Source organism: Cnephaeus nilssonii (genome assembly GCF_951640355.1).
Source record: "Cnephaeus nilssonii genome assembly, chromosome: 1".
Lineage (NCBI taxonomy): Eukaryota > Metazoa > Chordata > Mammalia > Chiroptera > Vespertilionidae > Cnephaeus > Cnephaeus nilssonii.
Window position 1 is genome coordinate 110337500 of NC_137072.1, and position 144179 is coordinate 110481678.

A 144179-nucleotide genomic window follows, 5' to 3' on the forward strand; every position below is an offset into this window, starting at 1 on the left:
TAGAATTTTCCAGAAATTTTAAATCTAATACAAAATAAGCCTTATATCTGATCATGTGGAAAAGATCGTATTAGCCAATAAAGTACAGATTTATGTTCACACACTTTTATCATATAAACAAACCAACGTTAAGGTCTTTAGAACAGAATAGCTTTGATAAAACATCCCTTTTAACAAAATGCAGTTTTCAATAGGTCTGATTTAGAATGGTTTTAGTCATATATTCTTGTGCCAGAGAAATGCTTTTAGAAACAAGATTTTACTCATGACTGTTTTAGTTAAGTTGTAACAGGTACATGAAAATCAAAGACACATTATTCAATTTCTGCTACATCTTCCAGAAACAAACTGAGTTGATGGCCTTTAGAAATCCATGGAGTAAAGCCCAAACAAGATAAAACCTAATGAATATCAGTCCAAAAATGATTGCCAAGGACAGAAAATATTATTACTGAAACTCAGAGATTCAATAAACTCACATAAATTTACTGCAAAGGCTTGCTCTGGACCCAGCAATATACTTGATTTATTTAGAACACCAGTTGCAAAGCTGTTCAGGTTTTTAAAAAACTATCAACTCTTATTTTCCTCTTGGAAAAGAAAATGGTGAATAAATTAAATTCAGAACCTTTTGCGAATCAGACACATCACATTTATGGGTTAGAAAACAGAAGTCATGTTCTGCTGAAATAATTTTCAAATGAGAAATATAGACTAAACTGTATTCTCTTCAGTGGTCGAATCTATACTCAGAAAAGTGTGTGTACCACAGTAATTGTCTCAAATCCCATTTCCAATGCTGTGAATGCCACCTTAGGGCAGTGTGCTTGGACTTAGGCATCCAGGTACAATATGGGAAATTTGTTCAAAATGCAGAAATCCTGAGGCCTGGGGTGGGGACTGCAAAGGTGATCAGAACTCATCAGCTCTCATGCAAAAGGAATGGAGAATTAATGCATAGATAATAAAGAAGGCACATTAAACATTGACAGACCTTTGATGTGTTACTGCATTTGGATTCCTGGCATTATTTCAGACCCAATTGCAAAGGCATTCTCTAATGAAGGATACCACCCTTTTCTACCAATATTCATAGCATAGGCATTTCTAGCAACTTTTAACCCAGGGGTTCAAGAATCTGAAAACGGGTTGCAAGGCTATTATTACAAAAGTTTGGAAGAGGTCACCAGGGTGATCTGTCCAACATCCTATAGTGAGGAAATGAAGCACTGAGAGGACACGCATGTTACCTTAGGGCAGAAGGCCAATCGAAGAGTCAGAGTCCAAGCCTTCAGGGTTCTCTCAAGTCATCGAAGTACTTAATGTGTTGTGTTGTGTGTGTGTGTGTGTGTGTGTGTGTGTGTGTGTGTGTGTGTGTTTACTCAGGAAAAGCATATGGAATTAATTTCAAACATATTTTGGGGAAGTGCTATTCAAAAGATAAATTGCTTTGTAGAGACAGAAGAAGAGAAACTGTACTTTTTTCAGCTCCTACTATAGAATATATATTGGCCCATTTAGCAAGGAAACACACTGAGGGCTAGTTTATAAGCTTCATAAGATCATTTTCTGGAACTTGAGTACATGGTTAATACTCAATGAGCTCAATGTATTCTGTTTTGTCTCAGAATCACAATTACTAAATCTTCAATAAAATATAAAGTTATTCAATTTATTTTTCAAAGTTGTGTATACTACTGACCAAATTTTCATTCTTTTAAAAAAATACTTTGTGGTTTGCTATTTTCAAAATATAACAGCCACATGGTAGATACTACAAGAAGGTATAAAAATACACAATTAAGAATACATATTGTACTATTAGGAACTTTTCATTCAGTTTATATAATCATATTATGCATGCATGTTAAAATATAATTTTGAATATGTAAGTCCATTTATAAACTTATAAACAAAACTTTCTTAATGTATTGACTTTTTTTTGTTCTCTATTGTTTAAGACTCTCATTCTCATTCATCACTTTTTTCCATTGAAACTATTTCCCACCAATGGAGAATTCCTTTCCCTAGAAGCTAGTACAGTGACCTGCTGACAGAACACCACTCACTATTTGCTGAATTAATGTTTAAATTGAATTACTATAGCTCATTGTCATCCAAATCTTGTTTTTACCTTATAACTTAACTCAGAATGTTATTTGATTCTCTTTAATGGCGGGGATTGTCATGTTTTTTTAAATATTCCTACTGTTTCCTAATGGTGATATTATAAATGTAGGCCTCGTTCTTTTTAAGACTGATATAAGATAAAGAACATTATGGTATTTTAACTGTTTTTCATTTTCCTCAGAGAACTGCTGGCTTTCCTATGATGTGTACTTTTTTTTTTTTTACCTTAAGATTAATTGTAACTTAGTATTTGGAAGATTTATAATACATAGGGACATGTTCTTGGGTATCCACGAGGGATTAGTTCCAGACCTCCACGGATACCAAAATCCAAGGATGCTCAAGTCCCTTATATAAATGACAGAACACTTGCATATAACCCACACACATCCTTCTGCCTACTTTACGTCATGTAGAATACTTATAATACCTAATGCAATGTAAATGCTATGTAAATAGTTGTTCTACTGAGGCATTCAGGGATCAACTTTCTGGAATTCTTTTTCAAATATTTGCAGTCCGACGTTGGTTGAATCCCGGAATTCAGAACTCCTTACAGCCAACTGTATTGGAAAATACCCTTATTTAGATTATTAGTAACTTGCAATAGGTTGAATTAACTCCAAGAAAACAACTTTTCAGATCCAATTAACTGGAGAATAGTGTTAACTGGAAAAATTGTTTACATTGATGTTTGTTTTTAAAATGCCTTTCAGCATGGTGGCTCCTTTGAGGGTTTGTCTCACGGTGCAGTGTCACCAAGTGTCCCATAAAGTAGTGCAGCTCCAGTGAAAAGACCCAGTTGATGAGAAACGACAAATACCTCAGCTTTCCCATGTCCGCTTTGCTCCTTTTGCTCCCTAACACTTTCAGTCCCTGCACAGGGCTCCTTCCTGGCTCTGCCGTTTTAAAAAGGACAGGAGCAGCCCTAGCTGGTTTGGCTCAGTGGATAGAGCATCGGCCTGCAGACTGAAGGGGTTACCCTGGTCGTTCTGGTCAAGGGCACATGCCTTCTGGTTGCGGGCTGGATCCCCAGTATTGGGCGTGCAGGAGGCAGCTGATCAATGATTCTCTCATCATTGATGTTTCTCTCTCTCCCCCTCTGAAATCAATATAGATAAATTAAAAAAAAAAAAAGGATAGACACAGCCTTTGTACACAATGTCTTTCCTCAGACCTGACATACATAGCAAATGAGAGGAAATCACTCCTACAACTGGATGCCTAAAAAAAAAAATTAAAAATTCAGATCCCCCCCCCCCCGTCCCCCCTTTCTGGCTCTTTTTGAGTTAAAGGCAGAGGCCAAAAGCCAATAAGCATGGTGAGACAGTAAATGGGAACTGACATACACAAGCGATAAACCCCGACTTTCTTCCTGACAATCAATACCTAGGGCTGGGCTAGGTGTGACACTATAAAAGATCAGAGAATAGAATTCGAGCTGTAAGCAACCTTAGGGGCCATCCCATTTTCAGAACCTTTTGAGTTTCAGAATAACTGAGGACTTGCCCAAAACGTTTGTTTTCGATGGATTAAGGTTCAGTGTTGACCAAGTATAACGCAGAGAACTTAATGGAGGACGGTCACAGGAGGGTTTAAAAATGTAATCCTGTGAACCGTTCCTCCCTCACTTGGGAGGACTGCGGGTCAGTTCCCAGCTGCAGGGCTTCGTGCATCTTGGTCCCTCAGCGCAGCGGTCCGCGGTCAGGGCGCTGCCCCCAGCACGCGGCCCGGAGAGCAGCCACTCTGTTCTCCGCTGGCCACGAGCTCGCCATCCAGGTCCTCGCTCGTGTCAAAACCCTCACGGGCCTTTGATGATCCACAGGAACTCGGGTTTTGCTCTGTGCGGGCCCTTCCCGTGTGGTTCTCGGGTGTGGGTCTAGGGGAGTTCGGACAGCTTAATGTGCGGGCAGGAGGAATTGGTTTTCCTTTTCCTAATCCAAAGGGGAACAGGGACTCAGGTGCATTCTGGAGGTGGCATGCGGGGGAATTGACCCACCCCGGTCCCCCGCCGCGGAGCGCGCAGCAACCACGCGGGAAGCAGGCGGCAAAGGTCCCCGGCCCCTTTCCGACCACCCGCACGCCCGAGACACCTGCGGCAGGTGGGCTGACCCCGCGCCGGGTGCCAAATCACGTGCCACGGCCGCCAAGGGCGGTGCGCCCCGGGAAAGCAGGTGATGGAGCGCGGGCGCGGCGGCGGCCAAGTGCCCCGTCCTCACCCGGAGCACAGCCCAGGGTGCAGCCTAGAGCCGTATCCGAACCCGGGCGCGTGAAAAGCAATAAGGCACCCCGCTTCTTGGGCTGAGTCCCTGAAGCCCGTCGCTCCCCTCCGCACCGCCCCCCACCCCCCGCCCCGCACCTGTTGGACAGCCTCCCCAAGAGCCTCCTGGCCCCAGTGCTTTGGAAACGGTCCACGGGCACCCGGAGGCCGGGGGATGTGACGGGCGACCATAAGGATGCAGCAGAGGGGGAGTCCGAATAGCGGACACCTGGGGCCGGGCCCCGCGGGGCTCGGGGAGGCCGAGTCCGGCCCCCGCCACCAGGGTCGCGCGGCCGGTGCCAAGACGGGGCGGGCGGCGCCGTCGCACTCCGGGCACCGCGCCGGCAAAAGGGGCTCCGGGCGGCCGGACGGGCAGCTCGCAGACGGCGGGCAGCGCGCGCCGCGGCCGCCCCCCCGGGGCTGCCCCGCCGACCTCCCGCCCGCCGCTCCCGGGCCGCCCCCGCCGGGCCCCGGCCCCGAGCCCCGCAGGCGCCCGCCGTCCCCGGCCGCGCGGCCTGGCGCCATGGAGCCCGCGGCAGCGCGGGAAGGGCCCGCGCGCCACGCCGACGTCCGGAAGAAGATGGCGGCCGCCCTGGCGGCGGCGGCGGCCTCGCAAGCGCCGCTGACGCCACTGGAGCGCGCCGGCCGGCGGGCGGCGGAGGGCGGCGGCGGCGGCGGCGGCCCGGGCTCCGGCGAGGGGCGGGGCGAGGCGGCGAGGGGGCCGGCCGGGGGCGGAGGCGGAGGCCGGGCGGGCTCCTGGCGGGAGGCGGCGGGGCTGGTGTGCGCGCGGAACATGGCGGGCGTCGGCGACGCGGTGCCGGCGGCGGGCGGCCGTGGAGGCGCGGACGGCCCCGAGAGGGACGGCGGCGGGACGGCGGAGCAGCCGGGCGGCGGGCACGGGCCCCCGCCGGCGCCGCAGCGCACGGAGACGCTGGGCTTCTACGAGAGCGACCGGCGGCGGGAGCGGCGCCGCGGCCGCGCAGGTGAGCGGGCGGCGGGCGGCGGGCGGCGGGCGGGCGGGCGGGCGGCGCTAGGCCGCGGCGGGGGCGCCGGGCGGGGCCCCCGGGGCTGTGGGCGCGGGGCCGAGGCGCCCGGGGCGGCTGACAGCTCCCGGGCGGGTCCGCATCGAGCCCGGCAGGTGTGTCCGAGCGGGAGCTGCCGCCCGGCCGGCGGGTCGGGGCCACCTCCCTGACCTCCTCCAATTAGACCCGGCGTCCGAGCCCGGCAGGTCGGCGAGCATCTCCCGGGCCCCGGGGGCTCCCACTGCCGGGCTCCGGGCGGCTGTCAGCCCTCCCCGCCAAGGTGACTTCTCTTGTGGATTTCAGCGAACTTGAGCCTCAGAAACCTGTTAGCGCGCCCCGCACCGCGTCTTCCGCAGCCGCCGCCGGCCCCGTGGCCGTGACCGTGAAGTTCAGTACTTTCGCCCAGAACAGAAATAGTTAGCGCTCTTCAAAATGTAACCTGTGAACTTTTCCCAAACAGAAACTTATGCCACTTAAAAAAAAAAAAAATGGCTGCAGGAGCAAAGATGCACTTGCGAATCCTACTGTCAGTGACGGGTTTTAAGCATATTGTTGTTATTTCTTTCAGCTATCGGATTTTATTTTGGTTTTCAAAGCGTGTTTTAATTGTGTTTGCATGGATGTTGCTGTTGCATAGTAGGCTTAAAAAAGAAAAACACACACACACACACACACACACACACACACACAAGGTTTTGAGATGTATGTTTCATTGACTGTAGAGGGATCACAACCTAGTAATTCTTACATAAGTCTGAATTTTGAACAGCAACCAAACCAGAACTCCGTTAAGTCCTCTCCCCCCCCCTCACCCCCACCCAAATAGCTTCTGGTGCACAATAAGGGCTTTATTAGCCGTTATTTTCTGCAGTTCATACAAATAAATGTATAAGTCATAAGGTTTATGCATTGATTGTAGGGGGGGGTATTGAAAATGTAGGCTGATCAGGTGAGATCCTGATTGACTTGCTAATTTACAGGAGACATAGGTTAGATTTTGAGGAGGTCCATATCATTGAAAAATTAAGTACAGACTGTACCCTGTTCAGTCTTTTTCAATTAACCACTTAAAAGTTCTCAACTCTATTTGGTTTAGTCGTCAGTCAAACATTTGCTTGCAAGAGTACTTTCTGAATTGGCAGGGTCTGAGTAAGACAAAGTATTAAATCTCTCAGCTGTCTGTTTACTTACTTAGACTTGACTGTTAAAAAGTACTCTGGGCCCTGGTTAGAGTACCCTGGGTACTCAGTTGGTTAGAGCCTCACCCCTATATGCCAAGGTTGCAGGTTCGATCCCGGGTCAGGACACATAGAAGAATCAACCAATGAAGCATAAAATAAGTGAAACAACAAATTGATGTTTCTCTCTCTCTCTCTCAATAAATAATTTTTTTTTTAAAAAAAAGCACTCTGATGCAAATAGAAATAAATTAGCCAGGTGTCACTATAATTTCTTTAAAATATATCTGAGTTTCAGGAAAGCCAATATTATAAAAGCCTTTTTTTATTGTTGTTTCTTTGCATGCACAGAAAATGAAGCTGTCAGGAGCCTTTTGATGAGCCAGATGTTAGGCCCTTGTGGGAACCCCTAACACCCCTTCCCTGGCCCTTCCTGGATGGGTCTGGATGCCCGTGGACTTCCATAGACTTCATCACACCACACACCCATTCTTCATTCACATGGGTCACTGAGCAGGGTTTCCTTAACATGTTTGAAGCTGGGCTTTTAACCCGTAGTTGCCGAAAGTCGTTATCAGAGAACAGGCCCAGCTTAGTCGGCGGGGTGGTCTTCCTTGTTTCCCCAATTCCCTGACTTACGCGTGAGGAGAGATGACCGTGACAGCGCTTATCTGGGGATCGGGACTTAGGTGAGAACCCCGGGAATTTTTCAGACGGAGTCCCAGCCAGTGCTGGTCCATCTGGGCCTCCCCGTGGGCCCCTTCTTCTTCCTCCCATGTTTCTCTCTGCTTTGCTTGTCCCACAGCTCTTGCCACTGCAGGTGCCCACCTTCTGACTCTGGTGCCACATTGGTCGGAGACATCCCCCCTGGAGATTAGAATTCTTCCAGCATCCTTAATGCCCAGGCTGCAAGTGGCCTCTGCATTCACGCTGACCCTCCAGCATTGCTCCCTTCCACTGCTGGGTAACCTTTCCTTGTCTTCTGTCCAGAATTAGAAAGCTGCCGGAGGGGCTGGCTTGGGCCACTCACAGTCTTCCCAGCCGAGGGGCTTGCACGGGAGGTGTTGCGAGGTGTTGCTTATTTATTTTTTATGTTCTGGTGCTGTCTCTGATTCCCTAGTGCCCTCTCCCCAAATTAGAGCAGCCTTTGTCTTTCCTTGGGTGTCTTGGGGACCTGAGCATCAGTGAATTGCCAAGTCCCCTTTAGCCTTTCTCCCAAGGAATTAGGGCTCTTATAAATGAAGATGTTTGGCCTGTCCTAAGACCCTAGGACTCCATAAATGAACCACCCCCTCTCAGAGGGAAATAATGCAAAACATGGTGTTTGATACTCATTTTTTTAAATGCTTGTCCTTATTAATGTATATGTATAGAAGATAAATATGAATATTAGTGCCTGTACACGGCTGTATATACCTACACGTATATCTACATTAAGCCTGTGCTTTGTTTTTGTTTGTCTTCTCAAGCTCTCTTAATCACTTGGTTCACTGAACTTCCTTTTTAGCTTATGTGTTGCCTAGCATTGGACTGAAACTTAGACCTTAACTAATACTTATACCCCAACACAGTTAGAAGTTGATACCCCACTCCTCATTCCTGTTTCCATGCCCTCAGAATGATCATTGGGTATTCCACATGGCCCTATGTGGTCGCCGGTCTTGGACTCTGGGTATAGTGGTCATCAGGAACTGCGGATTCATCTCATCTGCCTTCTTTTTTTCCTCTCTTAAAAACAATGCAAACTACTATTGTCCTTTTTTGAAAAACATTTACTGAAATGCCTAATTGAATGACAAAAAGAGGAAGTAATATACAAGTGAAAATATGACTAGTAATCCTTTTCCTACTTGATAGGGACAAGACCTCCCTAGTACGAATGTTACAAACAAGGGGGCAGGTTCTATCACCAGCGTAGTTGTAACAAGTAGACTGTTAAGATAGTTAGTTATACAAATAACTGTTAGAAATAAAGAGTGTGAGGGGAAATTTTTGTATGGCCCTAGAACTTTACTGTTGTCCTTTTTGACCTAAGACCAGATAATAAGTACATCTTACCACGTTTTTGTGCTTGTTCCGCACTTGACTCATCTGTAAAAGTTCTAAATGGGTGCGTTTCTGCATAGCCATATTCGCACTTAGGAATCTAGGTCTAGCAAGTCAACCTTGGACTCAGAATTAGGCAATCTGTTCTTGGCTCAGTTCTGTTGTTGAATTGCCTTGTAGGCTCTAGGCTTGCCTAACGCACTTGGCCATGTTTCATAACTCCACGGCTAAACAGTATCTGAAGTGTCTCAGTTGGCTGCAGTGACCATGGAGACTTAACAGTAGAAGACGTGGTGTAAAATAAGTATAACACCCACTGGTGAGGACGAAACAATACGTGTATGATGCAGGTGTTGGAGTTTGTGTAGGGGTGGGTATGGCTTATAAAACAAGAGCCTGAGGTCGGGTGGTAGGCAGTATTGTTTCTGATTGTAACAGTACCGCGGGGCCATTCTTTCCCTTCTTTTTAGATGGCGACTCCACTTCTGCGTAAGCTGGTTACCATCTGTTTTGCTTCTCTTCTCTGCCTTTACCCAATATAGACCTCTAGGCAGGAAAAAAGACTAAAACCCAGAAAACTAGTTGATCTTTTTTAGCAACTCCCACGAAAGATTTCCAGTGGGACAGAGATTTTTACCATTCATATTTCCTATGTCTTATATTTTGTGTAATTAAAAACTTAAGCTCTTCTTATAAATAACATTTTTATTAAAATATAATTTCATTTAACCAGTCCTCATCCTCCATAGAATATCTTACATAGTATCTCTGTGGCCCCAAACTCACCCTAATGGATGATTAAAGGCTGTGATTCTGAAATGATGCTCTAGAATCAATGCTTGGTTTCTCATTTACAAAGGAAAATGAGTAACTGTAAAACTGGCTGGGAAATGACTTGGAGTAACCACAACCCTGATACAGAGAAGGTAAAATTAACTTCTCTTCTGACAAACTATGGCTCTGCTTTAAAACGCTCTCTTGCTTTCCCTAACTAGTACATGTGAACTAAACAAGCAGTGAGAAGTTTTTCATTTTGGTCTTTGACCAGGTCAGTATCTTGGCTTTTTTAAATGTTTAACTTAGGCCCTCGCAGCTCATTTGTGGCCCAGTTTAGGGAGTGCTTGCATAAAAGAGGTCTTTGGAAAGACTATATAGCATTGAATGTCAGAATAATGATATTACAAATTTATGAATATTCTACCTCTTTCTTCCCGCAATATAAAGTTAGAGGGTCTTAAAACTCAAATGGTACCTTTACAGCATTTGATTTCAGAAGGCAGAATTGCTGTTATGTTGATTCCTGGTTTGCCTTATACAGGAGTGTGCCTCTATATTGTGTAATAAACTTACATTTAATATTTTAGTGTAATCTTAATAAAGTTTATTTTTAAGTTTTACATTATTTAAGACTATGGAAAGTTGTATGTTTCCTAATATTTTCCTAATAGTTAACCAGTATTACTTTCCAATATTTTTAATGGTCAATGCTATTTTAAGAAAGATATATTTAGACATACTACTGAACATATAAATATATTTATGATTACTCATTACTTTTAATTAATACTTTCCTATCCTGGCTTATTTCTAAAACAAGCTATCTCAGTAGATAATTAAAAATAATACTTCTTTTAGAGAGGAGGAAGAAGCAGTTTTTTCTATACTTTTTCTCAATTTCAGATACCGGATCATAGAGCATTTCTGTGGCAGGAGATGAATATTGATTAAGAACACGCTGGACAAATTGAAATGGGTTTATGATTGGTATTATCTTCCTTACATTAAATATTCACAATTGACAAAACTTATTTCTTATAACGTAGAAGCACTTACTTATATTCTACAATTAAATAGTGAAATACTTCTATTTTGAAGAGACTTACTGAACGATATTTCTTCATGGTGAGAATTAGATAAATGAACTAAAGTTGGTTGACATCTAAAAAGTTACGTTAGTGTTCAGAATATAAACATTTATTATTTTACTTTGGAAAAGAATTTGCTCTTAAAATATAAAGGCAGATGTTGAGTACAACAGATGAGAGTGACTTTTTGCTCAGAAGAAGTGAAATGCCGTCACAGTATGGAAAAAGGTACACTAGCTAGGAGGGTTCTTGAAGAGTGGTACCCACAGGTAAAGGAACAATAGCCTTCCTACGTAATTAGTCAGGCAGCTAGACCCAGGAGCACAGGACAAGTGAGTTCAGGCAAGTCTGTAGAATGCTAACAAACAGTGTTTAAAAATGAAACACCAAAACAAACGGAAATACTGTGACAGCTACACTTTGAAACGGAAGATTAAGTAGCATCCTGTAAAATAGGGCCAGGGCCAGGGATAGGTGGGAGTGGGCCTGAAAAAGCGGCAAGCGGGCTAACACACTCCCCTTCCTCCGTATGAGACACGGGGCTCTTTCCGACGGTGGAAGCCAGCGTAGTACTAGGTTATCTTCTCTCCTAAGATTGTCAGATGATGGATGATAATTATGGTACTGAGGAGAGAGCTCGCTGGGCTTGCAAGTCAAAGACCTAGGCTCTGTTCCCAGCTCTCCCCTTAACTTTTCAGTGACTTTGGACCAGTTTCTGTGAGCCTCAGTTTCTTGGTTTACAAAATGTGAGCACCATTATCTGCCCTCTTCAGCTCTCAGCACTGAGGATTTTATGAAGTAGTATGTGCAAGATCTTCATAAACTGTCTCTTGCCATAGAGGGAGGGTCCTAATCCTTAAACAGGGCCAGTTCTCCAGGAGGGTGGGAAAAGGAAGTAAGATAAAGCTTTTGGAATAATTTGCCCTGTGAAACGTGGTTCTTTTGTTAGTATTGCTTTAAATGTATCCTGTAAAACAATTCCCAGCCCATTAGTATGGTGTGAATTGTACACAAACACTACCCTTGGGTTCAGAACCGCCTGGGTTCTGGACATTGGGAAGATTCAGATACATGGTCCCTGCTTTCAGAAAGCTCTGGGCTGTAAAGGAGCCAGCAAGTTAACAGTGTAGCTTAGAAGCAAACCCACGGCTACAGGAGCACAGAAAAGGGAGGACGTCCCAGTTTTCCAGAAAGCACCGTGGCCTGTTTACAAAAGCACTTAAGACAATGATAGTCAAAATAACCCAGGCCAAAAAGCCCACGCTTTAAGGATAGACGGATTTTGAATTCTGGCTCCACCACTTACTCCTGTGTGATGTTGGAGGCTTCCTTAACCTGTCTGTGCCTTGGTTTCTGCGTCTACAAAATGGACATCACAGTAGAGCCTGTCTCATAATTTTAAGAGCTATGCACTCAAAACATATTTTTATCATTTGATTTTTAAGGGTTTACCTTAAAATTCCCCATTGTGGAATGTAAATTGGTGTTTATAACTAAAATTCTTGCATTTCTAGAGGTGGAATCCTGACACAACAGTTTTCTTATTTATTTATAATACAGTTAAAACACTTCCATAGGTTTATGTTGTAAAACTGCTTTACAGAAAAGTAGTTACATAGGCCATACAGTTGTGAAATATACTTACTTGTCAGATTACCTTTTATGCATGGAAACAGGATTGCAGAAGTAGCATCAGTAAACATTAGGTAACCACCAGCTAGAATTGGTTAATGTACAGATCTTGTGAAATTAATAGTAAGTCGTTCAAAACATTGTGTCATGCTTTGTGATTCTCACATGCTTTCACGGAAACGCTCTCTCAGCCCTCAGCCCTCCTGTGTGGAAGGCAGGCAGGTGGCAGGTGTAAACCGCTCTCAGCCTCGGTTTCTGCTCTGTGAAGTGGAGCTCTGAGGCTTGAGGAGGGTCCCAGGCGAATGTGCGCCAGAGCTGGTGCCAGGACCCCTTCCTGTGGCTTTGGTCCGTGGTTTTCTTGTGGATCATAACAAAACACTTCTTATGTAAAGGCTCCGGCAGCTGCCGTCATCAGCGGAAACATCATGTGGAGGAGAATTTCTGAATAAACAAGGGTATAGTTATCTCAGTCTTTGAGTGTAATTTGCTTTTTTAGGTTGAAAATTGGGCGATAACCCATTTCTATATCTCCCTAATGTGGCTGACCTACTGGGGACTTCCCAGTGTCCCTCCCTGCACCTACTGTGGATAATGCAGTCTCCCGCACCCCAGGGCTCTCACTGGCTGTGACTGCGTCATGGCATCTGCCCTTTTAGGGGTGGGGGTACAGGTACCTGTCCGGTCACCTTGACAGTCACTTGGACACAGAGGAGAAGTTCCTCATCTTCAGTGGCTGCTGTGTCCAGAGAGGCGCCAGGAGCTTTCCACGCTTTCCCTGCTCATTCCCCCTACCCCCCACCCCCTCTCAGACAGCTCTGTCTTGGTCACTAGCTCTCTTCTTGAGGATCTGGTATCTCTGCCTTTGCCATTTCTGATTTCCAGTTTTGTTTCTGTTCTCGGCCACACATCTCTGTGGTTTGCCTTCCTCTTCTCTGATCTGCATGTTACTTTAGCAGAGCTTTTGTTGAGCACCTATTATGTGCTGTGCCCCGAGGATGCAGGAGTAAGGGAGAAAACCAGACAGGAAAGTGAGTGTAATAGGGCGCAGGGAAGCACAGGCAAGGGTGATGCCGTGGGCACCGCGCGGGGGAGGATTTGGGAGCGTCCTCACAGAGCAGGCGTGGCTGTGCCTGTTCACCTGTAGAAAACTGGGAGGGAATCTCAGGCCAACAAACAGTGGGAACCAACTGACATGTTTCCAAGAACTGAAAAGTGGTGTAACTGGAGATTTGTGACCTAGAGATGCAGGGCGCGCAGGTGCGAGGCACGGCTGAAAAGATAGCCAGGGGCCAAGTTGTAAGGGATCCGGTGTCCTCGCTGAGGTGGGACCTTACCTAGAGGTAATGAGGAGCCAGAGAGCCAGCCACCGAGGGCTGTCCCTGGAGTGTGAGCCTGCTGACTCGCTGCTAGGCCAAGTCAGGGCCGGAGGGGGCAGATGGGGAGATGGGCACGCGTTAGGAAGCTGTCGCGGTAACCTGGAGAGAGAGGATGAGGACCAGCGGAGCTCGAGTGTGGAAAGGAGGGAAAGTTCAGTGTTTCAGAGCAAGAATCAGCAGGACTTGGTGAGAGGAGAGGAGAGAGGCCGAGGCATCGTCAGCTTCTAGCGTAGAGCCTGCTGGTGCCATGAGCTGACGTCGGGCTGCAGGCAGGGGAGCAGTGGGGAAGGTCCTGGGCTCCGCTTTGCAGGGTAAAGGAGTCTGTGGGACTTCCAGGAGGAGTTGCCCAGGACCGATTGGAAACAGGGGTCCAGACTCAGGAGTCAGAGCTAAAGAAATGGTGACTTTAGGATTTAGAAGATGGTTAAAACCTCAGACTGTCCCAGGAGAGGATGTATAGGGGAAAAGAAAAGGAAAAGAGAGAAGGTAACTGAGGACACATCAGAGAAAACCAGCCTTAAAGGATGGCCAGCGTGTTACTGGGACTCATGTTGGGTGTAGTGAATGGAGCACCCAACCAGCAAACACTTAAGGGTGGTGATGAGGAGGAGGAACCTCCAAAGAGCCTTAGGACAGGAGAATCTGCCACAGGGAGGAGTGGGGACCCCGGGGCAGAGGCTGCTTGGATTCCCGTGCTGTGACTCAGAGCTCACTGGCACCCGGGATAGCGTGTGCAGGTGCCGTCTCTTCTCTTCTCTGTGTCCCTTTGCTTCTCGGTTTTTACATGAAACACCCAGTACTTATTGATACGAACCAATCAGGACAGTCTTTCTTTCTATTTGGAAATCTGACTGAATGGATGTGGGTATAATTTTTGCTCTTTCACCAGTTTTGGCTGTTCTTGTTCATAGCTCAGAAGCCTTTCTTATTCTCCCCTTCAGACAGCAGATCTTGTTCTGGTTTTAGCCAGCCTACAACAGATTAGAAAGTTCCTCACCAAAAGTTTTACTCCACATGGACCTGGACATACAAGGCCTTTTAATGGGACGTCTGGTTGTACATGGCTTCAGCTGTGCGCATACTGAGAGCCTGATGCTCAGGGCCCCTGAGGATCCTGCGCTGGGCTGGAGCTACCTTTCATGGTATCACCAACTCTTCAAACAGATTATGAATCCAGTATTTAAAGAAATGTGTGTGTATAATACTTGCCGGGGGTGGGTGGGGGGGGAGAGGGGGGCTAGTAACATCTAAACATGCAAGCCACCTGACTTGATGCCTAAAGAACCAGCGATGAGTTCCCGTGCTGGAGGAAGTAAGCTGTCTTAGGCCCATCGACGTAGTAGGTCTGCCACTGAGTCTTCCTAGGGGCTTTGCAAGGGGCTTTTTGACTATGCATGCATGCAGACTTTAGCACTCACATAGGTGCAACTCCTTAAGTAGAAAAACAGACGGGAAATCACCTTCTCTAGTTGTAATTTTCGGGAGGGGACACCACTACTACATTTGGTGAGAGGACCAGAAGGCCAGCTCAGAGCAGAGAGGGCAGTTTGAAACCTTTGGTATCCTGAGTTCTGGCAGGGAGTTGGGCCTCCCCAGGAGTAGGCGTGGGGAAGTGTCCGAGGAGTCAGGGGTGCTGAGAGGTCCTGGAGGCGACGGGCCGGGAGGAGTGTGACGGGATGGAAATAGCTGAGATCAGGCATTACCAGCTTGGCTTCTTGTCTCTGGTCGGTCAGTTGTAGCCAAGTGGGAAATCCCAGCCTGGCCTGGCCTGACTCTCCTCATCGGAGGCGAGAAGACTCGGGCAGCGTTAGCTGTGGAGGGACAGAGGAAACAGGTGGCAAATTAAAGAGCCAAGGAAAGGGAGGTCGTTCAGATCTGGTTGAAGTTCTGCTTGGTATGACTTACTGTTGTAGGGGTTCGGAACGAGCCAGCCCAAGATGTGCCTCAGTGGTATGCGGATTATTCTGAGCTAAAGGCAGCCAAGATCCTGTGGGCTCAATAGAAACTTCTGCCACCCCCACCCCCACTCAACTATCTAGAAGAATTTAAATTAGGGGCCTGGCCCATGCTAAGAGTTACCATCAGAAGTAACTTTTTACCTATCTACATGGCAGGGCAAACTCAATTACTGAACTCGGGCAGCTACCTTCTGAAGCCCCAAGGTGCCTAACCTGAACCCTAGCTCAGAATGTCATGTATACCCTATTTTCCCTTTTCGTCTCTGAACCTCTCATGTATGCGGGGTTCCCACACATGCGTATGTAATTGAATTTGGTCACTTTCTCTTACTAATCTGCCTCCTGTTTATTAGATCATTAGACCAGCTGATAGAACCTGGGGGTAGAGGAAGCTTCTTCCTCCCGGCACCATGGGTAGCATCCTGTGTAAGCCTTCACCTAGCAATTGATGGACACTTTTGCAGGATCTCTGAAGCTGAAGTTACACCAGTATCCATATAGTTCACCCAGGATAGTTCTTGGACTGAAGCAGTGCCTGTTAGATGACTTGACTCCCGTTAAAAAAACAAACATATATATACACACACATACATATACACACACACATATATCCATCCATATATATACATATACATATATGTACATATGTGTATATATATACACACACATATCCATCCATATATACACATATATCCATCCATATATATACATATATGTACATATGTGTATATACACACACATACATATACACACACATACTACACTTGATCTTAGCCAAAAGGCCGAGAAGCGATGATATACACACACATATACATATCCATCCATACATATATATGGATGGATATATATGTGTGTGTATATATATATACACATGTACATATATGTATATCTCCATGTCATATATATATATACATATATATATATATATATATGTACACACACACTGACTGTGTACTCTTACCTGCCTTCATAGTTCTATGTAACCTATAAGACACAAGACTGGGCTCTTGCAAAACACTTTTCAGACTATTCTGGCTCATAGTAATTGTCTCTTCTGTATTTCTGTGGGATTTTCAGTTTATACCACACAGAGCAGCAGTTTTCTCAATAGACTTTGCTAATGATTTATGTATAGTTCAGTTTTGGGCACAGAATTATAGAGGACTTCGTTTTATTCTCTCATCATTGTTTTATATATGTATTACCTATGGCCCCAGCTAGCATGTAAGTTCCTTGATAATTACTGTTCTTTTGTTTTGTGTCATTTTCTTTTCCTATAGAGCTTTCATTGTTGAGGTTCCTCAGTGCTGAACTAACAAGAGGGTACTTCCTTGAACATAATGAGGCCAAGTACACAGAAAGAAGAGAAAGAGTGTACACTTGTATGCGAATACCAAGAGAATTGGAAAAGGTACCTTTTTTTTTCTATTACCAGACATCATTTTGCAAGTTATGTCAATGTGCTAATCATACAAAAAAGAAAAGAAATAGTGAACAGTTTGAGTTGAGTTTTTAAATATTTGGAAATAATTAAATATATTGGGGGAGTAGGATAAAGGAAGAGGCTTTAAAGAGTATATTTTTAGTGTGAGATCCAATGATTCTTAACTTTGTTTCTTAGTAAACTTATCCTATTTGCATGTGTGTCGCATCCAAATAACCTTTTCCAAGGAATTAACCTCCACTTATTCCTTTAGTTCTCTTCAGTTTTGTTTTATTAGAAGCAGTTCTTTTTTCCATTCAGCATAATAAATTAATGTCAGCCTTTTTTAAGGTTTAGTTTCTCAGACAGCCTTCATATTTAAAAACATAAATTATAGTCTCTTCAACAAAAAGATGGTTCATTTTGCCTTCATCACAGAGGATGTCACATCGTAGGTTGGCGTAGTTATGGCAGCTCCGCGTCTACACACACCATGTTCCCTCGATTGTGTCTCAGTCTGTCTAGCCCAGTCAGATGTGGCAGGAAGCCACTCTCCTCTGCGTTGTTAGGGTTGGTGACTCTGAGCACTTCCATATTTCTTGCTAGAAAGAAAGAAGAAATAATTCAGCTTTAGCTATATTAAAACATGTTTTCATAGTTTCATAGTAACGCTAGAGGCCCAGTGCACGAAATTAGTGCACAGGTAGGGTCCCTAGTGGCTGCCAGCTGCCGACTGGAGCCTCCCTTCCCCAGCTGCAAGCCAGGGACTTCCTTCGTTCCGCACTGCCCCCTGGTGGTCAGCGCACATCATGGCGAGTGATCGAACTCCAGGTTGATCGAACTCTGGAGGGGACACTTTGCATGTTAGGCTTTTATATATATATATATATATATATATATATATATATATATATATATATATATAGATACAACTTAGAATATTTCAGTCACTTCCTTAGAACCATATTTTCTGTTTCAGTGGCTGTCAGAAGAGTTGTTGGTTTGCTTTATCACATATTATAATGGCAAGAGGCGTGGTAGACAGAAGTGAGATCAGCTGGTTTGGCTGATGCTCATTTTATTTTTATGACCGTCCATCAGTTGGGTAGACTGATGAGTCAGGCGTAGAGTGACAACTTGAGAAATGTTGCTTCACATAGGTTCTTGGTGGCATGTCACATGATGAAGTTTTAGGAAGTTCCCTGTTGGGGAGATGTGGAGAGCTGGGGAGCCAGCAAAGATTCTGGGAGAGAACACACGTGGCAGTGCATCTCTGTGTAGCCCTAGGTCAGGATCAATGGATGTGCTTGGTTTATTTGTTCTAGGGAGTTCTAGGGTCCCCAGGGGAGCCGAGGGCCTGGAGGATGAGAAGGGAGGTGGAGGGGTATGCGGGCGCTCTCTGCAGCAGCCTCTTCTTGCAGCAGCGCCTTTGTTCTGTATATTGGAGTTTATGTAAGATTTTCTTAGGAGTGGAGAGTAATGTTTCTTCTGCTTGCAAAAAAAAAAAAAATTAAACTAATTCTTGTATCTTTCTTAGAACATTTTAAAAAACTTGCTTTTCCAATGGACAGAGGCAGCAGGGGGGTGAGGGCATGTACGGAAGTGGGGTGGGGGAGCACTGGGGGATATGGACATATATGTAATACCTTAATCAACTTGCTTTTCAAAGCTCACTTTTTTCCTCTAGTAATAAGCCGTGAGGTGGAAATGTGAGGACATACTGCAGAGGCCGCTGGAGGGAGGGTCTGCTGGGGCCATGTTCTTGTCAGGACAACGTTGGCCCGTTGTCCAGCCACGGACAGTTTACCCACCTGCTTTCTGCGGGGAAGTGCTTTCTTCCACCTGGTGGGGCAGATCTGGACTCCCGTTCTTCTCTGGGGAGAACACAGAGGGATTTGCCTGTAGCCACAGCCAGGCCAGGGACACACCCAGGAGACTGCTTCAAAGCGGGGAGGTGTCTGTCTGTCTGACCCTGACGTACCCCTCCTGTGACACAAATAATGAGCAGTGACAGCATCCCTTTATAATTCTGTCATCAGAGGCAGTTCAATACACATCATTCTCTCTTCTTTATTGGTAACATTGAAATAACAAGCAAGTTTTTGAGTAGATTTCTCATAGAAAATTACAAGCATTTCATGTTTGTTATTGTGAGTATTAAGTTGTCTTCTGGGGAAAATGCCTACAGGTGTTGATAAGACTAAAGTATAAATCGGTGTTTTTCAAACTGTAATCCATGACAGGACCACTAATGGGTAACCCATATGTATGGTAAATTGCAATCAATTAGGATTTTTTTTTTTAAGAAAAGAATAGCAGTATTAGAGCACCTATGCTAAGGGTGTTTTTTGTGAAACTTTGGTTTATTGGTATGTATGTAAAATGTAGAATGTCAGGAAAGGTGAATTAATACTGTTCATGCACAGTTGTCATAATTTTCTAACCCTGCTTCCCATGAAGGAGGGTGTTGGTGTTAGGCCTATTTGGGAAATTTTGATTTAGTCTCTTAGAACAACACTCTAGAAGCTTTATTGCTTAAAATGCATGAAAGGAAGTCATACATTTCAGTTCAGGGCATTCTTCTTCACTTCTAAGACTAAGGGAAACCTAGAGGGAAGGTAGATTTCAGTTTAATTCCAGGCTTACATATCTCTCCTATCAGCATGAATGATACCCCTGTGGCCCTTATTTCCTATGAGTAGTGTTTCACCTCGGGCTTTCTTTATAAGAGTAGGGAGAATATCTAGACATTCATGTTAATCTAAATTATGTTTATTGGTTTCCTTTGTGGTTGCATTGTCTCTTCTAATACATAACACCCTAACTCATTTTTGTTCTTGTTTTCGGTAAATCTTATGACATTTTCTGCTAGCCTTTGGAGGGAGAGACACTTGATTACAGAGCGCTTTGCTTCCACAAGAGTTGCACGCAGTGACTATAAAACATGCAACAAACGTTTGTACTTTCAAGAGAAGAGAAAGATCAATTCAATATCTCTTACTGAACCTGTTTACTAATGTAAAAACATCCCAGATTTTTGTCCAAGGGCTAATTTTGTCATCTGTGTGAATCTGAAATTGCAGCAAATGGTAAAAAAAAAAAAAAAAAAAAAAAAAAAAAAAAAAAAAATCCACAGCATTTTCTAAAATTGCCTCATATATATAAATGCTAATGTAGAGAAATAATAGATCACCTATTCATTTATTTATTTTCCCTGTCTTTGTTTTGAATACTTACTATGTCCCAGGTACTTTTACAGTGAGGAAGGACTTGTGAAGGTAATGGCAAAGTGATAAAAAAAAAAAAAGAGGTAGATTTTGTCGGTGCATTGTAGGGCCTATGAATGTGTGTGTGGGGGGAGGAGAAGGGGAAGTGTTGGGGGGGGGGATGGCGGGTATGCTAGGAAGTCCCAGATGTGGGAAACAGTGAGGTACACACAGGAAAGGACAGGTACACTGGAAGGACAGGCTGGTTAAGCTAAAGAGTTTAGTCTGGCTTTGGGAGGACGGTTAAAATAGATTGCTTAGGCGTACTTTGAGCTGTGAATATAACAGAATACTAACAGTTAGCTGTGTATGTAACAGGATACCTAACAGTGGCTTAAACCAATAAGATTCTTTTTAGCAAGTCTCAAGGAAGGAGGTCTCAACTGTTCCAGTAGATGAATGAAGCCAGCATGGACCACATCTTTTTGATCCCTCTATTTTGCCATCATTGGCAAATTGGCTTTTGGTCCTCTTGCTCGTTGCAGCTGCAGACATTACATCTGCATGATAATCAGAAAGAAGAGATGGACAGCCCCTCTTTGACTGTTCCTTTTATAAAGAATTAAAAGCGTTCCCAGAAGTGCTCAGCATACTTCCTTCTGCTTGTATCTTACTGGCCAGGCTGAGTTATACCCTCGTCCCCAGCTGCATGGGAGACAAGGACAGTAAGTGCTATGCTTTGCCAACAAAAGGAGAACAGATTGAGGGTGGTAATCAGATTAGCCACCCCTCAGAGCTATGCTTCTGAAAAATTAGTATAGCAGTGTTCAACATGAATTAGAAGTAAAAGAAGATCTCAAAATCTCACCATGTGCATATCCTTCTTCAAATGAAAATCCATTGATTGATTTACCTTTAAGAAATTTATTCCTTATGTTAATTATATGTCAGGTGTTTAGGTTGTGATTAGTACGAAGCCTTTTCTCAAAATTATTTATTTTCTGTGGTTACATGTGTTTATGTAACCTTTCCTATCATAAAAGTTAAAACTAAAATGAAAATACATTTTTGAATTTTTTTTACATTGTAATTCTGTGTTTTTTGGCAATCCCTTATTGCTACTATGCTTTGTATAGTATAGTTATTTAATACATTTTTAAAAATTGAATTCAGCTGATTAGTCTTAGCTGTCTTAAGAATCTAGTGAATTTTTATTATTAACTTTAAGTTTGTCAGGTTGAAGATACAGGTATTGCTGTAGGTATAGAATATTGTTGTGTTTAGGCATTGGCTAATATTATTATTGAAAGAGAGAAAGGTTACTGTCACACAGGGGAGTATTTGCGGTCGAGATTCAATACCCTTAGCTTCTCATCTCAGGTCTGCAGGGCACAGCCAAGTGACCCAGTCGAGCCTGGAACCTCCTTGGCTTTGACTTCATCTAAAATTAGAAGGTTGGACTAAATCATCTCGGAAGGGCTGATGATTGCATATGAGAAACAGGGGACATGGGGTGTTACATAAAAGTGGAGGAACTTCGTTCTGCTTGTTTGAGGGTCAGAGAAGAATAGCATTTATGAAAAAATAATTTTAAAAGTTCCTTTCAAAGTAATGAATTTAATGACAATGTCATATGAAGCCTTGTTGTGTTTCTCACTGTGAGGTATGTGTTAAGAAAGTGCAGTCACAGCCAGTCTCACCCTGGTTCAGTGAACAGCCCTTGGATTTCATTGTGAAACTAATAAAGGGCTTACTCAGACCCCAATGGTGGCAGAGACTCTTGGGCATCCTGCTCGGTTTCTAATTTCATGAAAACACGTTTGAGGGCACCTCCCTATAAGTTCTTCTCACGGTGCGGCCCTCTTTTGTTACACACCCTGACTTGGATGTCCTGCCACACAGCTGCTGAGAAGCAGGAAAGGGTGGGGACCCGCACCGCTCACCCTCCCAACCGCCTGGTCTGGTAGTCCTCCCTTTCCCTGGAGGCTTGGCGCCCCCTGCTGGTAGAGGTGGTGACAGCAGCTTCCATACTCCTTCTGCAGCCCTCTACCTTTCTCAACCACAGGGCCCAGGGCCAGTGGCAGCAGCACAGAAGCCCCCTCCAAAAGCGGGCTGAGAGGTGATGGGGGAGTGGCTCGGGGCATCCAGGGCCTCCTTGGCCTAGCGTAGGCCCTGCTATCTACTAGGCACATAGGACTTATCAGATGGTTCTAGGGCCGTGGTCGGCAAACGGCGGCTCGCGAGCCACATGCGGCTCTTTGGCCCCTTGAGTGTGGCTCTTCCACAAAATACCACGGCCTGGGTGAGTCTATTTTGAAGAAGTGGCGTTAGAAGAAGTTTAAGTTTAAAAAATTTGGCTCTCAAAAGAAATTTCAATTGTTGTACTGTTGATATTTGGCTCTGTAGACTATTGAGTTTGCCGACCACTGGTCTAGGGCAAGTCAGCCGTGACTTCTACCCCATTCACTGATGTTTAAAGGACAGTTTGTGAACTTGGCACTGTGGGGCTATGTTTATATTTTTGAATCAGTAACTAACTTCTGTCAGTTCAGCTTTGAAAACAGTCTTAGATCTCTTTTCCTCTCTCTCCATTTGCTGTATCAGGCCATTGTGAGCTGTCACTCTGACTGTTTTATTGCCCTTACCTGTTGTCCCTGCTCACACTCAGTCTGCCGTAATGCTCCTTGCTGACTGTTCCCTGAAAAGGAGACTGGTGCCTGTGATGGCAGCTACAGTAAAGACCTCCCATCCTTAGTGACACTCAGATGGGCTATGGGGTCCTGAGAGCACAGCCAGCCTCCTGCCCGCTCCAACCCCTCAGCAGAGCTCACAGCCCTGCCTGTCCCGGCCACATACTAAGTAATGGTCCTCGCCTCCAGGGTTGTTGGGAGGATTAAATAAATTAATGTGGGTCAAGTGCTTACAAAATAATCGTATTCAAACACGGATTGGAACTAAGAGAAGCAAGAAAATCTCAGGACCCCTCCATATGCATAGTGAAGGGGACCAGAATCTTGCCACCCCAAAGCTGCCCCTTTTGGGATATTGGTTTTAAGCTGGTTATTCAGAAACAGAAGACTCAGAAAGAACCTGTGGCCTTTCCCTTTCCTGCCTAAGAGATTCAGATGAAAAGGGCTGTTCCAGGAAGGAAATCTTAACAGCCTCACCTTAGCAGCAGGTAGGAAGGCTCCAGGCGCATCCCCCACCACGCATTGTTTCTGCATTGCCTGGCACGTGTGTTCTGCTCTTCCTCAGCTACCTATAAAATGCCTGTTTCCTTTGAAACCTCAGGCTCCTGCCCCCCTTTCTCCTTTGTCCGTAGTGGCCTCTAAACCTGAACTGCCCCGTCCGTTTCAGGTCTCATATCCTGTGAACCCTCCCAGCGTGTGCATTCGTGATAAACGTACATTTTTCTCCTCTTAATCTGCCTCTGTCGATTTGAATCAGCCAGAAGAACTTAGAAGGTGGGAGGGAAAATATTTTTTTGGTCCCATAATAGTCTTTCCACATATTAACATCTTAAATTGATTCTTTGTGTTAAATATATGTCAGATATAAGTTGTAATTATTGTCAAGCCTTTTATCAACATTACCTTGTTTTCCATGGTTACATATGCTTTTGTGACCTTGCCTATCATAAAAGTACCTGGCTCGAGGTAATCCCTTTGTTCATCATCGCCTAGAGTGTAAATTTCCTGGGGACATGGATTTTTTAATTCAGGTGAATAAAACTGTTTTATTATAGGGACAGTCTTGAATCTGCCATCATTGCTTTCAAAATCAGTCACTTGTAAACTTTCTTATTGATAACTCATTCTCCTTCACATTCTTCTAATCGTGGATCCCCGCATGTGGGCTTGTTGAGAACTTCTGGAACGTAGAACAAAGAGTTGCGCTCCTTAGTAATTAACTGAAGGTGATTTCTGTCCCTCTTGTATAATGATTACCTTCTGGCCACACAGCCACCCACTCACATTGCACCTGTGCACACTCTTCTCTTTGTTGGGAATTCTGTTCCTCCTTACTGACCTGGCAAAATCCAGTGCCCATCTTGTCTTCTCTGTGGGAGATCTTTGCTGACTCCATTCCCCCTTCCCTGCGTGCACAATGCCCATGCCACCCTCCACGCACACCACACCCCGCACAGACCTACTCTCTTGGCCAGTGCGGCTAGGGCACATCATTCATCAGGCACTACCACTGGTCTGTGTCCAGCTCACTAGCTTGTGCATTCCCTGGGGAAGGTGTCCTTCCTCATGGCCTTTCATCCTCCCATTGTAGACCTGAGCGAGATACATCTCTGCTCTCACAGAGCAGAGTAGACCCAGAGCTTTACAGAAAGCGAGACCAGGGGGAGGATGGGAAATGCCCCTTCCCGCTTTACTACCTCTTGCCACCAGACACTCCAGACCAGCCGTCCTGGCTGGCAGTTGGGGTCATAGTGGCAAGATGGTATTCAGAATCGCCAGGAGGTGGTTTGTCAGATTCCAAGAGGCCTATTTCAGAATCGTTGTGCCATCTTAATTTTAGATATAACACTTTATTTATTTTGAAATTTCGAAGGGCATTGAAGACATTTTTGTCCAAAAGGTAAACATAGATGTTGTAAAAGGTAAGCCTTGCTCCATTCTCCACAGAGAGAGGCTAGCCTTTTTACTTATTTCTTTGGAGCCTAGTACTGTTCAAATGATGAAAAGCAATAGTAGGACGTTCAAAGTGAATGTGGTAAGAGCTGGTTATGGAAATGTTCACTAGAACTGGGTTTTCCGTTGACTTCCAGGGTTATGGAATTATTGGCATTTTGTGCTTTTCTTAACATTGATGTTTTTTTAAATATATAAGGTGTCAAATCCAGTGGCAAGGTTGAGGCTGGAAGGAAGAGTGACAGGTGTCATTACTAGGAAAGTGCTTCAGTTTTCAAAGCCAAGCCTTCTGCAGACCCACTGAAGTCTGGCCCTGCCTCTTCTGTTCATGAACTTGGGGAGGTTCTCGAGTCTGCAGAGTGGAGGTGAGGCCATGCACACAGCCCACACACGGTGCCTACTACTATGTTGCCCATATCCGTAGAAGGCGTCTGAAGTCCTTCCAGACAGTGTCTCCCATGGCACAGAAAGGCAGTGAACATTTCTGCCCTTCATTTTCACTATTTTTATCCCCAAAACTCTCAAGAACTGCCTTATTGCCCTAGCCGTTTGGCTCAGTTAATAGAGCACCAGCCTGCGGACCAAAGGGTCTCGGGTTTGATTCTGGTCAAAGGCCTGTACCTTGGTTGCAGGCTCCTCCCTGGCCCGGGCCCTGGTTGGGGCTCATGCAGGAGGCAACCAATCCATGTATTTCTCTCAAATCAATGTTTCTCTCTGTCTTTCCCTCTCTCAAAAAAATGAATGGAAAAGTATCCTTGGGTGAGGATTAACCAAAAAAACACAAGCAAGCAAACAAAAAAGAAGTGCCTTATTAATTAAGCAGACGGTTATTTTGAAATAATTATTTTTCATGTAAATTCTTATAAAACTTTACTCTGAGAACGAATTTTAAATTGAATAGCTGCGGTTTGTAAATCCCTGTTTTTCATGCAGTTGTGTGCAAAGGCCTTTGCTGTGTTGCCAGTGCAGGTGCTTCTGCAAAGCTCCGTGGGGCCGCTTTGAACTGTCTTCCCTGCTGTGCGGCTGCCAGGGAGGGAACTGAATTCAGCACGCCTGCGTGTCCTGGAACCTCTTTTCAGACAGGAGTTCTCACCCTTTGGTGGGTCCTGAGTTTAATGAGACCATTGTTTTTTAAAAAGGACGTAGAAAATACTCGCCTGTATTTCATGGAGTAAAAGTATTATTTCAGCGAAAGTTTTCTTTTGGGTGTTTGAGTGTATATAGGTGTGTGTGTAGTGACTTGCAGTGTAAAATGTACTAATGACTGAGTTGTGGTCAGCAATTAAATCCTCTTTGGGTGTTCAGCTTCTCAATAAGACTGTTTGCTCTTCTTAAAACAGTGAACATATGTCGGTCTCTGCCACATTAGAGCTGCACACTAAGTGTTTGCTACAGAGAAAAAAGGAGGAACAAACCAAAGCATGAGTCTTCCGTCCCCAGGAAAGTGGAAAAAGCCAAAAACTCCAGCGTGTGATTTCTTGTTGAGGCATTTGCCGTATGCTTTAGTTCCTTGCCATATTTTGGTTTTCTGCTTTCTGTTACTTGTATAACCGTCAGTGTAAACAGAGGACATACTCATTTTATGGCCTCCCCATAGAATTGAGATAACTGTCAAGTGAGAGATCACATTTACTAGGTGAGGTGGGGGTGGAGGCAGCACCAGCGGAGGAGGAAGTGGGGAGGTGGGACCAGAGAGGGACAAGGCCTGGCTGTCAACCAATAGAACAGGTTTTCGTTGTGATATAAGGAAGCATATTCCACAGTCATTGTGCTGCTTTGACTTTAGCCACAGCTTGCATTTACTTTGAAACTTCAAGTGGCACTTAAAGGAGGACAGGAGCTTTTTGTGTTTATCAAAAGGGAAACAGTGGCATATGACACCGTTTTATTACTTTCTTGTCACACCTCGTGTATTTCAGGGGAAATTTTCTTTAGATATTACTTAAGACTGCTTGAATACTTTATGGTTATTTGAAATAAAATGGAATAGTGATTGCCTATTTTATCAAGATGCCACACAAATGAACCAAAGGTATGAAAGTACATTACTATTCCCAATAGTAATATATACTCAGATCTTTTAATTCTTAACACCTTTCAAAGCTAGCAGTAAATAGAAATGTGTGGCAGTGTCATGCCTTTTGTAAGTTTGATTCATTAAATGCCTGTCTTTATGACAGTAGGCAACTGGAAAAAGATGAGTTAGCACAAAGACAATGACAGTAACGCCTATGCCTGGTAAAATAGTGGATGAGAGCGAGCGTGGGCAGGCGTTCTGCCTCCAGCGCTGTGGCTTCCTCTGTGTTAGGTAGGAGCGACAATAACCACTCAGAGCCGTTGTGAGGAGTGAGCACTTGCTCCTTGCCTGGAGGGCCACAAGCACAGGAGACATTCTTTGCACAGCCCCTTCCAAGCCCTGGGTTCATGTGATTTAGAGATGCTGGTTCAACATCTCGCTGGGTGCCGGGCTCGGGCCACACCAGCACAGGCTTTCTGACCTTCAAGGAAGGATGAATGTTTCCAGGGTTGCATCTTGTTTACTTTTTTAGGAATTGATCTTATTTTCATTTGTAAAGAATTAAGGTGCTGTACCTATGAGAAAGGGTAACATTCGAACAACAGGTACAGTACTTGGGTCACTTTTCCGCTTTTCTAAACCGTGAAAGGAGTTTCTATTGGTTGTATACAGTGTATTCCAACATCCAAGGATGGTTTCTTTCCACCCAGCTGCAGTTTCTTTAGGTCTCAGCCACTGTTTCCCTTCCATTTTAATGTGGGATCTGTGGTATTGACAGCTCCCAGTTATGAGGTCGGCACACAGTGTGAGAAGATGATTGCTGGCCCGCGGAGTTTATTGGGCTGGTTTAATATGTGAAGGGAAGGCCCCTTAGACTTTAGTTACTGTTGTTTACCATAAACAATACTAATGCAAATTCCTCTAAGCCACAGAAAGGTGATTATACTTTTACTAGAGACCCAGTGCATGAAATCCGTGCACGGGGGGTGGGGGTGGGGGGGTGGGGATCCCCTCAGCCCAGCCTGCACCCTCTCAAATCCAGGACCCCTCGGGGGATATCCCTCTCACAATCTGGGAGCGCTGGCTCCTAACTGCTCACCTGCCTGCCTGCCTGATTGCCCCTAACTGCCCCCCCTGCCAGCCTGATCACCCCTAACCACCTCTGCCTGGTGGCCTAATCGCCCCTAACTGCCCCCCCTGCCGGCCTGGTCATCCCCAACTGCCCCCCTCACCAGCCTGGTCTCCCCCAGCTGCCCCCCCCCCCGCCGGCCTGGTTGCCCCCAATTGCCCCCCCACCAGCCTGGTCACCTGCCGGCCTGGTCGCCCCATGCAGCCTGAGGTTCAGTCGTTTGGTTGTCCCTCACTAACCCCCCTGCCGACCTGGTCACCCCACACAGCCTGCTGTTTAGTCATTTGGTCATCCCTCACTAACTCCCCTGCTGGCCTTGTTGCCCCCCACAGCCTGCTGTTCAGTCGTTTGGTCGTCCCTCACTAACCCCCTTGCCAGCCTCGTTGCCCCACACAGCCTGCTGTTCGGTTGTCTATCCGGTTGTTTTCGGTCATGATGGCCCTTAGCTTTTTATATATTAGGATTCTGCAAGAAAAGGTTGTCTTCATCATTACTTTCTCTGTGCTCTTGCTCATGCTTCCTCGCGAGCCTGGCAAGCTTCCTTCCTCATATCTCCATCTCCCCACCTCCCACACCTCCTCTCCATGTGGCAGTAGTTCCTCATCTTCTCAGATGTTAAAAGGGTCTCCTCTCATATGGGGCTTTTTCTGAGTCTCCCCAAGTTGATCTGGCCGTCTTCTCCCCAGGGCTCCGCTGTTCCCTGCATCTGTAGTTCTGCCACGGCGCTGTCACCACATCCCTGTCCGTTACCCATATGCTGGCGTCTCTGCTGAAACTTGAGTAAGCTTACTGAGGGCAGGAGCCCCCTCCCGTGGTCCTGCCTGGCTTTGTGCAGCTGGGCTGAGCATGGGCGTGGTCCTGTGAACAGCTTAGTGGATGTTGGGTGAACGAGTAATGCGTCCATCCCCAGTGTCAGGTCATCAGAAAGACACCTGCTGACTCCTTCCCAATGTGCTGCTTTCTTATACATGCACACTGAAATGGAGAGGCTTCTCAGTGACCGGGGACAGGGGGTCACGATAGTGAGCACTGCTACACGGACAGTGCTCCGTCTTCTGCAGCTCTCCTTTGTAAGAGTGAAAAACAAGGCAGCACGCAGAACCCTGGCTGTGCTGCCCACACTGGGTGACCAGCTCTGACGACTGTCGTGGTCAGGAGACTGAAAGGGTGGTCTGAGCACCGACATGCACTTTCCTGGTTGTTCATGAGTCTAAATTGTTTAAAAAAAAAATATATATATATATATATATATATATATATATATATACACATACATACATACACATACATACACACACACATCTCCACACACACATATATGTATATGTACGTATACAGTACATATACCATATACACACAGGTATGTGTATATATGTATATAGATGGGAAATATATTTTTGAGACATCTTGCAAAATATTGATAAAATTGTCCTTTCCAGCGGTGTGATATAGTTTGCAAGGGCTGCTGTACCAAAGTACCACCAACTGGCTGGCTCCAGAGTGCAGTCCTGAAGGTCAAGGCGTCACAGGTTCATTTCTTCTGAAGCTTCTCTCCTTGGCCTGTGGACAGCTGTCTTCTCCTTGTGTCTTTGTGTCACCCACCCTGTGTCGATCTCTGTGTCCACGTTTCCTCTTCTAATAAGGACACCTGTCATACTGGGTTAGGGTCTACTCATGAATTCATTTTAACTTAACTACGTCTTTAAAGACCCCCATCTTTAAATGCAGTCTTTGTGAGGTACTGGGGGCAAGGACTTTGACATATGAATTTGCGGAGAGGGGATGCAGTTCTACTGGTAACAGTGTGATTGTTAACTATTTCCTACATTTGTGTAGGCAGGTCATTGACTTAAGGATACATGGAGCATCATGTGTGAAGGAATGTACAGCATATCATGCTTGTGTGTCAGACATACGGAAGTCCCTACTCTTACAGTTGCAGAGTTTGGGAGCCTCGGTGTGGCAACTTCTCCACACCATCAAAAGACTACACCCTCCTTCTATGAAATATACCATAGTCATACATTTAATGGGTGAAAGTGTATCATGTTACAAAAAATAGGAAAGATTGAAGTATGAAAGAAAGGGGGAGATATAAAAACATTAGCAGTTACTCCTCCAATCCTATCTAATAAAGAGGGAAGATGCTAATTGACCCTTATGCCATTGCAAAGATGCCGGCGCCCACAGCCAATAAGGAGAGAATATGCTAATTGACTGCCATGCCCTCAAAGATGGCAGCACCCACAGCCAATAAGGAGGGAATATTCTAATTGACTGCCATGCCCTCAAAGATGGCAGCACCCACAGCCAATAAGGAGGGGATATGCTAATTGACTGTCACACCCTCAAAGATGGCAGTGCCCACAACAACAAGATGGCAGTGCCCAGTCGCCTCAGCCCCGCTGGGATGGCAGGTGCACGGCCACTCCACGCACCTGCCTCTGGAGTCCCCCAGTCCCCTCGGCCCCCCAGCCGCCCAGGGCTGTCTGAGGCTCAGGTAACAGGGCTGGCCGAGGCTTGTGCTGCCGGCAGTGGCAGCAGCAGAGGTGTGATGGGGGCGTCGCCTTCCCCTGATTGCCGTGTCACCTCTTGCCCCTGAGGGCTCCCGGACTGTAAGAGGGGGCAGGCCAGGCTGAAGGACCCCCCTCCAGTGCATGAATTTTTATGCACCAGGCCTCTAGTAAAGAATAATGCCTTCTGAATATAGCAAGTTCAAATATACACAAAATTGTGTTAAAATTAGTAACAATTTACATATTTTAACTCAATGGATATTCCAATCCTTCCCATCCATGAAGCACTCTGATAAACAGGAAATAGCAAATTTATGAAGAGTAAAGTTACAGTTAAAAAGTTTTATCTAAAAGTTGTCTACGATATCTTTAAAGTTTGAGGAAGTACTCAGAAAGCTGCATCAGATCTTTCATAGTCACAGTCAAGGGCAACTTGTCTTTTGAGTAATTGACTTCTGTGGGTGGTAAACCAAAGGCTCTGGAAGAAGAAGTACAAATTTACACGTTGAGAGATGTTTTTCATTAAAATGTGGCTCATATACACAAGTAGAACTATCAGTTATTATTCTCATAGCCAAGTTACGAGAAATGAACTTCCCACAAAGTTCAGAAGTTCCTTGTTTACATTTTGATCTACAATTATTTAAAGAATGTTTGTTTATGTTTTTGTTTTCTTCTCTCCTTTTAAAATCCAGCTCATGTTTTTTGGGATCTTCCTGTGCCTGGATGCGTTTCTGTATGTGTTCACCCTGCTTCCGTTAAGAGTGTTCCTGGCACTGTTCAGGCTCTTCACTCTGCCTTGCTATGGCTTAAGGTAAGTGGAACATCACTATTTCCAGTGTTAAATTATTTTTACTATTTGTAGTTGTTAAACTAAATAATCACATGGGTAAGTTTTGCAGAATAGGGATAATTCGTACGCTTTCATTCACACTTTGGTCTTTAATGCATAAAGTAATGCTGTTTATCTTTTTAATGAATATTATATAATACGTTTGTGTAATATTTGTACTTTGTATACACACATTTATTTTCTGAATGATTCTGAACCAGAACCTTGCTTTGGCAGTAAACGAATGTTAAGAACGTGGGTTGGAAAAATAGAAAAGGCCTTGGACCTGAGAGTCAGTGACCTCACTGCCACTGTGCAACCTTACCCTGTACCTCAATTTTCTCGAAGGCCCTTGGCTATCTGGGCAAGATCTGTAAAGTGAGGACTGGGTTCTAGGTGGGGAGCTGGGGGCCAGGTGGTATCAGAATCTTCTAAGGAGCTGTTCCCGTAGGGGCTCCTCCTCCATCCCTTTTGAGAGTAACTGTCTTGTGGCCTAGGGATCCTTAGCGACCGATTACAGGTGAGACTCCCTCTGATTTGTGAGAGGGGATAGCTCTTGAAGACCACTGTCTGAGTGGGAAGCATCAGACAGCCCTACCCAGCATTGATTAGCTGCTGAGTTGTGGGCAACTACTTGACTTCTCTAAGCCCGTTTCCCCATCAGTAAAAAGGGGATATTGAGAGCCCAGCATCTTTCACCACAGAGATTGGGAGGCGTACAGAGAATACCCAGAATAGTGCCTGGTTCACAGGAGACTGGAACAGATAATAGTTTCCTTCCCTTTCTTCTCTATCAAAACTAGGAACAGTAAGATGAAATGTGAAGCTTACGTGAATCCTGATGCTTTATTGGGCCTGTGGTTAGAAGATGCCTGGGTTTCTCAGTTTTATTTCTTTGTATAGTTATGGCAACATGTGTCTACTCTGTGTATTCACTCTCTGTAACAGTATGATATAGTTCTTAGCATAGCTGTCCATGGTACATTTCTCACAAGCATCTCTTTTCTAAATACATTTCATTCCGAGAAAGTTTTAAAATGCTGAAATCGACAGTAATATGTAAAATTTCATTTAACTGTAAAGTAGGTGTCTATTCCATGATATATAAAATACATAATTAATAAAATTATTAGCAATAACTTAACCATAGAAACAGTTGCAAAATATTGGTCAATATACAGAATTATGTGTTGATGTTTTTGGAAGACTAAAGTCACAGAAGATGGTCTTTTAAAGTAGTAAAAAAATATATACTTAATATTTAGTAAGCACTGAATAACACATATAAGAAATCCTTCCAGTATATGTGGAAGAATTTATTGATTATGATGATCATATTGTAAAAAGAATATAATTTTTTTGCAAAATTGCACAGAATAAAACAGTTGTAAGAATTAAGATCACATCATTGTTATATGTGATACTTTTCATTCTGTAATCTTACTCCTGCCCTTTCAGAATGAGATAATTGTTCCATATTTTGTTAATTACATGTCAATCAGATGGGAGAATCTTTTTAGGAATTTACCATCAACTTTAAGGCATTCAGGTGCATCCTTTATACGTTTGGAAGAATTTTTAAGAGGCCCTATTGGCAAACCTCTTTTTAAGACATTTGTAGCATGGTACTTTAATATTAACAAAGCCTAACTTCCTATACCATTTTCTTTTATCACTGTTGGGAGCTCAGTAAATCATGGTTATTTCAGTTACCTTTTCAGAAGACCACAAAACAATCTAATAAGACATTACTAAATATAAATCTTCAGTTGTGATGACATAAAAGGATGGGCCCATGGACATGCAGATAAAGCCAGGTGAAGCTACCTGACATAAAACAGCTAATGCCATGTAGGGATTTTCACGTCTACATGTTGAGCTAGATTACTTTTTGGTTATTCTTTGATCAACAATGTGAGTCAAATTTGTGTTTTAGCCATTTTTAAGTGACTGGCTTTTCAAGACATACGTTGTATGTGGCGTTGACGTGATGAGGTAAAACAGTGAAAGGATCTGTCACCTAAAAACTCTCTTCTTCTGGAGTGGGTTCTTCCTTGGGTCTGTTAGCACACAGTGGAGTTCACCGAGTGGGGATTTTCCTGAGGATTTCCTTTTTAGGGCTCTTGTTTGAAGACTCATTTTGTTGTACTGGCATCTAAACTGTGTCATTGCTGTGTGTCCCTGTCACTTGGGGAAGCAGGACACCAAGGTCGCATGTGAGAAGTCTTTCATTGTTTGTCCTGAAAACTAAAAGAGGTTTAGGAGGGAGCTGGGAAATCTCCAGTCCTCTACTTCCATTTGCTTTGTTGTGAGTGGCCAATAGTCCTTGGAGCCAACCTTTTCTATCTATTTTAAGATAGCTTTAGTTTTTAAAATAAAGATGATTGGTTTGTATATTACTTTATACTTCTCAACCTAAATGAATTTCAGTAACATTTAAAAATAAAATTCAAGTGTTCTAATTTCAAGGTTTTATAGCTAAAATGACACTAGAGGGCAAACTGTTACATCCTATATTTAAGACTCCAATAAGTTTCCCTGTGCCAAATAGTTCTTGCTATTTCTACAATTTGGATCAACTGAAAAATTACATTTTATGCCGTCACTAATAAATATATGCTATATGTGAAATGAAGTTAAAATTATACAATGGAACTTCAGCTATTTTAAATAATCTGTGCTATTATTTATGTTAAGTTTAATAATTTTCAAATATTTTAGGAATATAAAAATACATTTTACTTTTAAAAAGTGTTGTTACTAAGAAATAGCCAAATTCTGCATTCTTACAGCTTTTCTCCTAACATTCTCTATTCTCATTACAGCTTATTTCATTTGCCTTGCCTATAGCTGTATCAGGTTCCCCTTTTCAGCCAGCAAAACATGCTCTTTCCTTCAGTCTGACTTTGTTTTTTCAAAGGGATAAGAAGAAATTAAAGAGACCAGCAAAGAAGTTGACTATATTCTTTTATTTTCTTTTTCTCACTCTTCTATTTCAGTCTTCTTTCTGTAAAAAAAAAAAGAGAGAGAAAGAAAAGAAAAAGTTACTCTCTTCCTAGTCTCTTAGTTCTTTGAAATTATTCCCCAAAAGGGGGGAAAAAGGATATTTGTCAAAGGAATCCAGATGCTGACACGAATACAGTAACTCTTTGTAGTCTCGTACTGTTTGTTTCCATCTCACACATGTAGTAGGATAAACGTTATTGCCGCCTTTTCCTATCTAAGATTAGCATCCTCACCTCCTGCCCTTGCAGAGTTCTATCTGAGACAGTATTTATGAGAGGCTTTTGAAAGCTGGCAGCCTCCCAAGTTTTCTGCTGTAGAATTCATTCTTTGAACTTATTTCTAATCTTCTGCGACCTTGCTATGGTTTGGGGTTTTTGCTCGTGTGTCAGCTAAGTGAGTAGACAAGGACTCTATCTTTGTCTGTGACCAAGGGCCAGGGTCTCTGAGGGCGCGGGCGCCAAGGGTTAGGGCGGTTCAGCAGCCCCTATGGAAACCCAGCCTTCATCACGGTGCTCCATGGGTGGGCACTTCGCCAGCTTCTGACTGTTCAGATATTGCTCACTTTATGGCATTGGCAGAGTAATTAGCTTGGCTTGGTAATGGTGTGTGTTGTCTGCAAAGGATGCACTGCTTTCATAAAAGTTTGTGTCTCTCCTCAGTAATCTCAAGAATACTCCATTGAAAACTGACCCTAATGAATGAACAATCTCAAAAAATCTTTGCCCCCCAATATTTTATTATTATAGGCTAAAATAAATAAACACCCATATTCTTTCAAAGCAGAATTAATTATGTATTTCTTCCTTCTCTCCCAGATAGGGTAGTGTCATTTTAGAAAAACATTCCAGATACTACTTGAATTAGGATAATTTGTTAAATGATGAGGACATGGAAAACAGAATTAAGTTTTGATTCATTATATAAGGAATCCGTGTTTCTTGGATAAAGTATTAAAATATTTGTGTTAAAGTATTGTTATGCTAAGACAGGTATCAAACCTAATTTTTACTAATTTACTCACAAGATATAGAATAACCAGTTGTATCAGTGTTTTAAATTTGCCTGGCATTTTTGTGACCCTTCTTTCCTCCTAAATCTTGTGACTTCATAACTGTAGAGCAGTTTTAAGTAATAAATGCTAGGCTATTTTTTCTTTTACGCTAGAGCAAATGAAATATGTAAGCAAGTTTTCTGGTTGTTTCACCCTGGTTTTTAGGCATAACTCTTATTTGAGGCTTCTTGGGCTTTTGTTTTGTTTTAAGAGGCCATAGAGTCTTTTTTTTTTTTTCTCTTGAGCTTTTGCCTCTTAGAAAAGCTCTTATCTCCCAGAAGAAGTATGAATTTAAAATGCTTGAGGGTTTCTTAACATTGAGTTTCCTTTATATGCCTACTTCCTTCAAGATAGTTCTACCTGAAATTGACTTTGTGTACACACACACACACACACACACACGCACACACACACGGTTTTTCTCTATTTAGACATAGACCTTAATTTTGCCCCAGGGCTTCATACCACCCCTGGAGCACATGTAGGGAGAGCTCATGGACCCTTCTCTGGGGAAACAAGTTTGTTATATCCGCTGCCAGGGCTGATCTGCGTGGCTGACCTGTAGAGAGCAGTGCATTTGTTTTATTAGAGTCTCCGTAGTGCCAGGTGTTGTTGTCCCTTGTTCCCTCACTTGGCGCTCTCAGTAGCGTAGCAACATTACAACCTTCTCTCTCTCTTTCTCTCTCGTGAATCAGACCCAAGGGAGGAGCACTTTCACTTCCTTTATAGAGTGGAATGTGGTGTCACAGGGACTCCTTGTGGTGAGTAAACCCTGATTTTTCCTTCTATTTTCTTGGCCAAATTGACATCAGTGCAAACAAATATTAATTATAATGAAAACACACAAAAAAACCCCAGCATAGGCAGACATACCCATTTGGGAATGGACATATACTGAAGAAAATGTGAAAATGTGGTTCCCCGGCCGTACTTTCTGGTAAAGCTTTGTCCACATTTCACAGGATTTCACCATGATCTCACCTAACACAGGCAAGTCACCGGGTAAAATGATCTTTGATGACACATTCGGGCCAGACTTCACAGCAGCAAACACAACCTGCCCAAGCCCAAGCCCACAGCAGTCAGCTGAGCCTGCTTCCTTCCATGTAAGCGGTTCCTTTTGTGTCTCTCCAAACACCCAGCATGGCTTTACAAAGCCGGGGACCTTTTTCTAGTCCAGTTTGAAACTATTTTAAAGCCCAAGGGGAACTTTAATCAGTGTAACCATTTAGTAGTTATTCTATCGTGTGTCATGAAAACTTAAGATTTAAAATTTTCAGTTTTCTAATCAAGGAAAATATCTTAATTTCAGTGCTCTATTCCAATTTAACTTTAAAATTATAAAGGGACTTAGCTTTCATAAATGAGAACCATATTTAATATTTGCATTTTGCATTTTAATAGTCCTTATAATTCTTTTTTCTTTCTGTTATACCACATATAGCTTAAAATGTTTAAACAGATAGAGAAAGAGAGAAAGAAAGAAAGACCCAGCCTACGTATTTTATAATGAAATATCCCATGGTGATACCTTGGCATGTTTCAACACCGATTTGAAAATGAACGAGGCAGGGTTACCCATTTCTCTTGCTCATTTGTGTTGCCTCCTGTCCTGATCTTTCTGTCTGAGACCAGTTTTTACTGGCGAGCAGATTGTCCTCTGCTAAGCAGGGAGGAACAAGCCTGCCCGTGGTCATCCTGTCTGCGGTGTCACTGAGCTCCCATAACCCTGTGCGCCCTGGGAGACAGCAGGAGCGCTCCCGTTGGTAATGCTGCAAGTCTAATGGAAGTACGTGAATGAGTAAAAGATAACGTTTAGACATGTAGGAAATTTGGTTTCTGGAAGAGCAGTTTGACTTGAAAATTTAAAACAAATTTAAGTTCTGTTGAATGTCTTGTTTAATATTCCCGGTGTTCACAGCCAGCCTGTAAATTAGATGAGTGGGTTTTTCACTCTGCTCAACAGCTTATTCACTTGTTTCTGCCTTCATGTGGGAGTGTCAGCATTTGCAAAGTGAACTGCCAGTGACTACAGTTTAACAGGCATTATAAGGAAGAACTTTGCCCTGAAACTGTTTTTAAAGCCAATTTAGAGTTGATTGCAAGGCTGTGGATAAGCTTCTTACAGAGTTGGAAATGCTTATCAGAGTGTTATCTAAAAATATCCTGGCAGAGAAGAAAACAAATACTGGGGCGGTTCCAGTCTTTACGAACCAGGTGAACTGTTCTGGAGTTAGGTGTTTTCCTACACGTCTTTTAAGATGCCACCATGCAAACAGGTTTTTTTGCAGCTTTTCTTTTTCATTAACAGGTACATTTACATGAAAACAAGACCCTTTTTCTTAAGAGTTCTGCTTTTACTTTTTATTTGAATACTACTCCTTATTTTGAAAATCCGATTCATCTCTGTAGCAACCAGTTATGATAGAAGACTTTCACCAGAGCAGCAGGAGCTCAGAAAAGAATGGGTCCAGTAGTCTGTATCCTGTTTGTTCTCTTTTTGGAAGTCAAGAGCAAAAATGATAGATGTATTTGTTTGTTAGTACAATAGTTTTCTAAATGTGATGACAGCACAGTGATAAATTACACAGCATTAAATTATGCCGAAAGATAAAGCTACTGAGTTGTTGATTCCTGTAAGTTTAAATTTTCTCTTAAAGAAAACTCTTAAAAAGGTAGATGGTAGTGAGGAGCATGCCTCTGGAGCCGGGCTGCGGAGGTTCAGATCCCTCTCCTCTGCCCCTCCCCCTCCAGCTGTCCGGCTGCAGGCACACTCCTGACTACTCTGCCTCGGCTTAAAGTCTTAAAACCGGGGTGATGATGTGCCCTCCTCGTGGTTACTGTGAACACTAAGTGCAGAGAGCCTGGCCTGGTGCCTGCCATGTAGTGACTGGATTGCAGCCTGGGTGTTTCCACACTTTGCTGTTGTTTTAACAACCAGGTTTACTCCAGGGCAAGGTAAAGCTCCTGAAAACTGTTTATGCTACATTTTTAAGTTTTAACTTATTATCATTTTTATTTGGTCACTCTAATTTCTAACAATGACTTATGTTAAATATAATAGTTCTTCATAGATACACTAACACATCAGTCTTGGCTGCAAATGTTTATAAAGAAATACAATTAGGTATATACAGTAAATAGCCCTTTATCTCTTCAATAAAATCGCTTTGACTGGGGTCACTTAACTTAGTAGTTGCCACTCTAGTGCCGAAAGCTCTAAGTATACTTTTGTACTTTAGTTATTAAAATCATTTTCGTAATTAATGCAGAGTCATTAATACTGCCCGAATTTTTGCTCCTATCGTTTTCTTTAATTCATAAAACATGAATACAGAGGCCCACAACTGTGAGGGATTTGTGATCGTCACCCTATGCCCAGCTGTGCCACACTTCTGAGGAGGAGGTGGGGGTGCGCTCCTCGCTGAGGCCTCATTTCTCCCCTGGTTGTGCCCAAGGAGACCCTCACACAGGCCAGGAGCCCAAGGGTGTTCAGTGTCTCCTCTCATTGTCTGAATTAGAAGTATGTTTAGTGCCTGGCTGGTGTGGCTCAGTGGTTGAGCATGCACCCATGCACCAAGAGGTCAGCAGTTCAATCCCCAGTCAGGGCACATGCCCAGGTTGTGGGCTCAATCCCCAGTAGGAAGCAGCTGATCCATATTGATTCTCTCCCATTGATGTTTCTATCTCTCTCGCTCTCCCTTCTTTCTCTTAAAAAAAACAAAACAAAAAAAAAACATTTAAAAAAAGAAAAAGAAAAGAGTATGTTTAGCTCCAACTCTGGACAAATGTAACCCCTCTTCCATTTTTAATTTTATGGGGTGAAGGCAAAGAACTAATTGCCTTTATAGCCGAATAGCCCAGGCGGGGGTCTGTGTTCTGAGCTAGATGTTGGAGGTAGGAGATGCAGCTCAGTCTGGGTTCCGTGGGGAGGAAAGGGCCAGAGCCTGCCTGGAAGAGAGAGGAGCAGCGCGGAGGAAAGGGACAGGGAATTGACGACAGACGGCTCAACTTCATCCTGATGCAGTTTACCCAACACTTCAGCTGCTAGGAATCCTTTCGCTCTGTTGTCCTGCCCATCTCAGGACTTGTCTGCCTTGGACCAGTTCTGACCCGTGTCCCGTTAGGCCCATTGGTTCAGCCCTGTGTTCCCCACCTCCCTGCAGCCCTTCCTGGACATAGTCTTCACAGAACTTGCCTCTTTTCAGGATGTTTGCAGTGTCCAGATTCTCTCTGTGACAGAGGCAGTTCATTCCTTGAAAACAAGGAAGGCTCTGTGCCCTGCTCCTGAGCCGGCGTGGCGTGCGCCCTCGTTATCTCGTATAACAGTGTCCCAGGTAACCCAGGAAGACTCGCAGATGCCTTGTTCAACTCTGCATGGATCTTCGGAGGGAAGGAGCCCCCAACCTGAATGTGGACGAGGGTTAGAGAAGCGCTGCAGAGAATAGGAAGGCAAGGAATGCCGAGTCTTCAGCTCACAACACTGAGGGCCAGCCTTGGGGTTAGAGCGTCATCACGTTGGGCGGGAATGAGGCAGTTCTGCAGCCCTAAGGAAGATATCAGGGCTTTACAGTGATGGCGCTGGACATGAAAGCTGCCCTCGCAGGAGGCTGAGCCTGCCTGTCTGAGGAATCAGCCGGCACGGGGCGTGGAGAAAGCTGCTGACCCAGCTGATCCCAGGAGCTCATATTCAATGAAAGACATTTTAAACCTATTTTCTAGCTTTTTTTTTTTTTCCTGTGTGGAAGTAAGATGCTTCCACACACAATTTAGGTTTAGCCCTTCATCCTCTGACCTCAGAAGTGAGAATGATTTCTCTTCATATTAATTAGGGAAAAACTGTTTTCAACTCATGTCACAGAGGGCTAACTTCTGTAATATAAGAGCTAGTCTGCAAACCAGCAAGAGAAAGGTATGAGGAAAGAATTCACCGAAAATACAAGTAGCTTCAATACCTTAAGATGTCAGTGTCCCAGCGAGAGAAATTAGCATTGAAACAGCTCTGAATACCGGTTTTCACCAGTGGGAATGGCAGCGATCCAGCAGCTGAGGAGACACCGAGTTGGTGCACGTGGGCCACTGGCTTTCTTGTCTGCTTCTAGTCGAGGTTGAACTGGTGCAGCCCCTGCAGAGGGCAGTCTGTCCGACTGTCAAGTGAACATAACCTTGAAATTCCAATTTTAGGAATTTAACCTAGAGATATTCCTTCACCTATGAAGCATGACATGTGCATTCTGTCACGGTTTGCAGTTGCTAAAGACTAGAAAGCCATCAGTGATTTACTAAATAATGTATGGAACATCCACACAGTGGAACATTTCACTGTTGTAGAAATAGGAGTTCCTTATGAACTGATTTGGAAAATCTGTTAGGCTGTGAAATGAAAAGTGCCAGGAACCAGTGTGCATGGAATGCGGACGTGTGTGAAAGGGGCTGGTCAGCAGTGACAGGGCTTCGTCGTGAGGTGAAAGGCTTGTGTCATAATCTTGGAAGTCCATCACTTTAAAGCAGTCTATCCACAGACGCCTGCCCGCTGTGCTCGCCTGTTAAGGTTGCCCACTTCTCAGAGTAATTCTGGTTGGATTCTTTGTATTCGGTACTTGGCAGAAAATTCCGCACTCTCGAGTAGTCAGTTATCTACATAGCACTCCTTGGTCGTCTGAAGTATTTAGGAGATGAATCTAATTTCTCATTACCTGTGTCTGCCAGTGAAGATTCTGCATTTTGAGAACCTAGGAAGTAAAACTCGGGCTTTTATTACTTCTTCTGTTGCAGGGACAGGCGTTTGCTGCAGCCAGCCCAGGTGTGTGACATTTTGAAGGGTGTCATTCTGGTCATCTGCTTCTTTATGATGCACTATGTCGACTACTCCATGATGTACCACCTGATCAGGGGGCAGTCGGTCATCAAGCTCTACATCATCTACAACATGCTCGAGGTGAGGAAGGGCCTCGTTTCCCCGCCGGCCAGCCAGCCCCCTGCCCAGGCATCCCAGACAGACCACTTTCCTGCGGGCTCCAGGGAGGGTGCTTCTGGCCCTCAGGGCTTGGCCAGTCACCTGGGGGCCTTGTTAAAATGCAGAGTCTGACTTGTAGATCAGGGTCAAGGCTGGGGAATCTGTCTTTCTGACGAGATGGTACTGTGCTGCTGGTCCTGGGACTCGGTGGCAGGTCAAGCACGACCTGTGTGCAGGAAGGAAGAGCTACCTGCTGCCTGGGCATGTTTGGGTCAGTGCCCCTTGAGAAGGTGAATTGTCATACCACAGGGAAATTTGTGCAAATTCATTGGAAACCCATGTCTTCTTTATGCTAGAACTTTAAAAATTATGAAGAAAATGTTAGGATTATATATATGTTTGCTATAATAGATTTACATGTGTGATTGCTTTGAATTTTTCACATCAAGCAAGTGAACATATGTTTCCAAAATCTCTTAAGTACTTAACATTTTTATACAATCTATCTCATGTTAAACTTAGAGCAGTCAGCATGTGAAATCTTCATTTATAAAAAAATAAAGTTATACAAAGCAAAAAAAAAGCTTTATTTATAGGCAGAATCTTAATAAGTTTTTTAAATAGTAAGCTACCCTATGTTATATAATACATTTTTGAGATTCAAATTGCATATTTCTGTGCTGATTTTTAGGAACCTAAGTGAGGTCTGCTATCTTAAATGAGGCAGGAAAGGGTTTTTCCTAATGGGTGGGCAGATGGGGCTGTGGGGCAGCTGGTCTTTCTCTCTCAGGCTGCATTGCTGTGGTGCCTGAGAGCTTCCCAGTTCGTCACAGACGCTGCGGCACTCGGGCCATCCTGGCTAAATAAATTCATTGACTGAGAGGGTTTCAAGCCACCCCCAGCTTCCTGACTCCAGGCTCCATGCCCTACACTTGCTTTGCCTGGTGGATAGGATGCAGATGGTGGGTGTGGGTCAAGTTTGTGATGCAGAGCACCATCCTGCTCCCCCTCCTCCTCTCAGAAAGAAACCCTATTGGAGTGGCTCTTCATGCCATAGCCCCACTGGTCTCCGTTACTGCCTTCCCTCCAGGGACTGCAGGGGACCAGGACTTCTACCTACCCCCAACTTGATGTGTGCCTCCTGATTCACAAAGCCCTCTACAAGGTGGTATTGCTGTTACTATAAAATGGGGCAAGAAAAAGGACCCATGAATTGCTGATCAGAATGGTTTTACTATTGTTCACTCCGTGGACTGCAGTTGATGGTGTGGTTTTCACCTAGTGGATAAGAAGAGTCAGGCTCCCGTGCAGAGAGAAACTGCTGCGATCCCACTTATCCTGCCCATGCTGCTGGTGGCTGAATGTCTCCAGTCCTCAGTTTCTCATCTGTAAATTGGAGATACCAGGGGAATTGTGAGGGCTAAGAGAGTACAAAGGAAGGGCTTAGCACAGTGCCAGTCATGTGGTGAGAGCTCCCTAAATGGTAGCTATCATTCCTTCATTTGGCAGATATTTAATTGACATTTCCTATATGCCAAGCACTACCTTAGATCCTGAAGATCCAGCGGTAAACAAAGCCCAGTCTTATGGAGCTTATATTCTACAGGTGGGAGATATACAGTAAACCAGGAGGTATTAGGAAATGCTACATGCCACAGTGAAAAAGACCAGGGCGATGCATTACTGACTGTGGGAGCCACAGGAGACAGGTGTCTGGGAAAGGCCTCTCTCAGAATGTGACATTTCAGTTGAATCCTGAATGATATATCTTCTTTTTTTTATGTATTTCATTTTATTTATCATACTATATTTATGGAGACTAGTGCCTGAAAATGTCTTTAAGAAGTACATCTGCATATTATCTTATCTAATAATAGACAAATATGCAAATTGACCATACCTCTGACATGCCCACAAGCCACGCCCACCATCCAATCAGAGCAAGTATGCAAATTAACCCAAACCAAGATGGCTACAGCCACAGAGAGCAAGGTTTCCTAGGTAACAGAGGAAGCCAAGCTTTCCGCCAGCCGTTGCAGGCCTAAGCCTCCACTCAAGCTACAAAGTTTCAATTATAGAAGGTAAACAAATTCAAACAAATGGCGGCAGAATGGAGCTTGAGAGAGCAGGCCAGGGTTGCCGCCGGCAACAGGCGAAGCAAAGCTTTCCGCACACCCTGGCCGGGCCCACCCACTCAAGGCAACAAAGTTTCAATTATAACCCCAACACGAATGGCTGCGGGCCTCGGAGGGAGCCCCAGGCTTGGCTCTGCTCCAGGCTACAAAGTTTCAATTGTCGAAGGAAAATAAATTCCAGATACCATGGCCTCCACTTGCGTTGCCAGGGGGCGTGGCCCGCCTGCAAACCACCACAGGCCCCTCGCTCAGGCCACCCCAGGCCCCAAGGGAACCCCACCCTGATCAGGGACACCCTTCAGGGCAAACCAGCTGGCCCCCACCCCTGTACCAGGCCTCTATCCTATCTAATAAAAGAGTACTATGCAGATTGATCATCACTGCAACACACAATATAGCTGCCCCCATGTGGTCAAAGATCCTGCCCCCATGTGGACACAAGATGGCCACAACAAGATGGCCAGCAGGAGAGGGCAGTTGGGAGGCACCCGGCCTGCAAGGGAGGGCAGTTGAGAAGGACCAGGCCTGCAAGGGAGGGCAGTTGGAGGTGATCAACCCTGCAGGAGAGGGCAGTTAGGGGTAACCAGGCCAGCAGAGGAGGGAAGTTGGGGGCAAACAGGCTGGCAGCAAAGTGGTTAGGGGGTGATCAGGCTGGCAGGCAGAAGCAGTTAGGGGCAATCAGGAAGGCAGGCAGAAGCAGTTAGGGGCAATCAGGAAGGCAGGCAGGCAGGCAAGCAGTTGGGAGCCAGCAGTCCTGGATTGTGAGAGGGATGTCCGACTGCCCGTTTAGGCCCGATCCCAGGGTACGGGCCTAAATGGGCAGTCGGACATCCCTTGAGGGGTCCCAGATTGGAGAGGGTACAGGCTGGGCTGAGGGACAACCCCCCTCCATGCACGAATTTCGTGCACCGGGCCTCTAGTTCTATATAATAAAGCCCAGCGACTGTAACGGCAAAATGACCAGAACGACCGCTCGACCAGTCACTATGAGGTGCATTGACCACCTCTAGGTCCCTCCCCGCCCTCCCCCCAGGCCTGTAGGCTCCTATCGCAGAATGGTGAACGGGGAACCACGGGAAACCGAGGTGGGAGGCGGCTGGGTGGGACTGAGGACTTGGTGAGTGGGCGGAAGATGGCCCTAATCACAGGCTAGGCCTAGGGCCCCTACCTACACATGATTTCGTGTGCTGGGCCTCTAGTATTCGATATAATAAACCTCAAACAAATTACAGCTCCTGTTGTTGGCAAATATTAGGTATGAATAGAATGGATCAAATGATATGTTTGTCCTAAAGGATTTAAGTTTGAATCCTGAATTTGAATTTAGAGTTAAAGCCAGGGGAACTATGGTTTTGCTGTGTCCTCTCCCTTTGATTTTTGCCAGCATGTAGTAAGACTTCGTTCTGTTACAAACATAGCTGATTAGACAGAATCTCATTCATATAACATGAGGATCGGAGCACTGCTGTGTCAGGGAATAAAGATGTGGCCGTGGATACTAATAAGTGCACAGGTTCTGCTCTTCTGGAGCTGGCCTTCCAGTGGGGCTTTAAGTGTTTATTTTTGTATAAACACAGAGCTCTAGTATTTGAGTTGCTTCTGAATTTTAGTAACATGTTTGAATGGAATAATAAGAAACATCTTTTCAACCATTTTTCTCTTTAGGTAGCAGATCGTCTGTTTTCATCGTTTGGTCAAGATATATTAGATGCTCTCTATTGGACAGCAACAGAGCCCAAAGAAAGAAAAAGAGCTCACATTGGGGTGATTCCTCACTTTTTCATGGCTGTTCTCTACGTCTGTATCCTTTTGACGTATCAGACATTCCAGCATTCGATGCGTATTCTGCATTGTTTTATTTGGTTAGCTGTTTCTCTGATTTAAAGGTATGTGTGTGTGTCCTGAGCATTGTGTGAAATACCTGCTTTCTTTGAAGAAATTTTTTATAAGAGTCATTGTACGTTAACTTAAAGAGCCTCAGGTGTGCACGCTGCTGTGAACTGCTAACAGTTCTTTTCTCCATGCAGCTGGTTCTGTGGATGGATTTTTGACTGAAAGGTATTATACATACTTTACATTTATATACATCTGTGTAGCTTTCTATACTTATACGGAGTTTTTTAAAGTTATCTTTCTTTAAGCCTGTGGATTCTTTGTTATAACCTGGGCTTAAAATGTATACAATTCTTCTAGGAGTAAAATTTGAAATTGATTGCGAGGAATTTTGGAGGTTTTATTCTTCCTTCTCACCCCCCTTTTAAAGCTTTTTTTTTTTTATGAGTAAAGGCTTCATTACATATAAACAGTGTGTGTGCCCATTCATATATATTTATGCACACATGAATGCCTGCATGTTCCATGTGGGGTCAGATTCATTCACAGGAATGTGCCACATGGTTTTCCATACTCTCTCTGAAATCAATACTTGAAAAAATCGGATTAATACTTGGAAAGTTAAGGGACTTAAGTGGGAAGATTTCTATAGAGTAAAAACTTGTTCCAAGTATAATGGAATAAAAGTTACTGTTCTAATTTAAATAAAACCATTCCATGTGTAATATGAATATAATGCTGCAACTTGTGATATCTTCAAAAAAAGACAATGAAGAAGAATCTTAATTATTAGACAGTTCTTATTGTCTTATGTTCCTCATCCCCAGAAGAGCCAGAGAGGAAGATCACTTCCAGATTTTTGCTTTGTGTTTTTTCTGTTTTAGAATGTAAATTATCTTAATTCAGAATGTATATTGCTAATTGTCTTCTTTCAGTATTTACCATAATTTCTATTTATTTAAGAAACTTTTTAAAGGGCCTATTTCCCAAGCATTGAGCCAAATGCCAGAGAACCAAAAAGAACAGGACTCACAGTCCACTTGAATGGTGCACCGCGTTCATTTCTGCATTTGCTTGTTTCGTATGGTGGCGTACATTGTAATTCAGTTAAACTTGGATCACCTAATAAAAAATTACAAAGAATAAAATACTTATGTAAGACTTGACATTATTCACTTTGAAATTGTATAGTATTATCTATTACTATAATAAGAACACAGACTTAAGTTTTTTTCCTTGACATCACTTACTGCTAGTTTTGCATGCAATTCTTATAATGGTTCAAGCAACGACTCTCAACGTAGCGTTTAATTCACACAACAAGTCTTTGCTCACTATCATGATGTCTAATAATGTGAGTATGAGTTTTTACTTTACATTTCTGAAGTTAAATGGGTACTTTAATAGCAGTTTCTAGATGGGATAAATTATTTGTTCTAAACATTATTCTTCAGGAAGTTTATATATACTATGTCCATTTTTAAAACAGTTAATAATGATAAGGATACTGTTTTCTTTTACTATTTCAGTTTGTTGAAATTAAAGGAAGTGTTTTCAAGAAGTTTGAGAAGAACAATCTTTTTCAAATGTCAAATAGCGGTATGTACAGTTAGACTCTACTTGCAGCTTATGCATATTATTTTGCAGTTTATTCTAAAACTCTAATGTCATATTTCTGTGGGTTATTGTTTCTTTGACTTAAGCTGTGCTTTCTCTTACTCTCTCAACATCTTTACCAAGTTTGCTTATTATTTTGCTTATTGCAATCTCAGGATCTTTAAGATAATAAGAAATTACAAACATTTATATAGCACCTTATCAATACTTTCAAAAACTTCTCATGAATCCAGAAATTTCTTTGCAGCAGATGATATTATTCCATGTTATACAGGTGAAAACTAGAACACAGGGAAAGTAATTTGACTTGGCCAAGGCCACGAAGCTACCAAGAGCAGAATTATGACAGCCCAGGCCCCTCATAAATAAGGGCTAAGAGCTGTGCTACCCTGGAGAAGGTATTGTCCCTGACTGGACAGAGTTTAGGCATTTAGGGAATACACATGTGGGAAATGCCAGCTCACTTAGAGACCAAGGTTTAGTTGTAGAATGAAAGTCTAGATCACTTGCTGTAGAGTAACAGGGAAGGGAGGAAATAAGAAAAGAGAAGCCAAGACAATTGGAGGAAGGACCCCCAAGGTGAAATTAAAATGCAGAGGGCTATAGGGGGTCCCACATTTGAGTGGCAAGGTGAGGCCCAGAATTATTAAGATACTAGAATATTAGGGAAACGACAGTTGGATATATACAGGCCTTGAGGTGGGTTACTAAGTAAGTGATTGCGCTGGCCACAGCCCCACCATTATGTGGACACCCACACCCACACGGGTGTGCCAACTTACGGCAGACATGGATTTTTTTCATTTCTTGATTACATAGTATCTTAGACTGTAATAAGAAAATAGCTTACAAAGTGAAATGTGTAAACTAGCTCTTAGCAGGATTTTAGTTATTTGCTTTTATTAAATTCATTCAGACCAAGATGAGAGTGCTTAGTAACATGATAAATATGAAACCTTGTTGTTCTCCCTCCTCCATAAGTTCTACGTATATCTTAAGAAATGCTTTCATAATACTAACACTCTATTAGCTAAAGGATTTGTCAGGTCAGCACTTGTATACTCACTATTTACCAAATTGGAAGTATTCTGCTATATAAGGGTTTCACATTACCCAGTCCTGTACTTCACTCTCTGCTTCTATTTTTTAATTCTTCTATAAAATGAAAACAGTTGTAAGTCCCCATAGTCATTGGGGGAATCTGAATCAATCTGAGCAGACTGATGGTTTGAATATTTTTTGAAATTTGTAGAAAACTGGAATTTGCTTGCTAGAATTGTGTTGGTGAAAGAAGTAAATGGCTTACCAATGTAGCAACATCTACACTAATAAAAGAGAAATATGCAAATTGACCATACCTTCATGGCACCCACCAGCCAATCAGGAGTGAGTATGCAAGTTAACCCAACAAAGTTGGTGGGTTAATTTGCATACGAAGGCACCGAGCAGCTAGGGGTGGGGCGGGACGCAGGCTTTCCGCACCGGCCTCTGGGCAGCGTGGGAAGGCGGAAAGGCGGCTCTGGGCTGGAGCAAAGGCAGAAAGGTGGCTCTGGGCCAGAGCAAAGGCTCTGCCGGCAGCCAGGGGAAGGAAGGCCCATTCTTGCGCGAATCTTCGTGCATCAGGCCTCTAGTTCTGTATATAAAATAGTATGTTTATTGTATAGGCACTTGCACATAACATAATTTCATGTTCTCACTAAAAGAAATAATTTTATACATACACTTTTATTATTATATGGTTTATATGCAATATAGCTATATTTATATGTGAAAATTTTTTTCAGATATTAAAGAGCGATTCACAAATTATGTGCTCTTGCTAATAGTGTGTCTAAGGAACATGGAACAGTTTTCTTGGAATCCAGGTAAGTAACTTTTCACAAATACAGTGGCTTCTAATATTACTCTTTTATATGGAATAAAATGTATATGCAGAAAACTTTGCAGCATTTTAGCTGATCACTCTGGGTATGAGCAGTCCCTGTCTCAGTAGAGGATTGGTGGGTGGGAGATGTAGCGTGTGCAATAGTCCTTGCCCATAAACGGCACAGTGTCCCCAGGGCTGTGTTATCGGTGGGTGGTGGACCCTGCCGCTTCCAGGTGAGCCGTGGTTATCTAAATGCAGTCAGATTTTTACATTTTAAGGGTTTACCAGAAGAGCTTCTGCTCTTTCCTAACCTTTGTCTTTTATTTACTGCCTATTAGCATCTTGAATAATGATAAATTAAAGAAATACAATGGAAAGCAATAAGTGTTACTTTTATACAGCCTCTGAATTGAGGCTGACAAGTTATCAGGATTCCATGAATTTTCACCATCCATGCAGTTAGCAGACGTTCACTGCCTGCCTGCTACGTGGCACATGTGAAAAGTGGTAGCATATGTTAGGGCTCACAGGTTTACAGAAGAAGTAGACAGGTAGTTACAGCACCGTCTGGCAATGTGGCAGTGAGCTTCGTGGGCAATGATCCACGTGCTCAGGTGTCTCAAGTTTTCTGATGTCAGACATTTTTGTACAACTTTGTTCTTAAGAAGTGAGATCATGCTTTACATTTTATTTATTACTTGAGTGCCATGCATGTTATAGGCATTTAATAACTTCTTGTTAATTTATTTTGATTCATTGCTAGTTTTCAGGTACCTGTGAAAAATCAGAAACAGATATAAAATGAGATCTATGTCCAGAAGTTATTTTCTTGTGGAAACCATAAAATCAGGTCCCCTGATCCCCCCAACCTGAGCCTGATGTCAGACTCCCTAAGACTGCCCTGCACTGCCCGTCAGCAAGTGTAGCCCCAGCGCCAGTGTCTCCACCCCTCACTGCAGCTGCCCGGGTCCTCAGTTGCTTGTTATTGTCTCTAACTTTCTTCTTGCCCAGTCCCATTCTTATACCCTTCTTCAAGGTCTTTGGGTTTACCTGTTTGCAGTTTTTTTTAATCAAGTACTTGGTTCTAAATTGACATTTTTATACATGTAAAGGTGAGCAACTTGGACAAATTATATCTGTATGACAGTTAAATAAATGATTGAGCCATATCTTTAAGTCACAATGATCAGAGAGGGGGAAATTGTTCAGTTGACTTCAGCACATGTCCCTATTAGCTGTTTACTGTCCCCCTGAGGCAGCTGTGGAATCAGAGGGTTTATAATGAGCCTGCTTACTTAGTCACCCGCCAGTGGTCCCTGCTGGCTCCAGGCAGGGAGGCCGAGGCTCTGCTCACACCGGGTCCTCCCTGAAGTGCTTGGCACAGAGAAAGTGCAGTATAAACATCTGTAAATGAGTTATCCCTTCACTTGATAAAATACGGCTCCTTTGATAATTTATTGAATGCTAGTTCTGTTTCTATTATCATTTATTGAAAACATTACAATTTTGCCCTGTGAATTTTGGATTTCTGTGATAACCTGTGATATTGGATTCTATTTATATTAAGTAGTTTAATTGTCTGTTTTTTCCTATACTTTATAGATCATCTCTGGGTGTTATTTCCAGATGTCTGTATGGTGATTGCATCAGAAATTGCTGTGGATATTGTAAAACATGCCTTTATCACTAAGTTCAACGACATTACTGCAGATGTATGTATTTTCGTAAGCAATTTAGTGTTTGATGTTCGCTTCTACTTAATATTATACAGTTGTAAAAGAACAAGTTTAGGTTTATTGCATTTCTGAAGATAATAGAAGAGTACTGCTACCATAAAGTTAGAATTACATTTTTAAGTTTCTAAAAATTATTACACAGCTGAAAGTATAGTATTTCAGTATTAAATAATTCTGGTTCCACACTTTTGGGTGGAGGTGTGGATTGACTAGTAGTTGAGATCAAAATCATAAACTGTTATTCTGTCATCACCTGTTTACTTAAACTTTTAAAAATCACATTGTTTTTATTAAAACATTAGGCTTTCAAAACTCAATTTTATATCTTACTCAGCATCTATTTTCTAAGAAGACATTATTATTAGATATAGATAATAATAACTTTCAAACTGTTTATTTAAAATTTCCAAATTATTATATACTAGAGGCCCGGTGCACGAAATTCATGCACGGCGGGGAAGGGGAGTAGCGGGGGCGGGGTGTTGTCCCTCAGCCCAGCCTGCAGTCTCTCCAATCTGGGACCCCTCAAGGGACCTTCATTTTTTCCTTCAAGAGTGTGGTAGAAAAACTCTAGATTACCTTCTTGGATTCTTATAACCCAAATTACCAAGAACACTGCAATTGGTGGCCTACAGGGAGCTTAGCCAATGAGTTGTCAGAAAAGGTATTTACTCTCAAAATGGTTTGGCTCAGTGGATAGACCGTGGGCCTGCAGACTGAAGGGTCCCAGGTTTGATTCCTGTTAAGGGCATGTACCTTGGTTGGAGGCATATCCCCAGTGGGGAGTGTGCAGGAGGCAGCTAATGGATGTTTCTCTCTCATTGATATTTCTGACTGTCTATCCCTCTCCCCTCTTCTCTGTAAAAAAAAAAAAAAAAAAAAAAAAAAATCAATAAAATTTTTTTTAAAAAGGTGTATCCTCTGCAGCTCATGCAGCCCCTGGGTTGTGTCCACTGGGCTAGGGGTGTGCCCCTGCCACCTGGTGGTGGCTGCCGGGGTCTCCGCACACCCCAGAGGCCAGCAGCCATCCCCCTGTGGAGGGCGCTAGGCTTGGGGCATGGACACAATCTGCCACTTGGTGCTGGAGCTTGGAAAGCCTCTGGGGCGGGGCGGGAACATCCCAGTCTCCAAACGCCCCAAGGCCAGCAGCCAGTCCCACCATGGGCCCCAGGCTCGAGGCTTGCAGGGACCCTGGGCAGCATGCAGCGGTGGCCGCCAGGGTCTCGGCAAACCCAGGAGGCCAGCAGCAGCCCCTGGTCCTGGGCGCCTGGCTGGGGGCATGGCCCCAAACCGCCGCTTTGTGCAGGAGCCTTTGCAAGCGGCTTGGGGAGGCCAGCAGCCAGCCTGACCATGGGCCTCAGGCTTGGGGCTTGCAGGGACCCCGGGCAGCACACAGCAGTGGCCGCCAGGGTCTCGGCACACCCCGGGGGCCAGCGGCAGCCCCCGATCCTGGGCGCCTGGCTGGGGGCGTGGCCCCAAACCGCCGCTTTGTGCAGGAGCCTTTGCAAGCCGCTGGGGGCGGGGCGGAACATCCCCGCGTCGCTATAGCGACGCGGGGATGTTCCGCCCGCCAGGTTGCTTGGCGCCTACACCCATAGGCTCTGAGTGGCCAGGGGGCGTTCTGGGACCCCTGCCACTCAGGACCTAAGCACGGGCCTACAGGCTAGGAGCGGCCTGGGTCCGGAGGATGTTTCCTGGACCCAGGCCGCTCAGCGCCCGCATATGCAAATTAACCGCCATCTTGTTCGCTCTGATTGGCTGTGGGCTTAGCGGAGGTGCGGTCAATTTGCATGTTTCTCTATTATAAGGTAGGATGTTACACTACTTAAAATAGCCACTATTCCCAAAACTCTAAACTCTCATGACTATAATCATTGAGTATTTATCTCTCCTTTTTTAAAAAATTTAATTCTCACCCAGGGATATTTTTTCTTCATTGATTTTAGAGTGAGAGGAAGGGACAGAGAGAGAGAGAGAGAGAGAGAGACAAATATCATTATGAGAGAGAAACATTGATCAGTTGCCTCCTGCATATGCCCCGACCGGGCATTGAACCTGCAACCTTTTGTTGTATAGGATGACGCTCCAACCAACTGAGCCACCCAGCCCAGGGCTAGTATTTATCTCTCTTTCAAGAGAAACCTTTAAAAGGTTTGTGAGCATAACAGTTGGGAGACTTGAAGCTGTTTACTCTTGTTGTAGGAAAACAAATAAGAGAAACACTACCCAGATGTCTGCTTGGCTATTAAGACCTTTTTACTGGTTAATTATTAAACATATTAATTTGCAAAGTATAAGTCTTCCCACTTTAGATATTTGCACTATATTACTTAATATTGCAATCTTATTTGTTTTTAGGTCTACAGTGAATATAGAGCCAGCCTTGCTTTTGACCTTGTTAGTAGTCGACAGAAAAATGTGAGTATTATATCAAAGACAGAATCTGAAATTAACTGACGGTGGTTTAATTTAGCTCGAAATACTGGTTAAGAGAAAGCTACATCAACTTAAACTTCTTACTTATTTCTGTTCTTGACAGTAAGTTTTTACAAATTAATAAAAATAATACTAATACTTAACATAAATAGGGTATGATTTTTGCAGCTTTGTAGCAGTTATACAACTTTGTATTTAAAACTTATGAACGTTTAAATTTCCACATCATTTTGCTAACTTACATAGTAGGTGCCAGGTGCCTTCTTCCTCGTAACCTCACCTGTTGAGAAAATGTGCTGGTGATGAGTGACTAGTACTTTATACATGTGCTTTAAGTCCCATGAACCCTTCTCCCCTCTCTGTCTAGGCGTACACTGATTACAGCGACTCCGTGGCACGGAGGATGGGGTTCATTCCTCTCCCGCTAGCTGTTTTAGTAAGTCTGTACTTTCGTATTTTTTAAAATGATGCAATGACTATCATTACAGAATATTAATCAGCGGATTTTCAATCACTTTGTTTCAAAAGGATGATATAAAAATGAAAGGTAAATGACTTGGAGGAAATTTGTTATCCTTTGGCATTTGAGTCATCCAATAGATAAGTGATATCAAGAACTGTTTTTATATAATGGCTTTTCTAACAATGGGAATACTCTTGCTTATTCATTTGGCAAAGTTTTTTATGGAAATACTTGGTGGTAGGCGTGGGTGTGGCAAGTATAACATATGTTGGTTGAAGTGTAAGTTGGTCTAGCACCTCTAAAGGGGCAATTTGACAATTTAATGGAGTAATTCCAGTTCTAGGAATTTATTCTAAGGAAATAGCTGTAAAAGGCACATAATGATTTATAGGCAAAGTTACACATTATAGTGGCATTTATAGCAAAAACTTGGAAACAAATGAAGTACATTAAATTATGAAATGTTCAAATGGAGTATATTTTGTATTCATTTTCCGAAGTTTTTACAATGAAATTTTCTAGTCTTATCTTCAGGAATTATATATATTTTAAATAATAGCACTGAAATTTACTGAACCCACTAAAAGTGTCATCAAGTTTATATCTGAATGAATTGCTCAGGACAGCCTTGTAAATAGTTACTGGTCACATCAGGCTCTAATAATGTTCGTTAAGAAGGTTGGCTGGGTGCACTCGTACTTCATTATATTCCTTATGGGCTACCTGTTCTCACATCAAAACAAAGGTAGCCAACTTTTTGCCAGAGGTCACCTGGAGTTCTCGCTTAATGCAGAGTCACGGAGTCACGTAACAGGTGGAGGGAGAAGCTGTAGGTCTTACCAGCTGTATGTTAGACCAGCTTGTCTGGTTGATGATCAATATTGTTCATGTTATTTAAATTTCAGTACAACTCTCCAGATAACCACATCCTAAATGTTTTCAATTATCTAGGTAGTTTATTGTATAGTAATATAGCTTTTTTTTGCTTGGGAAAATGAACTCCTAGAATTTTAGAAAAATGGAGGATTTTAAAGAGTAAAATAATTATTTGTTAAACATTTAAGAGATTGATAGAATAGAATACTGAATTTCTCTACATTTGTCTTCTACAATTAGAAACATGATACATACAGTGTGAGGATAAACCTAGTTAGCCAGACTAATTATTATCTGACTGATTATTATTATTATTAAAGATTGGTTAGATGATTATATTTGAATATGACCCTGCTTTGCTAAATAATAACTATCTAGTAACTTATTTGCCAAAAAACTCTATTCATGATTGGTGTGGGTTTTTTAATTTGGTATTTAAAGATTTTTTTTCTTTAAGTGAGTTTTTATGGTTGTTATACCAAAAGATTTAAGCTTATTGAATAGTTAACAGACCCTACTGGAAAGCCTGCATTTTCGCAGCGGGTTGTGCAGTGGTCCAGTGGGCGGGGTTTGCAGGCTTCTCTCGCAGACCTCCAGCAAACGTTTCAGAGCTCTGAGGGATCCTACCGAGGCCTCGGGAATCAGTTCTTTAAGGCCTAAGAGAGGCAATGCTTACTTATAAACTTATTAACTTAGGTCCTCAAGTGAATTCATACCCCAAAAAAGTAAAAGAAATCATATATGAAGGGCTCATGGAAATGAGGCTTTGAATGAATGTATCTTAAAGTTGCCTGCTAATCTACACTAATAAAAGAGAAAGATGCAAATTGATCTTACCTTTGTGACGCCCACCAGCCAATCAGGAGTGATTATGCAAATCAACTCAACAAAGATGGCAGGTTAATTTGCATACGGAGGAGCTAAGAGGCCAGAGGCAGGGCGGGGCACCTGTGTCATCACCATTGTGACGATACAGGCATTCCACACTGCCCCAGCTGCTCTGGGCCTCTGGGCAGCGTGGGAAGGCAGAAATGCAGCTCCGGACTGGAGCAAAGGCAGAAAGGTGGCTCCGGTCCGAGTGAAGGCGGTGCTGGCAGCCAGGGGAAGGAAGGCCCATTCTTGCACGAATCTTCGTGCATCGGGCCTCTACTATACTAAATAAAAATGAAGTCCTTTAAGCCTTGAATGTGATCATTGGCAAACCTTTTTTATAAAATAATAAAATCCTAGAGCCACATTAGCTTCTATCACAGCTGTTTGGACAGCAGGTCATTCCTCATTAGAGGAATGTATAAAAATGTATTTTATATTTATTTAAGGCACCCTAATAAACTATTTTAGATGATAATAACTTAACATTACTAGATAAGGTCTGTTGTTCTCCCTGACTTCCCATTTCCATGTAGCAGTCCCCCAGATCCTAATACAGTCTCCTCGCTATCTGAACATAGAGCGTTTCTATGAAACCTCTCATGCCTAAATAGCGTAAACCAAAGAAGCAGTTGACATTAATTTATGTGTGTTTATTTTGTTCACCATGATGATCAAAATGCTTAATTATGTCCACTTCTACACTTAATGTAAACTCCCTTCTGAGCCCTTCTGCTACTAAGGACACATCTTGCTAACGGATACACAAAATGAAGATAAAGCCCAGATGCTCCCAGACACAGGGCTCAGCTGTGGTGGCCCGATGCTGAGATGCTGATGTGGTTCCCTGGAAGGGAGCTTGGCGGCCACTCTTGCTGCTCAGGGTGTGAGCTGCGTCTATGTCAGCTCCCTGCAAATCAAATGCTTTTTATAGTAAAAGCAAAAATTACCTTTGGATTTCTTTCAGTTAGTGAAAACAAGTACCAACGTGGTCTTTTGTAAAAGCAAAGTGGTGTAAAGTGGCCTTTTGAAAAGCGAGGAATGCCTGTATACGGGCACATTTTCTGCCAGAGCTGTAATAGCTGAGTGTTTTGCCGTGACAGACCCCACCTCATTTGCTCAGCAGGCTTCCCAGGATCAAGATTTTACTGCTGTATTTCTGTGAGATAAAAAAGAAAATGGGTGTTTAACCACAGCTATCCAAAAGAGACAGAAAATTTTCAATCTTTACATAGTTGATTTTGCAATAGTATTTAGTTCTTTTAAGGTTCCCTTTTCTCTGTGATCCCTGAGAGTCTTTGAGGATTCTTAAAAAGAGTCAGAGGACAAAGGACAAAAAAAGCAAGAAAAATGGAAATGCCCTCTCAATGGATCTAGCTGTAGCAGGGACACAAACAGCATGATGAATCCATTTGTATTTTTCAGAATAATTTTTCATGTTAAAAATCACCTGATTTGCTTCTCTATTAGGGCCAGGAAAACATGTCATTTATGAATTAGGCACAGTGTCAACGGTTGGCATTAGCTACGGGCATCCTAGATTTGCCTGAACCACCCAAATCTACCAGAAAAGGTTTCAGAAGCTGCCACAGTTTGTTAGAAATCGACAGATCTAGAACTGCCTGTTTGGATTTAGACAGGCCACAGGTGTGTGCCTAAAGTGTTAACATCAGCATAGATTACTTTATTTAAATATGAACTAATAACTCTATGGTTGTGTGTTTTCTCTGTGTGTTTTTGTTGTTTTGGTCTGTTTCTCTGGCTAGCTCATCAGAGTTGTAACAAGCTCAATTAAAGTTCAAGGAATCCTGTCCTATGCCTGTGTCATTCTCTTCTATTTTGGGTAAGATGAACTATTCTTGAATATGTTTTTGGTTATACAGTAAAGCATAAATGCAAGATATAATCAAGTCATACTACACTATTCTAACTGTCTTGGGCCCCCATAACAGCTTGTACCTCCAATATGTTTGTGACTCAGTTAAGCTCTGGTTCAATTAAATCGCTATTTGCTAGTAGTATTAATAGCACTTTAGATTTTATTTTAATCTTTAGTGAAATCATTTACTTAAAGCTCTTTTTACTTACAAGTTAAGTTTTTCCCATATTTTAAAATGAAATCTGCCATTGCATTCAGACATTTCTCTATGTACAAAAACCTCTTTGAATTTCTATTGTATTTGCCACGTTAATAATGGTTTAGCACAGTGGTCAGCAAACTGCGGCTCACGAGCCACATACGGCTCTTTGGCCCCTTGAGTGTGGCTCTTCCACAAAGTACCACATGCGGACACGCACGTACAGTGCAATTGAAACTTCGTGGTCCATGCGCAGAAGTTGGTTTTCGGCTCTCAGAAGAAATTTCAATCGTTGTACTGTTGATATTTGACTGTTGACTAATGAGTTTGCCGACCACTGGTTTAGCATACTCGAGGCCTATGTCATAGGAACCTACAGAAGATGCAGAAATGTAGTTGCTCTGCCTGTGACTGGCTGAATTTTTATTTGCAAATTTGTTGGTCTTGCATGGCTTACACTCTGGTTGGGGAAGAGAAATGGTAAGAAAATAACAATATAAAGAGAAGTTTTTGTCTCTGTTAGTTTTCTCAAGAAGTGAATTTATGATAAAGCAGCCCAGCCCAGCTTTAGGTTTACTTATCCAGAAAGAAAGGGACCCTGCACTGGCTTCAGTGGAGCACGAGGAGTTATGCTGTGAGTGTCCGTCTGGGAGACAGTCAGAACTGAGTATCTCGAGGAGAAAAGGGGGAGAGACCAAGCAGGACAGTAGTAACCTCAGCCCTAGATCCGTCCCCTGGGCTGAGGTCTGCTTCCCAGAGACAGCTGTGTTATTCCTGGTTTCCCACGTGTGTCTCCTGCCTTTCCCTGCCCGGTGCCTGGCACATGGCAGGTGCCCGGAAGCTCCTGCTGCAGGAGCACAGCATCTGTCACTTGTCATTGTCTCAGGAGCATCATGAGTCAGGAACATGCTTCCAGACTGTTCTCACTGAGCTTTGGGCAGCTCGCAGCCCTGCCCTCATGGGTCCTCTGCTCAGCGCTCCTCAGTGAGCAGCACTCGCAGCTGCTCCCAGTGCTGGTCTAGGGACCAGCCAAAAAGAACACAAGGACCTGCCTTTGTGTCCTAAGTTCCAGAGGGGAAGTAGGCAACCACCAGAAAGACAGATTGCTGTGCAGTGACCATTGGCAAGCGCCAGGAAGAAAAGCATGGCAGTGTCTGGACGGAGAGCCGCAGAGGTGGCTGCCCTGGAGAGAGAGCGGGGGCCTCTCTGTGCAGGCGGGTGGAGTAAGGGGAAGGCCAGGCAGGCTCAGAGAGGGGACACAGTGCAGGCCTGAAGCCAGGAGCACACGGAGAGGACGCGGCAGCCCTGGCAGGGCCCGAGCCTCAGCTCTACGGGAGGGAGAGCCCCTGGAAGGTCCTGTGCAGAAGAAAGCGCCACTTCCCTTGGCTTCTTGCCAGGACCACCCTGGCTGCCGGGCAGAGAGGGGACTGGAGGGTGACGAGAGGAGAAGCAAAAGCCGGCTGGGTCAGGAGGTAACTGTTACTGTCCTTTCTGGGCCGGTGGCTGTAGCTGGAATTGAGTGGGGGATTTGTCAGCTAGGGGCATATTTTGCAAGTGGAGCTGGACAGGACTGGTGGAGGGATTGATGGGATGTGCGGCGGGAGGGGGATGAAAAGAATCAAATGTGAGTACAGAGTTTGGAGCCCAAGCAATTAGGGCTATGGAATTGCCACTTACTGTGACGGGGAAGCCTGTGACATATATATGTGGGTTTGTTTTGTTTTGTGTTTGGAGGGTTAGGGCTGGAATCAAGAGTTCTGGTTCGGATCTCATAAGTTAGACGTCCCCTAGGCAGCTGGCCAAGGAGCTGTGAGGCCCGAGGTGGGAGCATTCTCTCCTGGTGTAGAGTCCACATGGGCCTGCCAGGCCCCGCCTCACACTTGCCCCCCGGCCTGTGACCTCCTGTCGTGGCCAGGTTTCATCTAAGACGTCAGAAATAGCAGCCACTTCCTCACTCCCTTCACAGGGCAATGATGTCCTGGGTGCTGGGCCATTTAAGGCCCCGTATGTGAGGAGATTCCAATAGGAAGAGGGGTTTTTTGTGTTTGTTTTGTTTTTTCAGATTTTTTGCCAGATTTGTATCAAGTACCTGAAAATGTTATATACCTTTGGTGTAGAAATCTGACTTCTGTAGTTATAGCTGTCTAGGAATTTATTTTGAGGAAATACAGATTTAACATAAGTTTTCTTAATCAGGAACTTTTTAATAGAAGAAAAATACTTAAAATAATCTAAATATCCAGAAACTAGGGGCTTTGAGGGGGCTTTGTTCTATGATAACCCTTACAGCACAATAATCAGGTCCGTTAAAGTAGTGTCCCTGTGGAACATTAACTGATAGGGAAAATATGTAAAACAACGATGATGATAATGAAATAACAGGATTGGTTGAAGTTTCTGTGTGCCTGGCGCTGCTCTGAGCACCTCATCAAAGTCATCTCCTCTGTGGACTGACAGGTTGAGAGACTCAGGTCCACGCAGCTCTAGGCAGTGGAGTCAGGTGTGAACTCAAACTCTTGGGCCCCAGGTCTGTGCTCTGACTCCAAACTCCAGCCCCTCCTGCTTCGTAGCCCCATTCCAAACAGCGAAAAAGTACAAATCGATGTGTACGCACAGCAGCATGGTGAAAGGGATGCGGCAGGTTTCCCAGGGATCAACGCTAGAGTGTGGAGCTATGTTATTTTATATATATGTATATTTTTTGTTGTTGTTGTTGTTCATCTGTAGCTACTAAATGTATTTGTTTTGTAGTAAGAGAAAAAAATTAAATCATTTGGAAGGTGAAGTTTCTAAGTGATATAGGAAGAAAATAAATGTTAGTCAGAAGGTATAACTTTTAAATGATATGACTTCTTCTTACATGAGAAGTAGGCATTTATCCTAGGTTCCCCCGTGATAGGGAAACCTGGGCGTGGCGCTAGGCCCTCGGTGTGGGATGTCTCAGACTCGGGCCTCCAACTCCCGGGTCCTCTGTTCACCTGGTGGTGGGTGGCATGTCCCGTGATTGAGATGAGTTCCAGCAGTGGTCGTTTGTCTTTTCTGCGTTTAGGTTGATATCCCTGAAAGTACTGAATAGCATTGTCCTGCTGGGAAAATCATGCCAATATGTGAAGGAAGCCAAAATGGAAGAGAAGCTGTTTGACCCTCCCCCCGCCAGCACTCCCGGCAAACCGTCCAGTAAACCACAGAGCAAGTGCAAACCCTCTCAAGGTAGGTGGGGCCTTCTCATTGCTTCTCTGCATCATCTTCAGGAGTTATTGTCTTCTCTCTCCCTGTAACAAATCACTGCCCTCCAACGTTCAGCAGTGCTTTCAGGGTTTGACTTCGTTTTATTAGTTGTTATTGCTAATGTTTCTGTTTAGATCTCATCACAGATGCACCCCATGCAGTGCTCTGAGTTATTATGTTCAGTAGATCATCAGTGAGCACCTGTTACACAGGTTAGCAAACAGAAATGGTGTGGCCTCTGCGTTCCGTTATACATTACTAGTGACCCGGTGCATGGATTCATGCACATTGAAAGGAAATTAATAAGGTGGCCAGTGGGGCAGGACTGTGCGAGATGGGCCAGACACGCCCTGCGGCCAACCTACCACGGTCCTTTCCCGGTGTCTGCACAGTGAGTGGGGTCCCTCCAGCAGGTGTGGTCCCTTGGCCTGGCCTGCGGGATCGGGCCAAAACCAACTCTCTGACATCCCCCGAGGGGTCCCAGCGTGCGAGAGGGCACTCTGCAAAGTTGCTGTCATACAGGGTGTGAAACGCAAATGCAAGTGTGCAGTAAACCAGATTCGGGCCGACAGTGCCCCAGCAACAACATAACCCACGGCCAAAGGTAGAATCACTTGGCTCCGTGAGGAATCAGGCTCCCTCCTCTCTGGTTTCAGGGTGAGTCACCTGAGAACCGCTGCTGCCAAGTCACTGCAGCTTGGCAGCTCCTGCGTTGAGCATCTGCCCTCTGGTGGTCAGTGCATGTCATAGCGACCGGTTGGACAGTGGGAGGGACACTTAGCATATTAGCCTTTTATATATATAGATGGCTGCTTCTGCAATGTGCTGTTTGGTTATCATTACACTTTTGTACAGTACTACGATATTGGTAAGCTCATCTATAGTGTACGTTTGAAGGAAATCCTTTTCTAACTAAAGGCCCTGTTTTTCCACAGAGGAAACCCTGTCCGCCTCTGTCACCAGCCAGCCTAGCCATCAGAAGGAAAATGTCATACCATTGCTTGTGACAAGCAATTCCGACCAGTTCCTGACAACTCCAGACGGTGAAGAGAAGGACATAACGCAGGAAAACTCTGAACTAAAGCACAGGTCCGCAAAGAAAGATCTGTTGGACATAGACAGGTTCACAATTTGCGGAAACCGAATTGACTGAATTCTGCGGCTCCCTGTGCCCAGCGCCGAGGCCTGGGGCAGCCACGGTGCCGCCGGGGCGGACAGATGCAAAACGTGGCACTTATATATTTATTTAAAACTTAAATTATTAACAGAAAGCAAATCTGAGTAGCTTTCTTCCAGTAATGTGGCCTGGTTGAAGGTCAGGTCACGGAACAGCAGTGACCTCCAGCCTGGATGGCGTGGGGAGCCCCTCTTCCCAGAGAAGCAGCGGTCACTCCGGCCTGATGGGAACAACCTCGAATCACTTCAGCTCGGTCTGTCTGTGCTTCCGGAACATCGGCTCTGGCCTCCGGCCTCTGCAGTGTAAGGGATCTACCTGGAAGGCGGAAGCTTTCCCCGCGACGTTACCTGCCCTGCCCCATACTAGTTCCACAGACAGTTTCAAACTGCTTCATCTGCCAAAGCATTTAAAAAAGTAATTACACTTAAGTCGAGATAAACATTCTCACCACAGAATAATCCTGAAAGATGTATCTGAATTAATCAGAATAAAAGGCTACCTTAAATAAGACATGATGAAGAGTAGCCAGTTTGTCTATTTAAAAAATATTAACTAATGAAGGTTATGCATCACTGAGACGATGTTTTATAATTTTTCAGTTTACTCTTTAAAGCAAAATGTGAGCCGTGTATTGTTTAATTGCAGTGGGTGAAATAGAAATTACATTACAAAGATGTACTTTTTATACTGAAAAAAAGCAGAGCAGGGGTAACTTTAATGTACAGATAACTGGTTTCACTTTAAAACTAATTGCTTCATCAGTTGTTACAGATAAAAGGATTTGGTGTTGAATTGGCTAAAGAACTGTACAAAATTCAAAGGTGTCAACCCGTAACTGAGATTTTTAAGTAACAGTTTTAAAGGAAATAAGTGGATTGAGCAGCCGTCCTGCTCAGGCTTATAAAGTGCATTAGCCTTTCTGTCTGTAGTGCCTGTGCCTGTGCCTGGGGCCGGTCTGTGTCCTGTGGGAGCGCCTGTGGGGGCGGCACTGCCCGGTGTGCCTGCGCTGGGGGTGGAAGCCAGTGGGGTGTGGGTGGCTGACTGGGTGTGGGGACGAGTTTGTGTGTAGATGTTAGGAACAGCAACCAAAAGGTGCTTTTGGGTTGAGGTCAAGAGTCCATTTCTGCTTGCTTATTAGTTTGTGGCCTGCCTCATAGGACAAGCTGTTTCCCACCACATTTTAGCTTGAGAAACCTTCCTGCATCTTTATAAGAATTCTGCAACCTCTCATTTCAGTGTCCAAATGTCACTGTTCTTTCCTTTGACCTTTTCATTCTGAAGTTCGGCTCCTGTGCTGCTATTTCAGGCACAGGATGTGCAGAGGTAAATTTTAGGGGGTTTGTCTGGTTCCTGGGTGAAACGTAAAGCTAGCTTGAATGCTTTGGCTTTTCATTTGACATACAAGTGAATTTTAATGTTTTGCATTAAGTGAAGAAATTTGAAGGTTAATGTTCACATGGGATAAAAGGAAACTGTACAGAAATGCTTTTGTGAGACTGCAAAGTACTTCATGTTAAAAATGAAAAGACTTTTAAGTTGCTTTCTGTGTGTTTCAATGAAGCACCATTTTAAAATTACGTTTTATTCTCCTCTTCTCCACCAAAAAGAACAGTGTCCACAATGAATAGGAATAGTTTTGGGGAAAACTTTGCCAAACAGAGCCCTAATCAGAGCAAGAATATGACAGGGGTGTATCTTTCACTTTAGCTCGAATTTTTCTGTTACTGTGCTGTCAATTCCGCAAGATTTTAATTTCCTCTGCAGGATATATTGGGAGTTCGGAATGATGTTCATTTCTTCTGTCAAAATGGCATTCAGTACTAATTTTATAAGTGCATCTTGTGTGAAACTCAATAAATTCAATTTTGTAATCTTTTTTAAAAAGGTCACTGAATTTATTTTCATGATGTTTACTGTTATATTTCCCATTCTGTAAGAATTTATTTCTAATTTACAAGTGGCAGGACTCTCTCATTTGAATTATTCTTTTGGTCACAATGGTGGCAAAATGTTTGAATCTTGTCTTTAGGAAACAAAAGGCTGAGTCTCGATCATAGACCATTTATTACCTGTCAGTACATGAAGGGACCTGCATTTTACAAGTGTTTTGAATGTTACACAATATGCTTTTCACATCTGGGAGTTAAGCTCAACACAGGACTTTGGGTCTGCCGACATGTCTCAGTGGTTGAGCATCAACCTATGAACCAGGAAGTCATGGTTCAATTCCCAAGGCACATCCCCGGGTTACCACCTCGATTCCTACCCAGTAGGGGGCGTGCAGGAGGCAGCCGATCAATGATTATTTCTCATCATTGATGTTTCTATCTCTCCCTCACCCTTCCTCTCTGAAATCAATAAAAATATTTTTTTTAAAAAAAGACTACTTTGGTTTTTAAAATAATCTCAGCCACAACATAGGTCAGACTCTTATCAGTTTTCCTTTGGAGTTGAAATGTAACATAGGGTCATTTAGGAGCTTGTCCAGATCTTGGTACTTGGTACTTTGGTATCTTGTCTAGTATGTGGATGTTATACTCTTTACACATGGAAGAACCTTGTTATCATTAGATCCTCAAAAACGTTCCTTCTGCTCTCAGTGACTCAGCAGAGCACACACATCACAAAATAATTTAAAATCACTGCATTGTGAAATGTCTCAGCTTTATTTTTTCTTTCAGTGGAGATTTCTTAATCGCCTATGTGTCAGGACTATTGGATGCTGTGATCAGCAGTGGACAAAGCCCCTGATCAGCAGTGGACAAAGCCCCTGCCCTCCTGGGGGAGGTCCATAGCAAACGTGTCAGTGAACTAGTGTGCTGGAGACAGCTAAGCCCAGGTGATCTCCGCTTGGTTTCATTCTGAAGTAAATCCAGCTGTTTAACATTTTTATGTAAGTTAAGTCTTATTTTTTTCCTATTGAATTTGCTTAAAATAAGATAATTGAATAGCAGTTTCAACTGCCTCTATAAAGTACAAAGAAATAAAATGCTCCTTTACTGAAGACCCTAGTTATCCATACAGACAGTGCTAGCTGGGCATTGAGCTGTCCAATTGGGGACTGCTTTCCCGAGTCCGTCCTGCTATTCCACGTGGCCAAGGGACTAATCCTTAGCGAGGGATGGAAGTTGAAGGGGTATATACCATTCCAGGTCCCTTCCACCTTCTCTCTGCTTCCCATCAGCTGGAACCCAGAGGTGTGCCCTCGGCCAGCCACGCAGACAAATGCTTGGCGCTCTCAGCACCCAGGGAAGGAACCTGGGTCCAGGGAGGCCACTGCAGAGCCTTTCACACAGCTCTGCCTGCAGCGAGAGAGCAATGCATGCCTTCGTTTCCAAGCCACAAATTGTAGGGGGCTATGACAGCCCACACCCATACGCCAGGGACTCTGAAAGGGCCCAGTGAGAGAACTTCACAGAAGGAGTGAGGTTTAGACCTGACTCTCTAAAACACGTGCTTCTGAAATACTCTTGGGTTCACGTTTACTATTGTTTTTAGGGAAAAAGATAAAAGATTACTATGTGGTCAGCCTCCCGGCACCCTGGTCCGTCTTAAGCTGAACATTGAGCATGCTCATCAGTGGCACAGTCCTCTTTGATCAGATAACTCTACGGAACAGCCATGCCTTGCCCCTTCTTCCTCGGGAAAGTGGGGTGCACAGTCACAGAGCAGATGAGTATAGCCCGCCAGCACAGAGACATGGAGGCAAAAGGACTTCGGATGTACAAAGAGCAGCACCGGACTTCCTCCTCTCCTGGTACGTGTCTGAGTGCCTGGCAAGTGCCAACCCTCATGCTGAGAACACTTGAAGGGATAGCTTTGTTCCTGGGAAACTGGAGGAGGAGGCAGGGGCCAGATCTTGGAGAGCTTTTAATGCCTTACCAAGAATCCTGGGCTCGATCCCATAGGCAATGGGGAGCGTAAGTGGGATCTGAAGTTGGATTGCAGTAACTACCAAGTGAGAGGCTAAATGGAAAAAAGGACTGTGTGAATTATAAAGTGTCTACACACTTTACGCCTGAAGCCTCAGAGCCTAGTTCAGTGGTCCTCACAGTGTGGTCCCTGAACCAGCAGCAGCCCAACATCTGGAACACGTTACGCATGCAGACCTGCTGAGTCAGAAACTGGGAGGGGGCCCGACCACCTGTGTTTACGGCCCTCCAGGGGACTCGCACGCATGTTCAAGTTTGAGAACCGCTGGCCCCGATCTGGACCTGAGAATTTGGAGGGCCAAAAACAGCTCCATCTGCTTCTCCCAGGAAAGACTGGAGAGACGAAAATAGAATTTGGGACCAAATTCTGCTTCTGACTGATGTCGTTTGCTCAAGGCCAGGCAACTGGACAGAACCGGGGGCTTCCAGATGTCCTCAAACCCCAGCGCTCCGCCCACTGTACCCTCGAGGCTCCACCCCTCCCACAGCTGTGGAACCTTCCAGCCTAGCCATGCAGAGCCCCCAGAGCACTGGGTCCAGGTACCACATGATGCTCCAAAGCTCTGATCACCAAGCCAAGTTGAGGACCGAGGAAAGGACACAGTCCACTAGGTGGCGCAGGTGAGCACCAGCACCCTTTGTGGGAATTCCTGTGGCTCTCAGAGCGTGACCTCTGCTCTAGGATCCTGAGACGGAGCAGACAAGGCAGGCAGGGTTCTTCTCTTTAGAAACATATTACAGTGGAGAAACCAGAGATTACACGTTGTGAGCAGTTGAGGTTTGAGGAGGTTGATGGATGCTGTGGAGAGAACAAGGTAATATAATAGGGACGTGATGCTTTCCTGAAACTGGCCGGTCAGGGAGGCCTCTGAGAGGTGATACATTCCTGGCCAGTGTGGCTCAGTGGTTGAGTGTTGACCTATGAACCAGGAGGTCACGGTTCGATTCCCGGCGAGGGCACATGCCCGGGTTGCAGGCTCCATCCGCAGTGTAGTGCGCGCAGGAGGCAGCTGATCAATGATTCTCTCTCATCATTGATGTTTCTATCTCCCTCTCTGAAATCAATCAAAATATATTTTAAAAAGAAAGAAAGAAACAAAAAAAGAGGTGATAGATAACGTGAGCTGCGAAGGAGCTTCATTCAGGCAGAAACCAGCAGTTCAAGCTGCTGGGAGAGAGTGAGCAGGGTGTTTTCCAGCAGCTGCTGGGTGAGTATCTGATCGTAATCAATGCTCCTCCTGATATAAACCAGTCCCCTTCTCAGCCTCCCACTGTGCTGGATCCTGGAACAGGCCAGTGTCCTGACCTGGTCAAACCAGTCAAGTAATTTTGTGCACCTGGTAGCATCCACGTACTAATACCCAGAACTGCCCCCGACCCGCCCCCGACCCTTTACCTTATTCCTCGGCTCTGGTCAAGAGGTGCAGACACCCATTTCATCCTGCAGCTGCCCAAGGTGTGCCTTGTATGTAAGTTTCCCTAATAAACTCGGTCAATTACCAGAACGGAGCGCCCCGCCTCTTTCTCCCGTCTTTCCCTGCCCTCTGCTTTTGGAGGTAGAGTTTCAGGCCAGGGGTCTGTTCTTGGGTCTGTGTGTACTAACAGATTTCAACATATACACGGGGGGGGGGGGGGGACGGGGGGGGGGCCCTCGGGGAAGGGCACACACATTCTGCCCATAGCAGAGAGTTATCCTCCCTCGGGCAGGCGTTTCCCAGGCCCAGCTTCCAGCAGCCTTTCCTCCCAGAGTGCATTTCTCCACCCACAGGCTGACCCCCCCGCAGGGCTGTTCGCCTGGCTTGGCGCTGTTTCTCCAGCTGTGCTCATGTTGAGACTGTGTCCCTGCGATCTTTCTCTCCTGGAGGACACATTTTCCCGGTGTCTTTTCACGCACAGTCATTGCAAATGCTCCACCAGGTCCTGCTGACACTCGTCCTCTGGATATGTCCCCCAAAGGCTTTGAACTTGAGTCATTGTCCAGGGGCCAAGGCATGGAGAGCATCGGACATACTGGGTGCTGCCCGGGGGACACAGCACTCAGCACCCTCTCTCTCCCCTCCATCGCCGGGGCCCCAACAGGCTGAGGACACAGCAGTCGGGCACAAAATGATCCCCATTCTGTCTAGACTGGACACAAGACCCCCTAAAAGGAGGGCTGGGCTCAGTCTCCTTTATGTTCAGAGGTGAAGCACGGCTGTTCTCACCGGTGGCTTTCGCCGTCCACTGAAGGAGCGCTCAACCGCGTCTTCGGTGGTGCCCCATCCTGACATCACAGTGAAATCGGCTCCTGTCCCTTTGAGGTGTCAGCTTCCTTGTCATGAAGGTGAAGGTCAGTGAGGATGGACACAGAAGGGGGGCCATTCCCATGATTGCCTTTGCGACTGTGCCCGTAAGGGGGAGATTATCTAACAGGTTGTTGTGGACACTGCAGAGATGTGTACTCCCTGAACGAAGGAATCTTACTTATTATCTTCCATTCATAAACTCAACAAACGAAGCAGGAAGATGAACAAAACAAAAAAGAATCACTTTACTGCACTGTGGTGCCTGTGAGCATGGCCCCTGAGACTCGCCGCGGTATTTTCTGGAATGATGCTGTACTAGGCGTGTGTCTTTATGTGCTACCTTGAGTCCTTGGGAGATGGTGGCCAATAAAGAATTAATAAACAGAAACAAAACTCCATTCTCTGGCAAAGTTGGGCTCTCCTGGACTGCCAGCTGAGAGAAACAAATGATCACGATGTGACGATGCTAACCCTGGTATTTTGGGGGACCTGATACTTTCTGGACTGTGTTCCCATCCATTGCTTAATGGAGGAAATCGGCTTAATGACTCTCATTTTTCAAAGTAGGAAAACAAGGCCTGGGAGGTTGGACAACCGGCCCTATACACCCGGCTAGTGATGGAGACAAACCCAGGCCTCTTACCTGCCACCCTGAGTTAGTCCCACAGGGTCCCCTGAGGAGAACACCCTCCTACCACTGCAAATTAGACTCCTACGATCACCTAATTAAACCTGCATTAATGAGCTGTCGTTTTAGCACAGATGACTGCTCTTGATGTCGTCTTCTCTCCTCTTTGCAAAAGTCCTTTTACTTCCATCTATTTAATTGGGTCACACAACAGCCCCCTGGTTAAGGGCTGACCCAGTTTGAAAAGCTGAGGCTGTGGCTGCTCAGCGCAGAAGACAGACCCTAACTGTGGACGAGAACCTTCTCTGCATCCATGAACTCAGCCTCCACTCAAAAGGCAGCCTCCTAGCCCCTTGGGGTCACCCTAGACCGGGCCATTTCCCCTCTGCTGTTTTGATCAAAGGACAATAAGCTTTTATTTTTTTTAGTAGACTGGCCATTGACAGCTCACCAAGATCCTGCAACCACAGCTCATGGGGCTGTTTGAGGGGTCTGCGGGGTTGTAAGGAGTAGGACTCGTTTGTGTTTTGGGGGGTTTCTGCCACGTCTGGACTCCGCTAAAGGACTGTAGGTGCTTCGGTTCCTTCGTCCTGCACTCACATTTCTGTCATGTCTACTTTTATAGGTAAGACTTCGAGGCTTCGGGGGAAGCAGCAAGTTCAAAGGATCATGTTCCCAGGATTGGACGAGCAGCAGGGAGCTGGAATTCTTTCAAAATGTAATTTCCCGCAAAACTGCCATTATTTGAGCTAAAGGCAACCAACTGGGCCTGTGGTTTCCAGAGAAATTTTGCACACCTGACCCTTGACTACTTAGAAGGTCTTAAATGAGTGGCCCATAATAAGAGAAGATCAGAGATAACCTTCTGACCTGTCAATAGGGCAGGGCAAACTACTAATAACTGAGCACCTGCTCTTGTCCTGAGAATGCCCTTCCTCCTCTCTGGAGCCCCAGGGCATCTAACCACAAACCTGGCTCAGAATGTGATACATACCTTGTTTCCCTTTTTTTTTCTTTATTGATTAAGGTATTACATATGTGTCCTTATCCCCACATTTCCCCCCCACCCCCCACTCATGCCCTCACCCCCCTGTTGTCTGTGTCCATTGGTTATGCTTATATGCATGCATACAAGTCCTTTGGTTGATCTCTCCCCCTTACCCCGATCCTCCCCTACCTTCCCTCTGAGGTTTGACAGTCTGATTGATGCTTCTCTGTCTCTGGATCTGTTTTTGTTCATCAGTTTATGTTGTTCATTATAGTCCACAAATGAGTGAGATCATGTGATATTTATCTTTCTCCGACTGGTTTATTTCGCTTAGCATAATGCTCTCCATGTCCATCCATGCTGTTGCAAATGGTAAGAGTTCTTTCTTTTTTACAGAAGCATAGTATTCCATTGTGTAGATACACCAGTGTTTTTTAATCCACTCATCTGCTGATGGGCACTTAGGCTGTTTCCAAATCTTAGCTATGGTGAATTGTGCTGCTATGAACATAGGGGTGTGTATATCCTTTCTGATTGGTGTTTCCAGTTTCTTGGGATATATTCCTAGAAGTGGGATCACTGGGTCAAATGTGAGCTCCACTTTTAGTTTTTTGAGTAAACTCCATACTGTTCTCCACAGTGGCTGCACCAGTCTGTTTCCCTTTTCTGTCTTGGACGCACTCATGTGGCTTTCCATTTCCTCACCTTCCAGAACATTGCAGAAGCCGTTTCTCACCCATCTGGTCAATTCTGCAGTAATAAGAGTATTAACCACGTCTCCTATTTTCCTTTTTTTTTAAAAAAAATATATTTTATTGATTTTTTTACAGAGAGGAAGAGAGAGGGATAGAGAGTTAGAAACATCGATGAAAGAGAAACATCGATCAGCTGCCTCCTGCACACCCCCCACTGGGGATGTGCCCGCAACCAAGGCACATGCCCTTGACCGGAATCGAACCTGGGACCCTTGAGTCCGCAGGCCGACGCTCTATCCACTGAGCCAAACCGGTTTCGGCATATTTTCCTTTTTAAAAAATATATTTTTATTGATTTCAGAGAGGAAGGGAGAGACAGTGAGAGATAGAAACATCAATGATGAGAGAGAATCATTGACCAGCTGCCTCATACACATCCCACACTGGGGATCCAGCCTGCAACCCAGGCATGTGCCCTGACCAGAAATGGAACCTTGATCTCCTGGTTCACAGATTGATGCTCAACCACTGAGCCAGGCAGGCCGGGCTTATTTTGTACTTTTGATGCTTTGACACCTTGGGCCTTGTTGACTCTGGAGGGATTGCCCTTCCCAGACATTGGCAAATTCTAGCAAATGTCTGACCTGTGACTCCAGAGCCTGTACCCCAACCACTTCTCTAGGCTCTCATATGCAAGGCCAGGCACCAGACAGCTAGGGTCAGCCCCTGCAATTACTCTCACTTGCCACCTCCAGGCTTGTGAAAACCATTTATATTCCAATGGTTTCCCTTTGTCCACATTTCTCCCTTGTTCCCCCTGCCTCCTGATGACCTTGGCCCTGTGTGGACCTGCATAGTGTCCCGCACCTACTGTTTCCAGGGATCTATGAGGATAATATACTTCTTCATGACAATCACTTCCATGATGGTTTTTCTTACATACCTGGTTAAACAAATCCCAGCTATTCTTCAAACACTTCTGGAAACCCAGTCTAGAGCCCCTGTCCTCAACATCCTTCAGATAATTGGTTAAGCACCTAATTTCCTGCACTATCTTGCTTCTGGTCTAGAAACCACTAGAGAGTTTTTGTTGCCGGCTGTTACCCTTGAGGGTAAGCCACTTTCCCCATACCGGCCAGGACGAAGGCCCACAGCATCGGCCTCAGGCACCCAAGCCCTGCAACAGGAAGCTGGCTCTACCGACACTGGCAGCTGGACCACAGCCCACAGGCCCAGAAGTCTTCCTCTCTCTGAAAGCATTTCCCCAAACACAGAGCGTTGCCCTGGTCAGTGGGTGACCTATTTTGGCCAGCCTCCAAGCAAAGCTGTTGCCTAAAAGAGTGCTTTGAAATTCCTTGAAGCCTGGATCACTTCCCTGCAGTGACTTGGGCTCCAGATTAGGTTTCAGTCCCTGGAGAAGAGGAATGCAAGACTTCTGAGAAGCTGAGCTGAGTGTTCTGGGAAAGCCCAAGTGGATGATGGGATCTTGTTCTGGTCATTTTCAGATTGCAAAAAACATTCCAGTCCAATCTCAACTCGAACTTTCTTTTGCCTTCTTTTTCATCTCATATCTCATTCAAAGCAATGGCCCTTCCTCCAGCTCAGGTGGGATAGCATGGTGTGTCCTTAAGCTCATCTCTTTCCTCCTCTCTCCCCCTTAGGCCTTGCTGTGCCTGGCTCCACCAGAGTCTAGGGAGAAGTATGGGCAGGGGGAGAGATGTAACAACAGGGAAGTCCAGTTGAGCTCCTGTTGGAATGAGTACTGGCCCCTGAGACCTGCTATGTGGTGGATGCCCAGAGGTTGGCCCTTATGTTAACTTCCTAGGGTGGCCCTAACAAGGTACCACAAGCTAGGTGACTTATGCCAACAGAAATTTATCCTCTCACAATTCTAGAAGCAATAAGTCCAGAATCAAGGTTTTGGCAGAGCTGTGTTCCCTCTGAAGTCTCTAGGGGTGAATCCCTCCTTGCTTCTTCCAGCTTCTGGTGGCTCCAAGCATCCCTTGGCTTGTGGCAGCATCCCTCCAGTCCCTGCATCTGTCTTCACATGGCCTTTTCCTCTGTTTCTGTCATGGGAGGGCTCTCAACAAACAGCCACACCAACCAGGGCAAATTTCCCTATTCTTATAAAAACACCACTCACAGTACACGGGACTGCAGTATGACCTCAACTTAACTAATTTCATTGAGCACATCCCCATTTCCAAATATGGTCACATTTATAGGGGCTGGGGGTTTGAAGGCACAATTCACCCATAAGAGCCCTCTTTCTCTTCTCTCTTTCATGGGGTGCTTTTGTGATTCTTCAGAGATATCCTCCTCCCCTCACCCCCACTGTTGCCATCCCCCTGGGACCCCCTGGTATGAGAGACACATGCTCTGTGTGACCTCTCACAGCTCCTTCTCATCTCTTCATCTCCTGCCCAAGAGTTGACCCTGGAGGTCCCTTGCCTGGCGAGCAGCCCTCCTGGGCAGGGGTTTTCCAGGATGGCTCTAGTCTGGTTCCTTCCTTGGCTTTCCTTGGCGCACCAGAAAAGTCACACACTCTTGGCCTGGGCCACCGCTGGGGATGCAGGCTGCTCCCCTTGAGGCCTTCCCTCCTCATTGTCACCCAGACAGCCCCAGAAAAGGGGGTGCCACTGCTCTGTGGCCTCCTTATTCAGGAGGTACCACAGCCCTGTCAACACCTTGGACTTTTTGCCTCCAGCAATGTACAAGAATAAATTTCTGTTATTTTAAGCCACCAAGTTTGTGGCAATTTGTTAGGTAGCCCTGGGAAACTCATACAGCAGACATTCAGTAAGCATTTGCCGAATGAGTGAATGAATGAATGCCTCATCCACTGCAGCAATCTGTGCTCCTTTCTGTGGGATCCTAGAGAGCCTGTTGCATCTTGAGGTCACCCCCAATGGAGGCGGAAGTGTCAGGACCACTGAGTTTAGGTCCCAGCTTTGCTGCTATATGTCAGTTCCCGCTCCTGGCCTCAGTCTCCCCAGTTGGAAGAGAAGGTCTCCAAGGTCCCTGAGACCTCTGTGACCCAACAAGAGCACTGAAGTGACCAAGAAGACTCTCCCAGCCGCTCTCCAGGCAGCCCTGCACCCCCCGCCCCCCGATCTGAGGCCTCAGCTGGCAGAGGCCCTGGGACTTCCTCCGGAGGAGGGCACAGGCTGTGTGCCCAGCAGTGGCAGCTGCTGTGTGTCTGCATCTGCCCGCCCTCGGAGCCTTGTGTGGTTACCTTAGCAATCCCCTCTCTCCCAGGGCTCCCTGCAGCAGATGGGACCAGCTGGCTCAGGGCTGGGTGAATTGTCCCCTGGCTGGGAAACCAACCTTGTGTGTCTCCAAGGACATCATTTCTAGGTTAGGGTTGGAGACAAGTGGCTTAGGGGAGTCACCTCAGTGCCGAAGGCTTGCTTCCCATTGAGTGGCTGCAGGGAAGACCCGAGGTGGTGCCATATCTCCTAGGAAGTCTGGCTATTTCCCAAATGCAGAGCGGGGAGGCTATTTTTGGAAAGTTGTAAAGATATATAGAAATTTATCCACAAACTTCGTATTCTCCTGAGAATACTGTCGGATGGCCAAGTCTCGGCTAATTTCAGCAGGCGTGCATGTGTTTTAACAGAATTCCGAGCCACAGATATTTGAATTGTAGTTCAGCTGACCTCAGTCCTCTGGCCTTTCCAGTGACTGATTCTTCTTGGCCTGAGTATTGCCCTTGGCAGCTGGAGGGGAGCCAAGAGGTCAGTGGGGAAGATCCTAGGACATGTGAGCGCTGGGATGACCTGGGTGAATCTGGGACATTCTTAGATCTCTGTGCCTCAGCTGAGTCATTTGGGGATCTGAGCTCACAGCATCCCCTGTGCCTGCCTCGGGAGGCATCTGGGCAGCAGGGCTTTTGGTAAAGTCTTCCTACGAAAGGGCCTGGGGCACCAGAGAAATGGATGGAAAAGCTGGAGGAGGAGGAGGCTTGGTGTGAGGTAAAGGATTAACCTTGCCTAAAGAAAGATGTGGGCTTTGCCTCCAGTCCTGGGAGGTAACCTTAAGTCCTTGGAATGTTCTGCCTGATGAGGGGTGTTTTCACCTGGGGTGGTCTTGGGCTATGCCAGATGGTCTACCCTAACAATGTGATCTATGGTGGGGGCCTTGAGCCAAGCAGCCTCAACTTACCCTCCAGAGGGGCTGGATACTGAAGTCAGACATGTGGGTAGTCAGCTGTGTCTACATGGCAGACCCCATCAAACTCTGGACACCAAGGCTTAGAGGATGACTTCGGTTGGCAATACCGCGTGTATTGTCTCACATGGTCTGGGAGAAGTGAGCACTGCCCATGAGTCCACTGGGAGGGGACAGCAGAAAGCTGGTACCTGGAACTCCCCTGGGCCCTTCCCTCTGCCCTCTTCTTGTTGCTGATTACAGTCTGTGAGCTTTTGCAGGAATAAACCACAACTGGGAGTATGACAGCTTTGCTGGGTTCTGCAAGTCCTTCTAACGAATTATGGAACCTGAGGTGGTCTTGGGGCCCCGCTGAACTGACATTTGGCAAATGGGCAACATGAAGGAGGGCTCAGTGGCAGAGAATGAAAGAGCAGTTCCCAAGAAAGTGGGATGGGCTCCTACTCCTGGTTCCCACTGGACACTCACTGCTGCTCCTCCTGCCCCAGGCCCTTGTTTCTGCCACCAACACAGAGAAGTGTCCCTAAGGCCCCTGCATCTTTGCATCACTCCCTCCTTCCATTGACCAGCTATCTGAACTGTAAGAGACAGTCTTTTTTCCACAGTGATGACCCCAGCTGACAATGGGATGTTCTATTCCTCAGGAGTTAGTGTTAGTGAACAAATAGCACCTCTATCACAGTCATACAATCAAAAGTCTGTGTGAACTTTCAGGAAGGCTCAATGCAAGACAGGGAGTGTACCCATTTGCTTCTTCCATTGTCCCTCCCTCTGGCCTCCAATTCAGGTGTCATGCATTGGAGCTCCAACAGCCTTCTTGGATTGGGCATATCAGGATGGGAAAAGCAGAGACAGAGCCTAGGCCTCGATGGCCATGGAGCCATCATTGAACCTGAGAAGTCCACCTCCAGACTCCATTCCATGGGAAAGACATAACATCTGTCTTGGTTAAGCTACTGTCAGTGTATATCTAGTCCTATGTCAGAAAGCTAATCCTAAGGCCTAAATGATACAGATGTGAAGTGAGTCCCAGACATTGCAGGCAAGCTCTAATTGTGACTTTCCTGTCTTTCCATGAACCAAGAGATGGATGAATTTACACAGCCACCAAAACTGCTCAGGGACCCTGCAAGAGAGTTCAAAAGAGAAGGTGGGATATTGGCAATACAAGTCAGAATCAAGACATAGGGTCCAGAGTGAAGTACCGGGGATCTAAAATAGTTTGAAAGCTGGTATTTGAGATTCATTCTGACCCAGTTAATACACATTTTGGGACGGGGAAGGCCTGGAACTACTTGTAAGCCATCAGGATTATTGTCAATATAATCACAACTATAGCCTGGTGAGGCTTGGAGACATTGGGATAACAAGGTAGGGGTGTGTGTGTGTGTGTGTGTGTGTGTGTGTGTGTACACTTGTGCTTAAAGTACCAGTGTGTGTGTGTGTCTGTTCAAGTGTGTGTGCATTCTGGAAGTGTATTCAATATGCAGATTCTAAATTGGCAGATGGTAAAATCAGTCCTTGATCAAAGCCAAGGCAATGCCGAATATTACAATCATAGAATGAAGTTTTAGGAGAGTGTGATAAAGTGGTTCTTTCTGCCAGGAGGCTTCCTGGTCCCCAGGGAGGCCACCTGTCTCCTAACTAGATGCTATCTCTCTCTCTTTAAATATATATATATATTTCAGAGCAGAAGGGAGAGAGAGATTAAAACATCAATGATGAGAGAATCATTAATTGGCTGCTTCCTGCATGTCCCCTACTGGGAATTGAGCCTGCAACCCAGGCATATGCCCTTTACCTGAATCAAACCTGGGACCCTTCAGTCCACAGGCCAATGCTCTATCCACTGAGCAAAACTAGCCGGGGTTAGATGCTATCTCCTCACTAAACTAGAAAAGACTGAACTATTGGTGACATTCTCCAGCCAGACACACATCAGGGCCAACAAATATTTGTTGAGGAAATGAATGTTTTTCCTGCTGTGAGGGCCCCTATGGCTAGTGGAGGAGGTAATGATTAACATTTACAAACTGTAGGATCAAATAAAAGCTACAACCACAGGGACCACATGTTCAGGATCAAGCCCTCCAAAAATTATGATAAAGTTTTCTTTTTCTAATGTTTAAATATATTTAAATGAAAATCTTACAAAAGTATTTAAACACATCCAGTTGCCTTTTACAGCTGCCATGCCTTCCATACTAACTAGAGTCACATGGTCTCATGCCTGGCTATTGTGGTCACTTCCTGACTGTTCTCACTATTTCCATCCTGAGCTCCCTTGTACGTGGCTCAGGAATTTCATATGTGGACACTGGATGAGAGAAATACTCTCCTGGAGGTTCCCAAACCAGTGTGATGGGATGGGAGCCTTGAGAGCTGGTAGTCAATTCTCTGCTACTTGAAGATAGTCAAGGAGAATAAAATGAACACAGCCCTGGGACATGATTTGAGTTGCTGGATTCAGCTTGTGCCTGGGTTGGCCCCTATTCTTTCTGGACACTTAAGTCAATAACCTCCCTTTGTGCTTAAACTCCTTTGGAGCCAGGTTTCTGTCACTTGCAAACAAAAGGGTTCTGACAGGTGTAATTTTCTCAGTTTCCTCTTTTGCAAAATAAGCTACCTCCTTGATCTGTTGTGAGGATCAAATGAACTAATATTGCACCAGAGCTTTGTAAGTATAAACTAGTCATTCAATGTCATGTACCCTCCAAAAGCACTTAATGAACCAGGAAATAGAGCACATGGCCTGCCCACTGTGGCTAAGTTAGTTGAGCATCATCCCATACACCAAGAGGTTGCCAGTTAGATTCCCAGTCAGGGCACATGTTCGGGTTGTGGGCTCAATCGCCAGTAGAGGGTGTGCAGGAGGTAGCCGAAGATGTGTCTCTCTCTCTCTCATTGATCTCTCTCTCTCTCTCTCTCTCTCTCTCTCTCTCTCTCTCTCATTGATGTCTCTCTCTCTCTCTCCTCTCTCTCTCTCTCCTCTCTTTCTCCCTCTCTCCTCCCTCTCCCTCCATCTCTCTCTAAAATAAAAACAAACATACACTTACTTTTTTAAAAGAAAATACAGCATGCAGCCTAAGTTAATTTCAGCCATGGCTGCTCAAACGTGTGGTCCATGGACCAATGTCAGCATTATCTGGAAGTTTGTTAGGAATGCAGATTCATGGGCTTCACTCCAGCCCTTCTGAGTTTAAATCTCTGTGTTATAACAAGCTCCCTGAGTGATACTTATGCACACTGAAGTCTGGAAATCAATGACTTAAATAATAAAGGATTTCTTATCTCTTGTAACAAACATTACAAAGGTAGCCAGAAGCAGGTTGTTTAATTTTATCAAGGGCCTGGGTGCTTCCTACACTGCCTCTTGGTTTATTGGCTTTGTCCTCAGGTTTATCTCATGGTTGCAAGATGGCGGCCTCAGCCTATAGCTGAACCTATAGCATATCTGCGTGGAATCACGACCAGGAACAAGAGGGGCAATTTCTCCTCGCATATTCTTTTCATCAGGGAGGAAATCCTTTCCCCTAAGTCCCCAAAGGACCTCTCCTTTCGCCTCAGAAGCTAGGGTTGCATCCCATGCCCATGTCTACACAATCATGGTCATGGGAATAAAGTGACCATAAGTAGCTTAGACTAAGCCACCTTCATCACCTGTGGCTGCAAAGGTGCCAGCTCTCTGAGCATGTGGGAGAGTATCTACCCAGACCTGGTCAGAGCTTTGCCAGCAAGGGAGGCAGGGAGGGACAGCTACAGAATACAACCAGAAGGGTCTGCCACATGTATAATAGGAGTGCAGTCTGCGTGTGGAGCAGTCGTGTTGCTTCATCACTCTGATCCCTCAATCAAAGTGAACTCCAAGTACTGGGAACCTTCTTCATGTCTTAGGAACTTCATCCATGAGTCATGAATGATAGAGGTTTCTTGAGGTGTATCAGATGAGTTTTGGTTAGCTCGGAAGGGCCAAGGAAAGAGGTTGGGTGGCCAGAGGCCGCCTGAAGCACCACATGCCCCACAGGTCTATTTAGTGTGGACATTCCAAGCCTTTCCCATTGTCAAGGCCATACCCCAACACCAACACTGTTCCCTTATCAGTGCAGCACATCATGATAGTGCGACAGGTGCTTAGTTATCTCATCACCTAATGGGTGCCTGACATTCTCAAGGGACAAGTTCCAAGGCACCTGTAATTTCCAGATTTAGGAGTAAGGCTCATTCAGAAACCAGAAGGCCACCTGCGTCCAGGCCAAGCCCCCAGCTGGAGGACATTTGGGGACTTTATTGAGGGGAGGGCATTCTGCTTCCAGACTTAGCTTCCATTTGACAAGCTACGCAGCCTCCTCTATAGGCCAACCTGGCAGCAGCCCCCACCTGTGGCCTGGTCCGTGGGCATCCTCATGTGCCAGGGGCTTCCAGGGCCAAGGCACCGTGTGGGCCTCTGGTCCCAGGTTTCCCAGCGATGAGAGAGCAGCTCCTGCCGGGAAGCAGCTCATCTCTGGGAGATCTCCAGAAAGACTGAGAATACCAAGAACAATGCACCCCAGAGGGATCTGAGAAGCAGTGTGAACCTTGGTCCCCGGGGTCCTCCAGGTTGAGTTATTCATGATGCTGTGTGGGTCAGGTTGTGGTTTTAATTAGCATCCTGGGACAAGGCTGCAGCCTCATAGCCCTCCTGTGGCATCTCAGGGAAGGCTCTATAGGCCCAGTGAATTGTTTTGGTAACAGGATCAAAGACTGACCATGTTGAGCAGGCGGTGCCGCTGGACAGGGAGAAGCCGGCCGAAGAGGCCTCCCTTGCTACCTCAGGCCTGAGGCATTTCCCCTTGTTTTGGAGTTGAGATGGCAGATGGAAGGGTAGACCAGATGTCTGGCACCAGGCTGGCAGCAGACAGGGCATCCTGGCAAGGCATTGCCCGAGGGCCCCGTACGGTCTCTGAGCAGGACCTGAGCGGCTCCGGCAGCAGAAACTCAGGGACCCACAAGCCTGCTTCCACCGCGGGTTCCTCCTGCTCTGGTTTTGGAAGCACTTCATGAGCTGCTGCAGTTCCAGTGAGGAGATGACCAAGCAGCGAGCCAGGAGGAAGCAAACAGCAGCCCTGGGCAACCGGGGAGGCAGAATCAGCAGCTTGGAGGTGAGGGGCCCTGGCCACCCGATTCTAAATCCCAGATTAGGGCGGAATTGGGAAACACACCAGGCCTGCCAAGACAACCAGCCCTGCCCCTGCCTGTGTGACCTTGGACACACCTCACCTCTCAGTGCCTCGGTTTCTTTCTCTGTAAAATACAGCAGTGCCAATGACCTGGCACGTACAGGCACTCAAGATCCACGGAGACAGATGCAGACTGGTGGTTGCAGGGGGGACGGGGCTTTGTTTTGGGGTCACGAGGATGTTCTGGAGGTAGACAGAGGTGGTAGTTGTGCAACGCTATAGATATACTAAATGCTAGTGAATTGCTCATTTTAGGATGGTTAGTTTTAGGGTTAAATCTATGTTATGTAAAGTTACTTTAATTTAAAAAAGAGAGAGAGAGAGAGAGATGAGGGTCGAACCCCTAGCTTATTCCTATTCAGTGGCTCCATCTGCTGGAATGAGCCCTCTCCTCTCCTCCTCAAGCGGGAGCTTCACTTGGGAGCTCCTCCTCTTGGGGTTCACCTGACCCCTCAGAGAGGCCAGACCCCACTGTGGGCCCCAGGACTCCTGGGGAGCAGGAGGTATTTATCAGACCCATGGAGCCTGGAGGGCCTTTCCTGAATGACAAGCCTGTCCCCCCACTGCGCTCTGCTCCACAGTGCCATCCAGATTCATACTCGGGCAGCCCCCAACCAGGGCCCAGCAGAGTGAGGGGTGCCGCCCATACGTGAATGCTGTGCCTTTTCTGGACTTAATCACTGTGATGTGATGTGGTCCCTCGAGGTGAATTATTCTACCCTTTAAGCGCCCTCCATCCTTTGATTCTAACCCCTGGGTCTCCCTGAGCATAAACTGGAGAGCTGATCTCATGGGGTTAACAAGAGGGAAATGAGGTGGCAGGACCTGGAAGCTCCCAGCAACCTCATGGCCTGGCGTTGTGTCCCTGCTCCGCTGTCCCTGGGGAGAAGCCTGTTCCCCAAAACGTGCCAGGTGTGCTGGTCACGCCGGCCCTCCGTCGTGCCATAGGGATCTCAGTTCAGGGACCCGTCCTCATTCCTGATTTCAACAACTTTTGGGAAACCAAGTTGCTGAGAAAGAGGCATCAGAGGCCAGCTCCAGTCTAGAAGGGAAGGGCTGGCCAGGTTTTCCTTCTTCCCCTCTTCCTTCCTACAAACAGGGTTCCTTACCATTCTTCTAACTCTACAGAGAGACACAGAGGGTCGTGTGTGAATCTCAGCTCTGCCACTGACCAGCGGGATGACTCTGGTCCTTTGCTTCCTGGAGCTTGGGTTTTCTTGGCTGTAAAAGGAAGAAATAAGAGAGTCCCCCCCCCACCCCCGACCTCAGCCCCCAAGACAGAGAGAGACTGGATGGGTGAGCAGATGAAGCCTCCAGGCCCCTTGGAGGAGTCAGTCAACCCAGAGCCAAGTTGTTTGTAATGACACCAGAAGGGGAAAGGGGGCAGCCATGGAGACCCAAGCATTTTCACTTAGACAAATTTGCTGCAGCCAACTCATTAATTTTCCCAGGGTTAAGCTCCCTGGGCTTAAAGAGCCAGAACCTCCCAACAAGTCTTTTGCTGACTTGGTGTTTTTTGTTGTTGTTCACCCTCACCTGAGGATGCTCTTTCCATTGATTTTTAGAGTGAGTGGAAGGGAGGGGGAAAGACAGAGAAAGAGAAACATCGATGTGAGAGAGACACATTGATTGGTTGCCTCCCGCAGGCACCCCAGACCCTGGGTGAGGGATGGAACCTGCAACCTGTACCCTTGACTGGAATCGAACCAGTGACCCTTCAGTCCTTGGGCTGATGCGATAACCACTGAGCACCCAGCCAGGGCTTTTTGCTGCCTTTGCGATGTAAATAAGATAATGTGCTCCTGAGCCTTTCTTCCTCCTGGCGGCAGGAACAGGTGAGAGAAGGACAAGGAGGAATTCTGCCCATGTGTGGACCCGGGGGGTTAATTGGCATGGTTACTACCTAACTGCAGAAGGGCAGCGGGTGGTCATAATTACACATGGACCTTCTCTGCTTACAGCTCCAGGATGCAGCCTGTTCCTGGTGCGGGGAAATCCCAGAGTCCCTGACCCCCCACTGCCCTGGCAGAGGCAGTTTGGTGCAGCAGGAAAAGGCCTGGCAGCCAAAATCTCTGCCTCTTAGTGGGAACGAGGGCCCCGAGCCTCAGTTTCCTCACGTGGGGCGTGGATTAGTTTGTGAGAGCGGCTCTAACAAAGTACCACACACCAGGCGGCTTCGATGACAGAAATTTATTGTCTCAGTTCTGGAGGCTCAAAGTCCAAAACTGAGGTATCGTTAGGGTTGGTTCCTTCCCAGGACTGTGAGGGAAGGACCCACCCAAGGCCTCTCTCCTTGAATCATGGATGGCCGCCTTCTCCCTGTGCCTTTTACATTGTCTTCCTCTGTGTGTCTGTCCTGTGTCCAATTGTCCCCTTTCTACAAGACACCGGTCATTCTGGATTAGGGCCCACCTTAATGACCTCACCTTATCTAATTACCTCTGTAAAGACCTATCTCCACATAAGGTACATTACTGGGGGTTTAGGACTTCAATGTGAATTTGCGGGGAGGAGACACAATTCAACCCATACATAACAAGGTGGCTGTGATGCGACAGGAGATCGGGGTGAGGAAATGTTCACAAACATGTTCCCTTTATTCTCCTGGAGGCAGGGGAGCCTTCCTCTTGGGGGCGGGGGGACATTTCTATTGTCCTCATCTTCATTGAGCAGTAAAAGCAACTCTTTTCTTTTAAAAATATGTTTTTATTGATTTCAGAGAGGAAGGGATAGGGATAGAAACATTGATGAGAGAGAAACATTCATTGACTACCTCCTGCATGCCCCCTACTAGGATCGAGCCCATAACCCAGGCATGTGTCTTGACTGGGAATCGAACTAGCGACCTCCTGGTGGAGGAGATGATGCTCAACCAACTGAGCCACACCAGCTGGGCTAAAAGCCACACTTGTAGGACTCCTGTTGAGTGGGGCCCCCAGCAAACTCATTAGTCAACAGAGCCAAATATCCACAGTACAATGATTGAAATTTCTTTTGAGAGCCAAATTTTTTAAACTTAAACTTCTTCTAACGCCACTTCTTCAAAATAGACTCGCCCAGGCCGTGGTATTTTGTGGAAGAGCCACACTCAAGGGGCCAAAGAGCCGCATGTGGCTCGCGAGCCGCAGTTTGCCGACCACGGTTCTAGAGGATTGCACCGTACACTTGTGATGGACATGGGCCAAAAGCTAGCATAAAATGTCACAGTGGCTTAGAAACCTGGTCCAGTGAGTTCTTCTAGACCTGTTTTTTTCTTCCCCAAGCTTCAGGCCTCTTCACTTGACAAGCTGCCTTGTGTGGTACCCAAACGCCCAGGCCCAGAGTCAGGCCAATCCACCTTCTAATGTCCCACCCCATCCCTCCTCTATAGCACTTTGCCAAAGCCCAATAACCTTAGGAATCAAGAAAATGAATCACATACTTTGTGTCTGGGATGTAGTATCATCTTGAATCATCTCTGTCAGGTTTAGATACATTCTCTATCTGTCCTCTGCCATATAGCATGTCCTCTCCCGGTCTCTGTCTTCCTGGCTCTGCTTCTTTTGTGTCTCTTTTGAATTTAGCTGACTGCTCTGAGCCATTTGCTTTAATATCTATTTTGTAAACAGGGTAAGAGTTCCTTAGCCAAAGGCATGATGTGTAAAGGAGCCCTGTCCCATCTTGAGACTAGGTCTCCAGGACATCTCCAGTGAGCCCACCGTGCCTCTTGAGCTAAAGACCAGCTTCTGCCCTGGCAGGGGTCAGTAGGCAGGCAGCATCCGGCCAGGAAGCAGCCTTGCCAGGCCCCCAGCCTTGGTGTTGCCTGGTGAGCAGGGATGAGCTTCAGGGCCAGGGACAGACCTAGTCCAGGTACAGCAGGTGAGACTGTGAGGAACCCTCCACAGCAGGATCTGTAACCTCTGAAGGACATTGAGAGGACAGTGCTCTGACATGACTAAGTGGGGACTCCAATGACCAGGATGCTGGGCAGAGTCTCCCACAAGAGTGGACATTCCCAATGTCAATCAGGCAGGAAGAGGAGGATGCTGGGACAGGAAGTAGTTTGGAAGGCGGGCCCTAAACTGGTAAGGAGTTTCCACCTTCTTCTCTGTGGGCCTCTCTGTGGGGACCTGGACCTTGGGTGTAAGAAGGAGGGGTGCCAGGTCTTATGGGGCAGTGGCCACTGCCCAGAAGGAAACTGAGCCAGGCAGAGGGCAGTGTTGGGTGGCCTTGAAGGTTCTGAAAGCAGCCACGTAGGTGACAGTTGTCAGTTATTCTGTTTAAGACCCTTTGGTGCTTCCAAGGCTGCCTAGAAAATCTTGCTAAACAGTCCAGCCCGGATTGAAGGAGGGGGCCTGTGTTCAGGTGTAGGCCAGGGAACATAAAGAACAGGTAGGGCCCAAGCCGGTTTGGCTCAGTGGATAAAGCGTCAGCCTGCAGACTGAAGGGTCCCGGGTACAATTCCGGTCAAGGGCACATGCCTGGGTTGCGGGCTCGATTCCCAGTAGGGGGCATGCAGGAGGCAGCTGATGAATGATTCTCTCTCATCATTGATGTTTCTATCTCTCCCCTTCCCCCCTCCCCACCGAAATCAATAAAAATATATTAAAAAAATAACAACAATAACAAAAAGAACAGGGAAAGCCTGGTGAGCCAGAGGTGTGAGGGCACAGGGAGACCCGCCTCCATCCAGGAAAATGAATATTCCTTTCCCTGGAAACCCACAGCCCTGCTCCCAGGATGGAGAATTCTAGAAGATGACACAGCTGGATATAAACAGGCCTAAGTTTGCAAACCTGATTCAAATATGCCAAAGGGTACATTAAAATAGTGTGTCTTTTCTCCACAAGGATGAGAAAAACTTTGTCATCTTTTTGTCTGGGGAGTCTCTGAATGCCATAGACAGCTGCCTGCAATGAATTGCAACCATTGGCCACAATTAGATGCTATAAATCGGTGATGCCGGATTAACATGCTTTTGGGAGGCCAGAAAGACTAGTGTGGCTTACACAGGACTTGAAATGGCAAGAGAAGGATTTATAGCAACAATAACAGCTGATTGCAAGTCTTTGTATGCCAATTGAATTTATTCTAGGAAATCTTAAAATTACCGAGTTCAGTAGCTTGTCAGCTGAAGCTGCTGTTTAAAATTTATATTTTTGAAACCTCCATTGGAGCTAAGAATAGAAAAATAAGAGCATTGCCCTGGGTTTGTATCTTGGGGAAAATTTAGCTCAATTCCTGAAGAAAAATAACTTTACAACAGTTTAAATGGAATAAAAAACAAAACACAACACAACTATCCATAAAAAGCATCCTCCCAAATAACACACTGCCATTTAAGGCACTTACCAGAACATGAAAATTGTTCTTTAAAGCATCTACATGGACTCCTTAAATGACAAACTAATCCATTCTTAAACTTTCATGCTTTATTCCAGAAAAGTTGGTTAGCAAAATGTATTACCTACAAACCTAAACAATGGAGAAACCTAACACACACACACATATATATACAGTATATACAGTATATGGGTTGGATAGAGATACCTTTATATATAATTACAGTGATTTTTTTCTCCTTCAGTACATTTAATTTTTTTAAATTTAATAAATCTTTATTGTTCAGATTATTACAATTGTTCCTCTTTTTTCCCCCATAGCTCCCCTCCACCCGGTTCCCACCCCACCCTCTGCCCTTACCTCCCCACCACTGTCCTCATCCATAGGTGTACGATTTTTGTCCAGTCTCTTCCTGCACCCCCCCATACCCCTTTCTCCCTGAGAATTATCAGTCTACTCCCTTTCTATGCCCCTGATTCTATTATATTCACCAGTTTATTCTGTTCCTCAGATTTTTAATTCACTTGATTTTTAGGTTCACTTGTTGATAGATATGTATTTGTTGTCACTTTGTTGTTCATAATTTTTTATCTTTACTTTTTTCTTCTTCCTCTTCTTAAAGAATACCTTTCAGCATTTCATATAATACTGGTTTGGTGGTGATGAACTCCTTTAGCTTTTTCTTTTCTGTGAAGCTCTTTATCTGACCTTCAATTCTAAATGATAGCTTTTCTGGGTAGAGTAATCTTGGTTGTAGGTCCTTGCTATTCATCACTTTAAATATTTCTTGCCACTCCCTTCTGGCCTGCATAGTTTCTGTTGAGAAATCAGCTGACAATTGTATGGGTGCTCCCTTGTAGGTAATTAACTGTTTTTCTCTTGCTGCTTTTAATATTCTCTCTTTGTCTTTTGCTCTTGGCATTTTAATTATGATGTGTCTTGGTGTGGTCCTCTTTAGATTCCTTTTGTTTGGGGTTCTGAGTGATTCCTGGACTTGTAAGTCTATTTCTTTCACCAGGTGGGGCAAGTTTTCAGTCATTATTTCTTCAAATAGGTTTTCAGTATCTTGCTCTCTCTCTTCTTCTGGCACCCCCATAATTCTGATGTTGGTATACTTGAAGTTGTCCCAGAGGCTTTTTACACTATCTTCAAGTTTTTGGATTCTTTTTTCTTTTTGCTTTTCCGGTTGTTTTTTGCTTCTTTGTATTTCAAATCTTTGACTTTATTCTTGCGTTCCTCTAGTCTGCTATTGGGTCTCTGTATAATATTTTTTATTTCAGTCAGTGTATGTTTAATTTCTAGTTGGTCCTTTTTCATATCCTCGAGGGTCTCGCTAAATTTATTGACCTTTTCTAGGAAATTCTTGAAAAACCTTATAACCGTGGTTTTGAACTCTATATCCAGTTGTTTTCCTCCATTTCTTTCATTTGTGATTTGTTTTTTTTTTTTGTCTCCGCATTTTCGCTGCTTCCCTGAGTTGGTAGGGTAGCTTTGTGTGCTAGGTGTTCTATATGGCCCAGTGGGTCGGCCTCCCCAGTTACCTGAGGTGGACACTCTTGGTGCACCCCCTTGTGAACTGTGTGTACAGCCTTGTTGTAGTTAAGTCTTGATTGTTGTTGGTATCACTGGGAGGAATTGACCTCCAGGCCAATTGGCTGGATCAGCTGTGTCTACGCCAGGAGAACTTCTATGCTGGAGACAGCCTTATGGGACCAGACTTGCAAAATTGCAAAAGCCTCTGTGCTCAGCTTGGATGGGGCGGAGTCTCAGGGTTGAGCAGACAATCTTGGCTTCCCGTCAGCCCTGCCCTTGCGTGCGCACCTCCAGACCTCTGCCTTTCGCGGCTCCCCTGAGTTTCCGCCTGACAGTCTAGATTCCCCCTGTAAGAGCGTGGGTCCCCAGGGGCTTGCCTGGAACTGGGGTTCAGTGCAGTCGGAACTGGGGTTCAGTGCAGTCAGGAGCTTCTGACTCCCTCCCGCTAGGGAAAGCCAGTGGCAACCTCCACAGTCAGTCTTCTCTGCGCACACTCGCCCACACGCGCCTCCAGACCCCTGCCCGCCGTTGCACCCCTGTGTCTCTGAGTCTCCTTGTGCCTTTCTCTCTACCTGACAGTCCAGACTCCCCCCGTATGAGCCTGGGTCACAGGGTTTCACCCGGAACTGAGGTTCAGCGCAGTCGGAACTGGGGTTCAGTGCAGTCGGGAGTTTCCTTTCCCCTCTCACCAGAGAAAGCCAGCCAGGCACTCAGCCACCCTTCTTCTCTGCGCGCGTGTCTCCGTACCTCAACCCTTTGCAGCTCCTCTGATTCTCCGTGAACTTTTCTCTTACCTTCTAGTTGTAGAATTTCCACTCAGCCAGCTTTCCTGTGGTTCTGGATGATGTCCGTTCTGTCTTTTAGCTGTAGTTTTGAAATTATTGTGCAAGGCAGCAGTTTAGGTGCTTACCTATGCCACCATCTTGGTTTCTCCCCACTACAGTGATTTTTTTTCCTTCAAAGAAAGTTTTCTTCTTGTAATGATAAAGTACCAAATGCCTTTTTTAAAAAAAAAATAATAATAATAATCTGGAATTGCAGGAAATTTTAAAAAGAACAGAAAAGTAAAAGACTTTCGCCTCATTGCTCCCAGAGACGATCGTGGCTAACATGATGGTGTGTTTCCTTTGGCCTTGTTATGCTCCTTCTAAGCTTGCTTCCTATTGTTTCTGAGTTTGCTCTTAGTTTTCTGCCCCTGGTTTTGCTCTAAACAGTTCCCAGTGACCTGGCAAATGGAGTTCAAGGGAGGGGCAGGCGGCTGAGCTCTGTCCAAGCTGAGATCTGAGATCACTGTGATCCTAGGTGAGTTATTTCTTATCTCCACGCCCGGTGTTTACATAGGTAAGTTGTTGACTCAGGTCAGTTCTGAGAATCTGGGGAAAAAAAGGCAACAAATCCTCTGTTCAAAATTGCACAGAGACTCCCACCTCTTTGCATACAAGTTTAGCATCCATGTCCCAGCCCTTAACCAGCCCGGAGCCTCAGGTTCAAGGCCCCGGAGCCAGGTGGTTTTTACAGACCCTTGGCAGCTTACACCTCTGCCTGCTCAGGGAGGCTTTTGCCAGGCCCTGGGAGTTCTGAGGAAGAGGGAGGAAGGACAGAGCCTCCCCAGCACACTGCGTGCACCTCCCCCTGCAACCTGCTTCCTTTGCAAATCTCACAGGCAGGCTGTAGGCAGAGGGAGGTAAGCAGGCTTTCTGCACGGTCCTGTGTCCACTCTGCTGGGGACACTCAGATAAAACAGCCTACAGCAAGCATGTCAAACTCGGGGCTGGCGGGCCACATGCATGCTTGGCCTATAGCCACATGCTGTAGAACGATGTTTTGGTCAGTGACAGACCACATATACAACAATGGTCCCATAAGATCATGAAGGAGCTGAATTTCCTGTAAGAAATGGAAGGAACCCTGGCTAGTGTAGCTCAGTTGGTTAGAGCTTTGTTCCATGCACTGAAGGGTCGTGGGTTCGAGATTGATCCCCCTTCAGGCACGTATGGAAGGCAATCAATCGATGTTTCTCTCACATAGATGTTTCTCTCTCTCTCTCTCTATCTCTTTCTCTCTCTCTCCCCCTTTTTCCCTCTCTCCCTTTCTCTCTCCCTCTCCCATCTTCTTTCTAAAATTAATGAAAACCATATCCTGGAGTGAGGATTTTAAAAAAAGAGAGAGAAGGATGTGTGGTTCAGGAAGAATTTTTTTTTTCTCTGACAGCAACAATATCTGTGGGGCTTGGAGCTAGATCCCCTCTCACAGCACCTCAGTTTTGAGTGCACAGGTTACGTCCCAGCCAGTCAGCTGCTGGCCTGTTTCTGCACAGAGGAGCATGGCTCCAGCGCTCCACATTCAGAGGGCGCCAGCGCCCCCCCCCCCCCACCCCCACCCCCTGATCCCGCTCAGGTTCCTCAGAGCACATGGCTGTAAGTTCTATCTGAGGACCCAAGGTCCTGTGCAAGGACACAGGTCCACAGGGGCCACCTTAATGAGTATTAAGGACCATGTTAGTGAAAGCTTTCTGTGGTCACGTGGAGCCAGTCTGTCCTGTACTTGGGAATGTTCTCAGGTTGTAATGATGTAAAGCATAGATAAGTTTACTTCTTCCTCAATTCAATGCCAGAGCCCTTTGACAAGGCCAATAAAAACAAAAGCCAATCTCCAAAGTCAAAATACAGTCCTCAGTTTTACACTCATTCCATATTAAGCACCCTCTTTCTCTTTCTTAATGAATTCCACAAATCCTTAACCTGACACTGCTCCAACATGCAGTAGCCAAGACCACATTGCCATGACAAACCCTACGTCCCTTTACCTTTCCACCTTGATTTCTGATTCCTACTGACCCCCAAGCCACCTTTCACCCCCTCCTGACGGTCATTGTGATGGTGATTCATGCCTCACCCAGCTGGTTTCTCCTGGGTTTTTCCAATCCATCCAGCCCTCGTTGCTGTTCATAAAGTAGTATTAATGGCTTCCATATTCTAGTTCTGACCCTGTCCGAGGAAGCAGAGGGAGGCTTGTGGGACAGTGTTTGTAAAGTCCACAATAGTGTCCAGTGTCTCCTAGGCCTTCACACTCACTCACTGCTCACTCCCTGACTCACCCAGAGCACCTTCCAGTCCTGCGAGCTCCATTCATGGCAAGTGCCCTACACAGGTGCACCATTCTTATGTTTTATAGCGCATCATTTCTGTAGCTTTTCTATGCGTAGATGAATGAATACTTACCGTTGGGTTACGGTTACCTACAGTATTCCGTGCAGTAGCCTGCCATAAAGACTTGTGGCCCGGGAGCAACAGGCTCTACCACGTGGCCTAGGTGTGCAGTAGGTTTGTGTAAGTTCCCTCTGTGACGTTCACACAATGACAAAATCGCCTAATGACGCATTTCTCAGAGTGTATGCCTGTCATTAAGCAGCATGTACTGTTTTGGTGTCGGGGTCAGGACAAAAGAAGCCGTCAGTCAAGACTTAAGGGAAGGGGCTTGTTTTTCTGCCCCTAAAAAATGGTCCCGATTCATTACATGCCCTGGCATCCATTCGGTGCCACCTGGGCGTGAAGGCTACACCCAGGCCCTGACCACACAGGGTCCAGGAACAGTAGGACAGTGACTAGATCCAAGGCTTGCTGACCTCCTCAGCCACAATGTTTGGGGACTGTGGCACACCCCATCTCCTTCTCGGGGGATATAGCCAATCCAGCTCGGTGGCAGCTCAGAACAGAAAGGCCAGTTGGGGACAGAGTGGGTGCTAGCAGGCAAGGGCTGAGGGCCTTGTGGGGCATTTGGGGACCCGGGGGTGAATAGTTCTGGGAAGGACTTCTGATTGAGAGTCTGGAAGAAGAGGGGTTGGGGTAGAAAGAAAACTTCCAACTCATTGCACCTAATACCGCACATACAGTAATGCTATTATTCAATCTTCTATTAATCAAGACTTAAGGGAAGGGGGACAATACCTATTTCACCCGTGTGAAATAGGTATTGTCCCAACCCAACACATGGTGTGGGCAGTGACTCTGTGCCAGACCCTGGGGAGACAGCAGCAAAGAAACACCAAGCCCCCCTCCCATGCAGCTCACCTCCTAGCGGGGAGCAGGCAAGAAAGAGTGGGATGAATAGCACAGCTACCTCAGGGGCAGCCAGGGGTGTAGTCAGGTAAGGCCTCAGAGCTGTGCCATGTCGGGGGCTGAGGCCCCAGGCCAAGGGCACAGCCAGGCACAGCCGAGGGGAAGTATGTTCAGCTCAGCACGGGGTGGCAAATTGTTACTGGCCACACTGGGCACTTGGATGCTGTTCTGAGTGGGGGTTGAGATGAGGACCATTCTGGGCTTTTAAGCAAAGGAGTGACAGCAGCAAATGGCTCTGGCTTCCATTGTGAGAGGGTCCCTTTGGCCTCTGGGTGGAGAATTAGCCCAAGGCAGGCAGGAGAAAGAGCAGGGGGCACGCATGGCCCCTCGTTTACAGATGAAGACTTGGAGGTGATCTGGCATATACTGTGGACACTCGATAAAACTACCTTGTGAGTTGAATAGAACACTCGCACCAAGATCCCGCAGCTAATACGTGGGAAGAACAGGAGTCAAACTTCTGATTGCCTCAGGACTTGAACTCCAGTGTTGGTTCAGCCCCAGATGATGATGGTGCATGAAAGAGCTATTTCGTTTCCTTGGGCCTCAGTTTTTCCAGCTATAAAAAGAGGCAGGTAAACACTGAAGGCCTTACCTGAGTTACATGCCCCGTAGGGGCTCCCCAAATTCATCTGACCGCAAGAACCTTCCAGGCTGTGGGGCTTCTTAGGATTACTTATTCCTGGCCTCGCTCCAACCTGCAGAATGACGACTCCAGAAGATCGACTTGGGATCCTCTTTCTGTTTGTTAGTCTAATCAAGAACCCCAATTCTTATCACCAACTAAGTGTTAGAAACGCATTTCAGTAGGACTTCTTCTCAGAGGTGGCTCCCCAAAGAGAAGGGCAGGCAGGAGCTCAAGATGTGATTGCAATGACTATTTCAACTCTACCAGTTGCTTCTCAAATGTCTCCTTTCTTTTATAAAAAGAAACTCCGCAACTGAAGCCTGATGTTTATTTACATGAATTATTTTGGGGTCCTAATGGAAGGTTCCTGACTTTCCACCGAGAATGCAGTGTCCAGGACAACGCTAAATAGTACTGCCCCGAAGAGCAGTGACCAGATCCAAATGAAGGAGCACCCACAGGGGGACAGGCAAAGGCAGGGAAGCTCTCAACAGCCCCCAAAGGAGAGACAGAAGCCCAGGGAGGTTAACCAACTTACCTGGAGGCACAGAGCTGGGTGGTAGAGATGGAGCCGGATCCAGCTCTCTGTGCCCCTGGCTGGCATTTTTCCTTCTCAACCCCGAGAGTGTGCCAAGGCAATGTGGGTTCTGCACAGAAACTGTGATGCTCACACTGCAGAGCAACAGGTGCCCCAGAAATATCACATCAGTGAACAGTGCATGCATGGCACACAGTAGGCAGTCAATTGATAGGGGTTAACTGATGAACCAGCCCCACTCTCTTATCACCCTGATCTGGGAACAGGGCACTTTTCAGATGATTTCTTACTCTGCCTTGTTGGAGTAAATCTATAGAATACTTACCCCACTAGTGAAATAAAAAACATGTTGGATGATTTAAAAAAATAATCAATGAGCCTGGCCAGCTTGGCTCAGTGGTTGAACATCAACCTATGAACCAGAAGATCAAGGTTTAATTCCCAGTCAGGGCACATGCCCAGGTTGCTGGCTCAATCCCCAGTGTGGGTCATGCAGGAGGCAGCTGATCGATGATTCTATCTCATCATTGATGTTTTTCTCTCTCTCCCTTCCTCTCTAAAATCAATGAAAATATATTTTTAAAAATATTAATCAATGCAGAATCAAGGGAGGCAGACTGAGTCTCATGCTGTCATTCCCTTACCTCACAGAACCTCAGTTTCCTCATCTGGAAAATGGGCATGATGCCTCTATCATTGTGGTGTTGGTGAGGATTAGATGAGAGCCTGCACATGCCTGGAAATAAGTGTTGGTTAAATGAAAGAATGGATAAGTGAATGACAGGGAGGAAGTGGTTTGTTTAGTCCTGGGTTGGGAATTTGTCCTCTGTTCTCACATTCTTTATCAGGTGTGCAGCAACTGTAGCTGGACCTTTCCTGAATGAAGAGTCTGTGGTTGTGGGGTCGGGGGAGGGAGAGAGTGAGTCCAAACACACCTCCTAACAAAGGCAGAAATGAAGGACAAATAAAGATGTCCCCACAGAACTCACCATCTTCTATATTTTTAATTTTATTTTATTAAAATTTTTTAAAATATATATTTTTATTGGTTTCAGAGAGGAAGGGAGAGATAGAGAGAGATGGAAATATCAATGATGATAAAGAATCATTGATCAGCTGCCTCCTGCATGACCCATACTAGGGATAAAGCCCGCAACCTGGGCATGTGCCCTTGACTGGAATTGAACCCGGAACCCTTCAGTCCACAGGCTGACACTCTATCCACTGAGCCAAACCAGCTAGGGCCCATCTTCTATTGATTGTGATGTATTGGCATTTTATTGTTATGGGGAAATTTGGCTATGGGTGACATAAAACCTAAAATAGCAATAGCTTAAGCCCCATGGAAGTTTGTCATTCGTAATCACAGTGACGGGAGGAAGCCACAGGAGGAGATGGAGAGGAGACACTTTGACACTTGACAAGTTCACTTGGAGGAAATTAACCCATTAGTGGTTATATCCCTCTAACAGAGGGTGTCACCAAGGCAAAAGAGAGACTCCCTCAGCTCTGAACCACTCAGGGACGCATGTGGGACCGAGGGAGAATGGGGAAGAGGTGGAGAGTAAAAAGCTGGGATGGAGACAGGAGAAAGCAGGTGGGGTAGAGACCCCGAGAGTAACACGGAGGAGCAGCCCCGGAGAAGGGGGTCAGGAGGGAATATTCATGAGCACTAATGGTGTCCACTTGTAACATCCTCACAATAACTGTAAAGCAAGTGCTGTTGTTCCCATTTTGTCCATGGCAAAACTGAAAGTCTGAGACAACGTGCCCAAACCACACAATACGCTGTAGACGTGGGCTTTGCGCGGAAGTCTGTTTGGCCACAAAACCCACATTCTTCCTCCCATGCTGGCTACACCTTCACCTGGAGCTGACCCTGCAGGGACACAATTGTCATTTAAAAAAAAAAGGCTTCTGGAACCTGCTGCTGCAGAGCAATGCCTCCTGGATGCACCATTATTGCAAAGGCCTCTGAGACGCCAGAGTCCACGCCATACGTAGTGTGGGCTGTTCCAAGGGGCATCCAGAGGGCTGGCGCAGAACCGAAGCTGACTCAGGAGGCAGGGAGGCGGGGAGCTTACCCTAAGCGCTCATGAGCCTCTTAATGACAGCCAGGCATTAGCAATGAGTGACAGCACCGGTTTCATGGCCTTCGTGTGAGACTCAGCATGGACTGACTCCCTCCGGAGCTGCCCAATGGCACGGCGGTGTGTCTGACAACAAGTAACTTAACGGTTCTTTCCTAGAGTAAAATGTTAAGCTCCCTGTGAATCACAGACTTGCTCAGACACAGAGCTGACCTCAGGGGAGTAAAACGAGTCACAGCCCGTGAGATGGCCGGACAACTCTCAGAGACCCCACTCTTTGATCAGGAAACTGAGGCCCGGAGGTATGAGTTGGCTCCCTAAGCCCATGTATCTGGTAGAAGGCAGAGTCCGTTCTAAAACATCCAACTCTTGTCCCCAGTTGGCACTTAGCATTGGTCCGCAGGCCCAGAGCAAAAGAGATGTCCACTTAAATGAACATGGGGACACGACCTCAGAAACACCGCCTCTCACCTCCCCGGTCATCCCCTTTGCTCGGTGTGTAGTTCTCAGCACCACCGGGAGCGATCTGCTCGGTTGACTTGCTTTCAAGTTTTTCTGTTTATCTCCCAAATGAGCCAGTAAGCTCTGCCTTCCTGTCGTGGTCCCTGCTGTGACCTGAACACTTGAGGTGACACGTGGCACAGGAAGAGGTACTCAATAAATATTTGTAGAAGGAAGGGTGGGAGAAAGAGAGAGACGAAAGAAGGAAGAGGAAATTAGCACCTACGAGGTATCAAGACCTCTGTACATGATCACATTTCATTTTCTTTGTGTATTAATTGTATACCTCACTTCTTTCTAAAACCCCTGGAGGCAGCTATAGGCACAGTGAGGCCCATTTCTTCTGAGGAAGCAGGTCCAGAGAGACAAAGTGATGGGTCTAAAGTGACTCAGCCAACAAGTAGCAAAGCAGGATTTGAACCCAGGGGAGGATGCTTATACCACATTATTCCCTCAGTGTGTATTGATTGAGTGCCCACTCTGTGCCAAGGGGTATTGTAATGAACAAAGCAGATAAAGACCCCACCCTTGCAGAACTTACAGTTTGTGAGAATCTAAAATTTCAGTGACGTGTAATAAAGGAAGGGTCATGGAGCCTTTCTGAGGTTGCCATCTGGGGCTGAGCCATGTACTGTCTCTGTGTCTGTCTCACATTTTACCCTAAGGAGCAGAGAGCTGGGGTCTTGAGGATGGAGAAGGAGGCATGGAGCCTCTTCCCTGGCTGCCTCCATGAGACGTTTCAGGGTTTGAGTCCTTTTGATCAGAGGGGATTATCTTCAATGGTAAATGAAATATTTAGAGTGATGGTGGCCTTGATGAATGGTAACTGTTAGTCTTATTATGAGACTAATAAAGATCAGCCTGGGTCTGTGAAACTCAGTTTCCTTCTCTAGAAAATGGGGTAACAGTACTCCCTCAGGAGGGTTCAATTTAATAAGAGAATGTGTGGCAAGCACCCGGCTCATAGCTTGACAGATAGTAGACAGCCAAGGGCTGGCAGCAGCAAGCACACCACACTGCCCTGGTACACTTCCTCTTTCAGCACTCTCCTGCTGTGAGCACATTTATTTGTCTCCTTCTAAACTTACAGTTTCATTTTATTCCCCTGTTTTCTTTAGAGATTTATGGAAGCCCTATTAGGTGCCAGGCACTTTCTCATGAGGCCATGGGAAATACAACTGCCAGTCTGTCTATTCTGTTTTCTGAATGCTTCTGTGCTCAAGCATAGCCAGGTGCTAGGCTCGACTCAGAACAAGCCCCCAGCACAGGATGCTTGTGAATGCCCCACTGGAGGAACACAGGGAGGGGGGCTCCTTTCCTGAAATGACTCACTTTGCAATTCTTCCAGGAAAGCTGTCACTGGGGGTGACGTGGCATCAATGTGGGGACAGGTAGACAACATAAGAAGGTCAGTTGGCTTAGATGCATCGGTATGCTTCAGATCTTGACCACAGTCCTCAGTCTTTGCAGAAACTGATCCCAGAGACGTCTCTTTAATATCTATAATAATTAAAGCGTAATATGCTAATTAGACTGGACAGCCAAACAACCTTCTGGACAACCTTCCCAACGAAGCCAAGACTGCGAGGGCCGGGGCAAGCCAACGAGGCTGCGAGGGCCGTGCCCCTTGCACAAATTTCATGCATTGGGCCTCTAGTATCTGATACCATGCACCCAAACTCAGTAATGTCTCCTGTGACTTAAAAAAAAAAAAAATCAAACTCTAGATTTTGAATATTTTTGGTGGTCACAGTTTGGGAGGAGGTGCTGCTTATATCTGGTGGGTAGAAGTCCGGGATGCTCTCGAACATTCTACAAGGCACCCCATAACACAAAGAATTATCCAGCCCAAAACGTCAAGAGAGCTAAGGCTAAAATTCCCTGGTCTGGAACAATTGTCTCATCTCGTTTGTAATTTTCTTTCCTCCCATAATGAAAACCATTTTCGAAATCTCCTTCGGATTTACCCAGATAATGGGAAGGAAGAGATTAGTCAGCCTCTCCGTTTTATCCATCTCCAAGCACAATCCACGCACAAATACTCCACCCGCCAACCCTTCGTCCATGTCCCTCTCCTCCCCGCCCGCCCCATCCTTCCTGGGTAAGGTCATTCCTTATAAATTCTCAAGATGGAGGTGAGAACCACACCTTGTAAACATTTGAGCCTACATCCCAGCCACTATGCTTGATCTTTACCACCCTTAAGACTGTTAATTAAAAAGAACAAACCACCGTGTGTTCTCAGCAGTCAAAAGGTGATTGTAACCTAACTTTTGAATTATCTCCCTTTGTCCCTGGCAGTTCTTTAGAGACTCTAGTCCCAGATTGTTCTGAGTGGGGAGGGGATTGGAAGAAAAGTTAACAGGAACCTTTGGGGTGAGGCTTGCAGAATCTCAGTCCCAGTGAAGGGCAGGCTTAGAGGTAACTATGCATTTCCTACTTCCAGCACTTACTTGCATTTTAATTCAAAAAAATAATGTTTAAAATTTGCTGTTTGCCTTCCTAGAGATCATAAGCTCCACTAAGGCTTCTACATTATAATTTTCAAGGAACTGAAAACATGATTCCCATGCAAATATATAGTGGACACATATCAAAGATTTTACTCAATTCATTAGTTAATGATGAACCAGTAAGATGTTATGATCGGTTCAAAGGATCCTTTGAAGAACATACATTTATATAGGCAATCAGGAATGCTGACATGATTTTTTTTTAAATTGATTTTAGAGAAAGGAAGGAAGGAGAGAGAAACATCAATCAGCTGCCTCCTGTACATCCCTTTCTTGGGATTGAGCCCAAAACTTGCGCATGTCCCCTGATCAGGAATCAAACCAGTGACCTCTTGGTCTGTGGGATGATGCCCAACCAACTGAGCCACATGGGCCAGGCATGACGTTTTGCTAACAGTTGCAAAACTTGTCACTATCCTATAGGGCAACAAAATTTTATGCTTGGGGTCATCTTTGACCCAGTGATAGAAATAAAATGAAATGATCTCTACTGGAGAACATTCATTTTGAAAAGCTTTTACATATAAAATAACAGTTGAGAAAAGTTCACAGAAAAGATAAAATCTTTTTTTTTAATTTTAAAATCTTTATTGTTGAAGGTATTACATATGTCCCTCTTTTTCCCCCATTGATCCCCTTCTGGCCTGCATCCCTCTCTACCCCTCTCCCCACCTTCATCACACTGTTGTATGTGTCCATGAATTATGCATGTATGCATACAAGTTCTTTGGTTGATCTCTTCCCAACTACTAACCTACCCCGCCTTCCCTCTGAGATTTGACAGTCTGTTCCATGCTTCTATGTCTCTGGATCTATTTTGTTCATCAGGTTATTTTGATCATTAGATTCCACATATGAGTGAGATCATGTGATACTTGTCTTTCTCTGACTGGCTTATTTCACTTAGCATAATACTCTCCAGGTCCTTCCATTCTCTCTCAAAGGGTAAGAGATCCCTTTTTTTTACTGCTGCATAGTATTCCATGGTATAAATACCACAGCTTTTGTATCCACTTATCTACTGATGGGCACTTGGACTGTTTCCAGATCTGAGCGATTGTAAATTGTACTGCTATGAACATAGGGGTGCATATATTCTTTCTAATTGGTGTTTCTGGTTTCTTAGACTATATTCTTAGCAATGGGATCACTGGGTCAAATGGCATTTCCATATTTAATTTTGTGAAGAAAAAGGTAAAATCTTATTGCTGTTATATCTATAGGAAAAGATGTTCAATCTTGCTCTAGGAGAAATACAAATTAGATTTGGGCAATAGTATTTTTACTTCTCATATTGTCAAAGATCAAAGAGTTTGATGACATAACATGTGGATGAGGATGTAGGAAAGCAGGAATTCCAATATATTGCAGATAGAAGTATAAAGTAGAGGATCCCTTAAAATTATGACAATAGCCATCAAAATTACAAATGCACATGCTTTTTAGTTCTACATTCTTTTTTAAAAATATTTTTTTCTATTATAGTGTATATGCAATGTCATATTAGTTTCAGGTGTACACCCCAGTAATTAGACATCATATAACTTACTCAGTGATTGTCCCAATATATCTCATACCCATCTGACACCATACATGAGCTACAGAGCAATCTGCAGATGGCTACTACTTGTGCTGGGCATGGAGGGGCCCAGGAGAGGCCAAGCTGCGAACCAAGGCTGGCTGCCACTAGTGCCAGGCCTAGGGCCACGTAGGGGGAGGTACGGGCCATGCCAAGTCCAGATGCTGCTTGTGTGAAAGGTTTTAGGAAAGTCTGAAGCATGAGCCAAGACAAGCTATTTGTATGGAAAAGCCACTGAAAATAGTTTGAATGGGCCGGCAAGTTGAGTGGTATGGGGTCTCAGGGAATCACCAGGGTGGGGCCAATAGTGTTAGCCAGGTTGATGGAGACTCAGATTTGGTGCCTGCCTGCCAGCTCTGTGGAGGGAGGGCTTAGAAAAGGAACAATGGCCTATGCCAGTGCACTTCTGACCCCAGGCCAGATCTGGTTCGAAAGCCTCCCCTTCAGCCCTCACCCTGATGCTGGATAATTCAGTTCCTCCCCATATATCCCTGATGCCCTTCAAACTGCTGCCCCAGCATTGCAGGTCAGAGGATATGAGTCTGAGTAAGTCTTTGTGTAGCCCTTTAAGAGGAACACCTGGGACTCTTGCAGCCCTCCTTCTCCCTCAGCCTCAATTCCCGCTGCTTTCTACTGGCAGCAGTTGTGGGGACTTTTCTTCCTGGCACTGGAACCCGGGCTGGGACTCTCACTCCTTAGGGGGGACCCCACAGCCAAGATATCCTTCCCAATTTGTATCCTCCACATGTGGGTATGGGCCCAGTCCTTCCAAGTCTCTGCACCTCCTACCAGTCTCCACGTGGCTTCTTTAAATCTGTAGTTGTAGGACTTTTCATTCAGCTAGATTTCAGATGGTTCTGAATGATGGTTGTTCTGTAGTTTACCTGTAATTTTGCTCTGGTTGTGGGAGGATGAGGGTACCGCATTTACCTACTGCCATCTTGACTGGAAGTCCCCCAATCCTGTTTTTCTAAAGGGTCATAAACTGTTATATTTGTTGGTCATTTTTTTTAACATAGTTGTTTGTGGTAGGAATTGTCAGATTAATACAGCACTGTTTTTCCCCTCCCTTCCTCTCTAAAATCAATGAAAATATATTTTAAAAAAATATTAATCAATGCAGAATCAAGGGAGGCAGACTGAGTCTCATGCTGTCATTCCCTTAGAGCCGTGGTCGGCAAACTGCGGCTCGCGAGCCACATGCGGCTCTTTGGCCCCTTGAGTGTGGCTCTTCCACAAAATACCACGGCCTGGGCAAGTCTATTTTGAAGAAGTGGTGTTAGAAGAAGTTTAAGTTTAAAAAATTTGGCTCTCAAAAGAAATTTCAATCATTGTACTGTTGATATTTGGCTCTGTTGACTAATGAGTTCGCTGACCACTGCCTTAGAGTAATTAATATACTTCTAACCTATTTTGTTTTAGTCTTAGTAGCTCAGATAAAAATACCCAAAGTCCTTCATAAGAAACATCTTGTCAAAGACTTCATTCAGATTGTTGAATGACCAAGCGTTGACAATAATTCATCTCAATCAACACCTCATTTCCAGTGTCACAGAACCCTGATAACTTCGTTGAAACTCAATCTTCTCATCCCTGTGGTAGTGTAATTTCCCTTTACTGTGGTTCACTATTTGACCCAGCACTACCCAGCAGACTTGTCCGTGATGACAGAGACGTCCTCTATCTGCACTGGACTAATGGAAGCCTCCAGCGCCAGGTGGTCATTGAGCCCGGGCTCCTGGTGCAGTGAGGAATGTGAAGGCCTGGGGGTCTGTAACACTGGCAGTTAGTGATGGAACTAGAGTGAATCTCCTGCCTCTTGCTGGGATGCCATGGTGCCTCATGCTTAGATTTCATTTGGGCAGGAAGAATGAGGAGCAGTTTCAGAAGGGGAGACTTAATTTTTGCATCTAATGACTGCATGTGTGTATGGACATAACATCACCCCCTTTTATGCTTGCATAGAACAGATGGCATAGAAATTCAGATGCACTAAAAATGCAGGGCTGTAGAGTTAGGGCCCCAAGCCAAACTGGAACCAAACAGATCATGGGGCCCGGTCACTGTCTGACAAAGACTGCTCAGACCAGATCTTAATATTTTGCCCTGTGTTTATTATTTATTCATTCACCAATTGAACACCTACGATGGCCTAGGTAGGGTAGGCTTTGGGGGTAATGAAAATGGATAAAAACAGCTGGAGCATACTGTCTACTTGGGAGCACAGGACTTGAGGGTTTCACCTATCTTTGGGTGTCTCATGTGTTAGGGCTTTGCAGGCCAGATGTGGGTTCGAAATTAGTGCTTCACTTACCAGCTCTGGGACTTTGGACAAATGACTGAGATGATTTTAGCCTTCTCTTTAAGATGGAGAGAGAGTGTGCTGCCGCTGTTGCTAAGATCACATAAAATAATGCACTTAAAGCACTTAGCACAGTGCCTCCTTCATAGCAAACGCCCATTAAACCTTAGCGCTCACCACTACTACTACTGTTGTGGGTATGACTATTACTACAAGTAGAAATAAAAATGAGCCTGGCTCATTCTTATTCTCTTCATTTTTCAGATGAGGAAACAGTGAGATGAAGCAGCCAAAGTCACAGTGGTGAAAAGGGTCAGGACCAAAATTTGAGGCAGGTCAGAGCTGGCTGCTCTCAGGAGGGAGAATTCACCTCTGGGCCCCACCCCGAGCGGCTGCCTCTGAGCCGGGGCACTGGGGCCTCTGACCATCCGGCCTCTGAGAAGCCTCTGGTACCACCTACCCTGCCATGCCTGTGGTGTAACTTTCAGAAGTTTCCTGAACTAGTAGTTGTTGTCCTGGAAAGGTGCATTTTCAGGATGAGTTTAAACTTTAAATCCAAGTTGCCAGCACCTATTGTGTGTGTGTGTGTGTGTGTGTGTGTGTTTAAATCCTCATTCAAGGATATTTTTTTCTATGGATTTTTAGAGAGAGTGGAAGGGAGGAAGGAAGAGAGAGAGAGAGAGAGAGAGAGAGAGAGAGAGAGAGATAGAGAGAGAGAGAGATATGAAAGTGACACATGGATTGGTGCCCTCTCCCCCTGGCTCCCCTCCCTGGCTCCCTGGGCTGGACATCAGCCTGCCCCCTTCTATACGCTGGCCAACTCTAACCACTTAGGCACACCGGCCAGGCACCAGCACTTGTTTTGGTAGATTCTGGGGAAAGTGAAAGAGCCCTGAGTTAATGTTCCTGTCCATCATTCAGTGGTCTGTCTGTTCGTCCATCTATCTGTCCATGTTACAAACATTAAACACCTACAGTGAACTAGCCACATCTTGAAAGTGCTTTCCTTCATGCTTCTCATGTTTCCTATCAGACAGCATTCTCACTTCAAGATAGGGAGTGGGGAGTGAGCGGAGGGCACAGTGGGGAGTGGGAACCTCTTGGCGGAAGGTGCCCCAGGCGCAGCCAGGCAGCAGTGAGGGCTGTGGGGATGGCGGGCAGCTCCCAGGCCAGAGACCAGCCTGAAGTGATTGATGAAGGCGCGGTGTGCTTCCTGTATGCCTACATGGGAGAATGAGGCTTTGTGCTGTTTTATGGCTCTGGCCACTAGCATTGTGATTGGTACATACTAAGGGACCCAAGGATTTGGGTGTTGTTTTGTTTTGGTAAATCATTTGTTAAAAGTCTGCCAGGGCTGAGGGAGTCCACAGGACAGAGTTGGAGCCAGACACAGGCGGAGTGTGGAGAAGGGCTGAGGTACCCCGAGCCCAGCCGAGGGCTCTGCCCGGTGGAGGAGGCGTGGGTGCTGAGCGCAGGGCGGGCTGCCCGGTGGAGGAGGCGTGGGTGCTGAGCGCAGGGCGGGCTGCCCGGTGGAGGAGGCGTGGGTGCTGAGCGCAGGGCGGGCTGCCTGGTGGAGGAGGCGTGGGTGCTGAGCGCAGGGCGGGGGGCGGGGGGGTGAGCGGGACTCCCGCCTCAGGAAGCCGATGCAGTCCACGTGCCCAGGGTCTCATGCCGTCTGGTCCAATGGGAGCGCGCCCAGAACCCCGGGCTTAGTATCTTTAAACCCCCCGCAGGGTCCCCACCAGGCACCTGGCCGCACACGCTTTCCCGGTGCAGGTGAGATCCTTTAAGGAAACTTGGACTTGAAGGCGGACTTATGGGAGCAGGGCGGGCGGCAACAGGTCCCCCAGACCCCCGGCCTCGCTAGCGCCCCCACTCCCCGGGGCAGATGTCTTTCCTGTCCTGCTGCCTCCTCCCTAGCCTCTCCGGAAGCCTCCCCGGTGGTCCCCACATAAACCATTCCTGAGCCGGCTGGAGAGCAGGGCGGAGGGGGGAGGGCGGCGCGGGCGGTGCTGGCTAAAGCGGAGCGGCCCGGGTGCACGGTGAGTGGCCAAGTCCTTCCCCCGACCTGGGAACCATCTGCGGGCTCTGGGGGGGGGTGGGGGGGGGTGCGCGCATCCCCTTCTAGAAAACTGGGGTGGGGAATGGGGAACTGAGCAGATCTTTCTGCGCCCCTCACCTCCCAGCTCCCCAGGACCCCGCGCCCCGACACCTAGGCAGGGGATGGGAACCCCAAAGCGGCCAGGGAGCCAGAGGGGCCACAAGGCGGGCGAGGTGGTCCTGGCACCCCGCCAGGGCGTGGACGCGCACAAACTTTTCAGCCTGCCTGGCGGGTCTTGTCTCCATCCCCCGGAGGCAAGCCTGCAGCTGTGGTCCCTGGTCCGGGCGCGAACAGAACCAGGACCCGGACCCCCAAGGCCACAGAGTGGATCTCGGGAGGGCAGCAGGCCCCGGGAGGCTCCTCAGGGGCTTGGGCGCTGTTCTGCGGCGAGGGGGTGCTGGGGGGTGGGGGGAGGACACGGGGCACTGATCCTTCTTGCGGGTACGGGAAGGGGTCACCTTTCTCTGGTTTGCCACTTGGAATGCGCTGTGCAAGCGCCCATAGCAGGGGGAGCTCTGGGGTGCAGTGGGACCCGTCTCCAGCCCCCGCGGGGAGCTCACTAACCCGGGACTTGCAGCCTCCCCCTGGCCCCCTTGGGCTGCTCCACGCGCAGGGACCCGCAGCTGTCTGGGGGTGGGAACTAGGTTCTGGGGCGCCCCCGGCGGTGTGGCGCGGCCGGGACAACAAAGGGACGCGTGGACGGAGGAAGCGCGCGGCGGTGAGGGAGAGGCGGAGAGCCGGGCGGAGGTCAGTTTCTCCGAAAGCCCACCTTCAGAGGGGCCAGGGATCCCATGCCTGGGTGGGGGGCGCACCGCGCCGGGCCCCTTTCTTCTCGGCGACCCCGATCTGTGCCAACCGGGGCTGCGGAGCCGCGCGCTCGCTCGGGGCAGCCAAGTTACTCGGGCAACCCCCTCCCCCAGGAGGCGGCGGATTCCTGGAGTAGCTTCCCCAACCCGCCCGCCCTGCAGCCCCGTCTTTTGGGTCCTGCAGCCCAGTCTTCGGAGGCCCCGGGGGAGGCGGGAGCGGGGCGCAGGGGGCCGGCCAGGCTGCGTTGGAGGGGGGCGCGGGGCCCCAGGCTTCCTGCAGAAACTGGTTGCGCCGGCCGCTGACGGTCCCTGCCCTCCCTGCCCGGCTCCTGTAAGGTTTTGCAGACTCCTGTGGACGGCGGGTGCCCTTGAAGGATAAGGTGTGCGATTGGGGTCCTTAAACCTACCCCTTGTCCTGTGCTGCAACAGACCCGTGGAGACTCACGCAACTGTGGTCATGCGTTCGGTTGAACTATATGAAATTGCATTTTGGTGTGTGTGTGTGTGTGTGTGTGTGTGTGTGTGTGGCTCCAAGACTGGAATATGGGCAACTTAATATTTATTTTTCTTTTCTCACTTACTTGGGAATTTTCACGCTCAGTATCCTTGGAGCTGCCCTGTCTTGTTAGGTGAGAGTCTTGATGCTGGCAGGAGCAGTACAGACCCACCACTGCCTGCCAGCTGTGTGCCCCGTGCCAAGCCTGCTGTGTCTTTAACCCTCCGGCACCATTCCCAATCCTGTTTCACAGAGGAGCGAAGGGAACCGCTGCTGAGAGGGTAAGGAACCATCTGGGAGCTAGTAAGTCAGACTCCAGCCTCCAGCCCCACTGTCTCCTCAGCGGTGCCCTTTAATTTTGTTTTGTTTCCTTAATGCGTCTCATAATGGTTTTTACGAGCTTCCTTATGATTCCACGCTGGGCTGTTTTGTGAGTCTCGGGCAATGACGCCAACAAGTGCATCAGAGGGCAGGTTAAATAATAAAACTTTAAACCAAACACTGTTTTGTGAACCGTTTAAAATATGACCAAGATAGGTTTTGCTCCCTCGGAGATTTGCTTTGTTACAAATGATAGAAGCCACTCAGCCAGCTTGGCTCAGTGGTTGAGCATCAACCTATGAACCAGGAGGCCACAGTTCAATTCCTGGTCAGAACACATGCCCGGGTGGCAGGCTCGATCCCCAGTGGGGGTGTGCGGGAGGCAGCCGATCAGTGATTCTCTCTCATTGTTGATGTTTCTATCTCTGTCTCCCTCTCCCTTCCTCTCTGATATCAGTACAAATATAAATATTTTTTAAATGATAGAAGCCAACTCTGGATAACTGTATTGGGTGGCTCTGGGAAGTGACAGGAAGAGCCCCCGGTTGGTATATGGCCGTGGCTCTCACCACGATGAGGCTCTTTATTGGTCAGCCTGGTGCCTAGGCAAGGAGAGAGCACCCCAGAGAGCAGTGTCCAAAGCCTGTAAAGGTGAGGATCCCAGCAGGAAGTATGGCCCCCCGGAGGGCAGACCAGTTCTCCCGTCGGTAACGCCAGTGAGGACACCGTGGCTGCCTGTGTTGCAGGAAGTAGCCACACGCACCCCAGCGCCTCCCTTCCAGAGGCCACAGGACTGCTCATAAGCAAGTGCTTGGCATGATTTCAAAACAGGGAAAACGATCATGTTGTGAGTCCATTTGATTTCAGCAGTCCTTACTGAGCACCTACTGTGTGCCTGACTCCACGGACGGGCACAGAGATAAGGAAGTCAGACACCCCACACAGCAGCCGGTCAGTTCCATGCCCTGTGAGCCGGGCGGGTGGGAGCTTTTGCCTTTTTTCCTGTTGTCCTGAGGTTGCGTTTGGGACAGAGGCAGGAATGAGCCAGGCAGATGTCAGAGACAGTGCTGGCTTTCAAACCTGAGAGGTTTTAAGACTCGTTCACCAAGAGAGCTTTTAAATATGCAGATCAATGGCCCCATCTCTAGAAATTAGTTCTGATCATCTGCGTTTTGAATAAACACCCCCTTTATGTGGATGCAGCTGTTGGTCCGTGGAGGTTTTCCTAGGTTTTCTGCGGGCAGTTCTGGGAGCTGCTCTCAGGCTACATGTGGTTTGATAGGCACGCACCGGGCCTCTTGGCACAGCTGATGAAAACGGGGGTGGAAACGTTTCCTCTTGGAATTGGCTTTTATCGGTTGTCTAGTGTTTCAGGCGCAGTGAGATTTTAATTTTATTTTTTTTCAAATGTATTCTGGACTTTAAAGAGGAACCTCCACTTTGGATCAAGGAGTAAAGACACCCACCCACACCCCTACCTCCCAGCAGCGAGAAGCAGCTTCTCCTTTGGGACCTCCCTTTCCTGTGCTTCATGGACGGAGCCGGCAAGTCTGCTTGTTCCTGGCTCTCCCACGGGCCCCCTGCCACTTCCCTCCTGCCATGTCTCTCCCTGGCAGAGGCTGGTGGCATTACCAGGAAGCCAGCCTTTCTTAGCAGCTGAGCCCTTAATCCTTCCAGCTGCTCCGCTCCCTGCCTGCCCTTTAGCAGAAAACAAGATGCGATTGTGGGTGTGTGTGTGTAGTGTGTGTATTGTGTGGTATGTGTCCACATGTGTACATGTGTTGTGTGTGAGTGTGTGCTGTGTGTATGGTGTGTTAGTATGTGTGGGGTCTGTGTATGTAGGGTGTCAGTGTGTGGTGCATATGTACATGGTGTGTGTTAGTGTGTGTACATGTGTAGTGTGTGTGATATATATATGTGGTGTGTGTATTCTGTGTGTCCATATCTTATAGGGTAGGGCAAAAGTAGGTTTACAGTTGTTTATATGGAAAAATAATACAATAATCCTATATAATAAAAGGCTAATATGCAAATCAACAGAACGGTAGAACGACCGGTCGCTATAATGTGCACTGACCACCAGGGGGAAGACGCTCAATGCAGGAGCTGCCCCCTGGTGGTCAGTGCGCTCCCACAGGGGGAGCACTGCTCAGCCAGAAGCCGGGCTCATGGCTGGCGAGTGCAGTGGCAGTGGTGGAAGCCAGAAGCCTCTCCCACCTCCACAGCATCGCTAAGGATGTCCGACTGATGGCTTAGACCTAAGCCATCAGTCAGACATCCCCCGCGGGCTCCTGGACTATTAGAGGGCACAGGCTGGGCTGAGGAACTCCCCCCCTACCCCGCCACCCTGCCACCACCAAGTGCACAAATTTCTTGCACTGGGCCTCTAAGCAAGCGTTAAGACCGGACGATCAGCTGGTAGCTATGCCATGCACTGACCACCAGGGGGCAGATGCTCAATGCAGGAGCTGCCCCCTGGTCGTTAGTGCGCTCCCACAGCTAACCTCCTGTGGCCAGCCAACCTCCCGCAGTCCCTCCCCCGGCCGGCCCCAATTGGCCAGGAGGGACCCCACCCATGCACAAATTCATGCACCGGACCTCTAGTTACTAAATAATAATATAAGAATAAACTCTGTTTTATGTATTCACAACTGGAAACCTACTCTTGCCCACCCTGTATTTATGGGTATTGGTGTGTTCTGTGTGTACAGGTAGTGTGTCAGTGTGTGGTTTATGTGTACATGGTATGTGTGTGTGCAGTGTGTGTGGTGTGTGTGCGTGTACACAGCTGCCTGCCTGCTTAGAGTAGCCCTTTCACGTCTGAATAACCACACACATCCCTTGTTTCATACTTTCTCCTGGCCTGTGCAACCCAGAGATTCCCAGACGAAAGGGACTTGCAAAAGCTGCCACTCTGTTTTCTTCATTCTCTCTGGAAAGGGTTTGAGGGCCAAGCAGAGCCCGGGTTCCTGTTGGAAGCAGTGCAGGCTGGGACACTGCAGAGCCTGAGGACAGGGGTTTGCAGCGGCCGTGCCTGGCAGGGAGATCGCCTTTGGGAAGCAGTTGCCAGGTCCTGGTGTATCTGTGGGTGAGATGGGGAGGAGACGTGGAAGCTTGGGGTTAACGAAGCTGGTACCAGAGCCACTGAGGATCTAGCAGCATTGCGTTGATAAAGGCAGAGTTTGGGGTCATTCTGTTGGTGGCTCTTTGCAGAGTAATTGGAGTGGGACAGGACTTAGGCAATATCTAAGGGGGTTCCATAGGAATTCACATCTTCATTCAAATAGCTCATGAAATCCTACCTCCTCCTCTGACTTGGTGGGATGTAGGTAATGGGGCCACTGTTCCCTTGCACAGTGTGTCACGTTCTTGATGGGTGCTCTCACAGTGTGTGTTTCAGGAGCACCTGTGTGTGTCAACTGAAATGTTAAAGTCAGTGATGTGTGGGCAGGCGAAAGAGCCATCTCAGACGGTGGATAAAGAACAATTGAATTTATTTAAAGAAAAGGAGGCAGGGGATGGGAATATCTAAAGGGAAGGGCTACACTGAACTGAGCCAAAGGGTATTGGGTTCATGATGGCAGCAAAAACATACTTAGGGCAGTGAAACAAGGCATAGAAGCAGCAGCAGGAGAGCCTAGGCCAGTGCTTTGGCTCACTGAGAAGTCAGAGAAAAGGGGACCTTGGAGACAGGTTCAGGGCAAGGACAAGCTGCCGCTGCCTGTTGCTCCCCTGGTTGCAAGTCATGTGGGGGTCCCTTAGAGGGAAGAAGGAGAAAGGGAATGGTGCTGGCATGCTCTCCTAGGGGAGAGCGTGTACTGGGTCCTTTGTCCTGAGCATATTTATCTCTCTCTTGCAGGTGGAACTCTTAGGGGAGCTCTCAGGGGAGAGTCTTAATCGAATATTCACCAGCTTCCCAGGGGTGCTCTTTCAGGGTCACGGTCTCCACTGATTGGTCAGTGCCAGGGCCGGGGGTCATTAGTCAATGCAGCTGGTCCTGAGGCAGCCACGGGTCACTTGTCCTCACTTCTCTGGTTTTGCTGCTCTCCTGAGCCTGGAGCTGAAATATAACTGAGGCCTAGATATTATCTTTAGGGAGGAGAAGGTCAGGGGGTCTAAACTGCAGGACTGGAGATATGCTCAGGGAGGATAGGTTACCCTGAGGGTGAGGTTCTTGTTTTCCCACTTTTGCCCCTTGCTAGGCTCTCTGCCCTGGGTGAGTTTCTGTACCTCGCCCCTCGTCCTTGCTCTAATCATGCCTATCTAACAGCTTCTATAGAAATAAAATCCCGCGTTCCTGATGCCAGAACAGAGGAGGCAAGCAGAGCATCGCAGTTCACCTGGTGGGTTCTGTTTTAGCTCACTAGCCTCACGCAATGATACAAGCAAGTCAGCTGTTCTGGCTTATTTATTTTATATTCAGCAGCACTCCCAGAGCCCCTACTGTGTGCCCTGCTTTGTGTTCAGTTCTGGGGACGGAAACAAGGAGAACAGGGGCCACACGAAGCATTCCCAGTAGACACTGGGTTGGTAGCAGCTTTTAGGATCCCTGTTTCTTTCTCCCTCTCCCAGGGGAGGGCAGGAGTCCCCTTCTGCCCTGCCTCTCATCGCCTGGACCCCTAGTTGATCAGGTGGTGACTTGGGGGCAAAGCTCTCCATCAAGACTACCCGGTGAGCCTTTGAGACAGATAAATTCCAATGTCACCCGGCCCATGCCCTTGAGACCCTGCTCTTCTAGTTTGGGTTGTAGGTGCATAGAGGAGGAATGTTTGAACTGAGATCAGTGAGCAAATAAGCAGAATAAAAGGCAGAGTAAGATTTATCTCCAGAGACCAGGAGAAAAAAGAAAGCATCCAGTCTGTTGCTGGGGCCTCAGCGTTTGGCTGGAGTCTGAGAGGGAGGGCTCTGTAGGGAGATCCTCGGAGGCTAACCCAGTGGTCGGCAAACTCATTAGTCAACAGAGCCAAATATCAACAGTACAACGACTGAAATTTCTTTTGAGAGCCAGATTTTTTTAAACTTAAACTTTTTCTGACGCCACGTCTTCAAAATAGACTCGCCCAGGCCGTGGTATTTTGTGGAAGAGCCATACTCAAGGGGCCAAAGAGCCGTATGTGGCTCGAGAGCCGCAGTTTGCTTACCACTGGTCTAGCCCCTTGGGTTTAGCTGTGACCTCAGGCAAGTCACCAACGAAATCCTCAGTCAGTTTCCTTATCTGTAAAATGGGATAATGCCTTAAGCAAGATCCTACCTCTAAAGCAAGGACAACAGTGTCTGGAATGTAGTAAGTGCTCAGATCTTTGCGGAGGAGGGACCTGCATGGAACTTTCAAGTCCCATGGCCCTGAGGCATCCTCTGAGCCCCGCCCCCATACAGATTAGGCTGATGGGCTTGCTCTAAAGCCTCACAGCCTCCTCCTGGGCAGCTCCTGGTGCAGGCCTGCCACTGTGTTAGTGACTGATGCCTCTTCTCCCTCTTCCAGGGATGCTGCTTTGAGTGACTGACCCCACTGGAGATTGCGCATGCCATCCAGGCCAGTCCTCCCCTCCTTGTGCCTCTTCTACGCAGAAACGCACACTCGTGGCTCAGCCACGCTCCTGGCTTATCCACAGCTTCCAGAACCTCTGAGACGAGAGGCCCCCACTTCTACCTCATGCGTGGAGCATCTGGCTAGCCATGACCCGGACACTCGGCGTCCTGCTGCTGCTGGGGCTCTGCCAGAGTACCATTTCAGAGGAGTCCTTGTCTTCCCCAGACAGTTACGATGATGGTCTGACGTTTCTATTGCCCACGTCGAACTATGAGACCAAAGACTTTTCCTCATCTGGGTCCATCAACGATCTCTTTAAAATGGTGCACATCTTCCTCCACGTGGTGCAGCCCACCGCTTTCCCAAAGGGTAAGTGACCACTGCAGGAAAGGTGGAACTGGCCTCCACACAGTGGGGTGCACACACTCAACGTTGTTCATTAATGACGAGATGACCAATATAGACTATAGTCATTTTCTATTTCTTTCCTTTTTGGCTGGATCAATGAGTTATTCTCAAGTACATACCAAAGGTAAAAATTAGGGTAAAAATGCAAATTCTCTGTCATCAACTGAGAAGTTAATAATTTCCTCATGGCTTAAACGTTTAACTCTTCTCGGCCCACCACAAAATGCAAGTTTGGCCCTAGCCGGTTTGGCTCAGTGGATAGAGCATAGGCCTTCGGACTGAAGGGTCCCAGGTTTGATTCAGGTCAAGGGCAGGTATCTTGGTTGCAGGCTCCTCCCCGGATCCAGCCTTAGTCGGGGTACATGCTTGAGGCAACCAATTGATGAGTTTCTCTCACATCTATGTTTCTTTCTGTATTTCCTTCTTTCTTCCATTCTCTCTAAAATCCCCTGGGAAAAATACCCTTGGGTGAGGATTAACAAAAAACAACAAAAAAGCAATTTTGATATTGCTTCAGGCAAGGAAAGGCCTGACCAAACCTTTGTACCTGAGAAAGTGTGTTTCAGTTCTAAGAGTTTGTGAGGAAAGGGGGGGAGGGGGGGGATGGTGCTTGTTGGGATGCTCATGGCATATAGTGCTATTATTCTTTGTACATGTGACTACTTGGCCTTGTTACCACTGTTTACCCTCCTCGGCTATCCTCAAAGTCTTCGGGGTTTATGTTTCCATACAAGATTATGAAAATTAAAATAGTCTGTGGAAAGAGTCTGTTACTAGGATTTGGCAGTCTAAATTGTTATTGGCTTAATGTTAGATCTATCCTAAGCTTGTTCTTTAAACTACAAAGATGTGAACACTGTCATGATTACTAAAATTATAAAATATGCAGTAATCTTTATTGTCTTCCTTAGCTAGTCAGCTATTGTTCAAAAGAGATGAGAGAGGGAGAGAGAGAGAATGTATTTAGTAAACTTCAGCACTTGTTTATATTATGGGAAGTTTATGGATTTTCATTAAAATACATTTATATTAAAATGCTTTTACATTTATTTGTCTTAGATTAAACAAGTGAAACAGTTTTAAATGTAGCTCTCAATTTTTTGTTAAGTTTAAATTCCAATTTGATGAAATAAATTAGTTTGAGCCCTATTGTCATTGAGGAGAGGTCTGAAGACTCCTTACTGTTTATGTCATTGCTCACAAGACTAAATTTGGAAATCCCAAAGACAGAAGTAGAAAATAAGCCAAGTTTATTTATTTACTTATAATACGAATTCACTGTTTTCAATAGACATCTCTTTATTTGTAGGCTTGATGTAAATATTACTGAATAAACAGTAACCTACTAGTGTTTCCACTGGCTTCCTTTTTATGTAAAAGACAGAGTTGAGTTGTTATGAATTTGCAATGACTCCTTAAGAAAGATTGTAGGGCAGCGGTGTGTCATCATAAGACATATCATGTAATGAGTTAATCCTGTAATCTCTTTCCATATGTTATTTCATTTCACTTCCTCTAGATTTCAGAGGGAGGCTTCCTCATGCTTATTTTACAAGGGAAAGCAGTCTTTTAAGAGTTTTCATTCAAATGACCAGGTTAAAAGATACCCTATTTCCAGTGCATTCTAAGGGTCTGAACTCCCACATCGTTATTAGTCTAGAAGGAGGTGTCTGAAGAATTGAAATCCCAGTGTAATCTGAGGGAGTTAGCCTTGCTGGTCCCCTAGACCTTATTCAATACTTATTATTTCAGAGAAAGAAATTCTCAGACATTTCCACAGTAGACCAGAGCAGACCAGCACTACTCCTTTAAGAAATGGTTAGGGCTATTTAAAGAATACAATCTTGAATTTAACAGGTAACTTCTTGGAGTATTGATTTTTCCTCCCCCACCACTCCATTATTTATATTCTTTCACCCAGTTACTAGAGTTTATAATAGTCTCAAAGTGTCCATCAGGTGCTTTGCAACATAAAGGACACACACCAGACCAGCCTGGCTTTTGCATTTGGGGCCAATGCGTTTCGTGATTGCCAAATCATAGGTAAGTGTCGGTGTAATTGAAGATTAAAAACAATAAAGTAAAAAGAGATGGATTCCTATTTATAAACTGAACTAACTTAATATACTCACCGAAATAGAAGTCTTTAGGGTGAGGCTTCTATGGGGTAACAACTTCACGGAAGATATTATCCCATAGGTATATTCTTTCATTAGAAAGACAACAAGTGTTTTGAATGCCAAGTCCTAGTGCAGGAACGGAAAAGGAAGAGAGGGCCCTGGGGGCTGGCCTCCCTCTTTCTCTGCCATCAGACTGGGGAGCTTTCTACTTTTACATCCTGTGTCCAACCAAAAGGTATACAATTTTTTTTATTTTTTTATTTGGCATTTTGAACTCTCTAAACAGAAACACAATGCTATATCCTTAAAATACAAGTTGGGAAGGTCTTTTTAGCTGGGACTTGAGACAAAGGCCTACTTAACTTCCTGGGAGAAGAAAAGAGTAGCTTAGATAGACCAGGAAGACTTTATGTGAGGCAGAGTGTGCTCTAGAATCTGGTGGGGTTTTTTATAAAGACCTGCCCTGGTCTGAAGCTGCAAGAGTGATACAGTGTCCTGGGGGTGGCCTCACTAAGAAGAGAATCCTTTGTCCATTCATTCAATTTAGAAAGGGTGTTGATGGCAGGAGGTCCGGGGGCGTTGAGGAAAAGGTATTCCAGGGAGGGAACAGCATGTCTAGAGAGTGGAGGAGACCGAGGCTCATGGTGGACCCAGGAGGTGGTTGTTCATGAAATAAGATTGGGGAGCCATAGCTGAAGGACTCTGACAGGCAGGTCCTGGGGAGGAAGCTAAGGCAGCATGAGCAGAGGTTTCATTCATTCAACAAGCATCTATTGAAGGCCCCGGTGGTGCACCTGGCTGGGTGCTGTGAGCCAGGATTGAATCGGAATTGGGTTTGGGGAAAAGAATCTGACAGCTGCAGCTAGGATAGGTCACAGGGAGGGAAAGACTCCTACAGTGGGTCCAGAGGGAAGTAGTGACAAACTAACTAAAACGAGGTAAACACAATGGGGAAACGGAGGCCAGATCCGCTTGATGTTCAAATCCTAGCTCTTACCCTGTTACCTGCTGGGTGATCTGGACCAAGTTGTTTAATTCTCAGACACTGTTCTCATAGATGTACTGTGACGCTCATCATAATGCGTTTTACAGGGTTTATCTGTAAGGCTTAAGTGGCTGCTATTAATATTATTATTTGAGAGAAAATATTGGCCAAATTGGACGCCAAGATTAGTATCAGGAGGGGGCATGGGGAAACGAAGGTGTCTCCAGGAGGGATCCTTAAACGTCCTGCTGCTGCTCCCTCGGGAACAGTCCCCAGGGAGTTGCCTCCTAAGAAGAGATCCATTCCCCTTGAAGTCGGGTGGCTGTGTCTCCTGTGAGCCCCGCGGTGGCAGAACTGGGTGAAGAAGCCAGTGCCCGGGTGCAGTGCCAGTTTACTGAGTGGTCTTGGCTCCGCCGCGGGAGCAGCTGCATCTAACAGCTCTTGTTTTCTCTGCTGCTTTCTTCGCTCCTGCTGTCCCTGTGTCTGCTGAAGGACGCACTTTGCCAAGTGTTAGCCCATTTGAATCTCCCAGCAACTTTGAGAGGCGGATGTGATGGTGGTCTTATGTCTATCTCTTATACCCCCTTTACAGATTGGAAAACTAAGTCAGGATGAGATTACACGTCCAAGGCATGCAACTAGCTAGTGGCGGACTGAGAAACCCGTCTCCAGGACTAGCTGTCTCCCCTATATTCCACAGCTTACCTTGTGGATAATTTATTTCCCTTTTATTTGATCATAGGGCTTGTAAACGGAGCATGGGTCACTGTGAAAAGAGAGTAATTTTTTGCACATTAAAAGTGTGCATTGCAGAAGATCACGTGCATGGGTGATGGCCAATGTCCTTTCCAGTTGGATGTGTCTGTGATGAGTTTGGCAGAAATCATGGCCCAGATCAGCCATTGTGGGCCCAGATCAGCCACTGTGGGCCCAGATCAGCCATTGTGATGAAACAAGCAAAAAAACGGTCTCATCTGCTTTTATTTTTATAGCAATTCTCTAAAATTATTCTCCGCCTTGGTTTGGTATACTTTTAAATTAGATTATAGGATGGTTGGCCTGCTTCTAACTGAGTTTTAGGCTAATCTGATTTGCTTCTGGTATTTTGTGGGAGTGAGAGGAGAGTTGGGTAAGTAGGAGAGTGGAAGAGGGGAGAGGGAAGCTTGGTTTCTGTTGAATTTGAAATGCCACCAGGATGCTAGGCTACTTGGGAGCTCTCTCTGCTGCAGGTAACCGAAACCTATTAGCTAAGGCAATAAAAAAAAAAAAAAAAAAAAAAGAGTTTATCATCAGGACTGCAGCTATGTCATTCCTGCCCTCATTAAAAAGGGGTCAGCTGCCAGGGACTGGACTTCACGCTCTCTGGACTCTCCGCCTCCCACCTGGCTCCTCTCTGCATGCAGCCACTTCATCCCTCCTCCCCCTACCCCACCTCTAGGCTGCCCCACTCCTGCAGGCTCAGGTGGAGAACCAGATTGCCAGCATAAGTTTCAGGCCAGCTTCCTGGAGACTGGCTGGGCATTTTTTTTCTCTTGCAGTCCCAGTTCCCACTTCCAGTCCTTCCTGAGCCAGCCACCAGCCCCGGGCCCACTGAGTGCCTGTGGCCAAGGTCACAACTCCACATGGCATCACAGAGGGAGGTGGTTCCCAGGAAAGGATGGCCCCGGCCCACAGCCCAATAGGTGTGTCTGTGCCAATATCCACGTAGAATCAGGATGTTATATTCTATCCAACACCTGTGTGCTCTTAATTCAGACAAAGCCAGCACTGTCCGCTAGACCATGTGACTCCTACTGGCAACCGGCCCGGCCATATAAGGTCACCGAGGCAAAGAACCAATATCTATCGCTGCCCCTCCCCAGGTCACTCATTATGCTGGGCAGGCCGTAGTTGTCATCTCTTTTTATCCTACCGGTTACAACAGCCAACAGCTATGAAGTGCTTACATTCAGGGATCCGAACACCTTAGCCCTCTATGAGCTAGGTACTGTTATTCCCATTTTACAGAAGAGAAAGTTGAGGCCGAGAGGCAGCTAACCGGACCAGGGCCACTTGCTGTGCAGTGGCAGAGGCGGAGTTTAGAGGCCAAGCTCACGGCTGCCACTTTTATTTTGCTGAGATTCAGGGAGGTGAAGGGACTGTTCCACAATCACACAAGCTGCTGGCTAAGCGGTTGAGCCAGGTGGGACCGAGGCCCTGTGATGCCCACACGGCTCGTCCCCCAGCTCCACTCCATGTTGCCTCCCTGGAGACCTGCCCTATGGACGGCATTTCCATGTCCCCAGGGCCATTCTCTTAAACGAGGGACAGTCTCAAATGTTCCATTCCTGAGTGGACCAGAGACCCCTCGGCCAGGGACAATTTCTTTGCTTGTTCCATCACAATGGCTCTGATCTGGGCCACGATTTCTGCCAAATTCATCACAGATGCATCCAACTGGAAAGGACATTGGTCATCACCCATTCTCGTGATCTTCTGCAATGCACACTTTTAATGTGCAAAAAAATTACTCTTTTTTTCACAGTGACCCACGCTCAGTTTACAAGCCCTATGATCAAATAAAAGGGAAATAAATTGTCCCCAGGGTAAGCCGGGGAATATAGGAGGGACAGCTAGTCCTGGAGATGGGTTTCTCAGTCCGCCACTAGCCTCGTGAGTGAGGGGTGGTGTTGCTTGGGAGGGGACAGATGTGTCAGCAGACTGTAACGGGGACTCCTCTGGTCCTCCTTACACACAGTACAGCTGCTTCAGCTAAACTAAGAAACTGGTCCTATCAGCTACTTCCCTTAAGCTTGTCTGCAAGGTCCTGCTGAAGTGTGCTCCTGGCTTTTCCTTAGGTAAACAGGGCGGCAGGTGTGCCTTCTGGGAAACGTGGGCCTGTCCCGAAAAAGACACCAGGAGAAAAGCTTCCTCTTTTCGTGGTCTCCAGCTCTGTCCTTTCAGGAGGACTTCAAATACCTGCAGGAAATGAGAGATTAGTGCAAATGCAAATAAAGAGAGGCTACCCAGCAGCAGCTGGGTGAAGTCCACCTGGTATTAAGTTTTGCTTGTCCTCTGGGGTTGAGTGGAGAGAAGTCCTAAAATCTGCACCTGGAGAAGTAGCTGGAAAGTGTGGTCTGCACAGGGCAGTTCTGGGTCAGAACCATAAAGGATGGACAGAACCAGGAGAAGGTGGCCCCAGGCAGGCCTGGCACCCTGAGCTTGGCTGGGGGCTAGATTCGGAAGTGAGCCTAACATCCCGGCTGTGGGGAAGAGCTGCCTGGGTTTGAAGCCTGGCTCTGATGTTTGCTAGCCCTGTGACCTTGGGGAAGTTACTTAAACTCTTAGTGTTCTCTCTCTAACCTGGAAATAATAATAATTATTATAATAGTATTTTTTGGTCATCATAATATTTAAATAAATATTTTTTATAGAAAAATTACAACAGCATCTGATATAGACAAAGTGCTATGTTAGTGTTTGTTAAATAAAATATGAATGAATACAATACATATTCATTTAAAAGACTTTAAATTAACCTCAGGTCTTGGTGATCACATGGACTAAAGAATAAGTATTTCTTTGACCCCAGGCTCTATTGCTCAGTGGTTAGAGCACTGGTCTTGTATTTGACCCTCCCTGTATTGTCTTCCTAGGGCTGCCATAACAAATGATCACAAACTGGGTGATCACAAATAAATGATCACAGTTCCAAGGGCCAGAGTCCAGGGTCAAGGTTATTGGCAGGGCCATGCTCCCTTTGAGGGCTCCCAGGAGAATCCTTCCTTGCTTCTCCCAGCCTCTGGTGGCTCCAGGAGTTCTGGTCTCTGCCTATCGTCACAGGGCCACCGTCTGTGTCTCTGGCTCACATCTCCCCCTGCCTTTCTCTTACAGGGACAGCCGTCATTGGGTTTAGGGTCTTCCCTACATCCAGAATGATATTAAGATCCTTCACTTAATTACATCTGCAAAGACCCTTTTTCCAAATCAGGTCACATTCCCAGGTTCCCAGGCTCAGGACTTAGACACATCATTTTGGGAGTCACAATTCAGCCCACCAAACCTATTACATGGCTCTTTAGTCTTCGCCAAGAGCTCGGAGGTGCTAAGTTATGTGCCCAAGGTCATGTTTCTGAAAAACAATGAAACCAGACTCAAACCTGACTAATTCCAAATGCTTGTATTTCAATCGTGTAAACACGCAGTGAGCTCCCACCGAGCGCTTAGCCTGGTGCTGTTTGGCAGAGATGGCGTTGACTGGGTTTCTCTGTTCTTGAAAGGCTGACATGGAGTGAGGAGATTGTCACCTCGGCAGTGGGCTGTGATGCAGGGCAGGCTGGCCGTGCTCACTATCAGGTCTGAACAGTGTGCCCAGGGCTGTCCAGAGGAGGGATTAATCACGATGGAGCAATCAAAGAAGGCAAATTTTAGGACTTCTCTTCCACTCACCTCCAAATGCCATCACAGGTGATTAGGATTTCAACATGTGGATTTAGGAGAGACAAACATTTACTCCCCAAGAAGGGCCATTATGCATAGTGCTGCTATGAAGATTTTTGTATGTGTCTTTTGGGGACTATATATACTAATCAAATCTTTCAAACATTTTTTAAAAAAAATTATTGAGAAGAGTTTGATTGAGTCCTCATTTACCCATCACCCAAGATTCAGCAACTTTCAACTCAAGACAAATCTTGCTCCAGTTCTACTCCTACCCACTCCTCCTACTCACCCCCTTCATTTTGAAGCAAATCCCCGTCTTTCTATCATTCATCTGTAAATATTTCAGTATGTGTCTCTAAAAATAAAGACACAATACAGTTCTACTATAGAAAGTTAACAGTAGTTCTTCAATATAGTCAAATATTCAGGAAGTGTTAATAAGTGCCATTTTTAAACAGTTTGTTTGAGTCAGGATCCAAATAATGCCCATACATTGCAATTGATTGATGTGTCTCCTATGTCTCTTTTGAATTTATAGGATGCGCCTCCATGTTTTTTCCCCTTGCAATTTATTTGTTGAAGAACCTAGTTACTTTTCCTGTAGCATTTCTTATAGACTGAACTTTGCTGATTGTATCATCATGATGTTCTTAACATGTTCCTCTGTCCTCTGCATTTCCTGTAAATTAGTACTTAGAAAGATCAGACCTACGTTCATTTAGAGTCAAAACATAATATAGATGGTATTGCACATTTGTGTCAGGAGACATATGTTCTGGTTGTCTCTTCATAATGCAACAGCACTAATGACCACTCTTCCTTCCTTCCTTTCTTCCTTCCTTCCTTCCTTCCTTCCTTCCTTCCTTCCTTCCTTCCTTCATTCATTCATAACAGGTCTAATCCTTTGAAAATCATTTGCAAACATGCTTTCAAGTATATTGAAACTCTTCAGAAGAAGTGGGATAGTTTGCATATTCTATAACTTGAGTCTTTCACTTAGCATTATATTGTGGGCATCTCTCCAAGTCAGTTCCCATAAGAATGTTGACCAAAAATAAGCAGGTTTTTAGCAAGGACCCTAAGGCATTCTTTCACCAATCTTTTGATGTAGGGCCAAGGGCTTAACATTATTTTTATTGTGAGTTAATTGTTTGAAGTTTTACGATTAATGTTTCTGATATAAACAGCACCCACCCAAAAGGCATCCTCTCTAATTTTGGCTTCTTTGTTTTGCTTTCTTTGAAATGCAGCAAAACACTTGGAGCTCAGTGTTCTAGATCTGTAGTCTGTTGCTTTCTCCCCGGGCTTTTACCGTTTACCCACATGTAATTTCATCCAATTGACTGGCTTTTATTAAGTCTTAATAGACCATTTGACTTCATTTTCAATGCTCATTCTTTTTATGTTTTTATTTCTTCAGTTTGTGTAATATTTAATTACTTATTATACATAGAGAAGCAGGAAGAAGCCTGGGAACAAACCCAGAGTTATGGGTTGAATTGTTCCCCTTCCCATCCCTGAAATTCACATATTGAAATCCTAACCCCCAGTACCTTTGAACACGACCATATTTGGAGATAGGATTGTTGCAAATTCAATTAGTTAAGATGAGGTCATACTGGAGTAGGGCGGGCCCCTAATCTGATATGACTAGTGTCCTCATAAAAGAGGGAATTTGGAGAATGCCACAGCAACAGTGGAGTTAAGCTGCCACAAGCCAAGGAACTACGAGAAGCTAGGAGAGACTCAGAACTTCCTTCCCTGGGGCCTTCAGCGGGAGCGTGGCTCTGTCAACACGTCGATCTTGGCCTTCGTGCCCCCGGGATTATGAGACAATAAATTTCTGTTGGTTAAGCCACTCCATTTGTGGTTCTCCGTTAGGGCAGATCCAGCAAGCGAATCCACCCAGTAAGTGTACAATGAACAGAAAACACGTGTAGACGGCCAAGGGCACATCCCATTAGGGACTGTGTGCAGCCATGTCTTCTAGGGAAGGAACTGGTGGCCAGGTAACCTGATCAGCTGGAAAGTAGAGTCTCTGCTGTACATTTATATACCTGAGTCACGTCATCCATCCATTGAACTGATGGATTCAACTGTGTGTGCTGAAGATAAAAGAAATGAGAAAGAAATAATACAAATGATTTTTTCCACCTTTCTACAATTGTATCATGTAGCCTTCCCCTTCAACACGCAAAAGGAAAAGTGCTTGACACTAGAGATTTCAGGGGTTTGCACGGACGATTCCTGGTTTTTGTTCACTGCAGTCCCTGTCTGATGTGAGGACCTAAGTTTGCTCAAGACGAGACTCCTTGTTCTGTTGCCTCTTGTCCTTCACTCTCCTCCTGGGAAACTGTTATTTCTGAAAACTTGGCTCATGTGACACATACTCTGGAAGTCTGGTCCCTCTTATCTCATTGTTTTGTCTGTACCATTTCAGTTTCATTTATACAGTTTTACTTCTGCATGCTTCACACTGCCTTTCAGTAGTTTGCAGTCTCAGCTTATCAACTTACTGGTGCCAGCCGTGCCTGGCACATCCGAGAGCCTTCATAGTTGCTGGCTTTAGTTGTAGTATTTTTGAATTTTTATAGAGATTGACTCTCCCACTCCACCAAATTTCTCTCTCTATTCACTCAACAAAGGTTGAGTATTTGCAGTGTGTGCCTTCCTGAAATACTGGTGTCACGATGATACCACTGAGCTATCAAAACAGTAACACCCTCAGGGCCGTGAGCCTTTCCAGAGCGTGTTGCTCTGCTTTTACATGTTCTTCTAAAACTTCCCTTACTGTCAGGTTTTCAATTACTTTTAATTTCCCTATTGTCAGCTGTCAGAGCATCTCTGCTTTCTTCAAATCCCAATGCTTCGTGTTACACCCTTCACTTTATACATCTGGGGCGCTGCCGTGGGCGGCTCCATTTCTCCTGCAGAATTAAAAGTGTATGGAGTTTGTGATAGCTATTTATGTTTCCAAGACTTGAGATTTTATTTCCAAGATTATTGATTTTTTTTTTTTTACTTTCATGGCAAAACTCAAGCTTATACTATTTTAGCCAACAAGATTCCTGGACTCCACAGTAATTAAGTGTCTGTGAGGAGCTCAGGGGCAGGAACAGCTGTGAGGTGAGGACCGTCTGGTGGGCTCACAGGAAAGGGGACCGGCGCTCCTGGGGATGCCTGAACTGAGAAGGACTAAGTATTGGAATTACATTCAAATCATCTCAATAGTTATAAAGATAACTAAGTTTTTAAATTTTTTAAAGTATGAAAGCAATACATGTACATAAAAGGCAAATAACACTGAGAGGTAATGATTGCTAGCAAGGTTTTCGTGTAGCCATTTGTTCACTCATTCATTCAGTGAATGTTTAGCGTATGTTTTCCAAGTGCCAGACTCTGTTCTAGGTTCTGGGGAATGAACATCCAAAAATGTTTTATACACACACTCACACACGTTTCCCCCCCTCCCCCACCCCGAAAGGAATTATTTGGCATGCGCTTCTGCCCCTTACTTTTAAAACCTAACATATCTGATAGATGATTCTTGACATCCATTTTATTTCTCTTTAGTGTCACAAAATGCAGAGAAGTACAGAGAAAAAGTACATAAAGCACCCACAGTGTATTTATTCTCCCAGAATGAACGTGTAGTGAGATTGCTTTAAATAAAAGAAAGAAAACCTTAGTGACGAAATTGAATCTCCATTACCATGTTCCTGCTCCTGGTTTCCCTCCTGCCTTTCCTCCAACCCTCTTTCCCTGATCCATAGAAGCTCCGGTTCTCTCATGCATGTTTTCATGTACTCACTCTATATCAAGAGATCACTGGTTTGGTTTGGTTTTTTAACTTGTTTTTGTTTTCTATCCATGTTGAAACCCAGGGTTTCTAACCCATTCATTTTAACTGTGCTCTGATGTTCCTTTGTATGAGTAAGCCACATTGTGTTTATCCCATTCCCTAGCAATGGCATTTTAGTTCTTTTCCTGCATCTTTGTTACTGCTAAGCATTGCTCCATTGATATATTGGTATATCCATAATTTCACTGGTATATTGGTGGATATTTGGGTTTCCAGTTTTGTTTTTTTGTTTTTCAAACATATTACAGAGACCACTCTTGAATGCATAGCTTTGCATAGTTGGGCAAGTTCAACCAATTAGAGGGACCCTAGAAAAGGAATTACTGTGGCAAGTGGTATGTGCCTACAGAGTTTTAATTGATTTACCAAATTGCTGTCTGATTTGTGTACCAATTTGTAGACCCAGTATTAAAACATGAAAATAATTGTTTTCCCACACTTTTTCCAATGCTGGTGATTAAGGTTTTTTAGTGTTGACATGTTACAGGAAAAAAATGTCATGTTTTAATTTATGTATCTTTAATCACAAGTGAGTCATACCTTTCTTCCATTTGAATTTCTTTTTTTTTTTTTTCAAAGAAACTTCCTGTTCTTGTCTTGGCTTATTTTTCAGTTGAATTTTTGGCATTTTCCACTTTGATTTGTTAAAGTAGCTCACCAAATTTAAAATACTTAATTCCTTGAGTACGTAACATACTTGCATCACTCAGAAGTTAAAAGTACAGAATGGTATGCAGTGTGACACTCCGTTCCCTTCCTGACTCTCAGCCAGCCAGCCACGGTTTTCAGGTTTCCTGTGTGCATTTGTGGGTCTGTGTCTTTTCAGACATATTTTCTACAAGCAAATATGTGTACATGGTCTTTTCTCCACAAATGACAATATGTTGTCTATATTATTTGACATGTGGCTTTCTTTTCAAACGTATACATTGGTCCTTATTTTATATTAGTACATAGAGAGCTTCCCCGATATTTATTTTTTTATTGCTGCATGGTAGTTCATTACTTGTTAACCAGTGTTCACCATTTTGCTGTCACAAGCGCTGTTATAAGGAACTTCAGTAATGTTACACATTTGCAAGTCTGTATAGGATAAATTCCTAGAAATAGCATTGCCAGGTCAGTTTATAATTTTGTGAATTTCCACTTTTAACAGCTATTGCCTCATTGCACTCCATAGGGATTGAACCAGTTTAGTCCTACAATAGCAATGCAGATTCTCACTGAATTTTGCCCAGTGTTTTGTGAGGTGGGCATCATCTCTATATTATCTACGTGGAAACAGAGGCTCAGAGAGAGGGGTGCTCCCTTAGCCAGGGCCACACAGCTTGTGCGTGGGCAGAGCAGGGATTTGAATTCAGATCTGTCTGATTTCAGCATCATTCTCATGTCATGTATGCTCCTTACACTAGGCTATTGCACAACGCCTTGTAGTGGGATTGGACAGTGCACCTCGTGGGAAATGCTTTGTAAATTCTTCTACTTCCTAGAAGTCCAGGAAGAGAATCAAGTAGAAAGATTGGAAACGTTTGATAGAAAGGTTTAGTCCAGGTGTTGCTCATGGATCTTAGACCATTTCCAAGGTGCCTCTTCAGACACTGTACTGCTTGTTTTATAAATAAGTCTTCCCCACGGGAACAGGAATGAGTTCCAGAATTAAGGGCTGGCCTTTACCGGCTGCTAATGTGCTTTTTAACAAAAAATTATGTTCATTTTGTTCAATCTATCTTTAGTAATTCTTCCCTTCTACACCTGGAAGTCTGTTTCATTTTCTTTTGTAACTCTTAGAGTTAAACATTTGATTACATCTCCCTCATTTTTTTATCATTACGAGTTTGGCTTATAATTTATTGGTGGACTTCTCTTCCCAGCGCTTTTGTGAATTTAAGTCCCAGAATGTAATAAGACAGAATTTTTGGTGACAGAGTATTTATCTCAGAAATATCAGGCGATTTCTATTTTTTATTTTATTTTGTATTGGTCAGGTGTACAGTATAATGATTAGACAATCATATACTTTACAAAATGCCCCCCCCCCCCCATTGCAGTACCCATTTTTATCTTCATTTCCTAATAAATGCATTTAAGTGTATAAAAGTTCTTCTGAGAATAGTTTGGCTGTATCCTGTAGATTTTTGAAATGTGGTGTTTTCTAATAGTTTATACTTTCTATTTTGTTTTACCCAGTTGGACTACTGTCAACTGAGTCAATGTTACCTTTTGGAAAGGATTGAATGACAGAGATTAAGCGTGAGCTGTTATAGTTTGTTTCTTTAACACTTCCCAGTCTCATGTCCGCATGCATCCTCTGGCCCTCTCCAGAGCTGGGAGCTGCACCCCCGGGGTGATTCCCAAGGAGCCCTCCTTCTCACCCCTCACCCTTGCTTTCTGAAATTGCACAATGTTCCCTCAGCTACCGTTTTAGCATGTTGTTGAAACAGTTGTTGATTATGTCTCAGAGTTTCCTTTTGGTGAGAGCACGTGGAAAAACCCTTGTTTCTAGTCTTAACACTTTTCCTGGACCACGGGCCTGAGCAGTTAATTCTAAATGGCTTCTGGAAAATTTTAGAACAGTAGTTTCCCTTCTAAGCAGCGGGCACAGAATGGCCCCTTGCTTCCTGGGTTCTTTTGCTGCAAAAGCCAACACTGGGGATGAAGCCAGGAGCCAGGTAGTCCCTGCGTGGAGCACAGGAGTTTCATCTTCTGTCCCTGGCCTTGCTTTTCTTTTGTCTTTCTTCTTATCCTTGTTATCTTAATTTTATACATATCCCTGTTAGCGTAGGTAGAATAGGAATAAAACTTGAGCCCGGTTGGCGTGTCTCAGTGGTTGAGCATTGACCTATGAACCAGGAGGTCACGGTTCCAACCTGGTCAGGGCACATGCCCGGGTTATGGGCTCGATCCCCACTGTGGAGTGTGCAGGAGGCAGCCGATGGATGATTCTCTCTCATCATTGATGTTTCTGTCTCTCTCTCTCTCTCCCTTCCTCTCTGAAATCAATAAAAATACATTAAAACATTTAAACATTCTAAAAACCCAATTTGTATTGAGTGGGATTGGAAAAAGAATGAATTTAGAACGAGAGGAGGGGGAGGGAGAGGGCTCCCAGGGGAAAGCAGTCCGTAGCCTTGCAAGGACAGGAGGGGCGACTGGTTTACAGAGAGCAGCTGCAGACACAGGCTTCTGTTTGGTAACTCTGTGGGGAACAAGCCTCTTAGTCAACACTCGAGCCAAAAGGCGGTGAAACAACTGTTTATTGGTGTGTGGCATTTCTTTACCAGTTATGGCCTCCGGTGGGAATCTATAAGTTCCTGGATTATCATTTTAAAATATTTTAAATGGACGGCATCACTGATTCAATAGGACATGTTTATTAATTGAGACGAAGGCTCTCTCCGAACCTGATCGGAAGTAAATCGCCTTGAATCCCGGGGAGGAGGAGGGTGTATGGGTTTTAATACCCTCCTGGAAACTGGCTGACCCAGAAACTCAGCCTAATGAGATTTGGACAGCAGGCTTCCAAGAAGGAGATCGATCGTGACGTGCAGTGCTTAATGCAGCCAAGTCTAGGGGGGTGCAAAATGAATGGATGCCCGGGATGCGTGAGTTGCAGGGAGTTGCATTTCTTTCATTGAGAGCCATTGCAGATATAACTTGTGCGATAGAAAGAAAGCTGAGTGGAAAGGAACATCTACCCTGAAATTGAAGTTAATAGCGACTTCCGAAACGAGTGTCTCCCACTATTGCATTGCAATAACAGGGAGCAGACCAGTCTTCTTAAAGACCACTTTGCTCGCAGGTAAATCCAGATGTTCTACCGGGAGGTGTCTACTAGTATCAAATCTGCCCTCTTCTCTCAGTCAGTACTGTCCTCCCTGAGACAGCCCATCACCTGGACCATCGCAGTGGCCTCCTAACTTAACAGAGACACCAGCTGGCCTCCCTGCTCTTCCTGGAATACGTCACACGATGTCCTGCCTCAGACCCTTAGCATCTGACTGTTCCCTTTGCTTGGACCCTTCTGCATGGCTTTTCATATCATTTGACTCTTTGCTCAAGTGCCATCTCAGAGAGAGCGTCTCTGGCCACACTGTCTATTTCAGGACCCGTGTCCCCACGCCCTTACTTCATTTTTCTTTGTAGCACATATGCTGGCATTATAGTAAATATTGGTTTGTCTTGCTTATTGGACTCTAAACATCTTGAGGGTTGGGGCTGTATTTTGTTGTCCTCCTCAATACCATGTCCCCAGAGCCTGGGACAGTGCAGTGCTCACTCACTATTGTTGTGTGCATTGGTGGATACACTCGGGCATACTCCACGTGCTCACTGCGCTGCAGTCACAAGGCCTCTTAGCTCCTAGAATCTCTCCGAGCTCCTTCCTGACCCTGGTGCCTTTGCACGTGCTGTGCCTTCCTTCTTTACGGTCTGCATCCTGTCAGTGGGCAGCTGGCTCCTTCGTATCTCCAAGTCTCTGCATAGGTTTCCTTCTCAGATGGTGGCCTTCCCCGACAAAATGTAACAAGCTGCCTCCTAGCCTGTTCCTCTCCAACTCAGCGTCCCTGATCGCACTCAGAGCGCCCCCTCATCTCCACTCTGTCGGCACCCACAGACCTCTGTTATAAACATCGCCTTGTCCTCCTTTCTCACTGATTTTCTTCTGGCAAAATCCCAAACCTCCTTGCCCCATTTTCTCATTTCTATCTCGGAGCAACTGAACGCGCCTAGAAAAGATTGCTGTGGTGCCCACACACTCGCTTTAGATGTGTATCCACAGATCCAGGACGCTTCCACTCCTGACAGTTCTGACCTGTTTCTCAATCAATCTCCATTTCCACTTCTTTTTAAAAAATACTTCATTCTTTTGTAAATATTTTTAAAAATTGATTTCAGAGAGGAAGGGAGAGGGAGATAGAAACATCAATGACGAGAATCACTGATTGGCTGCCTCTTGCACGCCCCCTACTGGGGATGGAGCCTGCAACCCGGGCATGTGCCCTGACCGAGAATGGAACCGTGACCTCCTGGTTCATAGGTTAATGCTCACTGAGCCACACTGGCTGGGTTGTTTCAACTTCTTACTTGCATTCTTTCTCTTCTCAAATTCTACCCTGAACCCTCCACCAGCCAGTGACCTCATACTTCACCACGGGAATGGATGGAATCACATGACTCATTGCTCCCTATTTTTATTTCCAGTTTCTCTGTAGGGCTAGTCATGCATTTAGAATTCTTTTCCCTGGACAGAGTTATTAATGAAAAGATGTGATTCTTTAACAAATGACAAGTGCTGGCACAGGATGTGGAGAAAAGGGAACCCTAGTACAATGCTGGTGGGAATGCAGACTGGTGCAGCCATTATGGAAAACAGTATGGAGTTTCCTCAAAAAATTAAAAGTGGAAATAAATACTTATTTCCATTTTATAAGTAGTATGTGTTAATGCCAAGTGCACAGAAACAAGTGAAAAAGGGTCCATTCTCCACCCAAAGGTAACCTATGTTTACATTTTGCTCTACTGTTTTTTAGATTTTTTTCCCCCCAGGCCAACAGTTATTTTTTGGTGTTTTTTTATTTAGTTAAAATCACATTATATTCTCAAATAGAATCTAAACATAAAGACATGGCCTATAAGAAAAACAGAAGATACTTACCCACTGGTCTGTGTATGCAGATTACCTAAGATTAACTGTGCTTGAGGGTTTAGTAATTTTTTAAAATTATGATAAATGAGACTTAAAAAAAATAAAAGGTTGCCCACTTAAAAATCAGACTGAATTAAGGACTTAGAGCTATAAGAAAATCAGATTTTGTCTGATGCTTAATGTACCACTGGAAAGGCTGGGGTTTTCAAAGTCAACAATTAGGGTCATTTTGGATTCTTTTTTCGTTTATAAGAGGTCTGATTTCTCAACTCCACCCCTTTTGGGGCTTAATAAAGAAGCCGAGATGCAGAACTTCTTAAAACAAAAAAGATGAAGCTTTTTTTAATTTTTAATCTTTTTAAAAATTTATTGATTGATTTTGAGAGAGAGAGAGAGAGAAAAAACACATTGATTTGTTGTTCCACTTATCTATACATTTCATAGTTGATTCTTGTATGTGCCCTGACCAGGACTGAACCCCAAAATTTGGTGTATTAGGATGACACTATAGCCAACTGAGCTACCTGGCCAGGGCCAAAAATGAAACTTCTTAAGAATACTACCACGTTTGTATCTCTAGATTTTTCCCCCCAGGGAAAATATTCTGGCCTTATGGTATCTTCTGGGATCTCATTTAATTGTCTTGTTTAGGACATGCAAGTTTTACTCACACTTACCACAGATTCATAGCACTGGGCTAGAGATTATGAGATTTATGTGGGAGAGAGAACATTTTCTGCCTTAAGGAATGGATAGTCTCCAGATGAGGAAAAAAAATGTGTTTACACAGAAGAAAGAGTCCAGGCAATGTGTAAGCCAGAGATCATTAAATGTCACATGTGAATGATAACTTGTAAGGGTTTAGCAAAGAGGGAAGTCAGCTGAGGACCTCAAATTTTAACTTAGAAGGATAAAGTGGGGGCTTTGGTTGGTGGTGGTAGAGTCACCAAAGGAGGAATGCACGAGGCCAAAAGTGGTAAGGGGATAACAAATTTGTTAGGTCATCTGGAGACAAGATGGGCTGAGTCCCAAAGTGGTGCCAGCACCCAGGGATGGGAGTCAGAGGTTTTAAAGGACTCTAGGTGGGGTTTCCCAGTGGGGAACTCTCTGGGAAGGTCCAGAGGGGAAAGATAATGGTCTTATCAAGTGGAATGTGGCCTTAGCAAGTGAAATATGGTCTAAGCGAAAGGGAATGTTGGTTGTGAAGTGGCCTAAAGGTCAGTTCCCAGGGGAGGGGTATTGATTCAATTATTTGATCAAACCTAACATTCCAGTATTTTTATTTTATGGAATAGGGACAGAGGTCATCGTTACTTCCTGCTGACGGGGGACGTCGAGATCATAGGGGAATGGACTTTGATTTTAGTTGGCCGGAACACTGTATAGGTTCCTCATGGTTGGAGCAAGGGGTTACAGGAGCATGATTTCCCCAAGAGACTGGTTGGTGAAGACTCAAAAGTGGTCCTGAAGCAAAGATGAAAAATGACACAAAATATATGGGCCAAAAACGAGGATGAGGAATGGGAACGTTAATAGTCCTATGAAGGGAAATAGCCAGGTATACCACTTTGATTGGTAGGTGGTGTTAAGGTCACCAAAGGAGGAATGCATGAGGCCAAACGCTTGCCTGGAATCTGTGTTGTCTTGGGGAGGAGAGAGTTTTCTGCCCTGATCACAATGGTGGCATGCCGGCCTCTGCTTTCCTTCCCCAGACTCAGAGGGGTTTTGCTTCCCCAGCAGCCGTGGGTCTTTCCCTGTGTCCTACAGGCAGGAGGGTTTCCAGCCTCTTCCCCACAGACAGCTTTTGCATGTACCCCCACCTTAGAAGCAATAGGGTTTTGCCTTGTCTAGGGGGCACATAGGATTCACTGCTTCTCTCCCAGTGGCTTTAGGGCTTTAGGGCTTTTGCTTCATCTGAGAATATCCAGAGGGAAAGTAGGAGGTATGATTCTGCAAAACAACGTTCCTCCCACCAGCAAGAATTACCCAGGCGGGGGCTTCATGCCTTCTCTCAGCTGCAGCCCATCACCCTCTTCATATCCTTACCATGCAGGGATTTTCTCCCGGCATCTGCCCTGCCCCAGTGGAGGCTTGCAAGCAAATGTAAACTTCGTTGTTTCTGGGCCTTCCAGAACCTTCCACATGGACATGTCAGCCCATAGTTGGCCTTTAAGAGCTTGTGAACATTTTTGGTGATTTCTTCTTTCCTGCTTGGCACTCTTTGGAATTAGTTGCTTCACAGCCTCAGCTCTTGGGTGGCCCAGGAAAAGCGACAGTGTCACTTGTTATCTGGATAGTTCTCCTTGCTGGTGGAAGGAACGTTGTTTTGCAGAATCTTAACCTCCTAATTCAGTGTTGGTTAGTGTAAGTCTCCGGATAGGATTTCCCCAGCAACACAACTTTCATGGTTTCCAGTTTGGGTTTTATTCATGTAACAGGGCTTTGTGCTGTGAACTCAGGCTGATTTTTCCCCCCTAGTTTTTCCTTGTTTTCTTTCTGAGCTTTTCGAGTTTTTCCCCTCTTCCCCCCCACCCCCCCCCACCTCTCCTCCCAAACAAAGAGTTGAATCCAACAAGTTTTTAATTTATTTAAATATTTTTATTGATTTCAGAGAGGAAGGGAGAGGGAGAGAGAGATAGAAACATCAATGATGAGAGGGAATCATTGATCAACTGCCTCCTGCACACCCCACATTGGGGATCGAGCCCGCAACCCAGGCATGTGCCCTGACAGGGAATTGAACTGTGATCTCTGGTTCATAGGTCAATGCTCAACCACTGAGCCATGCAGGCTGGGCAATTCCAGCAACTCTTTTTAGCTTTTAAAAACAACGCCTCTTTACTGAGTTTTAAAAACATTCAATGTGGAATTTATATAAACAACAACTTTTGCTTTGGGTAGTCATGCTTTATCTGTTTTTATGATCTTTATGTAAATTGTATAATTGCATCAACAAGTACAACCAAGAGAAAGCAGTTTGGAGACAAACAGGAGAGACTGGGAGAGAGCAGAACTCAGCTGGCCAAGTGGGAGGGATGGACACAGGGCCGCTGGTTCTGGGGCATTAACAAAACACTAGAGGGGTGTATTTTGTCTGAACCAAACACTTCTTGGGGAAAAACTGAGTTTCTTCCAGATATTGAATACTTCATTATTTCTTTTCTGATGATTACTTATTGGGTAGCATATAAATTTTTGCAGATTTCAGTCTCCTTTTTTCCCCAGTGTTCCTTTTTCTTTCTTTTTAAATGACAAATACTAAAAACTAAAATAGTCTAAAAATGGCTCCGGGTCACATATCCTACACAGGATATAAAATCTGATGAATACTTATAGGCAGTGGAATTTGTAACTTGAAAGTGTTAGAACTATGTCTTCTTTTTGTTCTTTTTTTTGGGGGCGGGGGGGTGGAGCATAGAGAAGTATGTCAATAAAAGTTCCTTATTTACAAAACTTTATTATTTTAAAAATTAAAAGTAAGCTCAAAGTATACCCAGAAAAAGAGGTTCCCCTTCCCTCTGTTCCTAGTCCCACTTTCTGTTCCCTTTTGGGGGTGGTGACAGTCAGTAGCTGACAGTCAGCAGCTGAGAATGGCATTCAGCCGATCCCCATTCTCACAGGAATGTGTGTGAGATCACGTGGACCTGGGACAGACCAAGAAATAATGTGATTCAAGCCACATGCCTTTCAGAGATCCTCCAGGCGAATTTTCCACAGAAACAATTACACTTTCCAGGAATGACTTAGGGGAGGAAACCAAACACCACGGGAACCCATGGATGTTTTGGCCGTGTTCCCTGCCCCCTCCCTGGATTCGTCACTGGTGGCAAGGCTGCCCTGCCTGTCCCAGGTCCTGGGCCCCTTCCCAGCCCTATGGATGTTCTTGGGCCCTGAGCCCTCATGGAGCACACAGTGTCAAGGATTCTAAGCCCCAGGAGACTCTAGAAGTCTCCCTTACCTGTGCGACTGAGGGAGCACCTGCTCCCATTGAAAGACTCTGAGGTGCTTTAAGGGCAGCCTTGCCAGCCTGCTATAAAGGTAAAATGAAATCCCAGCTCACGATTGGTGGATGGGTGTGGACATGTGTCTGGAGAAAGCTATGAGGACCAAACTGGTCCCAGATGTTTTCACAAGAATAGCTTCCCTAGCAGCGTTTTTTCCCCAGCATTTTTCTCTGAGAGAGAGTCAGCGCCGTGGTTAATTCTGGGACAAGCCCATGCACACCAATGCATCAGTCCTCTAGGGAGGAGGCTCGCCCAGCCAGGTGTTGACAGCTGTCACAGAGGAATAAAGCACGCCAAGGTGCCTGGTTGCATCTTAAGTAAAGGAATACTTGATGAGACACTTGGAGGCATGGGGATACTTTTGACAAGTTCTAACAAACTCGGCGTGGCTTCTAAAGGTCTGAAGCATCCATCTCTTTATTGCAAACCAAACCAAAGAGTTTAGTCATGTTGACAGAGAATTTGAACTGCAGGATGAAGGGCTCCGTGAAACTGAGAGTGCAGGACGGTGGCTGCGTGAGGAGCAGGTGAAAAGTGCATGTCCCTCGAGCACTAGATTCAGACAGGCTCGCCAGCCAGGCCTGCAGGAAAGAGGCTGCTCGGGGGTTCGGTGGACTCTAGGACCCAAGGTAGTCGCATCATATTGGGTCCCCAGAACCACTTCTTCACGCTCAGCCTCACCCACATTAGCCACAGGAGACTGTGAGCCAAGGAGCGGGCAGAGGGTCTTCACCCCAACGGTGAGGACAGAGAGCACTCTTCACGAAACGGGGCTGCTGGAAGACGGGCTTGCTGAGTGCATTCTCCGAGAAGAGCCACCGAACCTTACAAGTGACAAGTTAGAGTAGTTCTGCCATTTTCCGCTGGAAATCTGTTCAAAAGCCATTTAATTGCCTCTCTTTTAACTCAGAACACATAAGTCAGTTTTGGGGGGTGGTGAAGGGCCACCATTCAAGATTAGTTGTCCTCAGAGACTACGTGTGGTCCTGCTCTTGTACTAACTGGCCCCCAAATGTGGCCCCTTGCTCTTCGGGGGCTTCGGTGGTCAGGAGTGGACCTTGATGGTGGTGAGTCTGCCTGGTCATAGGTACTGACCAGGGGTGCTCAGGTGCGCTCTGCTCCAGCTCATTTACCGGGCATCCCTGTTCTGTGGGAACAATACCAGCCTTGGTGGAGCCCTGGTGAGATCTCTGTGTCTACCTGGCCAGGCTGTAGTTCTCAACGAGTTAATGAAACTCTAATCCAGGTGTTGCTGGGGAAGTATTTTGTAGTCTGGTTGACACCTCTAATTAGTTGACTTTAAGTGAAGGACATAGTTTTTTATACTGAGTGGGCATCATCCAATCAGCTGAAGGCCTTAAGAGAAGAAACTGAGATTTCTGGCAGAAGAGGAAATTCGGCCTCAAGACTGTAGCATCAACTCCTGCCTGAGTTTCCAGCCAGCTAGCCTGCCCTAAAGATTTCATCCCCCACAGCTCCTTAAAATAAAGCTTTCTATATGTATCTCTAGCTCTAGCTTACCTGTAGCTCTATACTTGTCTCCATCTCTGTCTCTTACTGGTTCTGTTTCTTTACAGAGCCCTGACTTACACAGTGATCCCAATGTTTGGAGATTAGGGTGGGGAGGAGTGTTTAGTTAGAGAAAAGCCTAGCCCTCCCCCCATTCCTATCACTGAAGAATCAAATAAGCCAAGTTCCATTGTACCTTGAGGGAGGCTCTATGATCACCCAGTGCTTTCTCTGAAATACTGATGCTGTGTGTAGGTGATGTGACTTTGTCAGCCAATGACACCATTTTCATCAACCTTAAGCTTGTGTATTGGAAATGGGGTGGTTGGCCCAAGTTGGCCTTTAAATAAGTGAGGAGCTTTCTTTTACCGTAGATGCCATTTTAATTCACCTCCATTCTAGCCAGAGAACTCATACTCAAAAAAGGACCCTGGCTTCTCTTCAAACGATGGGCTAACAGATGTGTATTGATTGTTATGCCTTAGGTTAAAATAAAGTGTCTAAGGCATGATTCCCTGCTTTTTCTTTTTCAACTAACCTCTTAGCTATCAGAACTGATCATACCTACTGGGCTGATTCAATCAGATTAAAACAGTTTTATGCAATGAGTTGGCTCCTTAAACATTTTTCTTGATAAAAGGTAAACTAAGTCAAATTATCCAAATAACCAGATATTTCCAAATTTGTTTGACTTAGTGAGATATATTTCCCATTGATTTTCAGAGAGAGTGAAAAGTAGGGGACAAGGGGGGGAGAGAGAGAGGAGAGACACATCAATTGATTGCCTCCTGCACTTGCCCCAGGGGGTGGGGTAAGAGGGGTAGGGATGGAACCTGCAACATAGGTACATGCCCTTGACCGGGAATCAAACCTGCGACTCTTCGGTGTACAGGCCGGCACTCTAACCACTGAGTCACACCAGCAGGGGACAGTTGTGCATATTATTACCAGATTGGTGAACTAGAAGAAGAAGTGGCTCTTAGCCTATGTGAGAATTTGAAAATGCCCAAAATGAACATGCATAGAAAAGTCCAGTTTTGTGTAGCTGAAATTTCCGGGGTCCCACGCAGTGTTTGGAGATGAGATGGGAAGTATGTCTCATGTGATTTGGAACTCTTGGGTTAGGTTCATGATAAGAATCCTTTCATTGGTAACATATTATTTATGTGAAATTATTAAAAAAGGAATTGCATTTGTGGTTCCAAATAATGAAGAATCTGTAACATTTTATCAGTGACTTTTCATAAAGTATTTGTGGTTTTTGCTGATAAATATTAAGGTGTATTGTGAGAAACTGAAAACTCTTAAAAATAGCAGCCTTCTATTCTGCCACTGGCAAAGTAGTAAGTCAAGTGTATTTGCCCTTCAGTCTTTGCTATGGTTTAAAGCCCCATCAGCTCAATTATTTACCTGCATTATGAAATAGGAATAAAATTCTAAGACTACGGTAATATAGAGAGATACAATAATTTGTGAATATATATAGACTTTTATTCTCTAAATATACATTTAATGCTTTTATTGAAAAATTAATCTTGGTACTGTTCTGTGTCTCCCCCCCCTCCACCAGATCTTATAAGAAAACTAGTACAAAAGAAGTTTGATCTGTCAATGGATTATGGGAAGGTAATTTTTATTGATGTATTTGTTATTAAAATAAGTGTGAACAAATTTTGACTGACTTAAAAAGTAAAACTTTAAGCAACTGGTTATGTAATCTGTGAATTTAGAAACCTTTTTTGATAAAGAACTTTTGTGGGATATTGGAGCACCTTATAAATCTCGTTTGAACTACAGCAAAAATGACAAAAAGAGCATTGAAAGAAACCTTCACCTTTCAAATTGTATGTTATTTAAAAACTACATTTTCCTTAAAGGCAGCACTATGCTACTTCCTTAGCTAAGGGAGGAGAAGTTCCTTGAGCAATGTGGCGGTTGGGGCACCAACCCCCATGTAGTCAAATTCGGGTATAACTTTTGACTCCCTAAATCCTTAATTGCCAATAGCTGCTGAACAAACTAAAAAAAAAAAAAAAAAAGAGCCTGGAGTTTTGCTAGAAATAAATGACAAAGATGTATTCATGGGTCTTAGAGTCTGCAGACTGAACACAGCTAGCAAAACCCAGAAGTGTTCCAAAGGAGAGAGCCAAGGTCAGAGTTGTTACAGTAGAGTCACGTTCCTCAGACGACTAACCCCGTGTCCTTGGCCTCTGAGTTGGTCTGCGGTCCTGATCTTCTCCATGACCTGGTGGTCTGGATGCTGGATGTCAGGCGGTCTGGATACGTGGACATTCTCACCTTAGCCCTACAAGGGGTAACTAGAGATTTGATGTACAGTCTAACCTCCTTTCTTAAATGTCTCCCATCTCGAACAGTTCAGTTCTCAACCAAGTTGTTCACAGGAAAAAAAGTCTTGGTTGTGGACTAAAACTTTAGTTTTCAACCTGACAACCCTTTCATGCTGATAGATGACAAAAAGCATCTTGCCTACAAGCAAAGAGAGAATGCTTTTGTTGCTAGCGATGAACACAATTTTAAAACATAAAGAGGCCGCCAAGAGTGCTAATGTTGCTAAGGGTGTGAAAGTGCTCACGGAACAGCAATCACAGGCGATTGAATAGATAGAAAAATAGTTGTTGATTTGGATAAAGGAAAAGCAGCTAACTGGTGATAGCATTTACCAGGCAGCAATATGTGAAAATTTCTTTAAGATTAGGAGGGTGGTTCCATAAATTTAAGAAAAGAAGTGTTTATTTATAAGTTAGACAATACATTAGACATGCACTGTATATAAGAAAGGTTGAAACAGAATCATTTGAGGGTCTGGAACAGATTAATTCAATTTACATTATTTCTAATGGGAAAAAAAAATGATTCCGTTTTTGAACAAATCGCTTCTCAAACAGACTTCTGGAACAAATTAAGTTTGAGAAACGAGGTTCTACTGTATATCTAGACATTGACACAGGAAATTTAAGGAAAATTTAGTTTTGAAATTTAGCTTGAAAGTTCAAACGTTTAAGTTCCCAGCCTACTTACAAAAATAGCATCGCTTCCTCATACCTCAACCTACTTGATTTCAGTCATTTCACGGCTCGACTATTTGTATCTTCACTCTATTCCCCATCGTCCACTGTTGGCCTTGCCGATAACATAAGCAATTGAGTAACACATGTTCTGTATGTTATATGTATTGTTACTGTGTTCTTACAATAAAGGAAGCTAGAAAAAGTGCTATTAAAAAGTTGTAAGGAAGAAAAAATCCTACCTAATAAAAGAGTAATATGCAAATTGACCATACCTCCGCTATACCCAGAAGCCACGCCCACAAGCCACGCCCACAAGCCAATCAGGAGCAAATATGCAAATAAACCCAACCAAGATGGCTGTGGCCGTAGAGGGCAGGAGGGAGGCTTGGGTTTCCCCAGCAATGGAGGAAGACAAGCTTTCTACCTGCCCTTGCTGGCCTAAGCCTCCACTCAAGGCTACAAAGTTTCAATTTTAGAAGGTAAACATATCCAAACAGAAATGGCAGCAGCCATGGAGCTGGAAAGAGCAGGAGACTTGGGTTTCCCCGGCGATAGAGGAAGCCAAGCTTCTGTAGCCCTGGTTGGCCTAGGCCTCCGCTTAAGGCTACAAAGTTTCAATTATAGAAGATACATAAGTCCCAAACAGAAATGGCTGCCACCTCGGAGTAAGCAAGAAGCTTGGCTCTGCTCCAGGCTACAAAGTTTCAATTGTAGAAGATAAATAAATCCCAGATCCCAGGGCCTCCACTTGGGTCGCCAGGGGGAGTGCCTGGCCTGCAAACCACCACAGGCCCCTAGCCCAGGCCACCCCATACCCCAAGGGAACCCCCACCCTGATCTGGGACACCCTTCAGGGCAAACCAGCTGGACCCACCCATGTACCAGGCCTCTATCCTATCTAATAAAAGAGTAATATGCAGATTGACCATCACTCCAACACACAATATGGCTGCCCCCATGTGGTCAAAGATCTTGCCCCCATGTGGACACAAGATGGCCAGCAGGGGAGGGCAGTTGGGAGGGACCAGGCCTGCAAGGGAGGGCAGTTGGGGATGATCAAGCCTGCAGGGGAGGGCAGTTAGGGGTGACCAGGCTGGCAGAGGAGGGAAGTTGGGGGTGACCAGGCCTGCAAGGAAAGGCAGTTGGGGGGGACCCAGGCCTGCAGTGGAGAGCAATTGGGGGGGACCAGGCCTGCAGGGGAGGGTAGTTAGGGGCAAACAGGCTGGCAGGCAGAAGCAGTTAGGGGCAATCAGGAAGGCAGGCAGGCGAGCAGTTGGGAGCCAGCAGTCCTGGATTGTGAGAGGGATCCCAGATTGGAGAGGGTGCAGGCTGGGCTGAGGGACACCCCCGCCTCCGTGCACGAATTTCGTGCACTGGGCCTCTAGTATATTATAATGCTTTGCGTATTTATTGAAAAAAATCTGGGTATGAGCAGACCTGTTCTGTTCAAACCCGTGTTGTTTTTAGGAGCAACTTAAGAGCTTGATGATGCGCTGCCTATAGGAACATGCTCTCCTTCCCAAATAAGGAAAGCGTCTTCTAGGGATCACAGAAGGCGGTGCAAGAATGGATAGAAAGTGGTGCAAGAAAGCCCTTGACCGGATCATCATCTGAGGCTCACTGGAGCTCGGGCATGAGAACGATGCTGATGTGCATTGGCTACTACTTCTTATTGTTACTGATTGAGCATTGCACTGGCAGGCTCTGGTCTAAGTGCTGCACATGAACTAACCCACTTACCATGCACTAAATAGTACATGCAAAGCACTTAGAACAGAATGATGCAGAAAACGGGTTGCTCCTCACTGCTTCTCAGGTTGCCTTTGCAGTAACCATACAGAATAGGAAAACACAGACACGCAGTGGGAGGGCTGAGCTGCAAACCATCAGACATGACAGACAGGCTGATGTGGGGTGGGGGGTGGGAGGGAGGGAGTTAAACATGAACAATCAGCTGCCTGGTGTAGCTCACAGGCTGTGCTGCCCTGTCTGCAGCCCAACGTGGGAGCCAAGAGCCAGTTTCCTACTCACAGCCACGACCAGGCCCATTTTAAAGGTTCCTGCTCTTTCCCGAATCGCCTGACACCCTCTTCAGGGGAGGAGCCTGAAGTCAGTGTTTAACATGCACTGTGGGGTGCCGGGGGTAGTGAGTTTGGGAGGAATCAAGCCTGGGGGGCCCCCCACCCAGGAAGCCGGGCTGGGGTCATTCAGCATGCCCCATGTGACCCTGGAGGCAAAGGTATCTGAACTGCCCACGCCAACATTTTGGATATCTCATTTAAAAGTTAATAATATCACATTCTTCTCTCCCATCTGTGGAAATCTGCCATCTAAAACAATAGTTCCTATACTTGGATTTCTTGGACCAGACAGTTTGAAAAAAGTAAACTGGGGAATGACCTAGAGCCACCTCATTTCATTTTGCCACATAAGGACATTTATTAAGTCAACCATAATAACTTTTGTTTCCCTTTATACACATTTTGCCTCCCCCCCCCCCCACCAAAAAAAAGGATAGTCTTATGAATTGAGCGAATTTTGCTTTATGGAAAACTCATTACATCTTTATTTTTCGACTTCCCTGAGGGTTGGTCCATCCTCCTCGCTGACCAGCCACTGTCTCTGGGCCACTGTTCAGAAATCGTTGGTCTTAGGCAGTGGCTCCTAGTCCCTCAACTCATCATTTATCTGATTCTGACTAGGCAACTATTGTAGGCCAGGTCCCGGGCTGGGCGCTGGGGAGAGGATGGCAGGTGTGACTGTCATTGTCCTCCATGGCCCGGAGCGTACAGCCAGTCACCCCAAGTGGGGTGAGTGCTGTGAAAGGCCAAGTACAGGACGCCAAGGCAGCATGGAGGAGGGATGGGCAGCAGTCCCAGTCTATCAAGACGAGGAGGAACATACCACTAAGGATGTTGAGTTTCATGGGGGGGGGGGGGGCAGGAGAGTGTAATGGGAACGATATCCTGGACAAGGAGGCAACATGAGGGAGCCCAGAGTGAGGAAGGGGAGAGAGCAGGTGCTTTCTGGAGACTGCAGTGGTCAGGACGAGTGGGCCGTGAAGCCAGGGGTAGTACTGTTGGGCCACATTAAGAAGTCTGAATTAAACACGGTGAGACCCACGGGATGCTATTAGGTGAGGCAATGACACCAATGGGTTTTCATTTTAGAGAGGACACTTTGGGAGGTGTTGCCTTTGGCTCCGGGGTTCTAGGCAGCTGCCGCTTCCCTATTTCATGAAGGCCACATGGGTAGCAGGTTAAGCATTTGCATCTTTCCTTCCCTGTCCCCTGTCCATACCTGATGAGCATACCGATTCAAAACCTTCCCAGAAATCCAAATGTGATTCAAATGTAAGTTCTAAATTTGGTTCTACCCAAAGCACTCTGCCTCTAACAAGCACTCAAGGTTTTTTTTTGGTTTTGTTTTTGTTTTTTATTGATTGTGGTATCACATATTTGTCCTTATCCCCCCATTCCCACCCCAAACCCCTCCCCACGTATGCCCCCACTCCCCTGTTGTCCGTGACCACTGGTTTAGCTTATATGCATGCATACAAGTCCTTTGGTTGATCTCTCCCCTTTCCCCCCACCCCTCCCCTACCTTCCCTTTGAGGTTTGACAGTCTGATCGATGCTTCCCTGTTTCCGGGTCTGTTTTTGTTCATCAGTTTATGTTGTTCATTATTTCCCCTAGATGAAGCACTCAAGGTTTCTGTGTCTGCCTTGTGTTGGTCTTTCTCTCACCTGACTTTCTCTGCTGCTGACCTCTCATGCAACTTTTTCTGTTTTCTTGCTGCACGCTGCCTCCGCCTCCCACAAACTCCTCTGCTGTGGCCTCCACAGCCAGAAAGCGTGGTGTTGACTCTGCAGGTAAAGTCCTCGTCTGCTCCTCCGCATTACTCTGTCTAAAGCCAGCGAGTTGGGTCAATGTAATGCTTTTTCCAGAACTTTCTGTCCTTCACTGTCATGTCTACCGTGATGGTCTTTAGATCGTTGGTTTCACTTTGGTCTCTGCCATCGTCTTTAATCGTCCTTTAGTTGTAGTAGTTCAGGGGAGAAAAGTGACCCATCTTGGCAAATTCGGATACAGATCTTCCCTTCAAGGCAGTCCACAAAGCGCCCCAGAGATTCTGGTTTTTCAGAATGTCATTGAGGCCCATGAAATGACATCTGTCCTTATGCTGTCCGACCTAACATAGGAAAGCTTGTGTATCAAAAATAAAATTTGTGTTTGGAGCTAAGGAGAGGGTATTTAAAACATCTCAATACACTTTCTCTACTGGGTTTGGGTTCAGTGTTCCTTAAGACTCAGAAAGGATTTTAAATTCCTTGAAAAATAGTAAATAATTTAGAATATTTGCTGAGAAATATAGCAAAATGTATAAATAAGAGTTTGGGGTGCCCAGGGCTGGTTTCTCAATTGGCCAATGATGTAAATCCTCAAGGGAGCCAATGAAGACTCTCCCTGTCCATGGGCCTTAGTTTAAGAAGGACCATGTACTTGATGAATGTGGCAAAATTCTGCCACTTTTTTTCCTTTTAGCATCCTAACCTTAATATCTAAATAGATAATATTCAAGTGCCATGTGCCTCTGACCTAATTAATACTCTTAAGCATTTGCCCCCAGAGTTAACCAATAGGAATTGAGTATTTGCTGTATGCTGGGCAGTTGGCTAGTTGTTTTCCCATTAAACCATTTCACTGTGTGTCCCTCACACTGTGCTTATGAAGTCGGTGCTACTGTAACATTTTCCAGTTGAGGGAACCAGAAACCCCTGCCGGGATTGAAGGCCCCTCTTCTGACTCCAAGCTCAGCTTTCCCTCTAAAAACATCACGTTGGCTCCTAGGACCAGCACTTACGTTTTGTTTCCCTTGGCTCAGCTCAGCTCTCGAATCTGTTGCTAAGTGGCTAGCTGGCCCCTTGGTTGCAAACTGCCAACCTGTAATTTTCTGCCACTCTTTAAAAATGTCTTGTTTTATGGAAAGGTAACTGCATGTGAGTTGGAATGAGATGAAGTTTCGTCATGCAGTTGCACAAATTTTTATTTCTCCTAGAATAAAGTCAGGAGCGATTATGAAAACATAGTTTGGTCACATGCTTGCATCTAGAAGTTGTGCCAGTTGCTAAGCATCCAGGCATCTAGTAACTGTCTGAGTCCCAGGCAGCCGTGCCCAGCCTCACCGGCTCTTCGTGAGAGCAGCCACTTAGTAGGTGTCCACCCCATGCCTGGTACTGTACTTGGCACGTTATTGCTACTCCTACATTAACCGCAATGGTCACAATGACCATACAAGGTATGTTATTCCCAGTGTGTGGGTGGGGAAACTGAACGGCCACATCTGACTCAGAAAGTCTGAGCCTGTTTTCTAAATTTCAGTGTATTCCCGATTCTTTTGTAACTGACCAAGAACTTGACATTAATTGATTCAATCCAAACTGCTTTGAAACCTTGATAACTTCCACTGGTCCTATTTTTTTCTGGTTAAAAAAAACACCCTATATGTCTTCATTATGCAAGCACTTCTGCCAACATTGGTTACACCACTTAAAAACAATATGTCTGGGGTTGAAATAAAACCATTCGCAACTTGACCCTGCATTTAGACATTTTCTCGGGAGTTGAAAGAGGATAGTAACGGCTGACCTCGTGTTCCCGTCACTCAAATCTCTGCTTCCTCTGTTTCAAGAGGACCTTCAAAGTGGGACTATGTGCTCAGTGTCAAACAGATTAGAGAAAATTAACCGTGTTCACGTGTTCACGGGGGGGGGGGGGGGGGGGGATGTTCCCCTTGTTCTGGGTTGCGGCCCATGCTGATTCTTTTGCTTGACTTGCAGGTCATCCAGTATGAGCTCGGGATTCTTCTCTGTGCCCTCCTGGGCCTGCTCTTTGTCATCCTCATGCCGCTGGCGGGGCTGTGCTTCGGTCTGTGCCGCTGCTGCAACAGGTGCGGCGGAGAAATGCACCAGCGACAGAGGGCCAACGAGCCCTTCCTGAGGAAGTACTACGCCCTCGCCCTCCTGGTCCTCTGTGTGCTTATGAGGCGAGTAGCATCTCGGGCAGCAGCGGCCTGGGTTTGGGGTGGATGAGGACTGTCTCGGGTTTTACCTGTTAAGCCCATAAGTTTAAAATGAAACAACAGCAAAACCCTCCAAAAACAGAAGAGAGAGAACAAAAATGTTGGTGCAGGATGGCTTAGAAAGATGTCACTGTGACCAGAAGTTAGCCTTCTGTCATCAGGCTGCCCTAACCTACGTGCTCAGCCAGCCCTTCCGAGTTTCTTCACTTTGGAGACATTGTGATGAACCTTAGTCTGCAGGAAGCATTTACCTCCTAGAAAGGCGGCTCCCCTCCCCCACTTTTTCTCTTAAAACAACGTTTTTATTGATTTCAGAGAGGAAGAGAGGAGAGAGAGAGAGAGAGAGAGAGAGAGAAACATCAATGATGAGAGAGAATCATGGATTGGCTGCCTCCTGCACACTTCCTACTGGAAATTGAGCCCACAACCCAGGCATGTGCCCTGACTGGGAATCGAACTGTGACCTCCTGGTTCTTAGGTCCATGCTCAACCACTGAGCCCTCTCCCTTCTCTTAAACAGCTATTGGGGACAGGCAGCCTGCAGGAAGCAGAGCAAGTATTTGCTAGTTGATTGGGATGTCCAAGGAGATCTTAAAGGATGGGCACAGTCCCTGAATTTTGCAATTGGAGAATGGAATGAACTTTCTAACAATATATTTAGTTTCTTAAGTTTGCAATTAAGCTGCTACCCTCTCTTGAAGTCTGGAGCACATGTCGCAATTGAGGATGTTTCTTCTGTGGCTTGTACTGCTGAAAGTTTTCAAACTGACTAGCAGATCTGAAGTATCCTGCTTTTATTTTAGGATGGTGACGTTTTGTTAAGAGTTTAAATCAGATTCCTCAGCTGAGGAATGTGCTCTGTGTCATTCACATTTCCTCATTCATTCAACCAGCCTGCCAGCCACAGAAATCAAGTACAGTCAAACATCGGTTCTCGAATGTCTCCCATCTCGAACAATTCGGTTCTCGGCCAAGTTGTTCACAGAAAAAAAGTCTTGGTTGTCAACCAAAAGTTCAGCTTTCTTTTTTTTTTTTTTAATATTTTTTTTTATTGATTTCAGAGAGAAAGGGGGAGGGAGAGAGAGAGAGAAACATCAATGATGAGAGAGAATCATTGATTGGCTGCCTCCTGCATGCCCCCCACTTGGGATCAAACCCACAACCTGGGCATGTGCCCTTGACCGGGATCGGAATCGAACCTGGGACCCTTCAGCTGCAGGCTGACGCTCTATCCACTGAGCCAAATCAGCTAGGGCCAAAACTCCAGCTTTCAACCTGACAACCCTTTCAAGTTTGTTTGAAAACAAACAAAGGAGAGAATGTTTTTTTGTTTGTTTGTTTTTGCTAATCCATGATTGGCATAATTTTAAAATATAAAGAGGCCATCAAGAGTGCTAATGTGCTAAGGGTGTGAAGGTGCTCACAAAACAACAATCCCAGGCAATTGAATAGGTAGAAAAACTGTTGCTGATTGGATAAAAGAACAGCAGTTAGCAGGTGATAGTGTGATAGTATTTCAGAGACAGTGATGTATGAAAAATTCAGTTACGGCTAGTAGGGGGTGGTTCAATAAATTTCAGAAAAGAAATGTATATTTGTAGCTTAAACAGTACATTAGTCATGTATTGTATATAAGAAAGGTTAAAACAGGGAATCATTTGGGGATCTGGAACGAATTAATTCAATTTACATTATTCCTAATGGGGGGAAGAAATGATTCGGAGTTCAAACAAATCGCTTCTTGAACAGCCTTCTGGGATGAATTAAGTTTGAGAAATGAGATTCCAAGGAGCCCCAATTACGTGAGGCTAAGTGACATTTTTAAAACTTTTATTTCACAGAACACATTGAATTTATAGATGAATTATAAATAGAAAAGTAGTATTTGAGATAGTTTTGTTTAATGAAGTACAGACTAGAAGTTTAAACTTCTTTGCCTTGAATGTTTAAATCTAAAAAAGCTATTTTGATGTCTTCCTTTTAAAACCCCTTTTAGTTTGCAAGTCTCTTCAACACCATGAGTTGAATAATAGCTATGTGTTATTTATAAGTAATCAAAGTTATCCCAGAATTGTGGAGACCAGGGGAACATAGAGATTTCTGCATTACGATTAGGTAGGAAGGAGAGGAAAATGCCTCCCAACAGCAGAAGATGAGATAAGAGGGGAAGGCATGTAAACAAAAGCAGGAGGCAGAAAAGGACTGAGAAGCCGCTGTTAGCCACAGGCCTACATGGCCTCAGCAGAGACGGGCACTGCTGA

At 45.7% G+C, this 144179-nt stretch overlaps 2 protein-coding genes across 6 annotated transcripts in view; both read left to right on the top strand.

The window, feature by feature from the left end:
- Nucleotides 1–5145: 5145 nt before the first annotated feature.
- TAPT1 (transmembrane anterior posterior transformation 1) lies at nucleotides 5146–64193 on the top strand. Its single transcript, XM_079773550.1, has 14 exons — nucleotides 5146–5373; nucleotides 16748–16878; nucleotides 31097–31215; nucleotides 41066–41228; nucleotides 45047–45182; nucleotides 46471–46568; nucleotides 46744–46813; nucleotides 48616–48696; nucleotides 50301–50410; nucleotides 52793–52852; nucleotides 53238–53306; nucleotides 56846–56922; nucleotides 60207–60367; nucleotides 61321–64193. Exons 1-14 carry the CDS (start codon nucleotides 5184–5186, stop codon nucleotides 61536–61538), a joined length of 1683 nt encoding a protein of 560 aa, XP_079629676.1. The 5' UTR covers nucleotides 5146–5183; the 3' UTR covers nucleotides 61539–64193.
- Nucleotides 64194–101952: 37759 nt separating this feature from the next.
- PROM1 (prominin 1) overlaps nucleotides 101953–144179 on the top strand; it is a 94290-nt gene continuing 52063 nt past the window's right edge. The window contains exons 1-5 of one of the 5 annotated variants that reach the window (XM_079792643.1): nucleotides 102295–102642; nucleotides 108595–108667; nucleotides 109807–110223; nucleotides 134379–134434; nucleotides 141677–141882. In XM_079792643.1, coding sequence (XP_079648769.1) covers nucleotides 110001–110223; nucleotides 134379–134434; nucleotides 141677–141882 — 485 coding nt within the window. In that variant the 5' untranslated portion in view covers nucleotides 102295–102642; nucleotides 108595–108667; nucleotides 109807–110000. Of the gene's footprint in view, nucleotides 102017–102228; nucleotides 102643–103155; nucleotides 103449–108594; nucleotides 108668–109806; nucleotides 110224–134378; nucleotides 134435–141676; nucleotides 141883–144179 lie in introns of those variants that run through there. The other 4 variants (XM_079792644.1, XM_079792642.1, XM_079792641.1 and 1 more) reach the window with 4 other exon arrangements.

Excerpts from the sequence above, each read along its gene's own strand:
- TAPT1 (XM_079773550.1), top strand. The coding sequence starts at position 5,184 with ATGGCGGGCGTCGGCGACGCGGTGCCGGCGGCGGGCGGCCGTGGAGGC. Across the intron at positions 46,569-46,743 it reads CTATCATGATGTCTAATAAT|TTTGTTGAAATTAAAGGAAG; the intron begins GTGAGTATGAGT and ends TTACTATTTCAG. Across the intron at positions 52,853-53,237 it reads TTAGTAGTCGACAGAAAAAT|GCGTACACTGATTACAGCGA; the intron begins GTGAGTATTATA and ends CTCTCTGTCTAG.